Raw genomic sequence first — 144,179 nt, forward strand, 5'->3', positions numbered from 1 at the left:
GCTCACACTCACGCTCTGACGCTCACGCTCGGACGCTCACGCTCTGACGCTCACGCTCGGACGCTCACGCTCGGACGCTCACGTTCACGCTCTGACGCTCTGACGCTCATGCTCTGACGCTCACGTTCGGACGCTCACGCTCTGATGCTCACGCTCACGCTCTGACGCTCACGCTCACGCTCTGACGCTCACGCTCGGACGCTCATGCTCTGACGCTCACGCTCACGCTCTGACGCTCACGCTCGGACGCTCACGTTCACACTCTGACACTCACGCTCTGAAGCTCACGCTCTGACGCTCACGCTCTGACGCTCACACTCACGCTCTGACGCTCACGCTTACGCTCGGACGCTCACGTTCACGCTCTGACGCTCACGCTCTGACGCTCACGCTCGGACGCTCACGCTCGGACGTTCACGCTCACGCTCTGACGCTCACGCTCGGACGCTCACGCTCTGATGCTCACGCTCACGCTCTGACGCTCACGCTCGGACGCTCACGCTCGGACGCTCACGCTCTGACGCTCACGTTCACGCTCTGACGCTCACACTCGGACGCTCACGCTCGGACGCTCACGCTCTGATGCTCACGCTCACGCTCTGACGCTCACGCTCGGACGCTCACGCTCTGACGCTCACGCTCTGATGCTCACGCTCACGCTCTGACGCTCACGCTCGGACGCTCACGCTCTGACGCTCACGTTCACGCTCTGACGCTCACACTCGGACGCTCACGCTCGGACGCTCACGCTCTGATGCTCACGCTCACGCTCTGACGCTCACGCTCGGACGCTCACGCTCTGACGCTCACGCTCACGCTCTGACGCTCGGACACTCACGCTCGGACGCTCACGCTCTGATGCTCACGCTCACGCTCTGACGCTCACGCTCGGACGCTCACGCTCTGACGCTCACGTTCACGCTCTGACGCTCACACTCGGACGCTCACGCTCGGACGCTCACGCTCTGATGCTCACGCTCACGCTCTGACGCTCACGCTCGGACGCTCACGCTCTGACGCTCACGCTCACGCTCTGACGCTCGGACACTCACGCTCGGACGCTCACGCTCTGACGCTCACGTTCACACTGACGCTCACGCTCTGACGCTCACACTCACGCTCGGACGCTCACGCTCGGACGCTCACGTTCACGCTCTGACGCTCTGACGCTCATGCTCTGACGCTCACGTTCGAACGCTCACGCTCTGATGCTCAGGCTCACGCTCTGACGCTCACGCTCTGAGGCTCACGCTCGGACGCTCATGCTCTGACGCTCACGCTCACGCTCTGACGCTCACGCTCGGACGCTCACGTTCACACTCTGACGCTCACGCTCTGAAGCTCACGCTATGACGCTCACGCTCTGACGCTCACACTCACGCTCTGACGCTCACGCTTACGCTCGGACGCTCACGTTCACGCTCTGACGCTCACGCTCGGACGCTCACGCTCGGACGCTCACACTCTGACGCTCACGCTCGGACGCTCACGTTCACGCTTTGACGCTCACACTCGGACGCTCACGCTCTGATGCTCACGCTCACGCTCTGACGCTCACGCTCGGACGCTCACGCTCTGACGCTCGCGCTCGGACGCTCACGTTCACGCTCTGACGCTCACACTCGGACGCTCACGCTCGGACGCTCACGCTCTGATGCTCACGCTCACGCTCTGACGCTCACGCTCGGACGCTCACGCTCGGACGCTCACGCTCACGCTCTGACGCTCACGCTCGGACGCTCACGCTCTGACGCTCACGTTCACGCTCGGACGCTCACGCTCTGACGCTCACGTTCACACTCTGACGCTCACGCTCTGACGCTCACACTCACGCTCTGACCCTCACGCTCGGACGCTCACGTTCACACTCTGACGCTCACGCTCTGAAGCTCACGCTCTGACGCTCACGCTCTGACGCTCACACTCACGCTCTGACGCTCACGCTTACGCTCGGACGCTCACGTTCACGCTCTGACGCTCACGCTCTGACGCTCACGCTCTGACGCTCACGCTCACGCTCTGACGCTCACGCTCGGACGCTCACGCTCTGATGCTCACGCTCACGCTCTGACGCTCACGCTCGGACGCTCACGCTCGGACGCTCACGCTCTGACGCTCACGTTCACGCTCTGACGCTCACACTCGGACGCTCACGCTCGGACGCTCACGCTCTGATGCTCACGCTCACGCTCTGACGCTCACGGTCGGACGCTCACGCTCTGACGCTCACGCTCTGACGCTCGGACGCTCACGCTCGGACGCTCACGCTCTGACGCTCACGTTCACACTGACGCTCACGCTCTGACGCTCACACTCACGCTCCGACGCTCACGCTCGGACGCTCACGCTCGGACGCTCACGTTCACGCTCTGACGCTCATGCTCTGACGCTCACGTTCGAACGCTCACGCTCTGATGCTCAGGCTCACGCTCTGACGCTCACGCTCACGCTCTGACGCTCACGCTCGGACGCTCATGCTCTGACGCTCACGCTCACGCTCTGACGCTCACGCTCGGACGCTCACGTTCACACTCTGACGCTCACGCTCTGAAGCTCACGCTCTGACGCTCACGCTCTGACGCTCACACTCACGCTCTGACGCTCACGCTTACGCTCGGACGCTCACGTTCACGCTCTGACGCTCACGCTCGGACGCTCACGCTCGGACGCTCACGCTCGGACGCTCACACTCTGACGCTCACGCTCGGACGCTCACGTTCACGCTCTGACGCTCACACTCGGACGCTCACGCTCTGATGCTCACGCTCACGCTCTGACGCTCACGCTCGGACGCTCACGCTCTGACGCTCGCGCTCGGACGCTCACGTTCACGCTCTGACGCTCACACTCGGACGCTCACGCTCGGACGCTCACGCTCTGATGCTCACGCTCACGCTCTGACGCTCACGCTCGGACGCTCACGCTCGGACGCTCACGTTCACGCTCTGACGCTCGGACGCTCACGCTCGGACGCTCACGCTCTGACGCTCACGTTCACGCTCGGACGCTCACGCTCTGACGCTCACGTTCACACTCTGACGCTCACGCTCTGACGCTCACACTCACGCTCTGACCCTCACGCTCGGACGCTCACGCTCGGACGCTCATGCTCACACTCGGACGCTCACGCTCTGACGCTCACGCTCGGACGCTCACGCTCGGACGCTCACGCTCTGATGCTCACGCTCTGACGCTCACGCTCACGCTCTGACGCTCACGCTCTGACGCTCACACTCACGCTCTGACGCTCACGCTCGGACGCTCACGCTCTGACGCTCACGCTCGGACGCTCACGTTCACGCTCTGACGCTGACGCTCTGACGCTCACGCTCACGCTCGGACGCTCACGTTCACGCTCGGACGCTCACGTTCACGCTCTGACGCTCACGCTCTGACGCACACGCTCACGCTCTGACGCTCATGCTCTGACGCTCACGTTCACGCTCTGACGCTCACAGTCGGACGCTCACGCTCTGACGCTCACGCTCTGACGCTCACGCTCGGACGCTCATGTTCACGCTCTGACGCTCATGTTCACGCTCTGACGCTCACGCTCGGATGCTCACGCTCAGACGCTCACGTTCACGCTCTGACGCTCACGCTCTGACGCTCACGCTCGGACGCTCACGCTCACGCTCGGACGCTCACGTTCACGCTCTGACGCTCACACTCGGACGCTCACGCTCGGACGCTCACACTCTGATGCTCACGCTCGGACGTTCACATGCTCACGCTCTGACGCTCACGCTCTGACGCTCACGCTATGAAGCTCACGCTCTGACGCTCACGCTCACGCTCTGACGCTCACGTTCACGCTCTGACGCTCACGCTCTGACGCTCACGCTCAGACTCTGACACTCTGACGCTCACGCTCTGACGCTCACGCTCGGATGCTCACGCTCTGACACTCACGCTCACGCTCGGACGCTCACGCTCTGACGCTCACGCTCTGACGCTCACGCTCACGCTCGGACGCTCACGTTCACGCTCTGACGCTCACACTCGGACGCTCACGCTCGGACGCTCACGCTCTGATGCTCACGCTCGGACGTTCACATGCTCACGCTCTGACGCTCACGCTCTGACGCTCACGCTATGAAGCTCACGCTATGAAGCTCACGCTCTGACGCTCGGACGCTCACGCTCTGACGCTCACGTTCACGCTCTGATGCTCACGCTCGGACGTTCACATGCTCACGCTCTGACGCTCACGCTCTGACGCTCACGCTATGAAGCTCACGCTCTGACGCTCGGACGCTCACGCTCTGACGCTCACGTTCACGCTCTGACGCTCACACTCTGACGCTCACGCTCTGACGCTCACACTCTGACGCTCACGCTCTGACGCTCACGCTCGGATGCTCACGCTCTGATGCTCACACGCTCTGACACTCACGCTCACGCTCTGACGCTCACGCTCGGACGCTCACGCTCTGACGCTCACGCTCTGACGCTCAAGCTCTGACGCTCACGTTCACGCTCTGACGCTCACGCTTTGACGCTCACGCTCTGACGCTCACGCTCACACTCTGAAGCTCACACTCTGACGCTCACGCTCTGACGCTCACGCTCTGACGCTCACGATCGGACGCTCACGCTCGGACGCTCACGTTCACGCTCTGACGCTCTGACGCTCACGCTCGGACGCTCACGCTCGGACGCTCACGCTTGGACGCTCTGACGCTCACGCTCTGACGCTCACATGCTCACGCTCTGACGCTCACGCTCGGACGCTCACGCTCTGACGCTCACGCTCTGACGCTCACGCTCGGACGCTCACGCTCTGACGCTCAAACTCGGACGCTCATGTTCACGCTCTGACGCTCTGACGCTCACGCTCTGACGCTCTCGCTCTGACTCTCACGCTCTGACGCTCACGCTCTGATGCTCACGCTCTGACGCTCACGCTCTGATGCTCACGCTCTGACGCTCACTCTCTGGCGCTCACGCTCACGCTCTCACGCTAACGCTCTGACGCTCACATACTCACGCTCAGACGCTCACGCTCTGACGCTCACGCTATGAAGTTCACGCTCTGACGCTCACACTCACGCTCTGACGCTCACGCTCTGACACTCACATGCTCAAGCTCGGACGCTCACGCTCTGAGGCTCACGCTCACGCTCTGAGGTTCACGTTCACGCTCAGACTCTGACGCTCACACTCTGACGCTCACGCTCAGACTCTGACGCTCTGACGCTCACGCTCGGATGCTCACGCTCTGACGTTCACACGCTCTGACGCTCACGCTCACGCTCTGACGCTCACGCGCGGATGCTCACGCTCTGACGCTCACACTCTGACGCTCACACTCTGACGCTCTGACGCTCACGTTCTGACGCTCACGCTCTGACGCTCATGCTCACGCTCTGACGCTCACGCTCTGACGCTCATGCTCTGACTCTCACGCTCTCGCTCTGACGCTCACACTCTGACGCTCACGCTCTGATGCTCACGCTCAGACTCTGACGCTCACGCTCTGACGCTCACGCTCGGACGCTCACGTTCACGCTCTGACGCTCACGCTCTGACGCTCACGCTCGGAAGCTCACGTTCACGCTCTGACGCTCACACGCTCACGCTCGGATGCTCACGCTCGGACGCTCACGTTCACGATCTGACGCTCACGCTCTGATGCTCACGCTCACGCTCTGACGCTCACGCTCGGAAGCTCACGTTCACGCTCTCACGCTCACACGCTCACGCTCTGACGCTCAAGCTCTGATGCTCTGACGCTCATGCTCACGCTCTGATGCTCACGCTCTGACGCTCGCGCTCTGACGCTCACGCTATGATGCCCACGCTCACGCTCTGAAGCTCACGCTCTGACGCTCACACTCACGCTCTGACGCTCACACGCTCACGCTCGGATGCTCACGTTCACGCTCTGACGCTCACGCTCTGGCGCTCATGCTCAGACTCTGAAGCTCACGCTCTGACGCTCACGCTCGGACGCTCACGCTCGGATGCTCACATTCACACGCTCACGCTCTGACGCTCACGCTCTAATGCTCACGCTCACGTTCACGCTCTGACGCTCACGCTCAGACTCCGACGCTCACGCTCGGACGCTCACGCTCTGACGCTCACGCTCACGCTCTGACGCTCACGTTCACGCTCTGACGCTCACGCTCAGACTCTGACGCTCACGCTCTGACGCTCACGCTCTGACGCTCACGCTCGGATGCTCACGCTCGGACGCTCACACGCTCTGACGCTCACACTCTGATGCTCATGCTCGGATGCTCACGCTCTGACGCTCACGCTCTGACGCTCACACTCACGCTCTGACGCTCACGCTCTGATGCTCACATGCTCACGCTAGGACGCTCACGCTCTGATGCTCACGCTCACGCTCTGACGCTCACGTTCACGCTCTGACGCTCACGCTCAGACTCTGACGCTCACTCTCTGACGCTCACGCTCGGACGTTCACGCTCGGACGTTCACGCTCTGACGCTCACGCTCGGATGCTCACGCTCTGACGCTCACACGCTCACGCTCTGACGCTCACGCTCGGACGCTCACACGCTCTGACACTCACGCTCACGCTCTGAAGCTCACGCTCTGACGCTCACGCTCTGACGCTCATGCTCACGCTCTGACGTTCACGCTCTGACGCTCACGCTCTGATGCTCACGCTCTGACGATCACGCTCACGCTCTGACGCTCACGCTCTGACGCTCACGCTCTGATGCTCACGCTCTGACGCTCATGCTCACGCTCTGACGCTCACGCTCGGACGCTCACGTTCACGCTCACGCTCTGACGCTCACGCTCTGATGCTCACGCTCACGCTCTGACGTTCATGCTCGGACGCTCACGCTCGGAAGATCACGTTCATGCTCTGACGCTCACACGCTCACGCTCTGATGCTCAAGCTCTGATGCTCTGACGCTCATGCTCACGCTCTGATACTCTGACGCTCACGCTCTGACGCTCGCGCTCTGACGCTCATGCTCTGATGCCCACGCTCACGCTCTGACGCTCACGCTCTGAAGCTCACGCTCTGACGCTCGGACGTTCACACTGACGTTCTGACGCTCACACGCTCACGCTCTGACACTCACGCTCACGCTCTGACACTCACGCTCTGATGCTCACGCTCTGACGCTCACACTCAGACTCTGACGCTCACGCTCTGACGCTCACGCTCGGACGCTCACGCTCGGACGCTCACGTTCACACACTCACGCTCTGACGCTCACGCTCTAATGCTCTGACGCTCATGCTCTGACGCTCAAGCTCTGACGCTCACGCTCTGATGCTCTGACGCTCAAGCTCTGATGCTCTGACGCTCACGCTCTGATGCTCGCGGTCTGACGCTCGCACTCGGACGCTCACGCTCTGACGCTCACGCTCAGACTCTGATGCTCACGCTCTGACGCTCACGCTCTGACGCTCACGCTCACACGCTCACGCTCTGACGCTCAAGCTCTGATGCTCTGACGCTCAAGCTCTGACGCTCACGCTCTGATGCTCACGCTCTGATGCTCTGACGCTCACGCTCTGAAGCTCACGCTCTGACGCTCTGATGCTCTGACGCTCACGCTCAGACGCTCTGACGCTCACGCTCTGATGCTCACGCTCGGACGCTCACGCTCTGACGCTCATGCTCGGACGCTCACGCTCTGACGCTCACGCTCAGACTCTGACGCTCACGCTCGGACGCTCACATTCACGCTCTGACGCTTACACTCATGCTCTGACGCTCTGACGCCCACGCTCTGACGCTCACGCTCTTACAGGTCGAACTTGCTTACAGGTCGAACTTAATGGACGCAAGTCTTTATTCGGCTTTACTAACTATGTAACTATGAAGCTCACGCTCTGACGCTCTGATGCTCTGACGCTCACGCTCTGATGCTCACGCTCGGACGCTCACGCTCTCGCTCGGACACTCACGCTCGGACGCTCACGCTCTGACTCTGACCCTCACGCTCTGACGCTCACGCTCTGAAGCTCACGCTCTGACGCTCTGACGCTCACGCTCGGACGCTCACACTCACGCTCTGACGCTCACACACTCACGCTCGGACGCTCACGTTCACGCTCTGACACTCACGCTCACGCTCTGACACTCACGCTCTGACGCTCACGCTCTGACGCTCACACTCAGACTCTGAAGCTCACGCTCTGACGCTCACGCTCTGACGCTCACGCTCGGACGCTCACGCTCGGATGCTCACGTTCACACACTCACGCTCTGACGCTCACGCTCTAATGCTCTGACGCTCATGCTCTGACGCTCAAGCTCTGACGCTCACGCTCTGATGCTCTGACGCTCAAGCTCTGATGCTCTGATGCTCACGCTCTGATGCTCGCGCTCTGACGCTCGCACTCGGACGCTCACGCTCTGACGCTCACGCTCTGACGCTCACGCTCAGACTCTGATGCTCACGCTCTGACGCTCATGCTCTGACGCTCACGCTCTGACGCTCACGCTCAGACTCTGATGCTCACGCTCTGACGCTCATGCTCTGACGCTCGCGCTCTGACGCTCATGCTCTGATGCCCACGCTCACGCTCTGACGCTCACGCTCTGAAGCTCACGCTCTGATGCTCGGACGTTCACACTGACGTTCTGACGCTCACACGCTCACGCTCTGACACTCACGCTCACACGCTCACGCTCTGACACTCACGCTCACGCTCTGACACTCACGCTCTGATGCTCACGCTCTGACGCTCACACTCAGACTCTGACGCTCACGCTCTGACGCTCACGCTCTGACGCTCACGCTCGGACGCTCACGTTCACACACTCACGCTCTGACGCTCACGCTCTAATGCTCTGACGCTCATGCTCTGACGCTCAAGCTCTGACGCTCACGCTCTGATGCTCTGACGCTCAAGCTCTGATGCTCTGACGCTCACGCTCTGATGCTCGCGCTCTGACGCTCGCACTCGGACGCTCACGCTCTGACGCTCACGCTCAGACTCTGATGCTCACGCTCTGACGCTCACGCTCACACGCTCACGCTCTGACGCTCAAGCTCTGATGCTCTGACGCTTATGCTCTGACGCTCAAGCTCTGACGCTCACGCTCTGATGCTCACGCTCTGATGCTCTGACGCTCACGCTCTGAAGCTCACGCTCTGACGCTCACGCTCTGATGCTCTGACGCTCACGCTCAGACGCTCTGACGCTCACGCTCTGATGCTCACGCTCGGACACTCACGCTCTGACGCTCATGCTCGGACGCTCACGCTCTGACGCTCACGCTCAGACTCTGACGCTCACGCTCGGACGCTCACATTCACGCTCTGACGCTTACACTCATGCTCTGACGCTCTGACGCCCACGCTCTGACGCTCACGCTCTTACAGGTCGAACTTGCTTACAGGTCGAACTTAATGGACGCAAGTCTTTATTCGGCTTTACTAACTATGTAACTATGAAGCTCACGCTCTGACGCTCTGATGCTCTGACGCTCACGCTCTGATGCTCACGCTCGGACGCTCACGCTCTCGCTCGGACACTCACGCTCGGACGCTCACGCTCTGACTCTGACCCTCACGCTCTGACGCTCACGCTCTGAAGCTCACGCTCTGACGCTCTGACGCTCACGCTCGGACGCTCACACTCACGCTCTGACGCTCACACACTCACGCTCGGACGCTCACGCTCACGCTCTGATGCTCTGACGCTTATGCTCTGACGCTCAAGCTCTGACGTTCACGCTCTGATGCTCTGACGCTCACGCTCTGAAGCTCACGCTCGGACGCTCACGCTCGGACGCTCACATTCACGCTCTGACGCTTACACTCATGCTCTGACGCCCACGCTCACGCTCTGACGCTCACGCTCTTACTGGTCGAACTTGCTTACAGGTCGAACTTAATGGACGCAAGTCTTTATTCGGCTTTACTAACTATGTAACTATGAAGCTCACGCTCTGACGCTCTGATGCTCTGACGCTCACGCTCTGATGCTCACGCTCGGACGCTCACACTCTCGCTCGGACGCTCACGCTCGGACGCTCACGCTCTGACGCTCAGGCTCTGATGCTCACGTTCACTCTCTGACGCTCACGCTCTGAGGCTTACGCTCACGCTCTGATGCTCACTCTCACGCTCTGATGCTCACGCTCAGACTCTGACGCTCACGCTCTGACGCTCACGCTCGGACGCTCACGCTCTGATGCTCACGCTCTGATGCTCACGTTCACGCTCTGATGCTCACGCTCTGAGGCTTACGCTCACGCTCTGATGCTCACTCTCACGCTCTGATGCTCACGCTCGGACGCTCACGCTCTGACGCTCACGCTCATGCTCTGACGCTCATGCTCGGACGCTCACGCTCGGACGCTCACACTCACGCTCTGACGCTCACGCTCTGACGCTCACACTCTGACGCTCACGCTCAGACACTCACGCTCAGACGCTCACGCTCAGATGCTCACGCTCGGACGCTCACGCTCGGACGTTCACGCTCTGACGCTCACGCTCTGACGCTCAGGCTCATGCTCTGACGCTCACGCTCTGACGCTCACGCTCTGACGCTCATGTTCTGATGCTCACGCTCGGACGCTCACACTCGGACGCTCACACTCGGACGCTCACACTCACGCTCTGACGCTCACGCTCTGACGCTCACGCTCTGACGCTCACGCTCTGACGCTCACGCTCTCACGCTCAGATGCTCACGCTCTGATGCTCTGACGCTCACGCTCGGACGCTCACGCTCGGACGTTCACACTCTGACGCTCCCACGCTCACCCTCACACGCTTCCACGCTCACCCTCACACGCTCACCCTCACACGCTCACACCCTCACATTCTCACCCTCCCATGCTCACCCGCTCCCACGCTCACCCTCCCACGCTCACCCGCTCCCACGCTCACCCGCTCCCACGCTCACCCTCCCACGCTCACCCTGTGCTAGCCGGTCATCTCCCGGCTGCTCGCAGCAGAAGTACCCAGACCGGCGGCCTCGCTCCCCGGTCCTCCAAAATTCATTAGGGGGATACATTGGGGGGGTTAATTTAAAGTAGTGCGCAACCCATTTAAACACTGCTTTGCTGATTAGTTGCGCCCGGTCGGCCGCATACATATTCTAGAATACCCGATGCGTTAGAATCGGGCCACCATCTAGTAAAAATAATAAGGAAATAATTACAAGGATGGCAAATGTTGTATTTTTCTGCCCGAACTCATCTACGTTTTTATATTTTACTTCAAAATGAAATAATCGAAAAAATAATAGAGCAGTTGCAATTGGATTTTTTTTTCTTAGAAGCACAGTTTTTTTAGCGAGGAGAGGAAAAGAAGACGCTGCTAGACATTTCCTGCAGCTGCTTATCCATCAGTATAACAAAGGATCAGCCCTCTAAGATGCTTTATTCTTCTTTCCCACAGATATTGGGGCATAACTGGGTAGGCCTCATACGCAAGATTATTGTAAATAAGTTACAGTAATAGAGAACCTACCATATAACATTTCCTACCATAGTGTACTAAGATGATACATAGGTACATCATATGGATCACGGTAGTTCACCGATGTATCCATTAAAGTGACAAATGAAGTTCTTCTATCATTTAAGTACAAAGGTTATTACAAAGCATCTCACAAATTTCTTACATCACAGAGGGAGTGGTAAGTATATGCGTACAATTAAACAATTATTTCTATTTTTTATTTTCATAAGGCTGAGTTCACACGATGCGTTTTTCATGCGTTTCCGCGGCGTTTTTGCAGTTGCGTAAACGCCACGGAAACGCATGAAAAACGCATGGTAGAAGGGCAGCAATGTTCCCCAATGGAAATCCGCATGTGCTGTGCCCATGATGCGGATTTTTCCGCAGCGTAAACGCTGCGGTCAAAAATCCGCAGCATGTCAATTAATTTTGCGGAAACGCTGCTCTTTTGCCGCCATTGACTTGCATTAGACCGCATGGAATCCGCATCACTGTATATGTTGATGCGCTTTTCATGCGGTCTAATGTGCGGATGGTACCCGGGTGTGGATGAGAGGACTCTCATCCAGACCCAGGTACCAAAAGAATAAAATAAAAAATATATATATTCTCACCTTCTGACGGCCCGCGCTGCGTCCTGCCGGCTTCCCGGGCACTTCGCTGACGTCGGAAGGTCCTAAAGTCTTCACTGCCGGCAGCCGGGACCGATGAAGCAGGACACCGGGGGCCATCAGAGGGTAAAGTATAGATTTATTTTTTATTTTTTGACATCACACACTATATAAATCCATGCCGGTTGCATGGATTTATATAGTGTGAAGTTGACAAGCACTTTCCAAGTGATGCTAAAATCGCTTGGGAAGCGCTTGTCAACCCGCATGCGGAAATGAAAGTGAAGACCGCTTCATTTCCGCATGTCCCTGGCAGGAAACCACATGTACAATCCGCATGCGTTTTTTCCTGCCAGAGAGATGCAGAAACGCTCAGGAAAAAATCCTGAGCATTTCTGCATCGTGTGCACATACCCTAAATAGATTTCATAATTATATTTATTTATATATTTCATCTTTTTACTGCTTTATAATAAAAAAAAACACACGGAGTAAACAAACTTTTTTTCATCAGCTATAATTTACGATAATGGCATTGAGTATGTTTGCTCATCGTCAGATGGAAAATTCTCTCCAGATGGCCGCTGTGTGACCAGGTGACATAAAAAACAGCATTATAAGGTTTAATACAACAGACAAGAGGACAGTCATTTGATATATTAACCAAAGACAGCAAAAGATTGATGCACAAGTGTCTGCACTAAAAGTAACTTTTTGGAAACTTCTTCTGTAGGAATTTGGGAGAACAATCAGATTTTAATTTTTGTCTATGGAATATGTTTTAATTCTTTCTTCTTGGCTGGTCAGAATATTTTAAAGGGATGGTCCGAAACTAATACTGATTTTCATCTTAAATGTTTCTCTATTTTAATAATATAATAGTTTAGGTTATAGGATGAACTCAATGGACTTAAGTCTACCTCCAACCTTAAAAACTATGAAACTATTAACCCTTCCCGCTCTAATCTGTTTAATTTTTTTTCATTACCAATCTCCTGTTTGATGATGCTTCATTTAAGAATCCCAGTGCATGGGATACTCAAAAGTGATGTCATCAAGGGGGCAGATGCTACGGTCACTGCCGCAGCCTCTGTCTCCACCCTGAAACGAAGCATCATCAGTAAGGTCCGTTTCAGGGGCTGGTCCCTGCTGTACTGAGAATGCGTTGGTTGTCAATTCTGATGGATGCTCAGTAGGATCTTGTCACTCTACAATATTCTTTTTAATGCACAGTGACAGTGTGCTCTCTTGATGGCTCTAATTAGGAGTGACGAACAAGAGAGCACACTGTTTGTGTGCATTGTAAGGAGTGAACAGGGAGAGCAGAGTCCATCTCCACCCCCAAAAGTGACATGTTTCTGGGGCGGGGCTGGTCTCTGCTCAGCATGTTCTTTTCTTATAGTGTGCACTGACAGTGTTCTCTGTTGCTGGCTAGTCACTTCTAATTAGAGCTGGCGAGGGAGTGCACTGTCACTGTGCATTAAATAGAATATTGCACAGTGAGTGTTAGAACTCTCCTGTTAGGTTTTTTCTAGTTTGCTGGTCACATGACCTTTTTTGCCTATTTAACCCTGCTCCGCCCTCCTGGCCTTGCTGGACTTCATTGTAATTTCTACTCTTAAGTTAGCCTGGTGCTTAGTTACCTTTCTCAGTCTATTTAGCTTGGTCTTCGGACCTTTATGTTCTATGTTGTGTGTTTGTCTTTTACTGCTACAATTTCTGCTAGGAGGTGCCCAACTTTATCCCAGTCCCTAGTTCTTGTAGGGATCCCTCCCTTGCATCTATAGGTCTTCGTACAGACTAGCCGAGGACTTTAGCGGGTCTGATCGCAGGATCAGGTTCCCCGTTACATCGTAGGGATCTAGCTTAGTTCTATTGTAGGGACAGATCTCCTTTCTTTCCTTAGTGCTTGTAGAAGATCATAACAGTAAGTCCAGCCCAAAAATATCTCTAAGGAAAGACTTCCAGTTTCCATCATGGTGTCGGTTCAGGATTTGGCTCAACGCCTGCAGGGACTCTCTCTGGAGGTGGCCGAGCTCCAACAACACATGAGTAGCTGTTCTGGAGCACATTTTGTGGAGCCAAAGGTACGTTTGCCTGATTTATTCTTTGGTGATCAACAGGAATTTTTTTCCTTTAAAAATGCTTGTTTATTGTATTTTCGTTTGAGACCCAGATCCTCTGGTGATGAATCACAGCGCATAGGGTTCATAATGTCACTTTTGCGCAAAGAACCTCAGGGATGGGCCTTTTCTCTACAACCTAGTGATCCATGCTTTAGATCAGTGGATAGTTTTTTTTCTGCTTTGGGTTTGTTGTATGATGATGCTGATCGTGTCTCATCAGCTGAGACTGAATTAAGACATTTGAGGCAGGGATCAGGTAATGTGGAAAAATATTGTTCTCACTTCCGTCGGTGGTCTGCCCAGGTGGGGTGGAACGATTCAGCTTTGAAAAGTTTGTTTCTTGCGGAGCTAGGTGAAAGGGTTAAGGATTTGCTGATTGCTTATCCACACCTGGAAACTTGCAGGAGGCTATGCAATTAGCTATACGGGTGGACAGGAGACTGCGTGCAAGGGTTAATGAAAGTAAATCCTCTGCCATGTCAGCTCCGAGTCTTGAGAGGGTCTGTACTGACATTGGAGAGCCAATGGAGATCAGGGCGATGGCACCCCGCTCTCAGGAAAAAGACCGCAGATCTTCTGAAGGTTTGTGCTTTTATTGCAGAAAATCTGATCATTTTATTAAGAATTGTGTACTTCGTATGAACAAAGTAAAAAAAAAAGGTCAGTTACGCCTGTATTGCCTGTTTAAATTCTAAGGGGGTATTTCTTTCTGCTACTACCACTGCTCAGGAAGAATTAATTGAATTTCGGATATTTGTGGATTGTGGTTCTACTCTGAATGTGATTGATGGGGGATTCTTGGAAAAACTTAAATTAAAACCCAAACCTTTGTCATCCCCTATTGCTGTGGTTTCTGTCGATGGCTCCCCCTTGAAGAGTGTTACTCACAAGGTCTGTGAATTTCCCCTCACTATTAATGGTGTTCATCAAGAAAATTTGGATTTGGTGGTATTAAATAATTTGCCTTCTCCAGTAATTTTGGGGTTACCCTGGTTAAAATTGCACAATCCTGTACTGGATTGGTCTACCAATGAAATTAAGTCCTGGAGTCCTAAGTGTTATGACAAGTGTTGTAACGGACGTATTGCTGCGGTGGAAAAAGGGGAATTACCTGTACCTATTCAGGATTTTTGGAGAGTTTTTTCTGAAGAGGAGTCACCAATATTGCCTCCCCATAGAGACTATGATTGTACCATTGATTTTGTCCCTGGAGCGACTCTTCCTAAAAGTCCTGCTAAGGGGATGTTTTTTGGCAGCAGGAATAGGAAAATGGTCCAAGTCGAGGGGAAGATGGATGGTGTGAAATACAGGGTTATTCTTGAGCAAAATCTGTTTCAATCTGTCAGTGATTTGAAACTGGGATGGAGGTTCACCTTCCAACAAGACAATGACCCAAAGTATACTGCTAAAGCAACACTCGAGTGGTTCAAGGGAAACATGTAAATGTTTTGGAGTGGCCTAGTCAAAGCCTAAACCTTAATCCAATTGAGAATCTTTGGTCAGACTTGAATATTGCTGTTCACCAAATAAAACCAACTAACTTGAAGGAACTGGAGCAGTTTTGCCTGGAGGAATGGGCAAAAATCCCAGTGGCAAGATGTGGAAATCTCATAGAGACTTATCCAAAGCGACTTGCTGCTGTAATTGCTGCAAAACGAGGCTCTACATAGTACTGATTTTAGGGGATTGAATAGTTATGCACACTGAAGTTTTCAGCTATTTTGTCCTATTTGTTGTTTACTTGACAAAAAAAAAAGAAAACCAAGTGTTCTCAGTTGTAGGCATGTTCTTTACATGAATTGATGCAAACACTCCCAAAAAACAGTGAAATTCCAGGTTGAGAGGTAGCAAAACACAAAAAATGCCAAGGGGGTAAATACTTTTGCAAGCCACTTTATGTGTCTGCTCGATAGAGTATCGCAGAAAAGTAAGGATCGACAGATCTGTATTTATGTCCTGAAAACTACTGTCCTGTGTAGTGGTGACATTTTTAACAGTGTAGGACCATATTCCCACACCAACCTATATTAAATATACAGACTCGTTTCACCTTCAATATATAGCATGTAAATAGAAGTCATTCAAGAGATGAAATCATAAGAAACGTCACTTTAATGACCCGAAATTTCAAATGGTGAAGAAGGCCAGGTTTTACAGCAGAAAAAGAGAGGGAATACAGGTCACCATGGCACAGCTGCGCCAATCGGAACAATTGCGGTAAATTTTGATTTGACCCATTAAATGGCCGCCTCCATTGTTCTTAGGCACTTGGGCCACACAACCTACTTTAGATTAGACAATGCCAGAATTAATAAACAATATACCACGTATAAAGAACCATAATCTGAATAAAAATAAAATCCAAATGTGCTTTGGCAGCGGAACGGATAAAAAGGGATCATATAAAACAACGTACAGACAAAAAATGCATAAGTAAAATATACAGAAATATACAATGCAATTCAAAGCTAATGCAACAAGTTAAAGGAAGTCTATCAGCACAAAATAACTGTTCAAACCAAGCACTGGTGCTGGATTTGAACCACATTTACTTGTTTTCTATCTATCTCTGGCTCCTGTAGAGCCACAGCTGTCAGTCAACAAATAGGACAGAAACAGATGTAAAACAAGAAGGTGGGAAAGTGAACTCTTTGGCCACACCAAGGGTGCACCAAGAACTGGTGCTTGCTTTGAAAAGTCATTTTGTGCTGACAGACACTGAGTCACTGTAGAGTAAGTTTATATTGATATGGGAAGTTTTATAAAGATCATAGCAAAGGAAGTATAATTTAAAGATAATGTTTGTGAACCCCTCAGGTCTTACCTAATTGAAAAACAAAGTCAGCAAATGCACTAAGGCAAAAAGAAAAACGCTACTCACCGCTTCCATCCCGCGCTAATCCATCTCAGATGCTCAGTTGGTCCAGCCTAAATGTAACCCTGCCGGCCAATCAGTCAGGGCTGTGGAGTCGGTAAGCCAAACCTCCGACTCCTCAATTTCCATGACACCGACTCCAACTCCGACTCCAACTCCGACTCCCTCATTCATGGCTCATGTTTAAGTGATAAATTTATTGTAGCACAGATTCATCTCAGCTAAAAGTCTAGATCCTTAGATCAGGAATAGGACAGACATTTATAGGACATTTCATAACTTTCCCAAATTCTTATGAAAAAATATTCCCCACAAACTGCATTGAACTACTGTACCCAATTTATTATATATATTAGGAGTCGGAGTCGGTCCATTTTATTCCAACTCCAACTCAACCAAAATGGACACCGACTCCGACTCCACAGCCCTGCAATCAGTGGCCACAACTCTCACATGAAGAACTGTTGGTCCTGCACAGGACCGCTGCAGCCACTGATTGGCTGCAGGGGTCACATACTGGTTGGCTGGAGGAGAACCACCAGAGCATTAACGCGGGCGATTGAAGAGGTATTTTTCTCAGCATTTTTTGCATGTGTTATAGCAAGAACTTGGCAGTTATGTGTAGCTCTGTCTTAGCACACCACATAAATCTAATCTGATTTCCAGGATTCTGGTTAAACACACTGTAGAAATACTCATGCTTCCAAATAGTGTCTTATCTTAAGCACCAAATGCCCAGAAAAAAAAAAATCCCACTTAAGTACAGAAACAATGCTATTCACTGCCATATGAGATTTACTGTGGCCCATCACAGGAAAAAGGGTTGATGCACCCAAGACCGGCCCTGTGTGTCTGCATCATTAAAGCGTTATTCCCATCGCTGGGATCTCATCAGATCTTGAAAATATAGCACCTGTGGATAGGTTAAAACTTGCTAGGATGGGGAAAAAAAAACATTTTTATTAGGAATTTTTAATTATTTAATCAGAAAATGGATTATTGTTTAAATCAGTTTTTTATTAAATGTATTTTTTTAAGATTAGGTAATGATTTTTTTGTATATTCGATGATCTGTATAAAAACAAAAATCTGAAGTCTTACAAATTTTCACACTGTCCATCAGGGTTATTTTTAGAGTCATATTTCGTATTATTTTAGGTAATCCACATGGATTTTAACATCAATAGGCAGACTTAGACCCTGTGTAGGGATGTTATCTGTCATTGTAATTCGGTCTGCGATGATAATGAGACTGCTGAAAAGTCATCTATACAGAACAGGAAGTTTGAGTTTAAAATTAGATGAAAATACATGATTTCTGTTTTTTTTATATATAGATAGTAATATGGAAATAAAACAAACAAAAAAAATATTGTAAAAAAAAAAAAAACATTTAACGTAAAACCTGATCTGACAAATGGGTCATTTTCTTATAACACATTTGCTTTAAGCAAATTGTACAGAAGTTCAGAAAGTTCACAATTGTTTATCTGCAATCTTTTATCTCATATTTGGTAGCATTAATGGGGGCAGGAAGAAGACCGGATTCATACATCTGTGCGTTCTGGTCCAAGTACTGATCACGATGTATGGACTGGTCACGGGTCTCCTGACCCGAAGTGGACAGCCTCATATATGCCTATGAGACTGCTGAGACTCATAGAGACTCAGACTACAATCACAGTTTTCTCTGCTGCAGATCTAGCAGAGATCAGAATTGTGAGCCCGGTATAACCCCGCCAAACACCACTGATTGGCTGCTCTCTATGTGGAATGTATATTGATAGAAAGCTGCTAATCATTGGTGGGGGCGTGGCTACACCGAGCAGTTGACTAGGAGGCACAAGACACCTAGTCCTGTAGTGATGATCTCCTGATGATAAAACACTGATTTTATTGAAACAGCAAAACACAGCTTAGCAAGTGATACATTGCTGGAATCAGGCTCTCAGAATCTCACCGTGCTGCTCTCAGATTACATAGCAAAAAAACTTCCGACAGATTCCCTTTAAAGTTGTGACACGATGACAAGCACCTAGATGCCAACTGATGCCACACCTTCTCTGTGGCATGTCATAAAATACAGAAGTACCTTCTAAAGAAAAACTCACCACATACTCTCCTTCCCACGACTCCTCCATAGCAAACATAGAAATCTAAAAAACTAAGATAAACTTACCGGGTAATCCATCATCTGTAATTGGTAGACAACATGTTCCCCTTCTGGTTGTCAGGACATGAGGTCCACTAGCATATATTAGTATAAACCTCCAGCACTGTATGTACGTGGAAAGATTCAATCTATACAAAGCCAGTGCAGCTCTAAAACTATTCACAAATTACAGGAGCGAGGTATTCATGGTACCATGAAATTGGCAGCAGCCTGCAAACTTTTTGAGTTTTTAATCTGGCTGGTCCTGAAAAGTCACATTAGGTCACCTGCAATAATTTAACAGACTAAGGTACACTGTTCATTATTGGGGTCCTCCCATCATAGAAATGAATGGCATGATACTAGGAAAAGCCATCACTTTCTGATGGGTGACTGCTTATAATGAATGGCTCTCTTCTGAGCAATCAATAAGGCGAGGAGACCATATTCCCTTCATTCTCTGGATCAGTGATGGTCCAAGAGGTTGAACTATCAATGTTCAAAATAGGAGCAACAGGATTTGCACTACCCTGGTTTGCCAACTAGTTTGGTCTTTCATGGCTGCCAGGCCGGGGCAGTGTTCACTTCTGTGCCAGAAATCATTAAGTACATCTTCATTTCTGGAGCGATTTCCCTTTCCTCTTCTTCAGCTCATGAAGGATCATGTGCAGCTTTAGAGATTCCCTCATAACTTGTTCCCTCCTTTCTTATTTCTGACCTTCTGTATACAACCTGGTCCCCCCTGCTATGTATAGGAGATGAGTGAATTGGCTGAAATTCGATTTGGCAGATCTGCTTGAATTTGGTCATAAAATTCGAATTATATCAAATTTATTCACTGAGAATTAAATGTTCCTTATTATCCTCTGAGGCCTCTCTAAACCAAATTAACACTAGTTAAAAAAATCTTAAAAAAATTCTAGTCACCTCTCCCTGACCCCCACCTATCCAGCCAAGCAGCCCTTCACCAGTCCAAATTCTGCTTCAGTGTTCACTTACGTTCTTCCTTCAAACGGACGAGGCCTCAAAACGTCATGAGGATCACACCCCTCATGACGTTACAGTGTGACGTCCTGATATTTCGAGGCAAAAGTGTATGATGGGTTATTCGGCATGGAGGGGCCAAAAACGCAGTATAAGAATAGCAAGGGGCTGCAAGGCTAAACATGGCCGAGAAGAGGTGAGTAGAATTTTTTTAAACTCTTCTCCGGCTCTTTAGAATCTAGCAAAATAGTGGCTGGATTTGCATAAAGCAAATTGCACAAAATTTTGATTCACCTGAATGCACAAATTTTGGGAAATTCTAAATTAAGTTGATTTAGGCTATGTTCCCATGATGCGGAAATGCTGATTTTTTCCTGAGCGTTTCTGCATCTCCCTGGCAGAAAAAACGCATGCGGATTGTACATGCGGATTGTACATGCGGATTGTACATGCATTTTTCCTGCCAGGGACATGCGGATATGAAGCGTTCTTCACATGCATTTCCGCATCCAGGTTAACAAGCGCTTGCCAAGCGATTTTAGCATCACTTGGAAAGTGATTGACAACTTGGTCACACTATATAAATCCATGTAACCGGCATGGATTTATATAGTGTGACCGAAAGAATGGTAAAAAATAAATATATACTTACCTTCTGATGGCTCCCGGTGTCCTTGTCTCTGCTTGCCAGCAGCTCGCGGTAGATTTAAGGACCTGCCGACGTCAGCGGTCGCGTGACTCGTCACATGACTAAGTGACGTCAGCGCAGGTCCTTCAGTCCACCGCGAGCTGCCGGCAAGCAGAGACAAGGACACCGGGAGCCATCAGAAGGTAAGTATATATTTATTTTTTAACATTCTTTCGGTCACACTATATAAATCCATGCCGGTTACATGGATTTATATAGTGTGACCAAGTTGTCAATCACTTTCCAAGTGATGCTAAAATCGCCGGCAAGCAGAGACAAGCACACCGGGGGCCATCAGAAGGTAAGTATAATATTTATTTTTTATTTTATTCTTTTTTTTACAGGTTCTATGGTACCCGGGTCCGGAGGAGACTATCCTCTTCTCCAAACTGGGGTACCATCCGCACATTGAAACGCATGGAATCCGCATGTACAGATGCAGTGATGCGGATGTCATGCGGTCCAATGCAAGTCAATGGTGGCGAAAACGCAGCGCTTCCGCAAAATAATTGGTAGTGCTGTGTTTTTTTCCGCAATGATAATCCGCAGCGGAAATTTCCGCAGCATGTGCACAGCACATGCGGATTATCATTGGGGAACATGGCAGGCCTTCTACCAAGCGTTTTTTAAACATTTCTGCAGCGGAATTTCCACTGCGGAAACACTTAAAGAACACATCGTGGGCACACAGCCTTAGTTAGAATCAATTTGCTCATCTCTTGCCATCTAAACAGTGAAGGTATGTGCACACAGAGTTTAACAGATGCTTCAGGAAAACGCTGGCAGAGTTTTTCGTCGTCTTTGGTGTATTTTAGGTTGTTTTCTCTGAGACCTGGCCAGCAGCGACTATTTCTTTTTTAATTGTGTATATAAAACTACTGAGCGGCTTCCAAGCAGAAGAATGAACCGGCCACTTTTTTTGAAGCCTGAAGCTCAAAAAGACGAAATACAGGTGCTGTAAGCTATAATCATCAACATTAACAGAAATAAACACTTGAAATAGATCACTCTGTTTGTAATGACTCTATATAATATATGAGCTTCACTTTTTGTATTGAAGAACTGAAATAAATTAACTTTATGATATTCTAATTTTAGTGGTTTTGACATTGCAGTGCATAAGGTAATTTTTTGTCATTTTTTAGCACTTTGTCAGGCAAGTTCCAGGTCAAATCTTATTGATAAAAACGTTGAATGGACATAAACTTAGAAGGTAGGTAGAAAACCGAGAGAGCAGTCAGAGCCAGGAGCAGTGAACTGACAGATCTGAGTCAGATTTTGTAGACTAGCTAAATGAAGGACATGCAGCATTTTTAATGAAGACTATGCAGAAAGTTGCTTAGTTTTGCAAGAAAATAATCACAAAAAAATCCAGTGCAAATATATCCATAACCTTTAATCTCATAACCAGCAAACCTACTGGAAGTCCATAGTATAGCTGCTGGAATGTTCTACCTTATAATTCGTATTTGCCCTTGAAGGCGTTGTCCCATTTACAAGTACATTTAAATTAGTTCCACAACTTTATATGTTTAAAAAGATATTCCTGTGCCGAGATAATCTTATAAATGTGCCTTTACTATGTACTGTCTTATTTGCTGTGGCCGACCATGAAGAGTTGCTCCAGTTCATAGTTGGCACATACTATTAACACGGCTCCTGAACAGGGGAAAAAACCTAAGTCACTTATGATAAGTGAGGTTACAGACACACAACAAGGGCTTGCTGATGCTGCTCCTGTGATAAAACAGGCAGGGAAATGTGTTGCATAAGAAAGTGAGTGTTTCAGCCACGTCTCCAGCCCTCTGAGCTGATCACAAATTAAGTAAGACAAATATGAGCTCAGCAGCCACAGGAGATCATGTGTCACTGACTTGATTTATGATAAGCTCAGAGGACTCGCTCCTGTGATAAAACAGGAATAGAAATGTGACTTATGCTTCCACCTCAGGCCAGGAGCTATGGTATATGCCGAACATAAGCTGGAGCAGCTGTCCATGGTTAGACACGGCCATTACACAGTACAGTGCAAGGACACATTTATAAGATTATCTCAGCACAGGAACATATTCTTTTAACATATCCAATTGTGTAATTTATTATTATTCCAAGAAATATTCATTAAAATGCAACTTGTTTGTAGGATAATCCCTTTAAGCCCTTCATAGACATTAGAAATATATCTCTCCCGAGCCCCTCATAAACATGAGTGCTTGGCTCGGCCGAGTGCTCCTATGTTCTCTATGAAAGAGCCTCTGCCAGCCTACTTTGGCAGGGTCTTAATCTCATGGAAAATGAAAGGATTCACTGTTGGATATACAACATGCCAGATCCTTCTCTTCCTTGATATCATCTAGCAAGGGAGAGGCTTGAGGCCCCTTACATTTTAGACTGTTGGCCGATCCTGCTGAATTTAGAGGGTTCAGCATACTTTACTGTTAATTTGTATAGGGTTCTTTAGATGTAGGAAAGGTTACCATGACTCACAATGCTCCATCTTGATAACTCGTCACAGATGTTATCTCACTTGAAAGGATTAAGAAAACTTAACATTGCACAAGTCATTGACCAATGTCAGATTAGGTATCAAAACGACCCTATTCTGTGCTAAAAAAATATCAGTGTTGTGTTATTTGAGTCAAGGTAACCTGTGTTAAATTTGTAGATCACATTGCAGGTAGGCATGAAGCTAATAATCTGTATGGAGGGAAAACAAGAGTGATGAGAACCACGGCTATAAAAGTATGCTCTCACGTTAGGCAAGCCACAATGGCATGTATTAAAAAACAGCAAACTCTACGTAAATTGGATTTAAATTTTTTAATTTTTTCTCCATTTTTTTTTAGCAATTCTCACTTTGGTAAATCCAGACTGCAACAAACGTGAAGCTTGGTGCATTGTGTACTCTGCGATATAAAACAAGGAATTAATCTACAGCAATGCACAGCTTCAGAACAATGCACAGTTTCAGAACAATGCACTTTAAGAAATATACAGCATTTTACAAGGAAATGAAAAGATACAAATGAAGGTAAAAATCAGGAATGGCATAGAAGACACTAAGCTTAAAAACAGTTTAAAACTGGACCGACAGAACCAGAACTGACGTCAGACCCGATTGTTATGTGGATGAATGATATTTATCTGTACATTGTGCGACTTATCCTCCTCAGGCATCACGATCCTGGAGTGAAGTCAGGAGCGGCGAGAACACGAGATCTCACTATAATGATACAGGTTACTGTATGTCCTGGGAAGCTGTTTCAGCCGAGGCTACAACGTGTCCTAAGTGTGATGTAGCTTTCAGCAGTTCTGCCTGGGACGCTGGGAAAATCCACAACACTCTCCTCAGCATTAAGTTGGCAGTGGGTCATCATCTCCTTTACTGCATTTACATTTGCAACACAAAACAAATGGTGTGGCCAGCAAGAGGAAGGGGGAAGCTACTAAAAGTAGGAGGCCGAATCCCGCAAATATTCCAACCACCTGTGGAGGAAAGATGAAGATTAAAAGAATGTTTAATGGATATTCTGTGAAACATAGATATTTGTTAAAATATCTATCTAATATCTATCTATTATCTATCTTTCTAATATCTATCTATCCAGTTGTAAAATAGATAAAAATAAAACTAGACAGTACTCCAAAATTAGCAAAGTAAAAAGGACCTTTAATAGCCCATGTGGTGTGGCAGTTAAAGGTCCTTTTTGCTTTGCTAATTTTGGAGTACAGCCTATTTTTATTTTTATCTATTTTACAACTGGATAATTGTGTAGGAGGCTTTGCACCCCATTTTTTCTCTTTTTTTTTCAGTTATTGGTGCTGTGCCATTTTCTTTGCTTATATATCTATCTATGTATTTATAACCTGTGACTTATCTATTATCTATCTAGATCAAGTCTATCCATGTTATCTACGAATGTTACTGTATCACCTCTACTTCAAATCTAATATATATCCACGTATCTATTATTTATGTGTTTAATCTGTTAAATATCTAATATCTATTTATCTAAATGGAAAAAATCAGGCAGCACTCCAGTTCAAGGAAAAATTGTGGACTTTAATCCAGCACCAACTGGTGCAATGTTTCGACCTCACAACACGGTCTGTGCCTGATTTTTCCATTTATATATTTCGCGTTGGACAACCGCATTACTCAGGAAGTATTGCACCCAAAATCTGCTTAAGGTTGTGCTACTATCTGTCTTTTTTATTTATCTATATAAATATTTATTTTATGTCTGTCTTTCAAAAGATGTATATTTAGGGCCTGTGCACACGTTGTACATTTGTCACTTTTGTTCCTGCGCAGATTTGTCACAAAACCTGAAGGGTTTCTTGATGCCAGCAAAGTGAATGAGATTCTTGAAGTCTCATGCACACGTTGCTTGTTTGTGACTAGCAGATTTGGAGCAGATTTAAATCAGCAGCATGTCAACTCTTTTTGCTGCAGTTTTCACTCATACTAATGAAACGGGGAAAAATCTGCACCAAAAACACGTAAAAAATGCATCAAAAACGTGCTTATTTTATGCAGCGTTTTTACTGGAAAGAGATACAGAAATGGTGCAGATATTTCTGCATCAAATTCTTAAAGGATTATTCCCATCTCCAAGATCCTATCCCAACATGCAGTAGGTGTAATAATAATAATATTAGCAAATACCTCCAATTACAAATGTAGTATAGTTCTTCTGATTCGCTATGTCGCTTACACCATGTGCAGGGCATTAGAGTAGCTTAGGTATCCCTGGCCACGGCCACTAACAGCTAACTAACTGCCACTATATGAGTGGTCGTAACCATGGATACCTAAGCTACTGCAATACCCTGCACATGAGGTAAGCGACATAGTTAATCAGAAGATCTATACTACATTTAGAATTGGAGATATTTGATAATATTATTATTATTACACTTATTACATATTGGGATAAGATCTTGGAGATGGGAATACTCCTTTAAAGTGTACACATACCTTAAGCTTTACACTACATCATTAAAGTAACTCATTCTAATAGTCGTTAAGTGAATTAGGAATAAACAATGTTAGCCTAACATGAAATATTAATCATTTAATAATTATTTTAATTGTGCGTTCATTTATATTTCATGCATCGGTCATCTGTATCATCTTCAATCAGCAGTATTATTGAACAGAATTACTGCCTTTCAACCCCAGGGGGCAGAAGTTACATAGTAAATGACAGACATCCAACTAGAACATCTAGAAATAGAAGTTTAAGGTTTTCATTGCCGTCTTTAGGTTTAATTTTTCTTTTACCTTTTTATATATTTCTACAACACAAAGCTTTAACTCCTTAATGCCCATCAATACGCCTTTTTACTGACCTGAGAAATAAAATAATAATGCCGTGCGATAGGCGAAAATTAAGTGGGTTTCAGCTATATACAATAGCTGACGCCCTGTTGCTATAATCTGTGTTAGCGCCTTTATTGTGGCACCATATGGGTATTGTCACGGGTGTGTCAGGTTTGACAGACAGTCATACGGGGTCCGGCTGTAGAAGGTCCCTGCGTTTGGCTTTGCAAACATCTTCCTGATCTTTTCATGATCCCTCTCCCTGTAGGACCCAGCGGTGATCCTCACCTTCTGCTGATAATTAGTACGCCCTTGCTTTATCCTTAAATACACTCAGTTTCTCCAGAGAGTTGCTCGTGACAGAGTGTTCTAATTCTATTCAGGCCTGGAATTCTAGTAGTTGGCTTAAATTTTCTTGGAGTTCCTTTGTGGTTTGTTGCCGTGTTTCAAGTGTTGCAAGTGTATTCCCTTGTTTGTTTCCCTTGTGTGTACTTTAGTTGCAGTGGGGCTGACTAGTGCTCACCCTACCTAGGGCCTAGCTTTAGGGTCAGCTAGGGCCAGGTTTCTTGCTTGGTGATAGATGCAGAATCTATATAGGGTCCATAGGGGAGTCAGGATTTGTCGTTTGAGCTGTTTATTGGTCTCCACTCCCTCTTTCCCTACTTGTAGGGCACCCTTCCCTTTTTCTGTCGTTATACGCTGGGTTCCCCCGACACCCAGCGTGACAGGTATGTGGACATGAGGTCTTTTTCAGGTGCATTCCACCTAAAAAAGCGCAGCAAAAAAATGTATATAGTGCCCATGCTCAGTCCTTTATTACTTCTTTTAATCGCTCCATAGTTTGGAAACAATAAAGCGAGTAAAAGAAGAGACCTGCTCATTCATTTGGGGGCTTTATAGTTGAATAAACAGGAAAAAGACACCGGAAACAGAGTCGTAGTCACAAAAAGGACGATGGCGATACCGCCAGCGAAGCCACTTCAGGAAAAAGACTGTTGGCTTTTTCTTCAAGGGCATTTGCTAGGAAAAACATGGCGGCTCGTCAGTCGGAAGACGTTGTGTGTACATATCCTATAGCATAGACCTGGGCAAAGTGCGCCCCAGCAAGACAGCCAAAGGGCTGAAACAGTGGCCCATGGCCCGCACCGTGCACTCCCCCACCCGCAGTCCATCCGCTGCTCGCTGTCACTACTCTCCACATCCTCTGGATGCAGACGGTGGTGAATACATTGGTGGAAGCCGACACTGCCGGCTCCATCTTCCACCAATCAACGTGTGAGACAGCAGTCGCAATGACCTCATTTCATCACGTCAGTTGTGCACTGCGAAGAGTCAGTGCATCGGAGAGAGCAGATGCAGAGAGGGAACGGGAGCGAGGTATGTGGAGGTGTTTTTTTTTTTTTTCATGTGTATGAGATAATTGCATGTGTATAGGGGGCTGTGTGGGGCTCCTACTGTATATGGGGGGCTCATGCTATATATAAGAGGCTATGTGGGGCACATGGTGAATAAAAGAGGCTATGTGGAGCTCATACTGTACATAGGGGGCAATGTGGAGCTCATACTGTACATAGGGGGCAATGTGGGGTCTCATGCTGCATATCAGAGGCTACGTGGGGCACATGCTGCATATCAGAGGCTACGTGGGGCACATGCTGTATATCAGAGGCTACGTGGGGCACATGCTGTATATCAGAGGCTAGGTGGGGCACATGCTGTATATCAGAGGCTACGTGGGGCACATGCTGTATATCAGAGGCTACATGGGGCACATGCTGTATATCTGAGGCTACATGGGGCACATGCGGTATGTTGGAGGATACTTGGGGTATATGCTGTACATGGGAGGCTATGTGGGGCTCCTACTGTATAAAGGAGGTTATGTGGGGGCTCATACCGTATATAAGGGGCTGTGTGTGGGCTCATTCGGTATGTAAGGGGCTATGTGTGGGCTCATACGGTATATAGGGGACTGTGTACGGACTCATAAGGTATATGGGGGGCTGTGCATGGGCTCATACGGTATACGGGGGGCTGTGTGAAGGCTCATAAGGTATATATGGGGCTGTGTGTGCGCTCATACGGTATATAGTGTGCTGTGTGAAGGCTCATACGGTATATAGGTGAATGTCAGCATACATAATGCTACTCAATATTAAGTGATACAATTAATATTAATATAAAATAATTATATTTAATATGTTAGTATTAATATTGAGTAGAATTAATTTTAGCCTATTGGTTCGGCTCTTCACAACAGTCACGGTCTCTCATGTGGCCCCTCGGGAAAATGAATTGCCCACCCCTGCTCTAGCAGCACATAAAGTCCCAGAAACAACATTGTTGTTTCTCCAGTTTTCTGGACTAATTTGCTCCTCTTTAGTGTCTTTAGTATTTTTGAGTTTTAGCATTTTTTCAGGTTGTCTTTAAGAAAAGAAAAGTGACTTAAAAAAAAAAACCACAAATGATGAATCTGGGCCAAAGTGCTCCCAGCTCTGTCACATATGGAACGACAGGAGACAACATGTGTACTGTATCCGGGCACAAGGCCTTGCCATGTGCATGAGGCTCTATGCTTTGTCTGCCATGCACAATGCAGTATATCAATAGTTCCCTGCTGACAAGAGCACTTGTAATATCTTACCAGATGTCAAAACAGCTATTTAATGGATCAGCTATAACGTTTCCACCTACCTGTGTCCTGTGCCATATGACCGATGCCCTGGAATGACCTAACTTGTTTCGACACGGTCCCTTATCATAATGTATAAGTAGGAAATCGTCCTGTGAAACAGAAATGTACATCAGATATCAGGTACTATTTATAAGACCTATGTTAATAACGGCAATGAAGCCATAAAAATCAGATGCAAAATGGATGATATGGGATTTGATTCTTTTTTGTGCACATCCTCAGACTCCATGTTCACACAGTCAGTATTTGGTCAGTATTTCACATCAGTATTTGTAACCCAAAACCATGTGAGGAACAATCAGAGGAAAAGTATACGTCACCACTTCTGTATTTATCACCCACTCCTGGTTTTGGCTTACAAATATTGATGTAATATACTGACCAAATACTGAACGTGTGAACGTGGCCTGAAAGGGATTAATCCCCTAGAGGACCAGTAGCAGTTTAATGCTCCAGTGTTTTATTTTTATTTTAGTACTGGAGCCACTAATCTAAGTTCCCTGCCCAAGTATGATACTTACCAGCCACGGTCTTCAACTGTTCTCTGTGCCACTCCGGTCCAGTGCCGCCATCTTGTGACCGCAACTTCTGACTGACCGGAAGTCAGAGGTAACGGTCACAAGCGCTCAGTGTAAGTCTATGATGACCTCATTCTGGCCTCATAGACTTACAATGAGTAGTGACTTCCGGTCCGACCAGCAAACACTGGCGAGATCTGGCAGGTCACAAGCTGCAGAACATGACAGGAGAGGGGCCGATAACAGCAGAAGACGGCGGCTGGTAAGTATGGGACTAGGGGCAGGGAATTTACATTAGTAGCACCACTCCAGTGCTGCAATAAAAAAAAATGCTGGAGTGGTGCTTTAGGGCTCACTCACACAGGCGTATAACATGGCTGGGTGCTATCCGGCAGTGGAGCAAAGTCACAAGAGGCAGGAGAAGGGTCGCCGCTGAAGGAAGTCAGCAGCGGTCTCCAGCAAAATGGCACCGTTGAGCCAAGATTCCAATCTGCGCATGTGCAGCCCCCAGCGCCATTTTGCTTAGGAACGTCAGGACTTGAATGTGCGCAAGCGTGAAATTTAAAAAAAGAAGGCTCCTTTTTTAATTCCAATGCAGAGTCACCTGTCAATGTGTCCCTACAGCTCTTGCAAAACTACAGCTCCCAATCATGCCCGGACAGGTTTGGATGATGGGAGCTGTAGGTTGGAAACAGCTGCAGAGCCACACAGGATTAAATATGTTACCACATTTTTTGCTTCAATTTTTTCCCCCCTATTTTCCTCCTCTAAACCCTGTGCGCCTTATGGTCCGGCACGAATGGTCCATGGCATCTTATAGTCCGAAAAATACAGTGTGTATTTAAAAAAAAAATAATAATGAGGCAGCACAAGCAAAGAAAGAAGTTGGTAGGTGCTAGACTGCAGGTAACAGCCCAGTAGCCTAATAATATAAATGCAAAAAAACTTGACAAACTCTTTGGAGCTGAAATGTTGCTTTTTTTGCACGCATGCCAAATTAAAAGTTTATTCACTTTTTTTATATATTTTTATTTTTGCTTAGGGAACTGTAATTTGTATTGGTGCCTTTTAGGCATGTATACAAATTTTTGATTGCTTTTTATTCCAGTGAGCCTGCTCCATAAACCCGCTTCCGACTTTCGCCGGACCTGTAAGACTGATGTCGTGAAGGGGTTACAGCCAAGATTCCAGGCTGAGAGAGAACAGGCAGATGTAAGAGCTGCACAGGCTTGGCGTATGATGCTTGTAATTAGGCAGTGTATGATATAATCACATTAACTAGGGCGGGACGCCCTATCCAATCCACCATCCGATGAAAAGCATGCCCTGCTCCAATGATCTTACATCTGTCGCTGACTTTCACTGTAAAAACATGACATCTGAGTGCAGTCCGATGTATCCCATGCACAAATTGACCTGCCTGACTGAGTGCGAAACGCACGGCACCATAGAACAACATTGGTCGGGGTGCGACCTGATGTTTTGTTGGATCATACTTGGCCAAATAATAGGAACGCTGCAAGAGCCCTAAACTTAGGCCATGCATTTAGGCACTATGGGAGAACCTGCTTAGAAAACACATAAATGTTAAACTCACATCGAGTGACTCTAGGCAGTACCAGCAGAACGCGTGCTTGCAGTTTTTACACATCATTTGCGCGCAGCCTTCATCTCTTTCTATGTAGACCTTACACTTGGGGCACCGTTTGATCGGAATGTCGTCTTCTATAATTTTTAATGCTGAGCTGAAAAGACAAAAAAAAAGTCTGAATTGTAATCCCCATTATGTATACAGTTCCATATTTCTTTGTATATAAGAACATCTTGCGATCCCACAAATATGGGTCCTGTTCTGGTCTTATGGGATCAGCCACCTCTAGGAAATATAAGAATATGTCCTGTATGGTTTACCCAATAAACTGGCAATGTAAGGGCACGTCCACATGGGACCTAATATCAATCACGGATTTCCATCAAAATCTCCATGAAAATGTTATTGTGGACTCTCCACATATTTCACCCTGCTCATTGAAAGGGGCGACATCCGCACTGAAACATCTGTGACGTAAACTTACATGAAAACTGCGTCACGGATCAATTTCCACAGATTTACATTCTGAATCATCACTTCCCTCCCTTTCAGCAACACAACATTTGGGATGTAGCAAGAAGATCCCCTACGAGATACTATGTGTTGTCCTCAAAAATGACCGCCTAGAGGCCGTCTCGACTGCGGATCTGTTTTGAAGTCTATAATGTCTAATAAAAGTATTTGGAGAAGTCCAGCATGCCGAATTACAGATCTGTAAACGGACACAGAGGAGCGTTCACTTACAGAGGGAGACACAGATCTCGTTGAGCCAACCCTAACCCTGAGGGCTAAGGAAGATCCGAGTAGGTATAGGCAAGACAAATAGCTTCATTTATACTTCAGCTTTCATGCCCTGGTTAGGGCCAGAAAAATACACCAAAAGTAGGGATGAGAAGATCAAGCAAAATTTGAGTTTTCTCGAAAAATTCAATTTGCAAAGAAGTTCTTCTCTGCAAATGTAATGTCTCTCCCCAAAACATAATTATCATAATATGTAAAATATAAAAAATACTTATACTCACCTTACCGACTCTTCACCATCACCTGTCCGGTCCTCATTGAATCTTCACCAAAGGTCATAGCATCAGGACAAGCTCCATGACCACACACACACACATGCGTAGAAACCTCCCGGGGCTAATCGTAGGAAGAACACTAGGTCCAGCGTGGGGCCCACGTGATCAGCAGTGATTTGAAGAAGCAACAAGGACCGTGTGAGTAATGCCGAGGAGCGGAAGGGTCGGAGAAGTGAGCGGCAAGTTGAGTATAAGGATTTTTTTTTTACATTTTGATGGCCTTTCACGATTTAGAAAAATGACAGCCGATGGCTACCACTTTGCTAAATCCATGTGGAAGCAAATTACAAAAGAATCAGAATTTTGGCGAATATGGACTTTTGTAAAATTTGAGTAGAATTAATTTGCGCTGCCATACATTCACTCATCTCTAACCAAAAGGTTTAATTTTTTTATGGAAAAGTTCTAGTAATAGTTAAGTCCAGGAGATGACAGGATGATGATGATTCACCCGAGGAAAACTCATGCTGAAAGATAAGAAGACTCACTAATGTTCTGGAACGAAGGAGATTGAAGGAGCTTTAGGCCTGAAACATGGTAAATGTCTCACGGTGACTTTATCAGGCACCAAAGCTATATAAGGCTTCTTGGAGCCAAAAGCTTTGGCAATGTAGACAGCAAGGAGAAAAGCAGTTTTCGAAGACAAGTATTCCAGAGAGCACTCCTTAAAGGGAATCTGTCACCAAGTTTTTGCTACCCATTCTAAGTGCAGCATAATGTAGGGGCAGAGACTTTGATTCCAGCGATGTGTCACTTACTGGTCTTCTTGCTTTAGTTTTGATAAAATCCCTGTTTTATCTGCAGCAGATCTGAATGCTGAGTTCTGTATGGGCAGATATCGGCCAAACAGTGGTGGGTGTGGGGTTATACAAAGCTCATGAATATGAAGGACTACATAGCAGCAGGTTTACTAGTCCCCTAGTGATAATCTCCGGTTGATAAAACAGCGATTTTATCAAAACTACACTAAGCAGCCCAGTAAGTGACACATTGCAGGAATCAGTGTCTTTGGATTTACATTATGACGTTCTCAAATTAGGTAGCAAAAACCTGGTGACATATTCCCCTTAATAGACTCAAGTGGCTTAAGCATGGGGTGGGGTTTGCTTAGAGGTCTTATACAAGATTGTGCTTGATTAAAAATTTTACTGATAGTTCCAGTAAACACTTTTCATCCTTGTGGTGCTCTCTGACATTAGTCAGTCTGTACCTTGACTCTCCTGGGAGAAAGGTAATCGGCATATTCTCCTGACAGCCTTGTCCCGGGTGCCAGTTGGCCTTGCATGACGAGCAGAACTCTATGTCACACGATGTGCACTGGACCAGCTGTGGATTCTGGGGACCTTGCTCCTGTAATTTACATACTGCTTGGCAGGAAGAGGATGGACACCAAGTCCTACATGGATCCAGAAGAACTTCTGAATAAAATGAAAATAAAGAAATGGAATCAGGAAGTTATCCAAGGTGATTTAAAAGTCGACATATTGCTAAAACTGTTGAGATGTTCCATCAAGTTTGTCTTTAAAGGGAACCGGTCATGTTAAAAATTGTGTATGAGCAGCAGGACGGAGAAGCAGAGTGCATTAATATATAGGATTCTGAATAACCTGCGTTCCATTAAAAGAAATCTCTGCTCATTTTGCTCTTTTGAGTCCAATGAAAAATCATGTTAGTGATAAACAGCCGTCAAAGTATCAGCATAAATATAGAGAAGGCTGTCAATCACCGATTAAGACCGCCCCCTTGACTGCTAAGCCCAGAATGAATTTTATAACCCCAATGTAAAACTTAAAGAAAACAAGAATGGCATGATTTGGAAATCTCTTATAACCATGTTTTATTCACAGCAGGACATAAAAGGCAGATCAGAAGGTGATTATACATTTTTTCATTTTATTTGAAAAAATTAACTAATTTGGAAATTGATTGCAACAACACATCTCAAAATAGCATTGCCTGGACCATGTCTACCATTGTGTAGTATACCGGCTTCTTTTCACAACAGTCTGGAAACGTCTGGGAAGTGAGGAGACAATTGCCGGAGATTTGGGAGAGGAATGTTGTCCTATTCTTGTCTGATGTAGGATTCTCGCTGTTTCTAGTCCAGGGTCTTATTTGCCGGATTTTTGTTTTATAATGCGCCAAATGTTTTCTCTTGGTGAAAGGTCTGGACTGCAGGCGGCCGCTTCATCACCCAAACTCTTCTTCGGGGAAGCCATGCTGTTGTGATGGATGCAGTACGTGGTTTACCATTGTCTTGCTGAAATATGCAAAACCTTCCCTGAAATAGACGTCACCTGGATGGAGCAAATGTTGTTCTAACACCTCTATATAATGCTCAGCATTGATAGCGTCTCTAAGCTGCCCATGTCATAGGCAATAATGCAGCCCCATATCATCAGAGATGGAAGAACTGTGGGCTGAGAACAAGCTGGATGGTCCCTCACCTTCTGAGTCTGCAGGAGATGGCGTCCATGGTTTCCATAAAGAACAGTTTTTCCTCAGACCCTTTCAAATGATCTTTGGCCCAGAGAAGATGGCAGAGTTTCTGGATTGTGTTGCTATTTGGCTTCTTCTTTGCATGATGGAACCTTCACTTGCATTTGTGGACTGTGTTCAGATAATGATTTCTAGAAGTATTCCTGAGACAAAGGCATTGATTTCCAAGATTGAATCATGCCTGTTTATAACGCAGTGCCACCTGAGGGCTGGTAGATCACGAGCATCCAATACTGAACATTGATCTTCTCCCTTGTGCACATGGATTTCTCCAGAATCTCTGAATCTTTTGATGATATTATGTACAGTAAATGGTGGGATAATCAATGTCTTTACACTTTTACAATGAGGAACATTTTTATGAAATTGCTCCACAATATTAAGATGTAGTTATTCACAGATTGGTGAACCTCTGACTAGCTTTGCTTCTGAGAGCCTCTGCCTCTCTAACTACTCTTTTTATACAGTCATGTGACAGTTGAAAATTGACCCTTCGGTTGTTTTTCATTAGTACCATTTACTTTTCCAGCCTTTTCTTAACCCTGTCCCAACTTTTTTTTTTTTTTGAGATGTGTAGCTGCCATAAATTTCTAAATGAGTTACTGTATTTTTCAGATTATAAAACGCACTTTTCCTCCCTAAAATTTGGGGGGAAATTGGGGGTGAGTCTTATAATCCCAATTGAGCGGTGGAGCTTACTGGCTGTAGTGGAGCGGTGTCCCAGGGTCGCTGTTGCCAGAAGCTTCTGGTGGAGGCAGGTGTCGGGAGATAGCTGCGGGCCCCATGCTGGTAGGATGAGGTGTTCGGTGGTGCGGGGGCTAAGCCGACATTTTGTGAAAGCCGGAGCCCGCACCTTCCATACTCTTCTATGAGGTGGACTCCGGGAAAATGGCCACCGAGGTGGCGCATGCTCAGATTGAGATCGGGAGCCGAGATCTCGGGAGACGAGATCTCAGTGCCGAGATCTCAATTTGAGCATAAGCCGCCTCCGGCGGCCATTTTCTCAGTGTCCACCGTATTAGTAAGTATGGAAGGTGCAGGGCTCCGGCTGTCACAAAATGTCGGCGAAGCCCCCGCACCACCGAACACTTCATCCTACCAGCATGGGACCCGCAGCCATCTCCCGACTTCTGCCTCCAAACACCCCATCCGGCCTCCGCCAGCAGCGACCCTGCCACTTGGGACCCCACTCAACCAACGCCGCCGCCCCCCAGGTAAGCTGATTATAACACGCGCCGGTTTATTAACCCCTTCGCAACCCTGGAATTTTCCGTTTTTGCATTTTCGTTTTTTGCTCCCCTTGTTCCCAGAGCCATATCGTTTTTATTTTTTGGTCAATATGGCTGTGTGGGGGCTTATTTTTTGCGGGACGAGTTGTACTTTTCAACGCCATTACTAGTTTTACCATTTAGTGTACGGGAAAATGGGAAAAAAATTCCAAGTGCGGTGAAATTGCAAAAAAAGTGCAATACCACAGATTTTTTTTTTTTTTTTTTTACCACGTTCACTGAATGCTTAAACTGACCTGCCATTACTAATCTCCAGGTCATTACGAGTTCGTAGATACCAAACTTGTATAGGTTCTTTTTTATTTAAGTGGTGAAAAAAAATTCCAAAGTTTGGTAAAAAAAAAAAAAATGACGCCATTTTCCAAGACCCGTAGCGTCTCCACTTTTCAGGATCTGGGGCTGGATGAGGGCTTATTTTTTGCGCGCCGAGCTGAAGTGTTTATTGATACTATTTTGGGGTAGATCCGATGTTTTGATCGCCCGTTATTGCATTTTATTGCAATGTTGCGGCGACCAAAAAAACATAATTCTGGCGTTTAGAATTTTTTCTAGTTACACCATTTACCGATCGGATTAATTATTTTTTTATATTGATAGATCAGGCGATTCTGAACGCGGCGATACCAAATATGTGTATGTGGGGATTTTATTTTTTTTTTATTTTGAATGGGGCGAAAGGGGGGTGATTTAAATTTTTATATTTTTTTAATTTTTTTAAGATTTTTAAAAACATTTTTTTTTTCACTTTTTGCATGCTTCTATAGTCTCAATACGAGACTAGAAGCAGCACTTGTCTGATCGCCTCTGCTACATACAGGCGATCAGCAGATCACCTGTATGTAGCAGAAATGGTCCTGTGCTAAGAGCGTCGACCACTAGGTGGCGCTCATAGCGACCAGCTCATGACAACCACTGGAGTCTGCTGTAGACCCAGCGTTGTCATGCCCATGACCTGCGATCACGTGACGGGGTCGCCGATGGGCGGGGTAAGTGACGCGCTTCCGGCGCGGCGATGTTAAATGCCGCTGTCAGAGATTGACAGCGGCATTTAACATGTTAACAGCCGCGGGTGGATTGCAATTCCACCCCGCGGCTGTTGCGGGCACATGTCAGCTGTAATAATCAGCTGACATGTGCCCGGTTCAGTGCGGGCTCAGCGCCGGAGCCCTCACTGAACCGTGGGGTTACAGCCTGTGCGTACACATATGGAACAGGCTGTAAAGTGGTTAAAAAACATTTTGTTTCCTATTTTCGCCCCCAAAATTTGGGGTGTGTCTAACAAACCAATGCGTCTTATAATCAGCAAAACACAGTCATTTTTTCAAACTTTTACCATGGGTATAAGAGAAAATCATTGCATTCTTGTTTTCTTAACTTTTTGGGAATTGAGGTTCTATTATGATAACAACATATCTATGTACATTGCACAGAGGTATTTAATACATTTCTTTGATTTTGAAGGCTCTCCTTTACGTATGTTGGGATCACTTCTTGCTTGCATAGGACCACTTTTATGCACCATCATCCTGGTGTAAATTTGTGTATCTTAAGCTATCCATTAATAACACAACCTGTCTGCTTAGTCAAGCTCCATGACAAATGTGGTGCAAAAAAGTGTCTTGAAACGCTTAAAAGGGTTGCCTGTCCTTCTGATATTGATAACCTATCCCGAAGTTCTGTCATTAATATCAGATGCGGCTTTTGGATGTTGACTAGGTCATCAATATCATTTCTGGCACATTTGAAATAGTAAATCAGACCCTGGGGAACGCAACTTTCATTACTCTTTTTTTGCAAATTTTCATGGACTCGGAATAAAAAGACCTCAGCATGAGCAGACCCAAGTAGGAACACTATGAGTGCATAACATGAGACCATCACCAGTGGTAACACCCTCCATCTACTGGTCATGGACGTCACTTATGGTATGTAGAAGATTTTGTAGAAGATTTCTCACATAAACGAATTAACCTTTGAAATAATGCTATTTAGAACAAGATTATATTATTCCCTGAAAAGGTTTGGTACTAAATCAATTACTTCTTTTCAACACGAAGATGAAAGGACAAGCTAAGACCCGGCTGGTAATTAAGGAGATAGGTTTAGATGCTTTTGATTTCCTAATCTTTGATCTGATTCTGGCTGGAAAGACAATAATAGAAAACCTTCTGTGAGGGAACAGAGCTTCAATTCATGGCTTCCTTGCTTTAGTAATTATGTAACTTCTTCTGGTACTGAGGCACAGATTTTCAGATAACGAGGTACCTATTAAAGTCCGAAAATGACAAAAAGTTAACCAAAACTCCCCCCCCAACTTTCCTCTTTCTTGTGGCCATTAGCAATGAAGCAAATAGCTTAAAGGCTATGTAAACCTTTGTAGATATATAATTTTTTTTAAATGCTCATTTGATTCTTAAACGCAAAGTTCAGCAGCTTCACTAGTCTTCATTAACCCCTTCACGCCGTGGCCATTTTCCTTTTTTTATTTTTCGTATTTTCCTCCCTTTGTTCCAAGAGCCATAACTTTTTTTTTTTATTTTTCCATCAATATAGCTGTATGAGCGCTTGTTTTTTTTTTAGGACAAGTTGAATTTTTGAATAACACCATTCAATCTTTCTATCACGTAGCGTACCGGAAAACGGGAAACAAATTCCAAGTGCGTTGAAATTGCAAAAAAAAAATTGCAATTTCGCAATTGTTTTTAGGGCTTTTTATTTACTACGTTCACTATATGGTAAAATTGACCTGGCTATATGATTCCCCATGATTCAGTACAAGTATGCAAATACCAAACATGTATAGTTTTGTTTTTTTATTTAAGTGGTAAAAACAAATTCGGAAATTTATTAGAAAAAATAATTTTGCTTTTGTCGCCATTTTCCAAGACCCGTAATGCTTTCAGTTTTTGGGATCTGGGGTTGTGTGATGGCTTATTTTTTGTGCTCCGAGCTGCCGTTTTTACTGATACCATTTTGGGGTAGATACAATGTTTTAAGCGCCTCTTAGTGCACTTTAATGCAATGTTGAGACAGCCAAAAAAAACTTAAATTCTGGAGTTTTGATTTTTTTCATGATGCAGTTTACCGATCGGATTAATTTATTTTATATTTTGATAGATCAGACTTTTAGGAATGAAGCGACACCAAATATGTGTATTTTTTATTGATTATTTTTATTTTTTTTTAATTGTTTTGTTTTTATGGAGCAAAAGGGTGGTGATTTGACCTTTTGTGATTTTTTTTTTCCATATTTTTAAAATATGCTAGCGATAGCAGCAGGGATGGGAAGGGGTTGTACAAGAAAAGTATTTCAAGGAGGGAAAATAAAACTGGCTGTAGTAAAGGAGTGGAGCGCATGAAGAGGAAATTGCAGGACAGAAGCTGTGATGATACATTAGCTTGTGAAAATCTCAGCAACCTGGAGAGACAGACCTGACATCCAGCCTGTACTACTGGGAGGGGCACTCCCACAAGAAAAAATTCTGAAACTTAGATCAAGATGTAAACTTCAAATTAAAGAAGTATAGAGGATTGCAGACTGAAAATTAGCACAATATTATTAACTAAAGGCACACACTAACAGTGTTAGAGGTAGCAGCAGGGACAGGGAAGGGTTGTACACAGATCTCCACAGCATCTCAAGGAGGGCAAATAAAACTGGCTGTAGTAAAGTTATCAAGCAAATGGAAAGAAACTGCAGAACAGAAACTGTAATGATATATTAGCTAGTGAAAACTGCAGCACCCTGGAGACACAGACCTCATATCCAGCCTGTACTACTGGGAAGGGAAATCCCATAAGATAAAAATCTAACTCTTGAAACTGCAAATCTAAAAAGAAGAAAAGATTTTAGACGGAAACTTAGCACCATTTTATTAATAAAACACTAATGTACCTAAAAATAATTTTTCCATGTCAATGGTGTCTATATGTTTTAAAGACAAATGGAAATAAAGCATTGACTGTAGTAGGTGTCTCTTCTTGGGTCCAGTGACTCCGAATCCTCGGCCCTCGCTGTACCTGAGGTATGGCCACTTACTCGCTCAACCAAAACCCTGATTTATATATATATTTTTTCTGACTGGCTAAAAAAGCCTTAGAATTAAAAATCAGTTACCTCTTTCAAACTGTAATTTCTTGTATCGTTGCATTATTTCCGCTGCAACCATGCATTCAATCTGTGGGGAAAAAAAAATAAAAGAAATTATTTTAAGTAAAAAGGAGGCCATACACTTTTGATGGCCGCTGGCCAAAGAGCTATCCTTCCTTACTGTACCCCCTATTAACATGCATGCTCGACTCAACGGGGAGAAGGGATTGAGCGTTCGACAGACCTCTCTGGTCTAACAGCAGCTTAATTCGTTTGAGAATAATGGATAGGGCATATTGAAATCCAACATGCCTGATCCTTCTTTCCACCAGCATCTGCCATCGGGGACAGTCAGGATACGCCTGTACACCACTCATGTTCACACAGTTTCAACAAATTTGGAAGGTTCCTCTGACATACTTCTAAGTTGTATGATGTCCCAGGTAACCGGTAATATTTATTTTAATTGCTTATATAGCGCCATTAATTCCACAGCGCTTTACAGATATCATCATCATCACTGTCCCCATTGGGGCTCACAATCTACATTCCCTATCAGTATGTCTTTGGATTGTGGGAAGAAACCGGAGAACCCGGAGGAAACCCATGCAAACATGGGGAGAACATACTGTACAAACTCCTTGCAGATGTTGTCCTTGGGGGGAGATCACCACTAGAGGACTAGTAAACCTGCTACCGTGTAGGCCTTCATATCCTGAGTAACCACGCCCCCCACAACTGATTGGCAGCTTTCTGCCTATGCACAGTGTACACAGAAAGCAGCCAATCAGTAGTGTGGGCGGGGTTATACACAGCCCAACTGTGATATCTGCAGCAGATAAAACAGGGATTTTATCAAAACTTTAACAAGTAAGAGACACGATGCTGGAATCAGGGTCTCTGTCTCTACATCATGCTGCAAAAGCCTGGTGGCAGATTCCCTTAACATTTGTGTATAGGTGGAGACGGACTCCCTTTAATGCATGAGACTCCCAGCTGCTCTTTGCCTGCGGTCCCATTATGCTCTCTAATCACAAGCAGGTCAGATGCACTGTATACAGTCATTACAAAGTGCAATGCCGGAGCCTAGACCGCGTATATTATTGCATCAGTATTATGGCAGGTTTAATGACCGGAACTAATGGCGTCATAGGAATCATAAGATCTGCGGTGGGGCTGGGACTTGCAGCCGTGGTACTAAGCTCGTATTAAGTGGCTACTTAGTGACTTTTATTGCCCATTTAAGTCTACTATTATTGATTCACTCTATTTCCACCAGCAAACACTAGGTGCAGAAAGTTGTGGAGACCACTTGCCTCATTCTCCTGTAAATGGCCCCTCTTCGGACAACCGGCATCAGGGCAGCTGATAGCAGTCTCTAAACCTTCCTTGATCAGAAGTTCAACGTATTGTTTTAAACACTGTTAGAATAGAGAAGAGAAAAGGAAAAATCTTCATCTCGTTACATGAAATAAAAATTCTAGGAAACGTCTTAAAGAGACATGACGCGTTAATCAGGTGTGACTTGGAAGTTGCCGCTTCCACCATCAACACCAGAACTTGAGCAAGTCGCCTGTGTACAAGCAATATCAGGTCAGAAGAGGTGACGTGAATGAGAAATATATCAGATCATGCCCATCGTTGACAAACAGCATTTCTGCGAAAAATCATTTTTAACCCCTACTTTTTTAATCGCCTGATATACTGTAAAATAAATAAAAAAATTATGTTTATGATGCTAAGGCTGCATTCACACTACTGTATTTTTGGTACATGGAAAAAACAGATCTCACTAGGACCAATGACATAAAATCAGGCTGTTTGATGTCCACGTGAATAAAATAGCAGCATGTACTAGTCTTCCGAATTTTGAATGAGTCTCGCCTATACAAGTCTATGGGTCAGGAAAAAAAAATCATATCTCATACGGCATCCGATTTTTGCGGGTACATTGCCATTATTAACATAGGAAACTGTATTTAGTCTTGTAAATTTTATTCACTGCTGATGTATAAAAATGGATGCAAGATGAGTGACCATGCAGATGAAAAGTTCTCCATTTTTTCCAAGCTGAATATCAGAAGATTTTTATTTTGCTTGTGTGAACCTTCCTGAAAGTGATCACGCTGTTTCCTATATTACTCCAAATAGTTAAAGGGGTTGTGCGGTCTTAGGGTACAAGTCTGCAGTCATTGTAGGTGACTGCAGACTTGTGAATTTCGGATTTTAAAAACATTTTTCAAGCTATTGTTATAAAGTATTCTAATTTACTGAGATAATAACTTTTGTGTTTTCATTGGTTGTAACCATAATCATCAACATTAACAGAAATAAACACCTGAAATAGATCACTCTGTTTGTAATGACTCTATATAATATATGTGTTTCACTTTTTGTATTGAAGAACTGAAATAAATTAACTTTTTGATGATATTCTAATTTAGTGAGAAGCACCTGTATATATGCACATATATAATCAGATGTAAGATGGTACCGGTACATCCTGAGACTGAAGTAAAAGGGTTCTTGCTGGGCTGAAACGTGAATAATCAGAAACGCCGTCTTTAAGCTCTTAGGGAATGCCAATCTCTCTAACGCAGGGCTTTCCTAAGTCCTTAGAGATAGGGCCTCACATGGCCTAGCCCAAGATGTTGTGTCCTTGGTTGTCCTCACCGAGTCGGCTCATGTCAAGCCGAACAACGCGTCCCAGACTCCCCAACAAAAGGTCCAGAGTCACATCGCTCTATTCAGACTTTCTCCAAGGATCCACAGCTTCACTTCTCCTTGAACCCTCCTTCCACTGCTCCCAACTGGCCACCGACCGCCAAACCCTTGTGCTCCAACTCCAGCTTCTCGCCGCTGCCCTCTACTGGCCGGATGATATATTATATCACAAATCTCCAACAATACAGTAAACTGTGATTAACCCTTACAACAGCACAAAGACAAGTACAATGGATGTGTGAATATAGTCTTAAGTTGTCCCTGCAACTTCAATAGTTATTCAACAGCTATCCTTTCAACGTCCCCCATACATAAAAGCTCAGTATTTTCAGTTGAGGGAAGGGAGTAAGCTACTAGCAGACATCTCAAGCAGAAAAATATATTCCCTGAGAAAAAAAGAAGTGAACATAAAAATTTGGGATGACTGGAAGAGGTTAAGGCAGTTTATCCACTCTCCACACTTTCCTATGGAAAGGTTATCATTTTCAGCTCATCGGGAGTCTGTTAGATGCATCCCCAACAGTCATCTGTAGCACATGTGCCAATGTTTAGAGTTGACAATCTTGAAGAATCTTGATGCCAGCCAAATCCCTTTTTGGAGTACACACCTCTGTTCCAACTCCCCCCCATGAAAGTATAATCAATGAATAGGGGAATAAGTTGGCTCCTGGGAGATTTGCCAACTCCTCCAGGTAGTCTCCTCTTTTTCCAGGTGTCTCCCGGATGCTCCCAAAGAGGTGCCAAGTTTGCATTTTGTTGGGGACAACCTCTATTCCTCCTTCAGAGATTGTCGTGGTGGGGAAAAATTAAGTCTTTTTTTTAACGAGTCTCGAAAGATAAAGTTGCTTTATGCAGCAATTTTGTAGCTTCTGCACTTATTGAGCCTATTAACAATGGCTAAAATGACTCTATACATCTCCACTTTGTAACATACTTGACCCTCCACATGGGTGTGAGTTAAAGTTAACTAATTCAACGCCAGCTTTTGTCCATGAAAGTCTAGGCATTGTCACAGACATTGTAAGAAACTGCTTTGTGATTGCTTTGTAAGCCAAGAAAAACTTGGCCGAATAACATGACGTTTATCCTGGCACCGAGAAGTGGCAGATTCCTGGAGATTAGTACCACAGCTCATTTACATACTGCTTGTGGGTCTTGCAAGTCGGAGTCCTGCCTCAAATGTTATGTAGGAGTTTTTATGGCAAATAAATATTGATTTAAGTAATTTCCATATGATTAACAGGGGCCAACACATTTAGACTCTACCCTGTCCGATAAATTACTATCTAGACCTCGGTTTGAGCTCTGTAGTTACATAAGTTCAATGACTAGATGGAATGGATATAGAAAAATAGTTTACAAGCTTGAAGTACTGGGGTGGTGGATTTGGGTCTGATCACACACAATGTCTGCGGAGCGCTTTTATCTCATCTTTGCTTTCATCTGAATTTCCTTGGGTTCTCCAGTTTTCAGTTTCCAAAAAAACAATTATATTAATTTGCTTTCTAATAAAAAAAATGGACATATTTATTTCCTGCTCTTGGCAAAATGTTGGCAGCGCCACACAGTGTTCACAAAAACTAGTCTGGACAGGTAGAAGATACGCAAAAACTAACACGGTGCAGGCTAAGTGACAGATTTGGAGGAACTTTCTAGGCATGTGAGATATTTTTCCTTACATCACTTCTCGTTTGCTTACTTTAGACCATTGGTTTCCAATCTTTCTTACCTTGAGTGCCACATTCAGCTCCGAGAGATGATTAAGAGACACAGACAACATCGCCCCACAATAGTGTCACCCAGAATCCCCCATTACTGGCATAATGACAGTCAAAGCTTCTCCACTGAAACCACACTAAGACATTGTGCCCCCCTCCCTTATAGGCAGTATACTTACATTCAGGGGTCCCTCATTACCCTATTCAGTATTCTTGGATCAAGCACTTCCAACCAAACTATTGCACCAAGCTTCAAACACCCCTTTAATTGTCAGCATCATCCTAGCTCCAACTTACGATATATAAGCTCCATCCCCACCATCAGTAGACCTGTTCTTCATATCTGTTTGCTAGAACTGGTGGTAATGCACCAAGCTGGCAGACATCCGCGAGTAACAAATCATGGGATCATGAGCCACAAAGGACTCCTGAGCCCCAAGTTGGGGACTCCTGCTTTAGAAGAGTATTTTATGGCAAAACTTGGCGCATTTTAAGATTCCTTTAAGGTATGACACCTATTCTGGACACTTTTCGTGACGCACATAAAGAATCAAGTGTTTGTTCATATTCAAGTTTTATTCACATGTTAAGTATGTGTGTGGGAAAAAAATGAAAGCATGAACTTTTCAATAGTGTCAAGAAAAAGTATAAAATAAACTGATACCATTATCTCCTGTGCATGATGTATGGCACTCTTAGGAATCTGTCACAGCCTTCATTTAATTTACCTGTCTGGAGCTTTTCCCAGAGCATATGGTTAAAATTCCTTCAAACTGAGTTCAAATTCTGCTACATTTAAAAGGGGTTGTCCAACAAACAAAGTATATTTTAATTAACAAATCTTGAAATAATACTAAGTTCCACAATTGGATGTGTTATAAAAATGTTCCTGTTCTGAGATAATCTTATAAATGTGCCCCTGCTGTGTACTGTGTAATGGCTGTGTCTTACCATGCAGAGCTGCTCCATACCACAGCTCCTGGCCAGAGGAAGAAGCATAAGTCACTTTTGATAAGTGAGTATACAGCCAAAAAAACAGTAGGGGCCCGCTGCTACTGCTTTCTGAGGTAACACATTTCCCTATTTGTTTTATCAGAGGAGCGAGTGTTTATGTTGCGCTTCCAGCCCTCTGAGCTCATCATAAATCAGGTAAGTGACATATAAGCTCTGCGGCTGCTAGAGCTCCTACGTCACCGACTTCATTTATGATGAGCTTTGAGGGACGGAGACTCAACAGAAACACTCGCTCCTGTGCTACCTCAGGCAGGGTAATATGCTATCTCAGAAAGTAGCATTTGTAGCTACTGGAAATACAATAGTAAACCCAAAAACTACTGCTACTGTTATAACTTCCTTCTTTTCAGTCTATATTATATGGGGAAAAGTGTATGCACACGTCTTAACCATTTAGTTCAGGTTTTTCCTTCAGTCCTATTGCCCCCGGTATGTACTAACATGCAGTATGTAACAGAACAGCTGGTGGTAAAGAGCTCACTGATACCAGCATGGATTTGGAATAGGAGCCATCGATGCAACAAGTCCGTTCATATCATTTGAGAAGTGGATGAATAGCATCAACTCAGCCGCGAAGTGGAGACCCCATAACGTTACAGAGCGGGGGGCCGAGTGCTGAGGAGCAGAGGGCAGAAAAGTCACCAAAGCTTTGCTGACTCCATAACTGCAGAGTACAGACCTCCTGTGGTATTAACATCAGCACAAACACTGCGCCGCCGTCAGGAGCTTCATGGCCGAGCAGCTACCTATAGCCTTACATCACCAAGCACAATGCTGAGCGTCAGGAAGAGTGGTGTAAAGCTGCCGCTACAAAGCAAGGGCCATAAAGACATAGTTGGGTGAGTTTGGTGTGGAAGAACATGAACGGCTGCACAGAGCCCCAACCTCAACCACATCTAACAACGTTTGGATGAAATAGAACGAAGGTTGTTAGTCTCGTCCAACATCATTGTCTGCCTCTCAAATGCTTTTCTGCATTAATGGACAAAAATTCCCACATCCATTCATCCCAAAATCTTGTATGAATAAAGTCTTCCCAGAAGAGTGGAAGCTGTTATAACTGTAAAGGGACCAACTTTGTTTTGAAGGGGTTGTCCACTACTCAGATGCCTTCCCAACTGCTATTTCCCCCCCTACTGGAGCCGTTCCATGATGACGGCACTGGCTCTCCCATGGCTTGTGTTTTGAAATTGACACTTGGAAGAAGTGAGACTTGTTGCTACTTTCTTACTTCCCTGGAATTGAAGGAAATTAAAGTGAATCGACCTCTGATAGCCAGTGCCAACATTACTGGAGCAGCGCCGGCACCGGAGATAGTAAGTAAAGGCTGTTATTTTATAAGGAGGGTTTTGAGAAGGGGATGTCTGAGTAGTGGACAATCCCTTTAATGTTTATGGATGTAGAATGGGAGGTCATAAAAGCTCCTTGAAGTGCAATATGGAGGGATCTCAATACTTTTTTCCACATAGTTTATAATTTTCAACAGTAGCTGCAAGAGTCCACCCAACAATTCCTGAAAGAGATCCAAGCAAGCAACATCTCCGACTCCCCCACCCCCCGGTAATAAGAGCCGCTTTGTGCATGGGACAATTAGCCCTGGGAATCAGCCTGTTTACCCTGGTTATCAGCCTGGCTGGCATGCCAAACAGCATAAGAGATTGGTGCCAGGGAAAAGTGTTGACATGGTGTCCAGGGTTGCCAGGGAAGTGCAGATAACTTCTTAATATGCAGTCAGCGCGCGCTGCGGAGTCGGCTCTTTTGCTGATCCAGCTGGAAATTTCGTCTCTGTCCATACAAGCAGCAAGTCCTCTGTTAATTACTGTAATTAACAGCAATTAAGAAGTGAAATCTATTCAGTCCTGTTATCATACAGGGCAGATATATGTCGCTCGGGGTCCCGCTGATTTCAGAGTCATCTGCACCATGGAATATGGGCTCCCATTTTCTATTATAAATGCGGGCAGCTGTCCTGCTCCGAAAAGAAAACAACATCAGGGATTTTTTGTGAGGGGAAAAAAAAAAAGCAAAACAACTGGCGCCTATACAAAAAGAGATTATTTCAGGATATAATTGCCACAATACGTGAGCTGACATCTGCCAGATGATGCCCATTGATTTAGAGGCGCTGCCAGACTCTCTTCACTAAGGACTCCTTTTTTTGCAGTAAGAATTTCTGAAGTGACAGTATGAACCTTGCGCTCGTATAGTCACCACCACGTCCGTCACATAATAATACAAATATAGCAGCTGCTCCCGGACCCTGGGTTACCAACGTGACTTTTTATTTTTTCTGGACAGGTTATCAAAAAATCACAGACAGACAATATTTTTTACGGACACATTGGAAAAGCATAATAAATGATTATGATTGATCCATGTCTACAGCCCATAAATCAAATAAAAATATATCAGCAGCATCCATTATAAACTGTAAAATGATAATAAAACTTTCTTCAGCTTAAAAAGAAAATCATGGACGCCTTAATTTTTTTTTTTTTTTTAACGGACAGGGCAGAAAAGTGCTTTATTTTTATGGACTGTCCTGAAATTTCTGGACAGTTGGCAACGCATGGTGGAGGTCATGTGCCCAACAAACCAAAACTATATGTTTACATTTTTTTCCCTGCAAACTTTAAATGTACCCATGTAAGGGTTAATCACAGTTTACTGTACTGTTGGAGATTTGTGATGTAACATATGATCTGGCCAGTAGAGGGCAGTGGAGAGGCCAGAGTTGCAGCTCAGGAGATTGGCAGTTGGTGACAGTTGCTGGGGAGTTGACGGTGAAAAGTGAAGCTGTGCATTGTTGGAAAAAGGTCTGGATAGAGTGGTGCGACCCTGGATCTGTTTTTGGTGACTTCGTGACATGTTCGGCTTGACATGAGCCGACTCGGCGAGGACAACCAGGTACACAGCATCTTGGGCTAGGCCACGTGAGGCCTAATTTCTAAGGACTTAGAGAAGCAATGCATTGGAGAGATCGGCATTCCCTAAGAGCTTCAAGTCAGCGTACCTTCAAAACTACTTTGAGTGGGGCTAGATCTTGGTTGGTGCTGTTTTTGCCAAGACGTCAAAATGTTAGTGGGGTGGAATGTAAGAGTTAATCACTGTTTATTGTATTGTTGGGAGATTTCTGATGTAATATATGATCTGGTCAGTAGAGGCCAGAGTTGCAGCGCAGGGGTTTGGCAGTTGGTGACTGTTGCTAGTGGAGTTCAAAGAGAGTGATGCTACGCATCGTTAGAAAAAGGTCTGGATAGAGTAGTGCGACTCTGGATCTGGTTTGGGTGACTCTGGGACGCGTTGTTCGGCTTGACATGAGCCGACTCGGTGAGGACAACCAAGTACACAGCATCTTGGGCTAGGCCACATGAGGCCTTATTTCTAAGGACTTAGAGAAGCTCTGTGTTGGAGAGATTGGCATTCTCTAAAAGACTCAAGTCAGCGGTTCTGATTATTCTGATTATTCAGGACCCATGCGCATAAATAACTTTATATAAATCTAGTTAGTTTGGAGAAAATGCCTCTTCTGTAAGAGACACATCAAAAACTGCTCTGAATACGCCATTACTAAAGTGCTGGTACAACACTGTTGTTTTCTGGATTTATGCATAGAAAGGGTTAATCTTGTGCATTTTGTTTGCATTTAACTGTTAATTCTGATCAAGTGTACCTGTGTATACTCTTAGTCAGTGTTATTTAGAGTAACTGCTGTCATTGTATTTGTTATATACAGTACAGACCAAAAGTTTGGACACACCTTCTCATTTAAAGATTTTTCTGTATTTTCATGACTATGAAAATTGTACATTCACACTGAAGGTATCAAAACTATGAATTAACACATATGGAATAATATAATTAACAAAAAAAAGTGTGAAACAACTGAAAATATGTCTTATATTCTAGGTTCTTCAAAGTAGCCACCTTTTGCTTTGATGACTGCTTTGCACACTCTTGGCATTCTCTTGATGAGCTTCAAGTGGTAGTCACTGGAAATGGTTTTAACTTCACAGGTGTGCCCTGTCAGGTTTAATAAGTGGGATTTCTTGCCTTATAAATGGGGTTGGGACCATCAGTTGTGTTGTGCAGAAGTCTGGTGGAAACACAGCTGATAGTACTACTGAATAGACTGTTAGAATTTGTATTATGGCAAGAAAAAAGCAGCTAAGTAAAGAAAAACGAGTGGCCATCATTACTTTAAGAAATGAAGGTCAGTCAGTGCGAAAAATTGGGAAAACTTTGAAAGTGTCCCCAAGTGCAGTTGCAAAAACCATCAAGCGCTACAAAGAAACTGGCTCACATGAGGACCGCCCCAGGAAAGGAAGACCAAGAGTCACCTCTGCTTCTGAGGTGAAGTTTATCCAAGTCACCAGCCTCAGAAATCGCAGGTTAACAGCAGCTCAGATTAGAGACCAGGTCAATGCCACACAGAGTTCTAGCAGCAGACACATCTCTACAACAACTGTTAAGAGGGGACTTTGTGCAGCAGGCCTTCATGGTAAAATAGCTGCTAGGAAACCACTGCTAAGGACAGACAACAAGCATAAGAGACTTTTTTGGGCTAAAGAACACAAGGAATGGACATTAGACCAGTGGAAATCTGTGCTTTGGTCTGATGAGTCCAAATTTGAGATCTTTGGTTCCAACCTCCGTGTCTTTGTGCGATGCAGAAAAGGTGAACGGATGGACTCTACATGCCTGGTTCCCACTGTGAAGCATGGGGGAGGAGGTGTGATGGTGTGGGGGTGCTTTGCTGGTGACATTGTTGGGGATTTATTCAATATTGAAGGCATACTGAGCCAGCATGGCTACCAAAGCATCTTGCAGTGGCATGCTATTCCATCCGGTTTGCGTTTAGTTGGACCATCATTTATATTTCAACAGGACAATGACCCCAAACATACCTGTGTAAGGGCTATTTGACCAAGTAGGAAAGTGATGGGGTGCTACGTCAGATGACCTGGCCTCCACAGTCACAAGACCTGAACCCAATCGAGATGGTTTGGAGTGAGCTGGACCGCAGAGTGAAGGCAAAAGGGCCAACAAGTGCTAAGCATCTCTGGGAACTCCTTCAAGATTGTTGGAAGACCATTTCCGGGGACTACCTCTTGAAGCTCATCAAGAGAATGCCAAGAGTGTGCAAAGCAGTCATCAAAACAAAAGGTGGCTACTTTGAAGAACCTAGAATATAAGACATATTTTCAGTTGTTTCACACTTTTTTGTTAACTATATAATTCCACATGTGTTAATTCATAGTTTTGATGCCTTCAGTGTGAATGTACAATTTTCAAAGTCAGGAAAATACAGAAAAATCTTTAAATGAGAAGGTGTGTCCAAACTTTTGGTCTGTACTGTATATATACACCGTTTTCCTACCATCCTTTCCTTTGTTTGATAAACTGGTTAGTTATTATATTATCTAATCTTTGTGCTTGTCTGCTGATTGCTGCTGTACCTCTGGTCCTGTGGCCGCCCCTCGTCCACATTTCACCCACTAAGAAAAATGGATTCTTACAAGGTATTGTTTATTACTTTACTTCATTTAAAAATGGTCTAATGGTGGTTTTATCATAAAAAAAAACAAAAAAAAACTAATTCACCCATAGGACACTCCTCAGTACTGCTGCCGGTATCCCTCACTGGTCTCCTGCCTCCCTTTTTTGCAGAGACATTAGGTTACTGCTGCAGCCAATCAGTGGCCACTGAACTGCAGCTACCGGTTACATTCCTTCTGAGTCAGAAGAAACATTCTCCTACATCTTTCTTCTTGCTCAAATGGAATGTGAGTGCTGCAGTCAATCAGTGGTTCTTGAATGGCTGCAGTGGTGACCTGGAAGCCCCTACCAGAAGAGAAAGCCAGGAAACCATTAGGAGATATCAATAGCAGCACAGAGCTACAGCGGTGTGTGTGTGTGGGGGGGATGTGTTACTTTATGTTACTATCGACATGCGTCCTTTTTTCAAATTATCTAATATTAGTGGAGAAGTTCACAAAGTCTGCACCAGGAAAGCTCCAGGCACATTAATTAAATTAATCCATAGGCCCCAATTGACCAGACTGAACTCAAAAGTAGGTCTCCATCTGACAGGCTTATGTTGGAGTGTAACATTATATGTCCTAAAAAGCCCATACCTACAACTCCTCATCTCATATATGACGGACAGGTCTTTAGCAATAAAGCCCCCACCATACACCTTGGATTGCTGTCGGCTGAACGACTGTTTGCCCATCATTCGACCAGAAGCTATCTCGCTCCTCACTCCCATACATCACTCTCAGCTGATGAGAGAGCCACCACTAGACATCTCTGGCAGCGACTCATCTCTCGGAGAACAAAAGAATTGGCAGTCCAAAATCATTCATGCCATATCCTTATCTTCCCCAACAATCATGTGTTTGGAAAGCCTATGAACATTAGATAGTTGGCCGAACCCATCGATATTGGTCGGTTTGTCTGACGTTAGTCTAATGTGTGTGTGGGTTTAAGGCACAGGTATAACTAAACCGACACCCCCAAAAGCTGGGTGATTGCTATTTGCTTAGAGCTGTACAAGCCCTAATCATTCAGTCTTCTATCTTTGCAGGACGTGACTTCATATAGCTCTGAAGTATTTACAGAATAAGGAAAACTGATGATTCACGGCAAAGGCTTCTCTGCACTTAACTCTAAGGACCACATCTGTCAATGCAATCTGAGCTATATAACACAATGCTATTCTCTGCACTCTCATCCTTCTCATGTTTCCTATACATATCGTGAGAAATTGTGTTTTTTACAAGACCTCAGTGCTAGTTTTCATGAAGACAATATACAGTAGCTATGAAGTTTTATTCCACGGCTCAGAACGTTGCCTCCTCGTTAACAGACCAGCCATGATTAGTCACATTATGGCCATTATACAATGGGCAGATCTGTTTCCTCTCATTATATTTTTGGGAAATCCCAGCTTTGTATGCTTTATTTATTTCCTCCATGTGCACACAAATAAAGTCTGGAATTAGTTTAAGGGGTTTGTAGATTATTTGTTAGAAATGACATAGCCAAGGTACATAGGTCCAGGAGACGGAAAATCACAAACATACTAGACAATTGTGTCCCATTTCTCTAGACATAGGGAACCTTGCATACAACCATGTATTAGTAGAAGTCTGCGAAAACCAGACATTAGCTGGTCTTTGAGCAAGAAGACCGGTGGTGGACCTGGGTAGGGCTTGAACAGGAGCAATGGAGGATTGTTAAGGTGGGTATACATTTTTTTAAAGCCTTTTTTTTAATTCAGGGGTGGACAACTCCATTCAAAATAAAAGGTGCCATTACACTTTTAACAACTGTACTCATAACCCACCATGAGAAAGGAGTCTACTGCTGCCACACACCTCTATTGGTGGTTTGTCTCCTAGAGGCAAGAAACGTTTCTTGCCTCTAGGAGACAAACCACCAATAGAGGTGTGTGGCAGCAGTAGACTCTACTCGAACAATTCTTCTTTCTGACATTATTATCTGAAATGAAAATCGGTACATCTCATGATTTGCATAGTGAGCTGCAGATACAACAATAAAATACGTTTTAAGCTGTCGATACCGGACAAGAGTTTGTCTATGTTCCTCACTGATCACACTGCCACCGCTTCTCGGCCTTTAGGCTAAGATCTAGTGTAGTATCTTTCAAAAAGGCAGCTCCGGTCTGGCCATCCTAGTAGATTGATACATTATGCACATTGGATTTGGTGCGATGGGTAGGACGCCGGGTGGCTTATATAGTCATCAGGTGGAAAGCATGGCCCCCATGAACTAAGCCACTAGGTTCGAGTAAGTTTGAAAGCCCGAGGTGCAAAGTGTCCCAGGAGTGGTGACCTTGGGGTGCCTTAATTCACTGGGGTTGAGAACCCCACTTGAATTTTGGAATATTGCACTTCATATTTTCTCACTTTTTAAGCATACACCATTTCTTAAGCCTTTTGGCTAGGATGGGGAATTTTTAAAATTCCCAGTCAAAGCTCCGGCCAGCATTACACTGGAAAACTCTACTTTATTTAGTTTCATCGTTTCCCTGTCTCACCCTTTTCACTCTGTATTTGTGCACTTGGATTTGTTGGATGCGGTTCCCTTATGTGTTCCTCTGTGATAGGTTCAGTGGGAAAGTGTGTAGCCATCAAGGTCCGCTCCCCCATGACCCATAGCTCTCATCTCTCAGGAGGAGAGCTGACAATTGTAGGCTTCTATTTCTCGCTTGGGTGGGAGCCAAGATAGATGCCAGGAGTGAGATTGGGTCTCCCTTGGCTTTGGCTAGGGGAGGCTACTTGTCCCTGCCCCTCAATGTGGCCTTTTGGCTCGGAAGGACGAGGAACGGTCCTTGGGGGCCTTTCTCCTTTTGGAGAGGGTTACAACTGACCACATTCCAGTGCACTTTTTTTGGCACTTTTTAGTCACTCTTTTGGTGCACTCGAGAGAACGAGCACGATCTCTGGCTTTCAAAAAAAAAAAAAAAAAAATTCCAATTTTCTGGAATTTTTTGAGTTGCAAGGTCAGGAATTGACTCCCAAACACTAAAATACATACATGATATTGTGACTGTCATCCTGCTAAAAAATACTGGTTAAAATATCTTTATCTGTTTCCATCTTTCATGGATGCCATCTATGTGCTGTCTATATTTCTCACAGACCCATTCACCTGAGTGGGAGAATTCTGTCCGAAAAATTGACCACAGTAAGAAAATACTCTTTTTGAATGTGGATTATTGGTCAGGAAAAAATGGGCATGTGAAAAGCCCCATAGAATACTGTATTATACGCAATGTAATATTTGCTATCCAAGGAAAAACAGATAACACAGATGTGTGAATATGGCCTTAACATTCTCCGTGCCACCAATCCTTTTGCAGAATGAAGCTTGATGACATTTCATCCAAAGCGACATCACATTATCTAACAGGAAAACATGACCTTACTGTGGGAAAAACATTACCGTGACCAGCAGCAACAGGCCCTGGTGGTGACAAGACATTATACTTACAGAATTTAAAAAAAAAAGTTCAAAGGAGAGCCGAAGAGCAGAAATGGGGAAAATAAGCAAATTTGGAACATAAGTGTACAGCCATGGACAAAAGTTATAAGACTGATACAAATTTTGGTTTTCACAAAGTTTGCTGCATCAGTTGTTGTAGTGACCGTTTGCATTATCTCTAGATAATTATGAATAATGATTAGATGAACTGCAAAAAATTGCAAAGTCAGTTTTTGCCATGAAAATTAACTTAATCACAAAAAAAACAATTTCCACAGAATTCCAGCTCTACAACAAAATGACCTGCTATCAGCATTTCAGTGATGTTTTCATTCGCTCAGGAGAAAGTGTTAACGTGGACAAGACAGCTGATTTCATTATGTCAAGCTGATTGCATTACAAGAGCAGACTTATTACTTTAAAAGGGGGCTGGTGCTTGAAATCATTGTCTTCTTCTGTTAACCATGGTTACCTCCAAGGAAACACATGCAGTCATCATTACTTTGCATCAAGAAAGCTTTATAGGCAAAGACATTGCTGCTTGCAAAATTGTGCCTAAATTAACCATTTATCTGATCAACAAGAACTTCAAAGAGAGAAGTTCAATTTCTGTGGAGAAGGCTTCAGGGTCCCCAAGAAAGAAAAGTCTCCTAAAGAGGATTTAGCTTCAGGATCAGTTCAACACCAGTGCAGAGCTTGCTCAAGAATAACAGCAAGCAAATGTCAGCATATCGGAACACAGTGAAGTGAAGGCTTCTGGAGGCTGGCCTGATGTCTAGAAGTGTAGCAAAGCAGCCACTTCTCTGAAAGAAAACCATCAAGGACAGACTAACATACTGCACGAAGTAAAGGGATTGGCCTGCAGAGAACTGGAGTAAAATAATTTTCTCTGATGAAGCCACCTTAAGACCATTAGAGATATCTGGTAGAGTGAATGTCTGGAGAAGAAATGGCGAGTCCTGTGTCATGCCAATTAACCATTTATCTGATTAACGAGACCTTCAAAGAGAGAGGTTCAATTGCTGTGAAGAAGGCTTCAGGGTCCCCAAGAAAGGACCATCTCCTAAAGAGGATTCAGCTTCAGGATCAGTTCAACACCAGTGCAGAGCTTGCTCAAGAATGACAGCAGGCAAATGTCAGTACATCAGCACGCACCATGGGACGAAGGCATTTGGAGGATGGCCTGGTGTCGAGAAGAGCAGCAAAGAAGTCACTTCCCTCAAAGAAAACCATCAAGGACGGACTAACAAACTGCATGAAGTTAAGAGATTGACCAGCAGATAACTGGGCTAAAGTTATTTTCTCTGATGAAGCCTCCTTCAAACTGTTTGGGACATCTGGAAGAATTACTGTCTGGAAACGTACAGTTGTGAGGAACCATGAGTCATGTGTCATGCCAACAGTAAAGCATCCTGAGATCATTCATGAGCAGGGCTGCTTTCATTAATGCAGTGGGGCTCATTCACAATTTTGCCTATGTACATAACCATGAATAAAAAATGGTATCAAATCATCCTCCAAAAGCAACGTCTCCCAATGATCCAGGAGCAATTTGGCAATGAACAATGCTTTTTCCAGCATGATGGAGTCTATGTCACAAAGCAAAAGTTATAACTAAGACTCTATGAACAAAACATTGAAGTTTTGGATACATGGCCAGGAAAAGTCTATGGATCTCAATCCCATTGAGAACTTTTGGTCAATCCTCAAGAAGTGGGTGGACAAACAGAAACACAGAAATTGTGATAAACTCCAAGTACTGGTTAGACAAGAATGGGCGGTCATCAGTCAGGATTTGGCCCAGAAGCTTATATCCAGCTGCCAGGGCGAAGGGCAGAAGTTTTTAAAAATAAGGGTCAACACAGTAAATATTGGGTCTTTCCATAAACTTGATGTATTTGAGAATAAAAGTTTAAAAACTCTTATAAAATTATTGTACTTCAGGGACCATACAAACATCTGAGTAAAAGCACTAAAAACACTGAAACAAACTCTGGGAAAAACAAAATGTATATCGGTCTCAAAACTTTTGGCCACGACTGTATTAGAAAATATCTTATTTATTATTTTAGGTGCAGAGTTTAAAGTGCAAAGATTATTTTTAAATCCTGGAAAACCACTTTAAGGCCTGGATGTTATTCTATGTGTTGGGCTGTACAGAAATGAAGTATTTATATAAGCCATTGTTATTATAAGGGCCGTTACATTCCCCTTCATATAGAGAAATAATGCAAGGAAATCTATGCATACCAGTGTACAGAAGATGCATTGGCATTGTGATATTGTGGTCATTTGTTCCACTGGATACTCTCCAAGGCAAAGTTTGCAGGAAACCAGTGGGTCTAAAGCCAAATCCCACGTAGGCCGGTATCTTGCTGTAGTCATGGCAGATTAATCTAAGAGCAAAAATAAAAAATGTAAACAGTTAATCAACATTCATAGAAATAACACACACATATGTACACATCTATATGTATGGGCCGCAGTGTGGATACTGTACTGCTGCATGCCCGGCATCCCTTGCATTAAGGTATATGTTCCAGAGTATTATACCGGTATTATACTGACTATTGAGTCAAAATTCTGCAATATTGAAAACTTGCAAAATCAATCAGGATGGGAGCCACCTGTATAAAACAGCCATCCTCCTCCTCGGTTAATAGAAGAATATTTTGAATGAGGAACCCCTTCTATGATACTGCAATAGTTGCCTTCAGAAATCAAGCCCTTGAAGGGAATGTGTCCTCAGAAAATGACCTGCTCCTTAAATCAGGTTTTTATGCTAAATGTAATTTTTTTATTCATTTTTGGTTATGTTCTTTGCAATTTTCACACTATACCCTGCACCGGATTTTGATAGGTGAACATACAGTGCTCGAAACTCCCTGGGTCTTCAGTGTTCGGCCATATCTGGTGATATCAAAACTGCCACTGCACTCTATCACTAAGTAATTATCTTTCGACCCATTCTCCCTCACATATTTGTCTAGCGTTTCTTTTAGTCATTTGTTTAAAGTTTCACCTAGCAGTACTTCCCTCTTTTGCAAACACACCTGATGAAGCTGGGCGAAACACGTGAATGGGTGTTGAGCGCTGTGCCCTTTACCAGTTGGTGAGTTACCTACATGTCATGATAGAGGTGCCTTTCTTATTCTTAACGATTTAGCATGTGGCTTGTCAGCTATAGAATACAGTTTTAATATCCACTGCAGTATATTTATACCTTTTTCTTTTATATCTTTGTATAGGGCCAGCATTTTTGCGTTTTTTAATGGTGTTCTATTTTATCCTGTCGGTCCATCGCCATTTTTTTATTTGCCTTTTATAATAAGTAGGAATAAAAGGTGTTACCTGTCATTGTATTCCTGCCTGTCATGATAATGAGACATCTGAAACCGTTTACTCGAAAATAGCCCTAGTGGACAGTGTAAAAACTGCAAGATTTCTATCTTTTTTTCTTCAATGCAGATTAAGATATGAAAAAAATTGGCAAAATATTTTTTAAAAGTATTTAAACACATCTAAAAAGGGACTGTGTCATCATTTTCGGACGATAGGTTCTCTTTACTGTAAAAGGGAATTTGTCACCAAATCAAAAGTATCCAGATTTTTTCTCTTATTTTATTACTGCTTCTTCCTTGAGTATTCTAGTTTTTTGTGAGCTTTTTTATTTTTTCTTGGTGGGTATGCTTTTTTTTAATGTTTCTAGAGATATGGGCTTTTTTTAATTAGTACTAACTTTTATGGCCTTTACTAAGGGAATGGTGCTCACAGGGTAATAATGCAGAGCAGCCTAATGACTCGCCCCAGAGGAGCCTTTAAGAGACACCTTATTAGTAAAAATCATCAAAATTTGTATACTTAGTGCTCTAAATAAAAACACCCATATATCAGGAAGTGTATGGCGGATTTACAAAAAAACAAAAAAAAAAATGAAAACACTCAAGGGAGCAGTGGGAATGAAACGAGAGCAAAAAGTGGCCACTTTTGACCTGTTAACAAGACTTCTCTTAATAGCTCCCATTGAAATGTTGCTGCTGATGCATTAGCCATATATGATGACTTCTTTTCTTTGAACTCTGTTGTTCCTCAGTTACTCCTACTAGAAATGTATGAATATGACTCGCCCCCTGGGCCGTGGGGCACTCGGAACCGGGCAATAGGGAGACAATGGGGGTAGTAGTGGCGACCCGGTCCCGTGGCTCAGGGTGGTCAGACCAGTGGCAGTCTTTTAGATGTTTTAGATAATGTCCGACTACGCCACCCGTGGATTGCGGTTATTAGGAACCGCCGCTGCATGCAGACCGCTGGGGCTGATGAGGTGTGCAGCTAGGGTAGTGTGACTCCCCACGGGAAGAGTGCGGCCCCAGGGCAGTGTAGTGGATGGTGGGAGTGATGGTGGTGAAGGTCCCAGTACCAGTAGTGCCGGAGGAGCGAAGGAGCACACGGACAACAAGTTACAGTCCAGGGTCTTTACTCACAGTTCGTATACTCCAAGTCACTTCCGTCGGCAGTGACCGCCCGAGCCGTGCTGCGTCCACAAGGTGAGGGGCTCGGTCAACTCCCAGGCAGTTCAGGAGCATGGCACAGGACCCCCTTTAATCCTTTCTCTGGCCTGCCTCACCAGTGACCCACTTTTGTCCAGCTGCCGCGGACTCGTGCGGTTAAACGTGGGCCCCGTCCTCCGCTGTCCTATATGGCGCCTTCCTAGCAGGTTTGATGAGGTGTCGCACCAATAGATGATCACGACGACCGGTCTTTGGCTGAGGGTAGTTTCTCCTCCACCAACTTGGGATCCGGTACCCTTAATCTGCCTGACCCTTCACCCTGGATTCTCGTGGGTTCTTAGGGTCCCTTCCACCTTCTTGTTCCTGAGCCCTTCTGTTTCTCTCTCTCTTTCTTTGCAGTTCCTTTCTGTTTCTGTTCCTTTCTGTTCCTTTCTCTTGGAGCTGAGATGAGCCAAAATCTCAGCTCCCCTTCACCTCCACCTCGGCCTCTCACTAGGCCCTTCTGGAGTAGAGCTCCTACAGAGCCTCTACTCCCTGTCTTCTCCTCTCTGGACAGAACCTAGATCTAAGATGGTGCCCACCTTTTATACCTCCCTCTGACCATGAGCCCAGGTGACCAGCAACCAATGAGCTCCTTCCTATGCTCAGGAACCAACCCCTAACTGCCCCTACAGCACTGGGTGTTCCACCCCCCTCCCCACTCCAGGCAGGGGCATAGTCGGTCGTGCCTGCACTTCTGTCTAGTGGGAGCACCGTTGAGCTGTCCCTCGGAAATGGGGTGTGTGTGCTGTATGCAGCTAACTGAGCCCTGGTCCATACTCCATCCTTACCTGGGAGTGGAATATCACACCTCTGGTCTGAGGTGCAATACCCCTGTAGCGGCCGAACCCTCGGGGCGCTACATTCCCCCCTGGTAAAGCACAGCACGTCCCCAGGCTGGAAAAGAGCAAAAACAGATAATTACAGGACTTTTTCAATAACTTTTCACATCAGAAAACAGGCAATACGGTTCAATTCCCTTTATGAGAAACACTTTTCTTTTCTTGTCACTATTATAAAACACTTTGCTAATGCCTCTGGAACTCTTTTGTCATATAAAACATCTTGTAAAACATTTGCATTATCACCTAGCAGCATATAAAACTTTCTCATGTAACACATTTTTAAGTAAAGCACATTCTTGGATTCTTGGATCTCGACCAGGTAAAGGTGCAACAGTCCAGTACATCTTGAGGTAGACGTTGCGTTTTTTTTTAATAAAACCAGTAGGGGGCGCTTTAGGAAGCGCAACTATGTACAAGGGATTGGCCGTTCCCAGTCCTCGGCCGGTTTTAGGGAGAGGAATGGCTGCTCACAGTCCTCAGCCTGTTAGGGGAAGAGGGATGGCTGCTCTCAGTCCTCAGCCAGGTTACTTAGGGGATAGGGCAACAATCAAACAGTCCTATATCATTCCCAACGGGGACCACACTTTTCTGGAAACAGTCCCACACAGTTCCTTTGTACCCAGACGGGTAACTATTTACACTGGTATGCTACTGTTTAGTGGTAGCGATACCCTCCAGCCACTCCTTGCTCCTCATAATCTTCAGGCCCATCCGGGTCCTCTTGATACTCAGCGTCCGAGTAGTGTTGTTCCTCCTCCTCTACTACTCTGTGGACGTGGAGGGAGTACCATCCCTTCACGCCTTGGTGTCGGGTGTAAGACACCACATCACCTGGAAATAGATCCCGCCCACGATGGCCTTCCGGCAGGTGACTCTCCACATCTCTCCTTGTCACGAATATATCGCTGATGGTCTCAGGGTCTCGGATGAAACCGCAGCCATGTTCCATGTGAAATTTCACGACAGTCCCGGTGACTCGGGGACCGCGGGCAGCTCGGGGATCTCGTCGGGCCTTCATCTTCTGCTCCGCACTTTGGGCCTGCAGCTTCTCCTGTTTCATGCGCCGCTCCCGCTGCTCCCTCTCGAACACCTCCAGCTGTTGGCGGCAGTACTCTCGTCGACGGGCGGCGTACGGGGGCGCTAGGCCTTGCGACCGGGCCTGCGATTGTGGTCTGCTGATCACGCCTGGGGTCAGAGGGCACGGCGTGGGGCGGGGCTCGCTGGTGGTGTCGATGGCCTGGGAACCGGTTGGTAGCGGTGGAGGCAAGGTGTCGATGGCGGATTCAGGTACGTTGGGCTCCACAACAGGGTGCAGGGGCAGGTCGGCGGCCCCAGGGTTCGGGGTAGGGGCGTCTCCGTTACCTGCCTCTGCTGTCGCGGCCTCCTCCGCGGCGTCGTCCTCGGCCTCCGCTCTGCTTTCACTGCCCTCGGTGGCTGGTGTGCCGCTGGATGTCGACAGCGCCTCCTGCTGCAGGATCACGGCCCGCCGGGCCATTTCTTCTTTCCACCCGGCAATCACGTCCCGCTGCGCCCGGACCATCCTCCGGTCCAGCTCCTCCAGCGCAGCCCTCACATACTCGGGGCCTTCCTTGGGGAGGTGTGCTAGCAGCTCCGTGAAGCTGCATGGGGATTCGGCCTGCAGCAGGCCACGCTCCAGGGCGCTGGAGCTGGTTCCTGTCACTATCTTTGGGTGTGGCATGGCCAGACTGATCCAGACCGCGCCCTGCCCCACAGTTTTCTTCTCTTCCCACCCCCAATGGGGGTGGTCCCGGGGCAACTTGGTGACAATCACTTTCAGGGGCAGCGCCTGGGCCGTGGGGCACTCGGAACCGGGCAATAGGGAGACGATGGGGGTAGTAGTGGCGACCCGGTCCCGTGGCTCAGGGTGGTCAGACCAGTGGCAGTCTTTTAGATGTTTTAGATAATGTCCGACTACACCACCCGTGGATTGCGGTTATTAGGAACCGCCGCTGCATGCAGACCGCTGGGGCTGATGAGGTGTGCAGCTAGGGTAGTGTGACTCCCCACGGGAAGAGTGCGGCCCCAGGGCAGTGTAGTGGATGGTGGGAGTGATGGTGGTGAAGGTCCCAGTACCGGTAGTGCCGGAGGAGCGAAGGAGCACACGGACAACAAGTTACAGTCCAGGGTCTTTACTCACAGTTCGTATACTCCAAGTCACTTCCGTCGGCAGTGACCGCCCGAGCCGTGCTGCGTCCACCAGGTGAGGGGCTCGGTTAACTCCCAGGCAGTTCAGGAGCATGGCACAGGACCCCCTTTAATCCTTTCTCTGGCCTGCCTCACCAGTGACCCACTTTTGTCCAGCTGCCGCGGACTCGTGCGGTTAAACGTGGGCCCCGTCCTCCGCTGTCCTATATGGTGCCTTCCTAGCAGGTTTGATGAGGTGTCGCACCAATAGATGATCACGACGACCGGTCTTTGGCTGAGGGTAGTTTCTCCTCCACCAACTTGGGATCCGGTACCCTTAATCTGCCTGACCCTTCACCCTGGATTCTCGTGGGTTCTTAGGGTCCCTTCCACCTTCTTGTTCCTGAGCCCTTCTGTTTCTCTCTCTCTTTCTTTGCAGTTCCTTTCTGTTTCTGTTCCTTTCTGTTCCTTTCTCTTGGAGCTGAGATGAGCCAAAATCTCAGCTCCCCTTCACCTCCTCCTCGGCCTCTCACTAGGCCCTTCTGGAGTAGAGCTCCTACAGAGCCTCTACTCCCTGTCTTCTCCTCTCTGGACAGAACCTAGATCTAAGATGGTGCCCACCTTTTATACCTCCCTCTGACCATGAGCCCAGGTGACCAGCAACCAATGAGCTCCTTCCTATGCTCAGGAACCAACCCCTAACTGCCCCTACAGCACTGGGTGTTCCACCCCCCTCCCCACTCCAGGCAGGGACATAGTCGGTCGTGCCTGCACTTCTGTCTAGTGGGAGCACCATTGAGCTGTCCCTCGGAAATGGGGTGTGTGTGCTGTATGCAGCTAACTGAGCCCTGGTCCATACTCCATCCTTACCTGGGAGTGGAATATCACACCTCTGGTCTGAGGTGCAATACCCCTGTAGCGGCCGAACCCTCGGGGCGCTACAAATACACTGACAACTGGGTGTTACTACTAGGAGAGCGTGTTCCTACACACACTGACATTGTCTAATCAGCAGTGCCCATAGCAGATAGGTAGGAACACACCTCCTCGACATAGGGAACCTCCTCCAAATTGGAGGACTTAGACTAATGAGTAATTCAGTAAAGTTATATATCAGCTTGAGAACATGAGGGACCAGGGGGCTCAAGTGAACCGAGCTTCACTTTTGTGATTGAAAATTATATAACTTATAGCAATGCTGGGCCGTGCGGTACCATAATTATTATTTTCCTAGGTAACAGAGGGATGGTTACTGACACTCATTGGTGCTTTTTAATTCCCCATATTAAACCTGGAGCGGTCACATAGCAAAGATTACAGGGTAACAGGAAAAAGGATACAGAGGCTGCCTGTAAGGGAAACAGTCACTGCAGCCGGACAGCGACGTTATTATTCCAGTGTTACATTAATGTATCTGTAAACTTCAATGTAGAAATATGAGCATATCACATTGTAACTTAAAAGGTTGTCCGGTCTTTTGATAAAAGTTTGCAATTATTCTATGTGACTGCAGACTTTTGAATCCTTACAGTGTGCACACTGCATGCTGTCAGGATTCTCCGATATTGGTGGTCAAGCGACGGCAAGTATTCGATTTGCAGACTTCCAGCCACATTCCGGCTAGATGCGCCCGGCCTCGCTCAAAGCACGTCATGTGGCCGGAAGTCTGCAAATCAAATACTTGCTCTCACTAGACCATCCGATCTCTCCAGTAATAAGGAAGCATCCTGACAGTGTGTGGTGCACACTCTGTAAGGAATCAGAAGTCTACAGTCACAGAGTGACTGCAAACTGTTATCAGGAGACGGGACAATCCGGAAAGCAAACGTTATAGAAATTATCATTAGCTGGTAATTTCTTTCATGCTAAATTATAATTAGAGTATATTTTAAAATTTGAAGCCCATTTTACAGTTTATATATGCAGTTGCCAACTTTTTTAAGCTTAAGCCCTCCCCCCATACACAATAGATGGCTCTCAGCCGAATATGAACGTTCAGCCAACAGCTATCTCTCCCGAGGCTCCTATGTTCTCTATGAGAGCTGTTGCCAGACTTTTCCGGCTTATCACTTATCTCCGGGATCGACCCTTGGAAACTGTAGAGTCGAGAGGCCCCCCATGCCCATTTAACTGTGCCTGTGGTCCGATCCCACCGATATCAGTGGTTATCAGGACCTTCACACATGAAAGATATCAAGATAAAGAAAGTTAACACAATACATCAAAATCCACTGAATTTGTATGGTTAGGTGTCGAGCTTTACACTTCTGCATCGGTTTGTCATTTTAAGAAAGGCTACATCTCTACATATAATCTATATAAAATATAGCTATATAAAAATTGAGTTACGGTACTTTATAAATAGATTGCATGAGCAGATCTGCATTCAGAACTCTGCAAGAAACAAAGGAATAACCTTTCCTAGCATTCCCTCCTGGCTCAGTGCTGGCATAAAGCTTCCTCTGTGCTTGGAGAAGTGTAGTTGTTACATCGTATCATGTAGTATTAGGTTAGAAAAAATGGTTGTTGGCCAAAATATGTTTTGTCCGACTCCCACATAAACACGATCATTCAGTAGAGTTGAGCCTATGGATTTGCAGGACCCTCGTCCAGCGCCCAGGCCAGTATTCCGTGGCCATTGGACGGGAGGCATGAGAACCACCTCCAACCTCTCAACATCTGCGGTTGCTCTTTTGATTAGTCAACCTTGTGTGAAGTCATGGTTGTGGCGTGATGCACATGTGAAGCAGCATCGGCTGGCTGAAGAGAAAAGAAGGGACCATTGGCAATAGGTAAAGGGAAGTTCACAGGGCTCTCGTCAAGCGGTCGTAGAAACCAAAAGGGATCGGAAGGGTTGAAATCCAACTTGCCCAGGTCATGAGGTGTTGGGGGACAGAGTCAGCTTTCTTTATACACATTCTATCCCCTATTCAGTGTGATTATCTAACAATTAAAGGGGCTATCCTGGTCTATTAATTTTTTTCACTATGGGCCCAAGAAGTAATAGGCAGGTAGTTGCTTACTCTACTTGCTTGTTCTTCTTGCGCCAATCTCTTCCGGCACAGGATGGTCACAGACCGCTCCTACTGGTGATTCAGCGGCTTCCACTGACATGACATCGACATAGCTGCGGCTTCTCTTCCGCTCTGCTCTGTTGAACGGACGTGACTGTCGACATCATACTGATTGACAGCTGGCTCCCTGCTGACTAACTGTGGGGAGCCAACTGTCAATCAGAATGACGTCGGTAGCCGCCCCATCGACACAGCAGCCTGGAAGAAGATCTGCTCTACTGACAGTGAGAAGCTGAAATGCCGGCTGGAGTGGTCAGTGATCGTTCTGAACCAACAGGCAGGGATTTGCCTGCTAGAAACTGACTGTTAGTTTTTAGGCCCATTGTAAAAAAAAAAAAATGGTCCTGGACATCCCCTTTAACCTATGTGTATAGGTAGCTTAACAGGATATGCGACTTACCCCTTTTCTTTAGATCTAGTGTGGTCAGCCAAGGCGGCGTGATCCCCATGAAGACTCCCACAAAGAAGAGATAAGGACCCACACCCACTTAGCTAAAATTAGAGATTTACATTAAAAGAAGGGCGGCCATATCTCAAGAATGGAGAGGGCGCCAGAACAAGAAAAAACAATGGCAAGTTCAGTTCAGGAGAACATCAGTATTTACATTAAGTAAAAAAAAAATACAGATTTCTGCACCCTTGATAATAACTATGTTTAGGTATGTTTGAAATATAAATCTATAGAACTTTACTAATATGCTTATATCCACAAAGGTGTCCCAATCTCTAATATTAACTCCGCTCCCAGGCCTGGCAGCTCCACTTCTGATTTGGCTTCAAATCCAGAGTGCGGTTCTTGTGGCAGCTTACAGCCAGTTCTGCGCGTGAAGGGGGCTGGATGACCGCTCATATCTACAGCTCTGAATGCGCCCTTTTCAGTCATGGCTGATGCACAGACAAAAGAGGCTTGAGTTTAACAAAGGAGAAAGTTTCATGTACTGGAAAGTCATCGATAATATGTCTGAAGGGGGCTGGCTGACTGCTTTGTTCAATAGCCAAGCCAGCCCCCTTCACAAACAGCAGTAATAATGACATGCCAACCCAGAAAAATCTCTCCCTGTCAATCCCAAGGCCAAAGTGGAGCGGTCAGGACCCAGAGGCCATGCTACAAACTGGAGATTGAAGCTTCTTTATTAATAGAAGTTTATTAGTATGTCTATAGTTGTAGCTGTCATACACATCTCATCATATATTTTGTCTAATCAACAACCCCTTGGATGTCACCCATTACTTATCTATTAACAAAGAGATAACCATGATTGAGAACTGAGCTTTGTTCACATCTGCTTTGGGGGAGGGGGGTGACCAAAAAATAGCAAAGAAAAACAACAACAAAAAACCCCATTATAGAAAATAGTATCTGTCGGGAGTCTCTGGAGTATATCACATGAGGGATCTGGCACCTAAACTAAAGGGGTTTTCCAGTTTTGAGAAACACCTGCCACTTGGCTGGTGTTTGATTAAAATAAAACTTTACTCACCCTCCCCTGGTCCAACACTGTGTCTTAGACACTGGGAGCAGAGATAGTTATTGTCTGCAGTGCTAGCCTCATGTCGACAAACAAGAACTGTTCTCAGCAGCTCTGCCTGAGTTGAAATGCTGAACTCACTGAATGGCTGCTGATATGACTTCGGTACTGCAGACAATAACCGATACCAGCAGCAGCAGTGAAGACTCAGTTCTGGACCTGGGAATGGTGAGTAAAGCACTTCAAAGGAATTGAAACTGAGAACAAGATCTTTCTGAAACTGGAAGACTCCTTCAATTTTGACATTCAGCCCCTATGAGAATCTACAGGATTGACAGATGGAGGGCAGATTGCACTGCGGTACATATGATGCCGGTTTTGATAAAAATGTCGACCTTCGGGATGTTCCAGTTCTACAAGTACTACAAGTACGTCTTCCATGCCATTCAGTGGAAACAGATTCGTCATTGTCTATAGAGGTAGAGTACAGGTATTACTGATACACAGCACAATACAGCTATTTTCGGAGTCAATGACTATCACCGTTCTTTATTGATCGCACTGCTTTCTCTGTTTTGATGCACTTGTCCTTGGTATTTCAGAAAGATTCAAGGCTTTTCTTTTATAAGGATCGGATGTTATATATAAGACAGATGAGTACAGTGAACACGGCTTGTGTGGATGAACTGACTCACATTATCTATCTGCAATGAGGAGTAGAAGAACGTATGACGAATACTAACCAGCCGTTCTGGGCAGTAATATGGTGGACCGTTAGCAGCTGTTTTCCCCCAACTGCTTAGGAGATAGAATTCTAACCTACTCTTGAGATAGACTATCGATTGGTGGAAGTCAAAACCTCAGAACTTCTGAAAATCATCAGAACAAACTGATTATAGGCTCTTAGTGACTGATTCATAAGTGCAGATGTGCCCAGTACTGAAGTACCGCCATGTTCAATTAAAGGAAATCTGTCAGTCAGCAGATTATTGCTATGTAATCTGAGAGCAGCGTGATGTAGGGGCTGAGGCCCTGATTCCAGTGATGTGTCGCTTACTAGGCTGCGTGTTGTAGTTCCAATACAATCAGTGTTTTATCAGCAGGAGATCATCACTAGAGGACTAGGTTTCTCATGCCTCCTAGTCAACTGCTCTGTGTAACTCCAATCCTCCAAAACTGATTGGCAGCTTTCTGTAGAGTGTACACATAAAGCTGCCAATCAGAGGTGTGGGCGGGGTTATACAGGGCCCAGCATGCTGAGCTCTGCTAGATCTGCAGCAGATAAAACTGTGATTGTATCAAAATGACAGCTAGCAGACCAGCAAGTGGCACATCACTGGAATCAGGGTCTCAGCCCCTACATCATGCTGCTCTCAGATTACATAGTAAGAACCTGTTGACAGATTACCTTCCATATCAGATATCCCCTTTAAGAGCTCACAGTGTGCCCATCAAGCCCATTCAGATTCACTTATTTGTCTGCATTCGCTGATAAATTCATGCACCGGCACACTTTACTAACCAATAATGTATGGCTTTTGTTATATAGTTGCTGTCATCACTGACTCCCTATGAAATAAATGGAGATCAGCGTATCTTAAAGTCCTGGGAAGGTTGCTAAAAATCTAAATATAAAGATGCTTGGAGGAATCCCCGACAGTGAAGAGGGGAGCCTAGCTGACACCTAGCTGTCACCACAGGCACATCTGATTTGTCTGTACTGCCAGGGAGAGCACTAGAGAAGAAGCTGGACAGGACAAACACTGATTCTGTAGAATCTGGACAGTATTAATGTTTTTAAAATGAAGGTACTAAAATACTGCAGTAGATATTATTTATCGTTAAAAGGCCATTGTAATTCATTAAAGAGGCTCTCTGACACTGCCCTTTCATTACAAATGAAAGCCCCCAAGATGACATTAGATGAACATGCCAATTTCAGAGGAACAGCTGACTATTAGTGATGAGCGAGCGTGTTGTTAACCCTTTCGGCGAGCATGCTCGGGTGCTCGCCGAGTATTTGCGGCGTGCTCGAATGTTATGTTTAAGTCTCGCGGTGTGCATGATTTGCGACTGTTTGATTGCTTTAATACATGTGAGGAATGCCTAACAAATAAGCATTCCTCACATGTATTAAGGCTGTCAAACAGTCGCAAATCATGCGCACGGAGTGACTTAAACATAATATTCGAGCACGCTAAAGATACTCGGAAACCACCTGAGCATGCTCGTAAATCTCGAGTAACGAGAATGTTCGCTCATCACTACTGACCATCTGATGTATATGAGGACCTCCTGACTATTTCCTCCCCGACAGATGATGTCGGAATTTCAGCACTCTGTCCTTTTGTTTTCTGGGGAAATAAGCCACTGCAGGGGTATCCTACAGCAGCTTTCTCCTCTCTCCCCATTGAATGCTAGGGCGAGTCAAGGGCTCATGTGTATGGAGAAGTCGGAAAGGTTAGGCTCACCAGGTGTGGTGGATCCTCTAAGGCAGGGGTCCTCAAACTACGGCCCGCGGGCCACATGCGGCCCGCGGAGGACTTTTGTCCGGCCCGCCGGGCTGTGGGCAGAGAAGAGCGGTGTCAGTGCCCGCCCTTCCCCCCGCTTTCTCAGAGCCCCGGCAGCCCGGTACTTACCTCTCCCCGTGCCTTCGCAGATCCACTGTCTTCCTGGTGCGCGCTCCCTGTGACGTCTCAGGTCAGAGGGTGCGGTGACGTCTTTACACCGCGCCCTCCCGAGTGCCGTCACAGGGAGCGCAGAGAGGGACAACGCCGGAGACGCTGCAGCAAGCAAGGAGGGAGGTGAGTATTGGATTTTTTTTTTTTAAATGTATGGAGGCATGGGACATAATATTAGGGGTGACATCCTGCATGTGGCATTATATGGGGGGGTGACATCCTGAATGGAGCATTATATGGGGGGGTGACATGCTGCATGGGGCATTATATGGGGGGGTGACATCCTGAATGGGGCATTATAAAGACAGGGGAGTGATATCTTGCACGGGGCATTATATGGTGGGAGAAAGGGAAATCCTGCATGGGGCATAATAAGGGGGGAACAACCTGCATAGGGCATTATAAGGGGGAAACAGCCTGCCTATTGAGGACCTATGCTGCCTATTGGGGACATTTACTTGCCTATTGGGGATATTTACCTGCCTATTGAGGACCTATGCTGCCTATTGGGGACATTTACCTGCCTATTGAGGACCTATGCTGCCTATTGGGTACAGTTACCTACCTATTGAAATACCGGTTGATTTAACTTTACTTGTTCTTCATTTTAAATATTGTATTTGTTCCTGTATTGTTTTTTTACTACAAAATAAGATATGTGCAGTGTGCATAGGAATTTGTTCATAGTTTTTTTTAAAAACTATATTCCGGCCCTCCAATGGTCTGAGGGACCGTGAACTGGCCCCCTGTTTAAAAAGTTTGAAGACCCCTGCTCTAAGGCTTAGGTCCAGGTGGGCCCACAGACCCAGGGCGTGGATGCAGCTAGCAGGAAGCCAAGTGGGCAGCGAGGACTTGGTACACTCAGGAATCTCAGAAGCAGCAGAACATATGAAGTGGAACCCAGCAGAGATGAATGCAAGTTGCAAACACAGCAAGAACAGTTAATGGAGCAACCCAAACATGGAACACTAGAGTCTCAATCCCACGACACAGGTGTGTGTCTAAATGGGCCTTACACAGGTCTAGAGAGATAATTTCATTAATCCACTCCAAGAAACCTGCAAAACCCAATGTGGAGCATAGCAGAGGGCAGTGGACTCAGTGGAAGGGAAAGGAGCTGGGTATAAGTGTGTAGTACAACACAAACTAACAATTGTGCAGCTAACAGTTACAGTTGTGCTCAAAAGTTTACATACTCCGGCAGAATTTTTGCTTTCTTGGCCTTGTTTCAGATAATATGAATGATAACAAAAAAACTTTGTCTCCACTCATGATTATTGGTTGGGTGAAGCTATTTATTGTCAAACTACTGTGTTTTCTCTTTTTAAATCTTAATGACAACCAAAAACATCCAAATGACCCTAATCAAAAGTTCACATACCCTGGTGATTTTGGCCTGATAACATGCACAGAATTTGACACAAATGGGTTTGAATGGCTACTAAAGGTAACATCCTCACCTGTGACCTGTTTGCTTGTAATCATTCTGTGTGCATAAAAGCTGAGTGAGTTTCTGGGATCAAGACAAACTCTTGCATCTTTCATCCAGCCACTGACGTTTCTGGATTGTGAGTCATGGGGAAAGCAAAAGAATTGTCAACGGAGCTACGGGAAGGTAGTTGAACTGTATAACACAGGAAAGGGATACAAAAAAATATCCAATGAATTGATAATGCCAGTCAGCAGCGTTCAAACTGTGAGTAACAAATGGAAAATCAGGAGCTCTGTAAAAACCAAACCACAGTCAGGTAGACCAACAAAAACTTCGGCCACAACTGCCAGGAAAATTGTTTGGGATGCAAAGAAAAACCCACAAATAACATCAGCAGAAATTCAGGACTCTCTGAAAACTAGTGTTGTGGCTGTTTCAAGATGCACAATAAGGAGGCACTTGAAGAAAAATTTGTTGCAGTGTCGAGTCGCCAGAAGAAAGCCATAACTGCACAAATGCAACAAAGTATCTCGCCTACAATAAGCCAAACAGCACAGAGACAAGCCTCAAAACTTCTGGAAAGAGGTAATTTGGAGTGATGAGACCAAAAGTGAACTTTTTGGCCACAACCATAAACGTTACATTTGGAGAGAGGTCAACAAGGCTATGATGAAAGGAACACCATTCCTACAGTAAAGCACGGAGGTGGATCACTGATGTTTTGGGGATGTGTGAGCTACAAAGGCACAGGAAACGTGGTAAAAGTTGAAGGAAAGATGAATGCAGCACGTTATCAGCAAATACCGGAGGCAAATTTGCACTCAACGTGGAAGATGCGCATGGGACGTACTTGGATGTTCCAACATGACAACGATCCAAAACACAAGGCCAAGTCGACCTGTCATTGGCTATAGCAAAACAAAGTGAAGGTTCTGTAGTGGCCATCTCAGTCTTCTGACCTCAATATCGTTGAGCCACTCTGGGGAGATCTCAAGCGTGCAGTTCATGCTAGACAGCCCAGGAATTTACAAGAACTGGAGGCTTTTTGCCAAAAAGAATGGGCAGCTTTACCATCTGAGAAAATAAAGACCCTCATCCACAACTATCACAAAAGACTTAAAGCTGTCATTGACGTTAGAGAGGGCAATACACGGTATTAAGAAATGGGGTATGTGACCTTTTGATCAGGGTCATTTGGATGTTTTTGGTTGTCATTAAGATTTAAATAGAGAAAACACAGTAGTTTGACAATAAATGGCTTCACCCAACCAATAACCATGAGTGGAGAAAAAGTTTTTTTGTTATCATTCATATTCTCTGAAACAAGGCCAAGAAAGGAAAAATTCTGCCGGGGTATGAAAACTTTTGAGCACAACTGGATGTTACGAGTATGGCCAGCTTTAGATTGCAGACAACCCCCATACACAAGAACGTTTCTCCAAGAGCTCATGTCTTTTCAGTGGAGAGAGGAGAGTAAACTGCTGCCAGTTATCTCTGATGGGCAGCCTTTCTACCAAGAAACAAAAGGATTGAGTGCTGGAATTCTACAATTGCCCAATCCATCACTCTCCTGACATCATCTGTTGGGGGGAGTAGTTAGGTGGCACCCATACACATTAAATAGTAGGCCTATCCTGCAAAAATAGTGGGTTCGGCCAATATTCTAGTGCATACAGAGACTTTTAGTGTCGGAACTGACTTGGCAGATCCATGTATAACGTAGATGGCTAGTAACTTGAGTACTGTCTTCCCCTGCCGACAACAGCTGGGGTGTAGAGAATCCCGACCATTGGCGACCAGTTGATCACCACATTGGCTTCTTTTTGAAAAGTGGTTATTTTCATGAAGAAACACCTTAAAATGAAAAAAAAAAAGAAAAAAAAAATAATATGACAGACTCATCTTTAACTGGTGAACATGAGTTTGGGTCAGCAATGTAGAATTCTGATGTTCCAAAACAATATATTTTTAATTGACCGGTATTGATATAACCTCCTTCATAACTCTACCACCTCGCAAGGTTCGCCTTAAAGTTAAAGAGTCCTGTGGCTACAATTAATTCCCATCAGCAGGGCAAGAGAAAATGTATATTTGCCCAGAAAGAGAAGGAACAGTTGATATATAAGGAAAATCCAGAAAAATTGCACAAGAAGGGACTGGAGCTCTATACTCTATAAATATATGTATGTATATATATATATATATATTGTGACAAAGTCACTGGCAGTGCTGGAGGGGAGGTATGTTTCACTGAGGCTATTCGCTTCAGTGATTTGAAACCCAGAAGTTTTGCTCCAGCACACTAAGTGTTGAGAGGGGTTAAGCAGCCATTTTAAGGGCTGGGTTTTTTGGGAACAACCATAGAGTGGGTGGGAGGTTGTTCTTCATATCTCCACTCCAGGGTGTGGTCTGGGGTTTAAATAGACAGCCTGCTGAGGCATTCAGTGTTTAGTGTATCTGGAGAGGTTAACTCCAGAGAGGTGCTCCTGTTTTGTGCTAACCTGATCCATTTGTTTGCTAAACCCTGAGAGAACGGATCCCCGCTACCACAAGAACTGCGCTTTGTGTCACCACTTTGCTTTTTTGTTTTTCCTGTTTGGCCCAAAGGGCCGTATTTACTTTTACTTCACCATGGTTTATGCCACCTGTATAATAAACCAGGGAAGGACTTAAAGAGACAGTGTTCCCGTGTCTACCTCCGTGAACAGCTGAGTGAGCCGATCAACCACAATATAAGTAGGAGTACACTTATAATCTCCTTGTATGACATCTTCGATATAATATTCAACCATCTGACAATCATCTCAGATCCTACACATGTAGGATACAGTATACTAGAAGATAACTGCGAAATTTCCTATAGTTCACTTAGTGGTTACAACATAACATAAAAGTTATGTTACCTGCTGGTATCTCTCGCTCTCTTTTCTGCCAGTATGTCAGTATTTACTGCAATTCTGGTATGTTATTCATGAGCCAGAAAATTATGTGACCCCATGCTGGAAAACATTGTACGTAGGTGAACAGATATAAATGGAAATAGCCAGAGGAGCATTGCATGGCCTTTAAGTCTCCTTACACCACAAGGAGAAAACTTACCTCTTAAATATTGTAGAAATCTATTATTAAATATTATAGGAATAAAAATGAAAAATTCTAGAAATGAAAAATAAAACCTGCTGCTCATCAGTAAGTAATGCTGCGTTTATGGCTACAATCCAGAGAACCGCCATGGAACAGTTCATCAAAAATGCATTTCTCTTATCTCATTTCAGCGGAGTAGAAATTGTCATCTACTTAAACTGCAGTATATGAAATATTACTGAGTCTTCCAAGCGAATTAATTACACAGTTTACGACAGACTTCTCCAGACAGCATTGATATATATAGAAAATACCTAAATACCCGTCTCTGCTGTAAAGTTCCAGGACAAGAAATGATCAAATGCTGCTGAAGGTAACAAACTGTATAATCTTATCATTTATTCAATGTGTTATATCCATAAATTGTGTATGTTCAGCAAGTTTTTATTGGTTCTTTCAGGGAACAGTGTAGACACGATCGGACGAGAAGTTGGAGCCCTTAAAGCCAACTCAACCTGCTGATCCACGCAAGAATGGACAACTTAATGACACTCGAGATGGTAGTCAATAAACCTCAACCTGGTCATCTACAATACTGGCTCTCATGGTAAAATTGTGGCAAAAGGGTAAAAGACCCCATACACTTTATATAGCTGTTGGTCAATCGTTCAGCCGACATCTCCTTACTCCTGGCATTTCTCCCATACACAAGAACACTCGCCTCAGCCAAGCGGTTGTTTTCTATGAAAGAGCCGCTGCCAGACTTCTCTGGCAATGGCTCATCTCCTGGGAGCACAAAATGTCCTTATCTCCTCTCCGATAACTTTCTGATCCTTATTTTACTGATATCTTCTGTCGGAGGATAGTAGAGAGGCCACCATACACATTAGACTGTCAGTTGATCCCGCGTGTGGCTGCAGCAGAAGCCTCCCCCCTCTGCTCTGTTTCCAGCAGGACAAAACATTGTTGTGTCTCACCACCTTGGCTAATAGGTGAGACTTCTGTCAGCCATTAGCTGATCAGCAGAAGATTAAAGGGAGTCTGTCAGTACAGAACGACTGTTCAAACCAAGCACAGATGCTCGGTGCACCCTTAGTGTGGCCAAACAGTTTAGTGCACCTTCACACTTACTTGTTTTCCATCTGTCTCTGGCCCAACATCAACCTCCTCTTTGATTGACAGCGCTGGCTTTATAGATCTAGAGAAGTGCCGAGATAGCGAGAAAACAAGTAAGTGGGAAGGTGCACTGAACTGTTTGGCCACACCAAGGGTGCACAAAGAATCTGTGCTTGGTTTGAAAAGCCATTCTATGCTGACTGACTTCCTTAAACCTTAAGGTTCATTGCAGGATGTCTACAAGACTGACTCTAAGAGCGCAAGCAGACGGCCGAATAACTTAGCCGAGGATCGCATCGCAGTGCACGGACTGGCCCGAGCTTGACAGCTGCATAGAAGTACATGCTGTCACTCGGGTCAGGAAAGCTGATGGCCAGTCCGTGCACTGCGATGCGATCCTCGGCCAAGATATCCAGTGATCTGACTGCGCCCTTTTTATGAGGGGTGGAGGGACACAGGACCTTCCTTGCGTTTGTGATCTGGCAGTTTTTCTTATGGTAATAAAGTACTGTACACATATGATACGGTATATCTGCTCTATCTTGTTTAGGCACATGTCGAAGCACTATGCACTTTATATTGGAAATAGCATCTTTACCTTGTGTGTATTATACACGGCTTGCAAGCTATCTGATTGGCTCTATAGTATAATATATTTGGATATATACATGCATATATCTTCACTTAATCAATAAGGTATGCCCATAACACATCAAACTCTGGATACAAATTACCGTATATCACAAAGTAAGTAGTGAATACTATGATACAAGATTCAATTACTAATTCAATATAATCTCAAATCTTACAATCTATATAAATAAAGTGAACAGAGCATATAATATAGTAAGAGAGATGATATATAATAAATAAAACGGTCAGATTTAATATATTTTTTATATAAAGTCACCAGTGCACAGGTAAATAAATGACAGAAAATAGGCTTGCAGAATATCATACTTCCATGCTCAAAGGTAGAGAATGAATGCCAGAGTTAGAAAAGAAAAGATACAGACCCACCGCTATTGCCACATGCCCGAGGCGTGTTTCGCCTAGCTTTCACGAAAGAACCTTATTATGCAGCATTTTCTAAATGATCCTAAAACAACTAAATTTCTCACATACGTATTTTAATAATATTTTTAGGGCCTGATCTATCATTTCATTTCCACCAGTTTTTGTGACTTTTTGATTTGCGACAAATTCATCAGACAATTGTGGTTCCAGATGTTTTAGACAGATTCATGAAGCGTGACTTTTTTAACTGATTTTATGTACGCAAGTTATTTTGGTGTCTTATTTTTTACATTTTGCAAATGTGTGCCTTTTCCCATTTAGCCTGTGTGCACATTCATGAGCTTTTGGTGAATTTTTGATGCCACGTATTTCCCCCGTGTCAAAAATGCAGCGTCTTACAGTTCCAGCAAAGTGGATGGCACTTATAGAAATCTCATGCCCACCGTGTTTCTTTTCTACTCAGCCTAAGCTGACCTGCGGTGCGGGTTTCCAATCCGCAGCATGTCAATTTCTCTTTCGGGAATGCTGAGTTTGATGTGCAGATTTTTCCCATAGACTTGCATTAGATGCGGAAAATCCACAGGTAAAAAAAAAACGCACATTCATTTTTACTGCGTTTCCGCTGTGAAAACCCATCAAAAATACATGTAACCCGCACATTAATGTGTCAAAGTTTTACCAAAGCAAAATAACATCAAAGACAAAGCAGCTTTATATAAAGCATGACATGGTAAAAAGAGACAAAAAATGCAGTGTCAAAAACTAGATAAAAAAAACGTAAGTAACCTACAGTAATGTACTTAATAGGGGCAGAAACTGTGCAGAAAGTGTACAATATAAAAAAAACTCACCACCAAATACTCATTGTGGGAACGTAGCCTAAAAAGTTGCAAGCCAGTGAAAGACTGGAAAAAAAAGATAATTTTAGTCTTTGTGCAAAAATTATGAATCACGTAAGCCCTTTTGATGAATTTGATGCAAAAAAAAAAATGTTGGCGTAATCCACAAGTCAAAAAAGAAAAGAATTAAAAAAAAACCTCAAATGATGAATCGGACCTTCACGCCTCCATCTGCATCCGGAAAGTCCGAATAAGATAGTATGGTGGAGATAAGTCTAGTTGGAAAATGAATTTACTATTCCTTTGAATGCTGCTAAATGAAATATGAAATCCAGTGAACCATAAATTGTCCTGTGTCATCAAGAGAATGACTAGTTGTCTGTGCAGCCTGTATCTCCCCGGCTTCTGTCATTATCTCCTGTACGCTGGAGGTGATTATCTCTGAGCAAAAATGCTCCCATTATTCTGCACTACCCTATAGTCTACATGGAGCTTATCTTTAAGGATCTCCAGGTCTCAGCTCATCCTTCACCTTCCACATTCAGACTTCAGAAGAAGGTTTGCAATCTACTCATAAATCCAGTATAACACCAGTGAATATCTCGATTCTCCTCCGCCATTATTATCCTCATGTGGTCAATAACTACCTACATTCATATTCAACAAGCATTCAATCTACCTCCACAAGTCCGATCGATACGGTACATACAATTCCTGACAGGCGAGTGTCACCGCTAGCTCATTATCAGTATTACATATTATGACGGTGTACCAGGTAGACCATCACAGGCAGCGATACAAGGCCACTCTATCCAACTGGGGGCTGCCAGCGAGCTCTGCTACTAATCGGATAAATGAAAATTGTTAAGTTTCAAGAGATCTACTGAGAAAGTGGGTCCATTGACACTCGTGCTGATTGGGCACAGGGTTCGCATGACATAACAACGTCACGTGAGCCCTGGGAGCTCGAGTGCCGATACCTCTGGAACGGCGCCGACACAGGGGTGAATATAATTTTTTTTATTTTAACGGGGCCAAGCATGAGGAATGAGAAGGGATTGTCCGAGTAGTGGACAACCCCTTCGAGATATAGGAGAGCCTCACAATACAGCTTTATTTGTTTCCTTGTTGTTTCTTTGGAATGGAGGGGCACAGGAAAAAAAAAACAAATGCTCTAGAATCAGTGAAACAGCGACAATTGGGGGAGGTACGGTTTAACTTTTTAAAAAAATCCAGTGAAAAGTCCTCTTTAGGCTGACTATAAACATTTAATTATGGAGCATGTGAGCTTCCGGAATCTCAGCGACAGACGACGTCCAGGAGAGAGGATTAGACAACAGTTCAACGCCTGATCCTTTTGTTACCAGAGAAGATTAGACATGTCTGCAGTTGTTCACTACCTTCTCTCCATTCTGAACAAATACATTTTTTATTGATCTAAAAATGAAAATGAAACTATCATCAGACAATTGCCTATTGTATAAATCAGGTGTTTGTGTTACATGTATTTTTTGGGCAATGATTTTGTTTCCTTGTCGCAATCTGTATTAAAAATAATAAATAGAAATCTTGCAATTTTCACATTGGTCGCCAGATCTTTCTTAGACTCTAACTTCTTGTTGTTTCAGAATATAACACGTGCGCATTAACCTCAATGAGCAGACCCTCTATTTTGTATTGACCACTTCTCCATCTGCCTTGTACACTTCCTCTGCTGACATTCTCATCATCATCATCATTGATGACTTCAACATCCCCATTTACACCTGCCAGTTTGCAGCCTCCAAACTCCTGTCGCTTGCTTCATCCTTTGGTCTTACTCAGTGGTCCTCTGCAACCACCCACAATTATGGACATACACTAGACTTATCTTCTCCCACCTCTGCTCCTTATTTAACCTCACCTCTCCTCCTATCTCCCCTTTCTGGTACCTTCCCCTCTACTTATAAACATGCCACAATCACAACTATTCTGAAGAAACCATCTCTTGACCCGAGCTCTGTGTCCAGCTATCGCCCCATATCGTTGCTCCTGTTCACGTCCAAACTCCTCGAACAGCATGTCCACGCAGAACTTTCCTCCAATCTCTCATCTAACTCACTCTTTGACAATCTACAATCCGGCTTCTGTCCCCATCATTCCACCGAAATTGCCCTGACCAAAATTACTAACGACTTACTTACTGCCAAAGCTAACAGACAATTTTCTATACTCCTACTTCTAGGCATGTCCTCTGCCTCCAATACAGTCGACCACTCCTTCCTAGTACAAATCCTCTCTTCCCTTGGCATCAAAGACCTTGCCCTCGCCTGGATCTCCTCATACCTCTCCAACTGCACATCCAACTGCAACACTAGCTCCTCATCCCGCCATCTCTCTTGCTTTCCCCCAAAGGCTCTGTCCTGGGATCCCTACTCTTCTCAATCTATATCTTTGACCTGGGACAACTCAAAGGCCTATGGCTTCCATTACCACCTATACGCTGATGATACTCATATCTACCTCTCTGACCCAGATGTCATCTCTCTGCTGTCCAGAATCCTAGAATGTCTATCAGCCATATCCTCCTTCTTTTCATCTGCTCATTATGCTTCCTAAAGCTCAATGTGGACAAAATTGAACTAATCATCTTACCTCCGTCTCACCTAACCGCCCTACCTGATCTATAACAATAAATGATATCCTGCTCTTATTGTACCGGAAGTCTGCTGCCTCGGAGTAACCATCAACTGCACTGTCCTTCAAACCACACATCCAACTCTTACCACCTCCTTCCGCCTCCAACTCAAAAATATTTCCAGAATCCGCCCTTTCCTCAACTTAACCCTGAATCTACAAAAATGTTAGTGCATGTCCTCATCATCTCCCGCCTCGACTACTGCAATACCCTCCTCTGTGGTCTCCAAGCTAACACTCTCACATCTCTCCAGTCCATCCTTAACTCTGCTGCCGGATTAATCCGCCTTTCTCCTTGCTACTCCCCCTTTCTCGTCTTTACTCTGTTGCTTATGCCCTCTGCAAATCCCTTCATTGGCTCCTAATTCCCCAAAGTATCTAGTTCAAACTACTACCATTGACCTACAAAGCCGTCCATAATCAGTCTCCTCCATAAATTTCTGAACTAATCTCCCGGTATCTTCCACCATGTAACCTCTGATACTCTAAAGACCTCCTTCTATCCTCCACACTTATACGTTCTTCACCCAATCGCTTCCAAGACGCCTCCCGAATGTCCCCCATTCTCTTTGCCCCAACACGTCTGATTATCCGCCACATACTGAACTTTCAGAAGGAACTTGAAAACCAATCTCTTCAAGAACGCTTACAGCCTGCATTGACCCTACTGCCACCTCACCACCACTGGAACTGCTGCAAACCCCCCAAACCTACTGTCTCCTTCCTCATTACCCTGTAGACTGTAACAGCAGGGCCCTCTCCCCTCTGTACCAGTCTATCATTGTTGGTTTGTTCTCTGTAATTTATATTTGTATTTTGTATGTAACCCCTTCTCATGTACAGCATTATGGAGTCAATGGTGCTCTAAAAATAAATAATAATTATAATAATTTAAGCACTGTGAAGGGAGGGGAGAGCAGGGTCAGCTGTGACATCGCCTATTGTGATTGGCGGATCCCGTGTTATCAGCTGTGTATAGAAGGGTTACCTGTCTCTGATGATAAGTAAACTGCTGAAAACTCTTCCATGAAGGACAGGATGTATGAGTTTATAAAAGTCCCAGTGGCCAGTGTGAAATTGCAAAATGACTTGTTTGCTTATAATAAAGATTGTGTGAAATGAAAAAAAAAATAGCCAAAACTATGTTAACAATACACGCAACGCAAACACCTAATTTACACAATAGGTCTTTTTCTGATGCTAGCTTCTCTTTAATGTGCAAGCGGAAATTGGGGGGAATATAGAGAACTGCCAAATGCTTGTTCTGCCGGCAGCTATCTGACGTGTAAGACCTGCTAAGGTCTCACAGGAAAACATTACAATCAAGTGAAAAAAGTCATTGTAAAGTCCTATCCTAATGGTCCTCACCAAAATGTGCAGGCTAATACATACAGTGTACACTACTCAACTTTAAAATGGCAACAAGAAAAATGGTTTTGGAAATCACAGGATGGATGGACATGTTAATGATATGCAAAAGATGAAAACATAGAAACAACATTTTTAAAACATCTCGATTTATTCAAGTATAAACACAACGAGCAGAAATCCCCAAGCAGAAATCCCCGCACTTAAAGCCTTGGCTGCTATCAATGAGGTTATTAATGGCTGTCTGAGGAATGTTCTGCCACGCTCAATGCACTTGGGCAAATCATCAAGATCCACTACTAGCAGTTCCCTATGCAAATGCCGACGAATGACGTCCCAGATATGCTCGATGGGAGACAAGTCCGTAGACGCTGTAGGCCGTGGTAGTACGTTTAAGCCACACAGGCTGCTCACAATAACAGAGCAACATGTGGCCTGGCAGAACATTTCTCAACCATTAATAACCTCATAGACAAGGTGTGTAAGTGCGGGTATTTCTGCATGTGGCGCTCATACTCCAAGTTGAATAAATCGATATATTTTGGATATGTTTTGAAAATTTTGTTTCCATTTTTCCATCCTGCGATTTCCATAATTCCACAATTTTTCATTGTTAGGCTGTGTTCACACGATGCGTATTTCATGCGTTTCCGCGGCGTTTTTGCAGTTGCGTAAACGCCGCGGAAACGCATGAAAAACGCATGGTAGAAGGGAAGCAATGTTCCCCAATGGAAATCCGCATGTGCTGTGCCCATGATGCGGATTTTTCCGCAGCGTTAACGCTGCGGTCAAAAATCCGCAGCATGTCAATTAATTTTGCGGAAACGCGGCGATTTCGCCGCCATTGACTTGCATTAGAACGCGCCAATTCCGCAAGACAGCATTTGTACTTGCGTAATTGGTGCGTTCTAATGTGCGGATGGTACCCGGGTGTGGAGGAGAGGAGAGTCTCATCCACACCCAGGTACCATTAAAAAAGCTGTAAAAAGAAGAATAAAATAAAAAATAAATGTATTCTTACCATCTGTCGGCCCGCGCAGCGCTCCCGCTTGGTTCCCGGCACTTGCAGTGAGTTGTAGGACCTGCGGTGACGTCAGAGTCATGTGACGGGTCACGTGACGCTGACGTCGGCAGGTCTTTCAATTCAAAGTTGCCGGCGAGGGAGAACAGATTGAGCAGGACAGCGCGGGCCATCGGAGGTAAGTATATACACTCTCTCGGTTCACACTGTATAAATCCATGCTGTTTGCATGGATTTATATAGTGTGACCTAGTTGTCAAGCACTTTCCAGGTGATGCTAACATCGCCTGGAAAGCGCTTGTCAATCTGCATGCGGAAACGCATGTGAATCTGCATGTGGATCCGCATGTATTCTGCAGGAAAAACGCATGCACAATCTGCATGCGTTTTTTCTGCCAGGGAGATGCAGAAATGATGCAGAAATTTTCTGCTTCATTTCTGCATCGTGTGCACATACCCTTATGTGCAAAAACGCCGCGGAAACGCATGAAATACGCATCGTGTGAACACAGCCTTAGTGTTGCAATTTCAATGTAATTTTGCCATGATTTTATTGCAATCAGTGATCAGTTATCACACTTTGTCACTCAGTTATAGTGTGCTTCCCTATTGTCGTATTGGGGGAACATGTCTGTTCTATTAGCTGAAAAGTATAAATATTGTGGAAATTGGTTAATCACATTAATCTGCGATTAACCAATTGACACGATATTTATACTGCCTCTCTCCGTGCTTATTCACTGGCTGTTGTGACATGTTGGCATGACATAGGACTCATGGTGGCACTCACCTTTTCATTCATTCTTCCAGATATCTCAAACAGCCAGAAGGAGGCTTCATCATAAAAAATAAACTTTGCAGTAAGCACCGGGTTTGGACTGCAGAGGATTGGAGTAAAGTTATTTTATCTGATGAAGCCCCCTTCAGATTTTTGAGGACATCTGGAAGAATGATTGTCCGGAGAAGTAAAGGTCAGAGCTACCATAAGTCCTTTGTCATGTGAACAGTAAAGCACCCTGAGACCAGTCATGTGTGGGGGCTTTTCAACCATGGAGTGGGCTCACTCACAATTTTGCATAAAACACTGCCATGAATAAAGAATGGGATCTAATCCTCCTACAAGAGAATCTTCTCCCAATGATCCAGGAGCAATTTGGTGACGAACAATGCTTTTTCCAGCAGGATGGAGACCACATCACTAGGCAAACGTGATAACTAACTGGCTCGGATAATAAAAGATTGAAAGTTAGATCCACGAAAAATCCCACAAATCACCTAAAAATTGTGGTCAACCATCAAAAAAAAGGGTGGAGAAACAAAAATACAAAAATTGTGATAAACTCCAAGAACTTAATAGACAAGAATTGGAATCATAGAAACATCTGACTAAAAGATCTAAAAACAATGAAGCAGCAAACTCCGTGAAAACCAAAATTTATGTCCGTCTCAAAACCAGGAGACTTTTCTTCTTTACAACGGGACCCTCAGGGTGATGTAGTCCTCTTATGCCTATACAGTGGGATCCATCACAGGCTTCTATCGGAGGGATATGTCAAATCTTGAAGTAAACACCGCTTTAATCTGACTCTAACCATAAATTAATGGTTAAATACCAGTAACAAAAGTCTAAAAGGAACATAAATTATGATTATCCAGGAATGGAAATAAAGGAAAGGCTTTTGTTTTCACATTACTGGTCAGTTTTGTACTATAGATGTAATTATTGAAGGGGCGTTATGCATATAGACATTTCTGACATAGTAGCTAAACATTCAATTTGATCTTCCATAACTAGCAGACACTTGAATTGCCTCCAGTTTGGTAAGGGTTCGGGTCCTGAGACATCCACCAATCGGGCAATAGACTCCTGAGAAATGTGCGTTTCAGCAGACAGGATCACACAACTCCTCTCTAAGCCGAGTATGGATTCCATAGATAGCATAGGCTTTGCAGGTTTATGCACGCTCAGACAGGAGCTGTGCTCTCCTGTCTGCTGAGCTGCAAACTTCTCAGGCATCTATCGCGCCATCGAGCGACTTGGTGACCCACATGTTTTTTAGCTCCTTTCACTGGGGTTGGTGCTGTGTGGGTGGTAGGTCCCGGAGCCATTGAGGTTTTGTCTTGCAGGATGGGTGATGTGGGGCACCAGGTCGCTCCCCCTGCTTGTGCACTGTCGCTGCGGCAGTGATCAGCATATAGCGCCAAGGCTTTAAGGTCAGGGACCCACTGTGAAGTTCACCGAGACGTGGCAGTGGCTTCATACAGTCTGATCAGTATGTTAAACTAAGAACCTCATGTTCAATTTTGTACATTTTTGCTTAACCGCAACAGATCAATGTATATGTTTTGGAGGTGCGGTCGATGGCTTTCTCTACAGCTATGACATATGACCCAGAGGTATTGTTAAATATTCAAATATTAATCTGAATTCTGTACCATACATTACATAGATTGCATGTGGTAGGCATTTAGCTCAGTGTAAGTTAGTACCATATGCAGAAGAACAGGGGCTATGAGGGGCCTATATAACCCATGGAAGTCACAGTGGGGGGTTCTCTTGGACTTCACACGACACCAGACGGAGGATCTACGCGCTGAGGTCAGACGACATGTAGACCCTGACATGTGCTCAGCAAAGACAAACTACCATTCAGGATCAAAGAAAAGATGGACACTCATTAATCATTCACTTTGTAACTATTTCACCTATTTTACGTAACTACTGTAATTATTCTTTTTAATGGACAATCCAAGAATAAACCGCTATATTTTTCTATAAGATTTTGTGATGTCCTTTTGAAGAATCACATCTGGTAAACAGTCCTACATATATAAAAAAAATACAGAAATAAGTATATTTAACAGGTTTATCCATATATTATTTTAGTATGATACTCCTATAACATTAATAATCAGTATTATTTTCTATGTCTTTATCTCCAATCAAAATGGTGCATCACATATATTTATTAGTGTTATGGCCTCATTCAGGCGATGTTTTTTCACCGTTCCATGTGTAGGGCATATGTACAGTTTTCCAGATGAACCTCAAGTCCATATGGAAAAAAATGACAGCATCCACTTGCTTAGTCCGCATTTAGGTGACTTTGGACACCACACAGGTCACACTAAATGCCGCTGCGGCATCAAACTATACTGCAGGTAAAATGGGGTTGCATGGCGACCCACAAGGTATCGCAACCGTGACCAGCATGTTGCAAAAAGTCGCAATTACTTGGATTTTTGTGAATTGCTTGTTGCACAGTCAACGTCATTTTGTAGCCCCAGCACCCATCCACAATGCAGACGAGAGAACAGAGCTACATGAGAAGGGTTGGACTGGCCCACCAGAGAAGCGGAAAATCCTCCAGTGGGCCTTGGCTTCTTCAGGAGAGATTATAGTGCAGACCTTGCAGCTGTTATGGGGCTCTTGAGTGGGGGAGAACCTGGCTCCACCATCTGGATTTCATCAGTATCTGAACAATCACGTGATAACCGATCGAATCAGCAAGCAGAGCCGAATCCTAACATTGTGTATCTTATAGCTATACCACTTGATTCAGTGCCTGATAAAAATTAGTCTAGGTCCGAAAAACCACTTTAATGATAATGCATTGGTTTTTTATACATGAAAGGTGGGCCCTCAGAATCAAGGCCTCTGGTGGGCCCAATGTTCTTCAGTCTGACACTGTGCACAAGGTTCAGGTCAGGTCCACAATTTGTGACCGTGACTGGTCTGAATGTTACAATGACCAGCTTAACCCGTCCTAAAGCAAATATGCACCAGCTAATAATTCACATTCAAAAATGAAGGTTTGCACTTATGATCCGTAACGTGACCTTCACTGATAGTCAGGGAAGGGTGGGAGTTGTAGTTTTACAATATATGAAGAATTGCAGGTTGCACAATCCTGATTTACAACAAATTCCATTTAATCATAGATCACAATACCGTCAATGTAATCATGAAAGCCAGTCACGCTATGTAAATTATATCAGGTTACCGTATTGTTTTACAGGAAAAAGAAAACTACAAATTACATGGCCCTATATTTGTGAAATGACTCCACAGCCTTCAGTGTAGGGCCCAGGAGTGTGTTAATGCACAGACAGCCACTGCTGAAACAATGTACACTGGCGGCTCTGTGTAAGGTCTGGCATGTTAACCCCTCGCCCTCCGTAAGACAAAACCACTAATTGTGTGCAGACAATAAAGCTGGAGCCATGACAAGATAGTAAATGCATCCAGGCTGCAATATCACATCTGCATGCTAATGGCAGCAATGGCCCACGGGCTGACAAGGGCAGCGTCTGCTGGAGTTTGTAGGCTCTGCTTGCGTCTGCATGAGCTTCATCCAGGTCTTCAGTCTACAAGTCCTACAAAGTCCGGCAGATCAGCGCTTCTCCTGCTGCTCGGAGCCCACAAGTTGCTATTTATGGAGCAGCTATACTGAAAATCATCCATGCAGGGGCCGTTAAAGGATTTTTCCTGTTAAATATTTTTGTGCAGAGAAGGGTCTGAGAATGGTTGGTCCAAGCTTCTGGCAGAGAAGTTAGAATCCCATAAAGTTAATGGGGGCTACAAAAACAACTGGTGGCCCCTTGTTTTCTAGGTCCTCTAGATCTGAAATCTACGCTGGATGCCGTTTTCAGAATGAGGGTCCAGAGCAGAAGACCCCCACTACTTGCAACAATAAAAAGTTGTACAAAGGAGAAACAGGCCCTTCAGTGGCTTCTTATGACTGTAATGTTCATCATGCATGGGATACAGGAAAACCGGGGAGGACATATCATTGGTGCAACTGAAGCCCAAAAGTTAGGGGGCCCATTTCCACCATCAAATCAAGTGGAATTGTGCAATATGATGAGCGATTGGACTGCAAAGGTCCCATATATTGTTCTTGCCCGGGAGCCCTCTCCAACTACAGTGGGAAAAACTATATATTAGTACCGAGATAGTCATGAAATAAAAAAAAATAATCAAAATTGAGAGTTCTCAGTGGTTGATACCGTATAATGGCTAACTGAAAAGATGGTAACACCTAGCGGCTTCCGAGACTACTCCAGACTCTTCATCAGCCACAGTATAACACAAAATCTGAAGAGTCACAGCAGAATAATGCAGCAAATAAGATGTAATGAGAGGCAGAACTATCAATATGGGAAGAGGAGGCAAAGTTGTGGCAGTAAATATTGGAGCAGTTCATAGATAAGGAGCGTGAAGGTTTTAGTGTCCACTGATGGAGGTCTGGCCATGGCTGTGATGACCCTACTAGGCCTGAGGAGCACATTCCGTAATTGATGTAGAACATAAAACCTTGTGACACATTCAGTCTTGTTCTGATTGTATCACAGGTTGTCATGAATTTGTATCGCAGACTCTTTTGTATGGAAAGCTTACTATTTCTTGTCATATTTTCAGTTCTCTATGAGAAGGTATCAACCTCCAAAGACTCTCAATTTTGATTAAGAAATCAGATTGTGAGCTCTGTGGGTGCAGGGACTGATGTAAGTGATAAAGTGTGAATTCTGTATAATTTGGGGTTAAATGAATGAATAAATTAATTGATAATAACCATACAGAACTGCAGTGGTGCAATCACAGTGTAATACATATTGTCTCTATAGATCCAGTGAAAAAACTGAGAGTCACATTGATATCTTCAGGGACTGGACAATGTAAACTTGGATAGATATATCTAAATAGAAAAAAAAAGGAGCTCAAAATCCAAAAAAAAAAAAACCTCACTGTGGAAGCCTGCTTTACTAACAATCCCATAATCTGTCAGATATATAAAGATAAGAGGCAGCACTCCATTATTAGGCAAAAAGCGTGGACATGGGCTAATAAACTCCACACTTTTTCCCTAATAATGGACTGGTGCCTCTTCTTATCTTTATATATCTATCTAAAAAGGCAACACAAAAGTGGGCCGCACTCAATAGCAAATTCCATGCAGACAATTGCGTATTTATTGGCCCATGTGATCAATTTATTCATTCATTTATCTATCTGATATCAGAAAAAAAGAGAAGAGGCAGCACCGCAGGAGCAATAACATGGGAGGAAATCCCAAAATCTTCAACTAGATCTTCCAGAGAATATAAACTATTGCCAGCAGTCCCAAAAGATCAAGCAAGATGATTTAATCTCCCATAGAAATCATGCAATGATTCAGTTCTGTATGGATCCTTTTTCAAAAAAATTCCACGTGAAACTGAGATAATCTCTCATAGAAATCCAGCAATATCTCACTTTCACGTGGAATTTTTTTGAAAAAGGATCCATACAAAACTGAGTCGTTGCATCATTTCTATGGGAGATTAAATCACCTTCCTTGATCTCTTGGGACTGCTGGAAATAGTTTACATTATCTATATCTATATACTATTGTAGCTATCTACCTATCCGCACATTACTGCTACAATTAGAACTTTTAGAGCTCAGTCCATGATTATTTATTTACAGATATATCATAAGATAGGAAACGAATAGTAACAATGTAAACCATCTCCTGCTGCCTGATTGTCCTCAGCAGCCCCCCATCAGTATGGCCAGTCTGCCCCTCAGGGAGTTCTCTCTCCCATCAGATGAATGACACAATCACAGCATGAACAATGTCACAAGTGCGCTTGTTTTCTTTAGAAACATAGAGATAAAACAGGAAACAGGATGTAATATAGATGTGATGATTATTGGCACAGCCTTATGTGCACAGAAGAAGAGCTGCAGCCACAAAGCATGCATCTATTTATCCATCCATCTATCTCATATCTATCTATCTATCTATTCCTTGCATTACACATTTGTCCAGCTAACCCTTACCTATACCAGCCCTGTACACCCTTCTTCCCCTGCCCTGTACACCCTTCTCCCCCTGCCCTGGTCCCCCTCTTCCCCTGCCCTGGTCCCTGTGCACCCTTCTCCCCTGCCCTGTGCACCCTTCTCCCCCTGCCCTGGTCCCTCTCTCCCCCTGCCCTGGTCCCTGCCAGCCCTGTGCACCCTTCTCCCCCTGCCCTGGTCCCTCTCTCCCCCTGCCCTGGTCCCTGTGCACCCTTCTCCCCCTGCCCTGGTCCCTCTGTGCCCCTTCTGTCCCCCATGCCCACACAGTAGCACAGGTCTTACCCCACAGCCTGGCTCCTATGGTGAGGTCTCCTGTACAGCAGCAGCTCCGAGCTCTCTCCTCCCTCTTCCTCCTTATCTGTGACCAGCCTCAGGAGGAGGGGAGAGAGTACAGTGCCTGGCAGTCTCCAAACCAGGGGAGGGGGTGCACGATCTGTCTGTAATCACCGCACACAGCATCCTCCCCACCACTGTCCATGTATACAGCACACAGGCAGATGATGCAATGCTTTGTAGCGACAGCAGTATAAGGCCAGGGGATTACTGCACGGAGAATGCAAGACAAAGAACAAGGCCTTCATGTGTGCAACCTACAGCAAAGCAGAAGACGCCCTTTCCTCTGATCATTGATCACAGGGGTGTACTTACTTGCAAGCACAGAACTACAGCCTCTGGACAGCAAGCCTTGGAGCCTGATGCGGTCTGCCAGCTGCGCATGCGTAGTGTAGGATGCTGGGATAATGTGTCTGATGGTGAGCTGAGCAGCAAGAAGCCTGGAGGAGGCTGACACCAGAGACTGACAGGGGGAGTTCACCGAGTGTGTGTGTGTGTGTGTGTGTGCTGGAGCCCTGAGTGTGTATGCTGGAGCCATGTGTGTGCTGGAGCCCTGAGTGTGTGTGTGTGCTGGAGCCATGTGTGTTCAGGAGCCTCTGTGTGTGTGTGCTGGAGCCCTGAGTGTGTGTGTGTGCTGGAGCCATGTGTGTTCAGGAGCCTCTGTGTGTGTGTGCTGGAGCCGTGAGTGTGTGTGTGTGTGCTGGAGCCGTGAGTGTGTGTGTGTGCAGGAGCCATCAGTGTGTGTGTGTGTGTGTGTGTGTGTGCTGGAGCCGTGAGTGTGTGTGTGTGTGTGCAGGAGCCATCAGTGTGTGTGTGTGTGTGTGTGTGTGCTGGAGCCGTGAGTGTGTGTGTGTGTGTGTGCAGGAGCCGTGTGTGTGTGTGCTGGAGCCGTGTGTGTGTGTGTGCAGGAGCCATGTGTGTGTGCTGGAGCCATGTGTGTGCAGGAGCCTCTGTGTGTGTGTGCTGGAGCCGTGAGTGTGTGTGTGTGCAGGAGCCATGAGTGTGTGTGTGTGTGTGTGCTGGAGCCGTGAGTGTGTGTGTGTGTGTGTGTGTGTGTGCAGGAGCCATGTGTGTGTGCTGGAGCCATGTGTGTGCAGGAGCCTCTGTGTGTGTGTGCTGGAGCCGTGAGTGTGTGTGTGTGCAGGAGCCATGAGTGTGTGTGTGTGCTGGTGCCGTGAGTGTGTGTGTGCTGGAGCCATGTGTGTTCAGGAGCCTCTGTGTGTGTGTGCTGGAGCCGTGAGTGTGTGTGTGTGCAGGAGCCGTGAGTGTGTGTGTGCTGGAGTCGTGTGTGTCCTGGAGCCGTGAGTGTGCAGGAGCCTCTGTGTGTGTGTGTGCTGGAGCCGTGAGTGTGTATGCTGGAGCCATGTGTGTGCAGGAGCCTCTGTGTGTGTGTGCTGGAGCCGTGAGTGTGTGTGTGTGCAGGAGCCATGAGTGTGTGTGTGTGTGTGTGCTGGAGCCGTGAGTGTGTGTGTGTGTGTGCAGGAGCCATGTGTGTGTGCTGGAGCCATGTGTGTGCAGGAGCCTCTGTGTGTGTGTGCTGGAGCCGTGAGTGTGTGTGTGTGCAGGAGCCATGAGTGTGTGTGTGTGCTGGTGCCGTGAGTGTGTGTGTGCTGGAGCCATGTGTGTTCAGGAGCCTCTGTGTGTGTGTGCTGGAGCCGTGAGTGTGTGTGTGTGCAGGAGCCGTGAGTGTGTGTGTGCTGGAGTCGTGTGTGTCCTGGAGCCGTGAGTGTGCAGGAGCCTCTGTGTGTGTGTGTGCTGGAGCCGTGAGTGTGTATGCTGGAGCCATGTGTGTGCAGGAGCCTCTGTGTGTGTGTGCTGGAGCCGTGAGTGTGTGTGTGCTGGAGCCGTGAGTGTGTGTGTGTGCAGGAGCCATGAGTGTGTGTGTGTGTGTGCTGGAGCCATGTGTGTGCAGGAGCCTCTGTGTGTGTGTGTGCTGGAGCCGTGAGTGTGTGTGTGCTGGAGCCGTGAGTGTGTGTGTGTGCAGGAGCCATGAGTGTGTGTGTGTGCAGGAGCCTCTGTGTGTGTGTGCTGGAGCCGTGAGTGTGTGTGTGCTGGAGCCGTGAGTGTGTGTGTGTGCAGGAGCCGTGAGTGTGTGTGTGCTGGAGCCGTGTGTGTCCTGGAGCCGTGAGTGTGCAGGAGCTTCTGTGTGTGTGTGTGCTGGAGCCATGTGTGTGCAGGAGCCTCTGTGTGTGTGTGCTGGAGCCGTGTGTGTGTGCTGGAGCCGTGAGTGTGTGTGTGCTGGAGCCGTGAGTGTGTGTGCTGGAGCCGTGAGTGTGTGTGCTAGAGCCATGTGTGTGCAGGAGCCTCTGTGTGTGTGTGCTGGAGCCGTGAATGTGTGTGCTGGAGCCGTGTGTGTGCAAGAGCCTCTGTGTGTGCTGGAGCCATGAGTGTGTGTGTGTGTGTGCTGGAGCCGTGTGTGTGTGCAGGAGCCTGTGTGTGTGTGCTGGAGCCGTGTGTGTGTGCCGGAGCCATGAGTGTGTGCTGGAGCCGTGAGTGTGTGTGTGCTGGAGCCGTGTGTGTGTGCTGGAGCCGTGAGTGTGTGTGTGCTGGAGCCTTGTGTGTGTTCAGAAGCAGTGTGCGTGTGTGCAGGAGCCACTTGTGTGTGTTCAGGAGCCATATGTGTGTGTAGGAGCCGTGTGTGTGTGTGCAGGAGCCTCTGTGTGTGTGTGCTGGAGCCTCTGTGTGTGTATGCAGGAGCCTCTGTGTGTGTGTGCTGGAGCCGTGTGTGTGTATGCAGGAGCCTCTGTGTGAGTGTGCTGGAGCTGTGAGCTTGTGTGTGTCTGCAGGAGCCTCTGTGTGTGTGTGCTGGAGCCGTGTGTGTGCTGGAGCTGTGAGTGTGTGTGCAGGAACCTCTGTGTGTGTGTGCTGGAGCCGTGTGTGTGTGCTGGAGCCGTGTGTGTGTTTGTGCTGGAGCCGTGAGTGTGTGTGTGTGCTGGAGCCGTGTGTATGTTTATGCTGGAGCCGTGTGTGTGTTTGTGCTGGAGCCGTGTGTGTGTGCTGGAGCTGTGTGTGTGCCGGAGCCGTGTGTGTGTGTGCTGGAGCCATGAGTGTGTGTGTGCAGGAGCCTCTGTGTGTGTTCAGAAGTAGTGTAGTGTGTGTGTGTCTGCAGGAGCCTCTGTGTGTGTGTCTGCAGAAGCCTCTGTGTCTGCTGGAGCCTCTGTGTGTGCTGGAGCCGTGTGTGTGCTGGAGCCATGAGTGTGTGTGTTTGTGCTTGAGCCGTGAGTGTGTGTGTGTGCTGGAGCCACGTGTGTGCTGGAGCCGTGTATATGTTTATGCTGGAGCCGTGTGTGTGTTTGTGCTGGAGCCGTGAGTGTGTGTGTGTGTGTGTTGAAGGTGTGTGTGCTGGAGCCGTGAGTGTGTGTGTGCTGGAGCCGTGTGTGTGTGCAGGAGCCTCTGTGTGTGTTTAGAAGCAGTGTGCGTGTGTGCAGGAGCCTTGAGCGTGCGTGTGTGTGTGTGCAGGATCCTCTGTGTGTGTGCAGGATCCTCTGTGTGTGTGCAGGAGCCTCTGTGTATGTGTGTGTGTGCTGGAGCCGCGTGTTTGCAGGAGCCTTGAGTGTGCATGTGTGTGTTCAGGAGCCACTGTGTGTGTGTGCAGGAGCCATGTGTGTGTGCTGGAGCCATGTGTGTGTGTGTGCTGGAGCCTCTGTGTGTGTGCTGGAGCCGTGTGTGTGTTCAGTAGCAGTGTGCGTGTGTGCAGGAGCCTTGAGTGTGCGTGTGTGTGTTCAGGAGCCACTGTTTGTGTGTGTGGTGGAGCCATGGTTGTGTGTGCAGGAGCCATGTGTGTGTGTGTGCAGGAGCCTGTGTGTGTGCTGGAGCCTTATGTGTGTGTGTGCAGGAGCCTCTGTGTGTGTGTGTGTTGGAGCCGTGTGTGTGCTCAGAAGCAGTGTGCGTGCGTGCAGGAGCCGTGAGTGTGTGTTCAGGAGCCATGTGTGTGTGTAGGAGCTGTGCGTGCAGGAGCCATGTATGTGCATGCTGGAGCCATGTGTATGTGCATGCTGGAACCATGTATGTGCGTTCAGGAGCTGCGAGTGTGTGTGCAGGAGCTGCGAGTGTGTGTGCAGGAGCCTTGTGTGTGTATGTATGTCTGTGCAGGAGCCGTGTGTGTGCGCTGAAGCCGTGTGTGCGCGCAGGAGCCGTGTGTCTGTGTGCAGGAGCCTCTGTATGTGTATGTCTGTGCAGGAGCCGTGAGTGTGTGCAGAAGCCGTGTGTGTTCAGGAGCCTCTGTGTGTGCGCAGGAGCCGTATGTGTTCAGGAGCTGTGTGTGTTTGCGTGCTGGAGCCATGTGTGTGTGTGTTCAGGAGCCGTGAGTGTGTGTGCAGGAGCCATGTGTGTGTGTTTGTGCGCGCGCGCAGGAGCCATAAGTGTGTGTGTGCAGGAGCCGTGTGTTTGTGCAGAAGCCGTGTGTGTTCAGGAGCCTCTGTGTGTGTGTGTGTGCAAGAGCCGTATGTGTTCAGGTGTCGCGAGTGTTTGTGTGCGCACAGGAGCAGTGTGTGTGTGTGTGTGTGTGTGTTCAGGAGCCATGGTTGTGTGTGTAGGAGCTGTGTGTGCAGGAGCCATGTGTGTGTGTGTGTGTGCGTGCAGGAGCCATGTGTGTGTGTTTGCGTGCAGGAGCCATGTATGTGCGTGCATGAGCCGCGAGTGTGTGTGTGCGCAGGAGCCGTGTGTGTTCAGGAGCCGCGAGTGTGTGTGTATATGCGCGCAGGAGCAGTGTGTGTTCATGAGCCTGTGTGTGTCTGTGTCTGTGCAGGAGCCGTAAGTGAGTGTGTGTGTATGCAGAAGCCGTAATTGTTCAGGAGCCTCTGTGTGTGTGCGCAGGAGCCGTGTGTGTTCATGAGCCTGTGTGTGTCTGTGTCTGTGCAGGAGCCGTAAGTGAGTGTGTGTGTGTGCAGAAGCAGTGTGTGTATGCAGAAGCCGTAATTGTTCAGGAGCCTCTGTGTGTGTGCGCAGGAGCCGTGTGTGTTCAGGAGCCGCGAGTGTGTGTGTATATGCGCGCAAGAGCAGTGTTTGTGCAGGAGCCGTGTGTGTTCATGAGCCTGTGTGTGTGTGTGTGCAGAAGCAGTGTGTGTATGCAGAAGCCGTAATTGTTCAGGAGCCTCTGTGTGTGTGCGCAGGAGCCGTGTGTGTTCAGGAGCCGCGAGTGTGTGTGTATATGCGCGCAGGAGCAGTGTTTGTGCAGGAGCCGTGTGTGTTCATGAGCCTGTGTGTGTGTGTGCAGAAGCAGTGTGTGTATGCAGAAGCCGTAATTGTTCAGGAGCCTCTGTGTGTGTGTGCAGGAGCTGTATGTTTTCAGGAGCCGCGAGTGTGTGTGTGCGCGCGCAGGAGCCGTGTGTGTGTTTGTATATATGTGCAGAAGCTGTGTGTGTGTTCAGGAGTCTCTGTGTGTGCGCAGGAGCCGTATGTGTTCAGGAGCTGCAAGTGTGTGTGTGCGCAGGAGCCCTGTGTGTGCAGGAGCCTTGAGTGTCTGTGTGCGCGCAGGAGCCTTGTGTCTGTGTGCAGGAGCCATGTGTGTGTTCGGGAGGCTCTGTAGAGTGTGTGTGTGTTCAGAAGCAGTGTGTGCAGGAGCCGTTTGCATGCGTGTGTGTGTGTGTGCAGGAGCCGTGTGTGTTCAGGAGCCATGGTTGTGTGTGTGCAGGAGCCGTGTGTGTGTATGTATGTAGGAGCTGTGTGTGCAGTAGCTATGTATGTGTGTGTGCGCGCAGAAGCCGTGTGTATGTATGTGTGTGCAGGAGCCATGAGTGTGTGTCTGTGTGCAGGAGCCGTGTGTGTGTTTGTATGTATGTGCAGGAGCCGTGTGTGTGTGCTGGAGCTGTGTGTGTGTATTTGTGTGTAGAAGCCATGTGTGTTCAGGAGCCTGTGTATGTGTGTGTGTGTATGTATGTCTGTTCAGGAGCAATGTGTGTGTGCAAGAGCCGTGAGTGTTCAGGAGCCATGGTTGTGTGTGTGCAGGAGCCGTGTGTGTGTATGTATGTAGGAGCTGTGTGTGCAGTAGCTATGTATGTGTGTGTGCGCGCAGAAGCCGTGTGTATGTATGTGTGTGCAGGAGCCATGAGTGTGTGTCTGTGTGCAGGAGCCGTGTGTGTGTTTGTATGTATGTGCAGGAGCCGTGTGTGTGTGCAGGAGCTGTGTGTGTGTATGTGTGTGTAGAAGCCATGTGTGTTCAGGAACCTGTGTATGTGTGTGTGTGTATGTATGTCTGTTCAGGAGCAATGTGTGTGTGCAAGAGCCGTGAGTGTTCAGGAGCCATGGTTGTGTGTGTGTGTTCAGGAGCTATGTGTGTGCAGGAGCCGCTAGTGTGTGTGTGTGTGTGTGTGTTCAGGAGCCATGTTTGTGTGTGCAGGAGCCGTGTGTGTGTGCAGAAGCCGTGTGTGTTCTTGAGCCGTGTGTGTGTTGAGGAGCTGTGTGTATGCAGGAGCCGCTAGTGTGTGTGTGTTGGAACTGTGTGCAGAAGCCATGTGTGTTCAGGAGCCATGTGTGTGTGTGTGTTCAGGAGCTGTGTGTATGCAGGAGCCGCTAGTGTGTGTGTGTGTGTTGGAGCTGTGTGTGCAGGAGACTTGTGTGTGTGCAGGAGCCATGTATGTGCATGCAGGGGCCATGTGTGCGTTCTGGGGCCGTGTTTGCAGGGGCCCCCAGTGGCTACAGTTCTGTTGTGCTTACAGCCCTTATCGACAAGTTTGATAAGCAGTAGTTATGAGCGAGTGTGCTCGTTTAACCCTTTCGCCGAGCATGCTCAGGTGCTTTCCGAGTATCTTTGGCGTGCTCGTATATTAAGTTCGAGTCCCTGCGTCTGCATGATTTACGGTTGTTAGTAAAGAGATTGCCTGTTTGTTAGGGAATCCTCACATGTGTTGAGGCTGACTAACAGTCATAAATCATGCAGACGCAGGAACTTAATATACGAGCACGCCGAAGATACTCGGAAAGCACCATAGTGTTCTCGGCGAAAGGGTTAAGCGAGCACTTTCGCTCATCATTAATCAGCAGTTTAATGGTTATGGGGGCCCCGGACAGATAATTGTCGGGGGAATAAAAGGGCTTGTCCGTCTTAGACTACAAGCCTGCAGTCACTCCATGTGACTGCAGACTTGTGATTCCTCATAGAGCAGTGTACGCACTGTGAGGATTCTCCAAGGCCGGCAGCGGGCACATGACCGCAAATATGTGATTTGCATTCATGTGGTCACGTGCCAATACAAGTGTATTGAGCGAGACCATACATGTCTGGTTGGAAAGTGGTTGGAAGCATGCATAATTTCAGTCACATGACCAGCTGCTCCCAGCACAGGAGAATTCCCATAGTCCACAAGTGCAGGAGCCGTGTGTGTGTGTGTGCAGGATCTGAGCACACAAGCACTCCGATGGCCAAGATGGCTGCCGGCCAAAGCATCGTTTGACCGACAGCCTTCTAATGTGTATGGCCAGATTAAGCATCACTAGGACTAAGAATCACTATAAAATCACTAAGAGAATCACTCAGCAATTTGCCCCCAAGATTGGTGTAAAAACCTATCCACTGTCAGGTAGACCAACAAAAATTTCGGCCACAACTGCCAAGAAAATTGTTCAGGATGCAAAGAAAAACCCACAAATATAAAATCAGCTGAAATTCAGGACTCTCTGAAAACTAGTGGTGTAGCTGTTTCAAAATGCACAATAAGGAGGCACTTGAAGAAAAATGGGCTGCATTGTCGAGTCGCCAGAATAAAGCCATTACTGTTCAAATGCCACAAAGTATCTCGCCTACAATACGCCAAACAGCACAGAGACAAGCCTCAAAACTTCTGTAACAAGGTAATTTGGAGTGATGAGACCAAAATTTTACTTTTTGGCCACAACTATAAACGTTACATTTGGAGAGAGGTCAACAAGGCCTATGATGAGAGGAACACCATTCCTACAGTAAAGCACGGAGGTGGATCGCTGATGTTTTAGGGATGTGTGAGCTACAAAGGAAACTTGGTAAAAGTTGAAGGAAAGATGAATGCAGCACTCATCAGCCCGGAAGCTGCGCATGAGACGTACTTGGACTTTCCAACATAACAACGATCCAAAGCACAAGGCCAAGTCGACCTGTCATTGTCTACAGCAGAACAAAGTGAAGGTTCTAGAGTGGCCATCTCAGTCTCCTGACCTCAATATCATTGAGCCACTCTGGGGAGATCTCAAACGGGCTGTTCATGCTAGACAGCCCAGGAATTTACAGGAACTGGAGGTCTTTTGCCAAGAAGAATGGGCAGCTTTACCATCTGAGAAATTAAAGAACCTCATCCACAACTACCACAAAAGACTTCAAGCTGTCATTGATGTTAGAGGGGGCAATACATGGTATTAAGAACTGGGGTATGTGAACTTTTGATCAGGGTCATTTGGATGTTTTTGGTTGTCATTAAGATTTAAATAGCGAAAACACAGTAGTTGGACAATAAATGGCTTCACCCAACCAATAACCATGAGTGGAGAAAAAGTTGTTTTGCTATCATTCATATTCTCTGAAACAAGGCCAAGAAAGGAACATTTCTGCCGAGGTATGTAAACTTTTGAGCACAACTGTATATATAATAGGTTGTGATATTAATGGGTACCTGTCTTTTCACATAAAACCTGTAGAAAAGCATTATCTTGCTGCCCTCTTCTTCCGCAAGCAGTTAGAATTTTTTTTTTTAGTGCACATACCTGTCTAATATGCTCATTAACTGCCCTGGTTCTCATATTCTATAATTCTTTTTGATTGAGTGGGTGGTTCGTTTTCAACAGCATTCTGTCAGCACTATGACAGCTGGAACTACCTTTCCCTCACTTCCCAGAATGCATTGCTCTTGCCATTATCCAATAAGCAGAGAGACCCCACTTCCTATAATGCAACCTTTTCTGCTCCTTGAGATGGATTACACTTGACAACAGTCAGTTGTCAGCAAGTCAGACAGAAGGCAGACAATTAGGAGATTATTAGGGAGATAACATTTTTAGACAGTGGTTTGCAAATTGTGCAAATATTAAATGATATCAAGGTGTCTTAAAGTACAGTGACCATTTAATAATATAATTGACTTTTAACAAAATACTCGTGTTCAAGGCCCAGTCTATTCCTGCAAATTGTCAGTCATCACTTTCTTTGCCTTGCAAAGTCATAGAGGTCTCCCCGAGCAAAGCTGGTTATAGGCTTTCCTTGTCCCAGGTCTAAGGGGTACAATTTCTCCTTGTGGAGAGTGACAAGCCAAGCCTGGCATGTCAGAGTGAGGAGATTTATAAGCCATGCATGCCCTTCTGGAAAACTAAATATGCAAATTGTCTCTTCAGAGAGGAAGAAGACTAGAACTCTAGCGCCACCTTTTCGAAGCACCGATCTTAGAAATCAATATCGACTCTTTATCGAGCCTTGCAGTATGACTTAGGATGAAAGCCAAACCAGAATCTCAATTTGCAGACATTGTGTTTCGGTGTGTTGCCCCTCATCAGTGCAAAGTATGAGATCTGATTTGGCTGGGTGAGAGGCTCTGGACTGAGGTCTAAGGGGTAACTTTTCTCCTTGTGGAGAGTGACAAGCCAAGCCTGGCGTGTCAGAGTGAGGAGACTTATAAGCCATGCAATGCTCCTCTGGGAAATTTAATATGCAAATTGTCTCTTCAGAGAGGAAGAGGACTAGACCCTAACTCAAGGACTCATCATTGCAGTGATTAAAGACCTAGTCTAAAACGCATTTGCTTGTTTTACTAGTGATGTATTTTTTTTATATTTTTTAATAAAGAGTGATTTTAGAAGAGGATCCGATTTCTGGAAATATTTCTTTCTACTGTAAATGTTGGGTTGTGTCTGAGGAACATGCATCCAACACTGTGCATGGGTTGCATATGGAGGCTTTTGTTTGGCGCTTTGATATTATAGAAGCATTTTGTTATTATTGTATTAGGTGCTGTGACTTTCTTTTTATTTCCAGTAGCAAACACTGACAGGGGAGCAAAAACATTTAAAATGCAAAGTAGAATGGGTGGAATGTATCTTTGCATGTCTTCAGATTGGGACAGATGCTCCAATGAGTACAGATCTGACTATTTGTTTTAATAATGTGTGCAATCATTGTACAAAATGGCACATGACTATTGAGGTGGGGGCGGAGGGTCCTTGTAAAGATTTTGCATCAAGCCCTATGAGTATCAATGTAAAGGTATGTGCACTAGAGAGGAGCGAGCGTGCTTGGTTAACCCTTTAACCGAGCATGCTCAGGTGCTTGCCGAATATCTTCGGCGTGCTCGTATATTATGTTCAAGTCCCTGTGTAAAATACACACATTTTTGAGTGTGTTTTAAATGCGTTTTTCCTAATTCATTAAAATGGGTGAAAAACCCTGAAAGAATTGACATGCTTTAAGGCTATGTGCCCACGTTGCATTTATGAAGCAGAAAATTTCTGCTGCATAAATGCAAGTCCTCTCCCGGAAAAACGCATGCGGAATTCCGCACGCGTTTATCGCGCATTTTTCGCGCGTTTATCACGCGTTTTCCACATGCGGAATTGCCTTGCATTTTTTATGCATTGGACAAAGGCAATTCCGCTTGCGGAAACGCAAAATTAAATGACATGCTGCGGATTTTTGAACGCGGCATAAACGCTGTGGAAAAATCCGCAGCATGTGCATAAAACTTGCGGAATCCCATTGGGGACCATGGGGTGCGGATATACATGCGTTTTTCAAGCGTTTACGCTGCGGAAATTCCGCAGCATATACGCTTGAAAAATGCTACGTGGGCACACAGCCTAAGTCTTCAATCAAAAATACGCTGCGTGTGCGTGAGATTTCAGAATTTGGGATTTCCTTTTTCGCCGCTTCCGAAGAATCAGGATGGTTAAAGGTGAATTATTTTTCTCAATATCAGATTTATTTGAACATTTATCTAAAAACAAATTTTGTTCTTAGAAAAATGTTCGAATAAATCTGATATTGAGAAAAATAATTAATCTTTAATAGTGTTGAGCGAGCACTAAAATGCTCGGGTGCTTCGACGAGCTCGACCCGTGCAACGAGCCCAATGTTAGTCTATGGGAGACCCGAGCATTTTTGCGGCGGCACCCCCGGCAGTCTGTAGAAAGCCTAAAAAGTGCCCAAAACGATAGTGACAGTGCTCAAATGACATGGGGACAGCATGGGGATCGCCACAGGAAGCATTTCTGACCCCCAGGTCACTGCTGTCAACAACGTGGTCAGAGGTATTAAGCCACTTTTACGGGCTCACAATAAAACGTTCAAAAACGAAACTGAGACGGTTTTCCTGTGAAATATGTTGAGGAACATCCTTTCCAGGGTAAAGACTTGTGTATAAGGTAAAATAAATAACCAAAAACAAAAATACTCCTCCACACCTTGGGCTATGTTCACAAGTAGCATTTTTTATGCGTTTTTGCACTTTTCTATTGCTTTCAACCGTGACAAATGCATTCACCGGGAAATGTCATTTTAACATTTTACAACCTTATCTGGCCATGTGCTGTGTGACACATGCATACAGTGCTGAAAAGACATGGGAACAGCATGGGGAAGACCCCTGGAAGCATCTCTGACACCCAGGTCACTGCCTAAAAGTGTGCCCATCAGAAGTGATTCTTGCCGCATCAGAAGATGCACACTTGCAACTATCCCTGTGCAAGTCCTTGTCCCAGGGCAGTGTTCAATTGTACCTCCCCCATTCCTTGCAATGCAAACGCAAGTATGCAGCCTGCCACCCACTCACCCCCAGGCTGCAATACCATACTGCTTGCTTGCACTTGAAATTGGGCCTTTTAGGCATGTGGAGACAGACGCCAGCCACCACGTCATGGCTGCGTCGGCGGCCTGGTATCCATACTCAGTCCCCAGCCGCCCGGCGGCCGGGTGTCCACGCTCGGTCCCCAGCCGCCCCGCGGCCAGGTGTCCACACACGGTCCCCCGCCGCCTGGGGGCGGCCTGGTGTCTATAAACGGTCCCCAGCAGCCCCTATTTCTCCTGTTATCTTTACACACACTTTTCTTAGCCTGGCCTGCTTTAGGGCAGCATTGGACGAGCCCACCAGAGAACCAGACTCCTCCGGTGGGCCCTGGCTTCTCCATCAGGGGAGTTGAGAGTGCCAAGTTGAGGAGCATGATGATGATAGAAGTTAGCATCTGCTTTGTTTTCTTGGAATGCAAGCGCATGTATGTAGTAGCGGCTAGGCCTGAGGTGGTCAGCGTTTTGGCGCATATCTTACTTCCGAGGATTGCTGGATGTTTTCCTGCTACTATCCCAGTTCTATGACTCCCGTTAAAACAAAGCTTCAGGTGATAAATGATGGATGAGGTGGTGGCAAAGGAGAAAGAGCAGGAGGAACAGGGACCATTCACATCAATATCAGGCCAGTCAACCACACATGTCTTGTAGGATATGTTTCTGTACCAAAAGGAGCGGTTCGGCTACACAGTTATAGGGCATACAGTGAGTGCAATGCCCATTGCCTACCAAAAATTTCGAGGCACTCCAATGCCCCTTGGAAGTGACATGGAGGTCAGAGGGCGTTAGCTAAACCGTTTTTTCCATTTATAGCAACTGGGTCTCCTGTACACTGTTGGCCTAAGGAGTGAATGGAAGGCTTTCCAAAAATTATGAGGAACTGCAATGCCCCTTGAAACAGACGTGGATTACAGCGTACTATAAACCTTCTACCCATTATTGGGGAGTGGGTCTCCCTTAGTTTTCGCCTTTGCATTGAAAAGCAAAAGCTGACTAAAATTAGGAGGAAATGCAATGCCCGTTGGAAGAGTCATGGAGGTTAGAGGTAATTAAAAACAACATTTCAATGCCCCTTGGAAGAGCTGTGGAGTTCAGAATGGTTTAACAAGACGGTTTTAATGCCCTTCGGAAGAGACGTGGAGGTCGCAGTAGCTTAACAAGACGGTTTTAATGCCCCTTGGAAAAGTGGTGGAGGTCGCAGTAGCTTAACAAGACGGTTTTAATGCCCCTTACAAGAGCCATACAGTACAGCATCTTAAAAATATTATTCCCATTATTGGGGAGTGGGTCTCCCATAGTCTTTGCTTATGCCTTCCAAGCAAAAGCTGACAAAAATAAGGACGGAGGAACTTTCAATAATGGCAACACGGACCACGGTCACCCTGGTGGTATAGTGGTGGTGGAGGCTGAGGATAAGGAGAAGAACATAAAACAACCGAAATGAGGAAGCGTATACCCATGTGTGGGTGTGAAGCGGTGCATGTGAATACACCTCCTGAAATAACACAGTGGATTTGACTTTATGTTACTCTGCTGTCATTTGGTGGTGATGAGAAGTCTGGCCCAATCCAGCTCTTGTTCATTTTGATAAGGGTCAGCTTGTCAGCATTGTCAGTTGACAGGCGAGTGCGCTTATCAGTTATAATTCCCCCAGCGCCACTAAAAACACGCTCCGATAACACGCTAGCGGCAGGGCAGGCCAGGACTTCCAAGACATACAGAGCGAGTTCATTCCAAGTGTCCAGCTTGGATACCCAATAATTAAAAGGCACAGAGGAATCACGGAGGACGCTGGTACGGTCGACAAGGTACTCCCTCACCATCTTTTGAAACTTTCCACTCCTTGTGAGAGTACCCCGCGCCTCAGGGTCTGTCCAAAGGGAGGGTCTGAGAAAACTGTCCCAGAACGTTGACAGTGTTCCCCTGCCTCTGCTGGATTGGAGTTGCGTCTCTCTCGCATGTACGCCTTGGTTGTGCAACGAACTGTGACCTCTGCCGCTAGCGTGTTCAGATGGGAATTTTTTTAACAGTTCTGCAGCAAGGGCCTTCTGGTACTGCCCCATTTTTGTAGACCTCTCCACCTCAGGAATAAGAGACTGAAAGTTCTCCTTGTAACATAAAGTCAGCCATGCGTGCCAGACTGGTAACGGACAAGACTTCCGTGTCCTCACCAAGATGACAACTGACCATGATCTCCTCCTCCTCCTCCTCCCCCCCGCCCCTGTCCTCAGGCCTCCCACGGCGAACCGACAGTTGTACAGGTACTACCGTCTATAGCGCATGATACCAGCTCCTGTTCTTCCTCCTCCTCCTCCTCCTCTCCCTCATTGTCCCCCAATGCACGTTGGGATGAGATGAGGCTGGGCTGTGTGTAATCGCCCGCTACCGCTTCTTGATCAATCTCATCATACTCTGGCTGCAATGCCTCCTCTTTAATTCTCTGCAGAGAGCGTTGCAAAAGACATACAAGTGGGATGCTGACGCTAATGATGGCGTCATCGCCACTCACCATCTTGGTGGACTCCTCAAAGTTTGTCAGGATGGTACATATGTCAGACATCCAGGTCCACTCCTGAGGTCTTATGTGTGGAGTCTGACCTGAATATCGATGGCCTTGTTGCAGCTGGTACTCCACAACTGCTCTCTTCTGCTCACAAATCCTTTGCAACATGTGGAGGGTAGAGTTCCAACGTGTGGGGACATCACACACCAGTCGGTGTGCCGGAAGCTGCAAATGCTGCTGCAACACAGCAAGGGCGGCGGAAACTGTAGCCGACTTGCGAAAATGAGCTGACAGGCGGCGTACTTTGACGAGCAGATCTGGCAACTCGGGGTACGATTTAAGAAACCGCTGAACCACGAGGTTAAGCACATGAGCCAGGCATGGTACGTGTGTGATCTCACCTCGCCTCAGAGCCGCCACCAGGTTACGGCCATTGTGACACACGACCATGCCTGGATGTAGGTTCAGCGGTGTCAGCCACAGATCTGACTGCTCTTTCACAGCTGTCCACAACTCACAAGCAGTGTGAGATTTCTCACCTAAGCTTATGAGTTTCAGCACAGCCTGTTGCCGCTTGGCGGAGGCAGTACTGCAGTGCTTCCAGCTTGTAACTGATGTGGTGATATCTGAGATGGAGGTGGAACATGAAGAGGAGGATGATGCGCAAGAGCTGTACACTGTGGGGGCAACTCTGACTGACATAGGGCCTGCAATCCTCGGTGTGGGGAGGATGTGTTCCGTCCCAAGGTCCGACTGGGTCCCGGCTTCGACTATGTTTACCCAGTGTGCCGTCAGGGAGATGTACCGTCCCTGGCCACAAGCACTTGTCCACGTGTCCGTTGTCAGGTGGACTCTCCCAGTAACTGCGTAGTTGACGGCACGGCAGATATTTTGGGACACGTGCTTGTGTAGTGCGGGGATGGCACACCGAGCAAAATAGTGTCGGCTGGGGACCGAGTACCGAGGGACGGCCACCGCCATAAGGTTGAGGAAGGATTCCGTCTCCACCAGCCTAAAAGGCAGCATTTCCAACGCAAGCAGTCGTGAATTTAGGACTGTGGCCTGTGGGGCGTTGGCTGCAAATTTCCGCTTTCGTTCAAAGGTCTGGGATATGGACAAATGAACGCTGCGGTGGGACGTGGACATGGACGTTGATGCTGTTTCTTGAGAAACTGCCATAACAAGTGAAGACTGAGAGGAGGGGGCATCTTTGCATGCAGTATGGACAGGGGATTGCCTTGCACACACAACAGGGGGTTCTATTGCATGCACAACAGCGGAAGAAGCAGTGGTGACACCCGCTGACACTGGTCGTGGACCCTGGGGTTCACCCCACAAAGTCGGGTGCTTTGCTTCCTTGTGCCTGATCATGCTGGTGGTGGTCAAGCTGGTAGTTTTGTCACCCCTGCTGATGCTGGCATGGCAGGTGGTACAAATGGCTTTTTTGGGGTGATCAGCAGAGTCTTTAAAAAAATTCCAGACTTTGGAAGACCTACAGGTTGTACTGGCAACGTCCCTTGTGTTGGGGTTACGGGGAACTGTTGCTTGCCTTCTGTGTGCGGCCACCACACTGCTTCTTCCTGCCTGTTAGGGTACTCTGCCTTCCTCTCCCTGTGTGCTGCTGGCCTCGCTCTGCATGTCCTCCTGCCACGTTGGGTCAGTTACTAGATCATCCACCATCTCCTCCTCTTCCACTTGCGCACCACGATCCTCCTCCTCACTTCCTGGCAATTGTGTCTCGTCATCGTCCACCTCTTGTGACAAATTGCCAGCGTCGACTTCCTGTGGCCGTGGCTGTTCAAATATTTGGGCATCGCTACATGGGATCTCCTCTTCCACCACTTCAAGCAGAGCAGGCGAGGGGCACAAATCTGGAAATGGAACAGTGAACAGCTCTTCAGAGTGTCCAAGTGTGGGATCAGTTGCTGTCTGACGACACTCGGCATGGTGGGAGGAAGGAGCATCAGGGTGAGGAGGAGTATGCGGTCGAGACTCACGGCTACTAAGATTTGACCGTGTGGAAGACAGACCGGAGGTGGTGGTGCCCAGGTAGCTGGAAGTATTATCTGATATCCAATTAATAACCTGTTCACACTGATCAGTTCACAATACTGGTGTTGTTCTGTGCTTCCCTAGTAATTCGGTCAAGAAGTGGGAGCGAGAAGATGTGGCTGTTGGTTGTGGCACATTTTCACTTTGGCCACGGCCCCGTCCTCTGCACGCACCATCACCAGAATGTCCAGTTCCACGTCCCTTGCCACGCGCCTTGCCCATTGTAAAATAAGTAAAATAGCTTACACTCGCACTATCAATGGAAAAAGGGTAATAGAAAGTAGATTAGAACCGTGGAAGAGGAAAACCACAGTTCTATTTCTCTGGCCTACACCCGACTCTTTTAAACAATCTGAAAAATCAGGGAGAAACTATTACTGTTTCTTTACGGAAAAAATACCAAAAGCTGAATAATAGAGATTTTTTACCGTGGAATGGCAAAACCACAGTTATTGTTTACTGGGGTATACCAGACAATTTAAATAGATATATTTGCGGCTGAACAGTGAGCGACACAATCAAACTTATTTTTTTTAGGTAAAAATAGCCCAAAAGTGGATAATACAGAGGTTTGAACCGTGGAACTGCAAAACCACACTTCTATTTCTCGGGCCTACACCAGACTATTTTCAACAAATATATTTGTGTCTGAACAATCAGGAGACACTATCACTGTTTTTCTTTACGGCAAAAAATGCCAAAAGCAGGATAATAGAGATTTTTTACCGTGGAACGGCAAAACCACAGTTATAATTTACTGGTGTATACCAGACACTTTTAAACAGATATATTGGTGTCTGAACAATCAGGAGACACTATTACTGTTTTTCTTTACGGAAAAAATACCAAAAGCTGGATAATAGAGATTTTTTACTGTGGGACGGCAAAACCACAGTTATAATTTACTGGTGTATACCAGACTCTTTTAAACAGATATATTGGTGTCTGAACAATCAGGAGACACTATTACTGTTTTTCTTTACGGAAAAAATACCAAAAGCTGGATAATAGAGATTTTTTACTGTGGGACGGCAAAACCACAGTTATAATTTACTGGTGTATACCAGACTCTTTTAAACAGATATATTGGTGTCTGAACAATCAGGAGACACTATTACTGTTTTTCTTTACGGAAAAAATACCAAAAGCTGGATAATAGAGATTTTTTGCCGTGGGACGGCAAAACCATAGTTATAATTTACTGGTGTATACCAGACTCTTTTACACAGATATATTGGTGTCTGAACAATCAGGAGACACTATTACTGTTTTTCTTTACGGAAAAAATACCAAAAGCTGGATAATAGAGATTTTTTACTGTGGGACGGCAAAACCACAGTTATAATTTACTGGTGTATACCAGACTCTTTTAAACAGATATATTGGTGTCTGATCAATCAGGAGACACTATTACTGTTTTTCTTTACGGAAAAAAATACCAAAAGCTGGATAATAGAGATTTTTTTACCGAGGGACGGCAAAACCACAGTTATAATTTACTGGTGTATACCAGACTCTTTAAAACAGATATATTGGTGTCTGAACAATCAGGAGACACTATTACTGTTTTTCTTTATGGAAAAAATACCAAAAGCTGGATAATAGAGATTTTTTACTGTGGGATGGCAAAACCACAGTTATAATTTACTGGTGTATACCAGACTCTTTTAAACAGATATATTTGTGTCTGAACAATCAGGAGACACTATTACTGTTTTTCTTTACGGAAAAAAATACCAAAAGCAGGATAATACAGAGATTTTTTACCGTGGAACAGCAAAACCACAGTTATAATTTACTGGTGTATACCAGACTTTTTTAAATATATATATTTGCGGCTGAACAGTGAGCGACACACTTAATCTGTTTTTTTTTAGGTACAAATGGCCCAAAAGTGGATAATACAGAGGTTTGAACCGTGGAACTGCAAAACCACACTTCTGTTTCTCAGGCCTACACCAGACTATTTTAAACAGATATATTTGTGTCTGAACTGACACAGACACACTTTTTTTTTTTTGGGGGGGGGGGGGGGCGGACACCAAAAGCTTAATAAGACGGGTATTTGTATAGTGTGAAGGAGAAAAAAAAAAGAGGATTTAGATGAAAAAAAAGGATTTTTCCTGGTCCCGCAGGACCTGGAGCTAAGTCCAGAAATTTCAGCAACAGGAGCACACAGGACTGTAATACAGCCTTTGCTGGTATAACCACTGCGTCTCCTATACAGCCTGCCTGCCTGCCTGATATTTGGGATGGATATTAGTCCTGAGAAGTACTGTTTGTTTGATTTGGCAGCCCTTACAGACCCTACACTAACTATTTTGCAGTATAAATCTCTCCCTAGCTCAGCAGCGCTTTCCCTACACTAGCTGATCCGGAGCGACTGTGTCCAAGATGGCGGCGCCTGGTTTTAGCCCCTTAAATACCGGGGACGTATTAGTACGCATATTTGCGTACTGCCCGTTCAGTGAGGGCTGCTGAGCTGAGCCCTCACTGAACGGAGCATATGTCAGCTGATTCTTACAGCTGACATGTGACCGCAACAGCCGCGGGTGGAATCGCGATCCACCCGCGGCTGTTAACATGTTAAATGCCGCTGTCAATCTCTGACAGCAGCATTTAACGCGCGCTTCTGGGTAGCGCATCATAAGCCCCGCCCACCGGCGACCCCGTCACGTGATCGCGGGTCGCCGATGGGTGGGCATGACAACCCAGGGTCTGCAGCAGACGCCTGTGGTTGTCATGATCTTGTCGCTATGAGCGCCACCTAGTGGTCGGCGCTCATAGCACAGGACCATTTCTGCTGCATGCAGGGGACCTGCTCGTCCCCTGTATGTAGCAGAGGCGATCGGATAGTTGCTGCTTCTAGTCTCCTATGGAGACTATAGAAGCATGAAAAAAGTAAAAAAAAAAGTTTTTAAAAATATAAAAAAATATAAAAGTTTAAATCACTCCCCTTTTGCCCCATTCAAAATAAAATAATAAAAAATAAACCACACATACACATATTTGGTATCGCCGCGTTCAGAATCGCCCGATCTATCAATATAAAAAAAGAATTAATCCGATCGGTAAACGGCGTAACGAGAAAAAAATTCTAAACGCCAGAATTACGTTTTTTGGTCGCCGCAAAATTGCAATAAAATGCAATAACAGGCGATCAAAACATCGGATCTACCCCAAATGTTATCAATAAAAATGTCAGCCCGGTGCGCAAAAAATAAGCCATCAACCAGCCCCAGATCACGAAAAATGGAGACGCTACGGGTCTTAGAAAATGGCGCTATTTTTTATTTATTTTTTTTACCAAATTTTGGAATTTTTTTTCACCACTTAAATATAAAAGAACCTATACATGTTTGGTGTCTATGAACTCGTAATGACCTGTAGAATAAGAAGGGCAGGTCAGTTTTAGCATTCAGTGAACGTGGTAAAAAAAATAAATAAAAAACAACTGTGGTATTGCACTTTTTTTGCAATTTTACCGCACTTGGAATTTTTTTCCCGTTTTCCCGTACAGGATATGGTAAAACTAGTAATGGCGTTGAAAAGTACAACTTGTCCCGCAAAAAATAAGCCCTCACATGGCCATATTGACCAAAAAATAAAAACGCTATGGCTCTGGGAACAAGGGGAGCAAAAACGAAAATGCAAAAACGGAAAATGCTCCGGGGCTTAAGGGGTTAAATACTCGAGGTGACGCTATGCTGCCAGCCAATCAATGTAATGCCCACAACCAACATGGCTGCGGCATTACAGTGACTGGCTGGCAATCCCTGAATGCAAATTGGCTCTGTAAAGAGCGCCAAACATGCAGGGCGGAGACCCGAGCTCCCGCCCGAGTAACCCGAAAATGCTCGGTGCTCGCCGAACATCCCGAGTAGTGAGATGCTCGGGCGAGTACCGAGCAGTGTCGAGCATGTTCGCTCAACACTAATCTTTAACCATCCTTATCCTCCGGAAGCGCCGAAAAAGGGAAACCTTCTCTCCACTACACTATCCAACTTGCAAGCCTTATACCAGGACTGACATAGTTCCCGCATTTGTGCTGCAGACCGGAGGATTGCAAAGAGCTGATCCACTATACGGATCATTTGAGTGAAAATACAAGACATCTAAAGGGTGAGTGCAAAAAAACAAATATTGTTGTGGCAAATGCACATATTCATCTACACTTAGACTCTACGCGCCTTGTCTCCCCTTTTATCCCTCTTTTTACTACCGAGAATTTTTGATTTGGTAATGTAAAATGCTGCAAAAAAGTTCAGGAAAAATGCTGCAAAAACGCAACGTGTGCACATACCTAACTCTCTGCTGGACTCTGTAACAAACATAATGGCTGTAGGTAGCCCTGTAATCTCATTACTGCAGCACTAAAAATACTACTCACAGATATGAATCACTCTCTAGAGGTGGCCGACTCGTAATCACTAATGGGATATTGAAATGCAACATGAGACAGTGACAATAAATTCACTGCGCGTTTTCCTACTATAGATTATTACGGCATGTGATTATAGTAGCCATAAAATTACAATCTCTAGGACCTGACCACTGTGACACCGCACCAATTTCAGTAACATTAGTGTCCTAAATTTTTTTTAATAGTCAGTTTACAAAAAAGTGGATGTAAGAATGTTGAAAAAGTCAAGTGAGAGTCGTAGTCTATTAAAGTGGCATCATCATGCATGTATGATAAAGTCTCAGTTAAAGAAGAAGAAGCTAGAGTGGAATACAAAGCGCACAGATAGGGTGATGCCCTAATGGGAGATAACAGGTGCAGAATTTTGTTGTGCTCACCGGGGATTGTTGTTTAAAGGCACAACTTCTGTAAAGGTATACAAGCCAGATGCTCCTGCTCCGTGACTGGAGAAAAATTTCAAGGAGAATTTGTAAAAATGGATGAACCATAATTGGAGGTGCTGCGCTGCTGGATTGAAGTATTTTCAAGCAAATGATTAAAGGACTTTTATTTGTTTACACATTTTTTTTGTCTTCAGAAAGGTGCCTGTCCAGCAGGGCCGGGACAAGACAAATGATGCCGATAACGCTACTCCCGGATGAATCCTCAAACACCCAAGTAAAGTAATTGGTCAGAGACTAAGGTAACAGGACCCCTAACGCACGTCGTCTCCCCCCTCCAATGGGGCAAGCTCTGACTATCACTTCCACTAGAATTGTTACCTTTTTCACAAAAAAATACCAACAACAGTAAAAAAGTGATGTACTTTAGGGGTGGGGATCAGTGCGTTTTCAAAATTGTACATAAAATCATTCATTGTTTGAAGACTATTTATACAATACCAGTGACAAATAGCAATTTTCATCTCTGACATCCTATATTTTAAATTTCAGACCCAAGGACGGTCACATAATGGCAACTAAACATACTCCGTTAAAGGGATTCGTATGATGGTTTTTACGTTCGTCATGCTGCAAAAACAGTTTGCAACAAAACTGATGGTGATTCTGGTGATGTATTCCTGTAATGATGGTGATTCTGGTGCCATATTCCTGTACTTATGGTGGTTCTGGTGACGTATTCATGTACTGATGGTGGTTCCTGTGTCGTATTCCTGTGCTGATGGTGGTTCTGGTGATGTATTCATGTAGTGATGATTGTTCTGGTGATGTATTCATATATTACTGATAGGTTTGGTAATGTATATCTCTATTTTTTATGGCATGATAAAAGCCCTGTCCGGCCAAAACATTGTGATTTTTCTGTACCAATAAAATGACCAAAGGAGGACGTCTGATGCCCAAGTTCCTGGATTTCTCGGCTCTGGTGATGTATTCGTGTAGTGATGATGTTCTGGTGTTGTATTCATCACCAGAACCATCAGCAGTACATGAATACAAAACTAAAATCACCATCTGTACATAAATAGAACACCAGTGTCATCTATAATACATAAATACAGCACCAGAACCAAAATCGGTAATTAAATACAGTCGGGAAAATAAGTATTTGATACACTGCCAATTTTGCAAACCAACTACAAAGAATGGAGAGGTCTATAATTTTATCGTAGGCATATACTTGAACTGTGAGAGACAGAATCTAAGAATAAAAAAACTTAAAATCACATTGTATGATATTTAAATAATTAAATTGCATTTTATTGCATGAAATAAGTATTTGAGCAAGAATTCTGTCTCTCACAGACCTTTTAGTTTTTCTTTAAGGAGCCATCCTACTCTGCGCTCATTACCTGTATTAATTGTATCAGTTTGAACTTGTTACCTGTATAAAAGACACCTGTCCACACACTCAATCAATCACACTCCAACCTCTCCACCATGGCCAAGACCAAAGAGCTATCTAAGGACACCAGGGACAAAATTGTTGACCTGCACAAGACCGGAATGGGCTACAGGACAATAGGCAAACAGCTTGGTTAGAAGGCAACAACTGTTGGCACAATTATTAGAAAATGGAAGAAACCCAAGATGACTGTTAATCTTCCTCAGTCTGGGGCTCCATGCAAGATCTCGCCTCGTAGGGTAAGGAGGATTCTGAGAAAAGTTATGAATCAGCCCAGAACTACACGGGAGGGCCTGGTGAGTGACTCGAAGAGATGGTCTAATAAAGTCACAAACATTACCGTTAGTGACACACTACTTCAGAATTAAAATTCTGCAGGCACGCTAGGTCATCCTGGTCACGACAGAACATGTCCTGGCCAATTTAAAGTTTGCCAATGACCATATTGATGATTCAGAAGAGGCATGGGAGAAGGTCATGTGCTCAGATGAGACCAAAATAGAACTTTTTGGTGTCAACTCTACTTGCCGTGTTTAGAGGAAGAAGAAGGATGAGTACAACCCCAAGAACACCGTCCCAACTGTGAGGCATGATGGGGGAAACATCATACTTTGGGGGTGCTTTTTTTCAAAGGGGACAGGACAACTGCACTGTATTGAAGGGAGAATGGATGGGGTCATGTGTCATGAGATTTTGGCGAACAACTCCATGCCTCAGTAAGTGCATTGAAGATGGGTGATGGTTGGGTCTTCCAGCATGACAATGACCCGAAACACACAGCCAGGGCAACTAAGGAGTGAACTACTATCAGTACATGAATATGGCACAAGCACTACCATCAGTACATGAATACATCACCAGAACCACATCAGTACATTAATTGGTCACCAGTACATTAATGCGTCACCAGAACCTCAATCAGTACTTGAATACATAATGAGAGCCACTGTCAGTAAATGAATAGAACAACAGTAACTTCACCAGTACATGTATACATCACCAAAACCACAATGAGTACATGAATGCATCTCCAGAACCTCAATCAGTACATGAATACATCACAAAAACCTTCATCAGTAAATAAATGCAACACCACTACAATCATCAGTACATGTATAAGTCACCAGAACCACCATCAGTACATGAATCAAGTCAGGCCCATATACATTTGTATCTCATGAACCTACAACTCCCAGTATGTCCTTATCAATAGTAAGGAGATGCTTGGAGTTGATGTTATCAATCTTTATCAGACTACGGACCATACAGGAACCACAGTACTGATGAGACGTAGTCAAGATCACAAGTAAACATTTACATCCAGGTACCTTATAGGTGATATCTTCTCTGAGTCATTTCTTTTCATCTCCATCTTGTCCAGATACTATGATGACTTTTCACATCCATGGCTCTTCTCTCCAGATTCCATCTCTATATCCATTCTGCGCCTCCTTTGCACACTATACCCTCATACTGCCCACCATATTGTCCTCTCCAAACTGTAACCCCTCCTCATACTGTCTCCCTACACGATATGATGGTCACAACAGCCGCCCATACTGTTGATATCCACAAACGGTCCCCCAATATTCATTAAGATGTCCAACGCAGCCCTCATGCAGTATAATGTCCAAACCTGCCCCCCAGTATACAGTATGATATCAACCACAGCAGTAAAAGAGCTTATACTCACCCAATCCAGGCACCCTGTACACTGCGACAACCGTCTCTTCTTCTATCCTGTACAGCAGTGGGTGCTGGATGGCGTGATGACGTCATTGCATTGCCCCATCCGACACCCCCTGCGTGGGCTGTCTCCAACAAGTTGCAGGCTGGAAGTGGCTTGCATTCTGATGGAGTTCTTGGTGGAGCAGGGAGCTGATTACTTCTCCTGTGCTGACAGTCCTCACTATAATTGCATTTGCGTCTTATAGATGAGATCAGAGAGGCAGCGATGGCCGGGGCGCAGGCAGAGAGGGATGAGCAGTGTCAGTGACTGACACTGCTCACCTGTGTGCCTGCGCCCCAGCCATCAGTGTGCTGAATGCCTGCGGCCGCAAGCATTCAGCAATGTCACTTTTTTTCCCCCAAAGTGCACCCCCCTTGGGGAGGCAGGAGGTAACACCCTAGGCTGGTGCCTATCCCTTGTCCAGGCCCTGCTATCCAGCACCGAAATGCATTGACAAACAGAAAACTTTTAATCATTCGCTTGAAGATACTTCAAACCAGCAACGCATTTCTACAACTTCTCAGTTAAGACAGAGCCAATCACTTGTCAGAATTGATAGGGGGCTCCACTGGTCATATTATCTCCAGGCTGTGTGCCCACGATGCATTTTTTAAGCGTTTCCGCTGCGGCAAAAACGCTGCAGAAACGCTTAAAAAACTCATGGTAGAAGGCCTGCCATGTTCCCCAATGATAATCCGCATGTGCTGTGCACATGCTGCGGAAATTTCTGCTGCGGATTATCATTGCGGAAAAAAACGCAGCACTACCAATTATTTTGCGGAAGTGCTGCGTTTTCGCCGCCATTGACTTGCATTAGAACGCATGGATTACGCATCACTGTATATGTAGATGTGCTTTCCACGCGTTGTAATGTGCGGATGGTACCCAGGTCTAGAGGAGAGGAGACTCTCCCCCGGACCCGAGTACCACAGAAACTGTAAAAAAAAAGAATAAAATAAAAAATAAATATATATTTACCTTCTGGTGGCCCGCGGTGCGCTCCTCCTCGCATGCTGGCAGTTCGCGATGGACTGAAGGACCTGTGCTGACGTCAAAGTCATGTGACGGGTCATGCGACGCTGACGTCGACAGGTCCTTCAGTGTACCGTTGCCGGCAAGGGAGAACGGAGGGAAGCAAGACTCCGGGGGCCGTCAGAGGGTAAGTGAGGCGCCCTCCCTGAGCAGTGGGGTACTCGGAGCCGGGTCAGTGTAGGTGTCGCGGGGATGCAGTCGTGGCCTAGACCCGTTCCGTGCCCAGGGCTGTCTCATTAAAAATTGGGCTTCTTTTAGGATGAGTGGTTTGTTCAACTACGCCACCTGTGGCTTCTGGTGAAGGCCACCTGCTCTGCTACAGTCCTCTGAGGCTGGTGTTTCGGGCAGCTCGGTTGGTACTACTCCCCACAGGCGGAGTAGGCCTCAGGGCAGTGGTTGATGGACTGTGTGGAGGTATGGTGGGTGCAGGGCCGCGCAGGAATAATCAAGCGGAGGCGGTGTATGAAGTCATCCGGGTCTTTACTAACTTTAGATGAACTTTCAGCCGCAAAGCTTCTCTCTGCTACACACGGCGTACTGTGGCCACATGGTTGGGGGTTCAGCACTTCCCAGGTAGATCAGGAGCACCTGTCAAGACCCCGTCAGTGTGTTCCTCTCCTTCTCCTCCCGCCTGTGTTCCTCCCTGGGATCCACTAAGCCGCCGGGCTTTTCCAACAGTGACGTTAAGTACACAGTCAGATATCGGGGGCCGGTCACCCCTTTTGCAGCAGGAATCCCTCTGGCTAAGCCAGAGTGAAGAATACAGGTGGCGACTCAGCTCCGTCCGTATCCCCCCGGGATCCTTTTGCCTGTGGAGTCTATCTCCTCTGCTCCCCTCCAAGGCTTTCTTAGGACAGGACCCTGACCGGGTAGAGATAATGGTTAACTCTGACCCTCTCCTCGTCTCAAGGCCCGAGTACGAGGACCGTGTATCTTCAGCCAGCTACAGACTCTTGCTGGACCCCGACAGAAGACCACAATCAAAGACCTTGAACTTAAGATGGCCGTAGATTATATATGAAATTATTAAGTGCTTCCAGTAAGTGTGTCCTCCACCGTCACCTACTACATGGTTCCCCCTATCTTTGGTTCCCCCCATCTCCTCTATCCCGGCCCGGGGCAGCACCCTGGTGCATTTAGGCCCCCCTACAGGACAGGAGTGGTGTAGTGTTGAGTGTGAAGTGGGGTCCTGAGTGATGCTCCATCCTTACCTGGAAGAGGAGATACCAAACCTCTATCTGAGGTGCAGTACCCCTGTGCCGACTGAACCCTCAGGGGCGCCACATAAGTATATATATATATATTTTTTTTTTTACCATTCTTTTGGTCACAGTATATAAATCCATGCCGGTTGCATGGATTTATATAGTGTGACCAAGTTGACTAGCACTTTCCATAGCCTTAGGCTGTGTGCCCACGATGTGTTTTTTAAGCGTTTCCGCAGCGGCAGAAACGCTTAAAAAATGCATGGTAGAAGGCCTGCCATGTCCCCCAATGATAATTCGCATGTGCTGTGCACATGCTGCGGAAATTTCCGCTGCGGATTATCATTGTGGAAAAAAACGCAGCACTACCAATTATTTTGCGGAAGTGCTGCTTTTTCGCCGCCATTGACTTGCATTGGAATGCGCCAATTCTGCAAGACTGCATCTGTACTTGCGTAATTGGCGCGTTCTAATGTGCGGATGGTACCCGGGTGTAGAGGAGAGGAGAGTCTCATCCACACCCAGGTACCATTAAAAAATCTGTAAAAAAAAGAATAAGATCAAAAATAAATATATATTTACCTTCTGGCGGCCCGCGCTGCGCTCCTCCTTGCTTCCCGGCACTTCGCGATAGAATGAAGGACCTGCGCTAACGTCAGAGTCATGTGACGGGTCACGCGACGCTGACGTCGGCAGGTCCTTCAGTCCACCGCTGCCGGCAAGGGAGAACGGAGTGTAAAGCAGGACACCGGAGGCCATCGGAGGGTAAGTATACATTTTTTTTTTTTTTTTTAACCATTCTTTGGGGTCACACTATATAAATCCATGCCGGTTGCATGGATTTATATCAGGGGTCCTCAAACTACGGCCCGCGGGCCACATGCGGCCCGCGAAGGACTATTATCCGGCCCGCCGGGCTATGGGCACAGGAGAGGGGAGCGGTGTCAGCGCCCGCCCTTCTCCCCCGCTTGCTCAGGGCCCCGGCAGGCGGATACTTACCTCTCCCCGTGCCTCTGCAGATCCGCTGTCTTCCTGCTCTGCGCTTCCTGTGACGTCTCAGGTCAGAGGGTGCGGTGACGTCTTTACACCGCGCCCTCCCGAGTGCCGTCACAGGCAGCGCAGAGCGGGACAACGCCGCCGCGACGGTGGAGTTGAGACCAGAGTAGAGCAGCGGCAGCAGGTGAGAAGTGAGGTGAGTATTGGATTTTTTTTTTTTAATGTATGGAGGCATAGGTCATTATATGGGGGGGTGACATCCTGCAAGGGGTATAATATGGGGGAGGGTGACATCCTGCATGGGGCATGATATGGGGGGTGACATCCTGCATGGGGCATTATATGGGGGGGGTGACATGCTGCATGTGGCATTATATGGGGGGGTGACATGCTGCATGGGGCATTATATGGGGGTGACATGCTGCATGGGGCATTATATAGGGGGGGACATGCTGCATGGGGCATTATATGGGGGGGTGACATGCTGCATGGGGCATTATATGGGGGGGTGACATGCTGCATGGGGCATTATAAAGACAGGGGAGTGATATCCTGCATGGGGCATTAAATGGGGGGTGACATCATGCATGGGGCATTATATGGGGGGTGACATCCTGCATGGGGCATTATATGGGGTGGGGGAAGGGACATCCTGCATGGGGCATTATATGGGGGGGAAAGGGACATCCTGCATGGGGCATAATATGGGGGGGTGACATGCTGCATGGGGCATTATATGGGGGGGTGACATGCTGCATGGGGCATTATATGGGGGTGGCATCCAGCATGGGGCATTATAAGCGGGGAACAGCCTGCATGGGGCATTACAAGGGGTGGAACAGCCTGCATATGGCATTATAAGGGGGAAACAGCCTGCCTATTGGGAACATTTACCTGCCCATTGAGGACCTATGCTGCCTAATGGGGATATTTACCTGCCTATTGGGGACATTTGCCTGCCTATTGGGGACATTTACCTGCCTATTGGGGACCTATGCTGCCTATTGGGTACATTTACCTGCCTATTGGGGACCTATGCTGCCTATTGGGGACATTTACCTGCCTATTGGGGACATTTACCTGCCTATTGGGGACCTATGCTGCCTATTGGGGACATTTACCTGCCTATTGGGGACATTTACCTGCCTATTGAGGACCTATGCTGCCTATTGGGTACAGTTACCTACCTATTGAAATACCGGTTGATTTAACTTTACTTGTTCTTCATTTTAAATATTGTATTTGTTCCTGTATTGTTTTTTTTACTACAAAATAAGATATGTGCAGTGTGCATAGGAATTTGTTCATAGTTTTTTTTAAAAACTATATTCCGGCCCTCCAATGGTCTGAGGGACCGTGAACTGGCCCCCTGTTTAAAAAGTTCGAGGACCCCTGATTTATATAGTGTGACCAAGTTGACAAGCACTTTCCAAGTGATGCTAAAATAGCTTGGAAAGCGCTTGTCAACCCGCATGCGGAAATGCATGTGAAGAACGCTTCACATCCGCATGTCCCTGGCAGAAAAAACGCATGTACAATCCGCATGTACAATCCGCATGTATAATCCGCATGCGTTTTTTTCTGCCAGGGAGATGCAGAAACGCTCAGGAAAAAATCCTGAGCTTTTCTGCATCGTGGGCACATAGCCTTAATGTCACTTTTATGGTGTAACAATTTGTTTCACAAAAAAAAAAACAGAAAACTTTTTTTTTTTACTTAACTGCATTTATTTCAGGCTACAAAAACTCATTTTTTGCAATTGGGGTTCATGAAACATTTTGCAGTGTTTGGCTTCTATGGACTCTTTGTTTCTCTGCACATGCAACTGTGACGTGGTTTGTGGTTATAAATCAGCTGAGAGGGGCTCAGAAAAAAACAAAACAGAAAAGATTGACAAACTCTCCTTCAGAGCCTGGACCGGCTCAATGATGGATTCTCAGTTAACCCATTCTGCAGCCAGCAATAGGCAATTCAGCGGCTATAGAAGTCAAATGGTAAAACATTTTTAAAGAAACCCAACTGCAAAAATTATTTTTATTCCAAAAATGTGTGCATTTTAGTAAAAAAAAAAAAAAAAAAAGAAGCAAACTATCTCCAAAGATGGACACCCCCTTTAATAATAATAATAATAATAATAACTGCATAGGGGACATACAGAGCAATAAGGAAGGTGGATCTGGCAGGGAAGGGGATAGGTCTGAGAGCTGGGAGGAGATGATGATGATGTCATTCTGTAGTCAGACTGACTTCCTGTCTACACAAGAAACCATGTGCTGTACTGGTGGCAGGAAGGAGATAACAGGACACAACTGCTCATAATGAAAGGAGTAAAATGTATAGATGCAATTAAGCTGGGATGAAACAAATTACACAGTCAGAATATTACTATTGATCTACCCTTAGATGTGCAAAAATACGTTTTGTTGGAACACTACTTTAATTTAGAAAGTTCCTCATTATTTCAACGATTGTGGTTGCCATTGACAGCTTGAAAGAGAATGCTCAGAGCTGATTATTAAGTTACCACTTTGATGGGAACATATAATTTGGCATGGACCTATAGTAGAGTGTATGGGCAGGGTTAAGGTTCCCAATACAATGACAGCAAATAAGGCAAAGTGGACAACAATCCCGTCCGATGATATGATCTCATTTACCGGATCTGAGGTCAGTTTTGTGTTTGCATGTCTTATCGTCTAATTTAGAGACAATTATTTTGATTGGTGACCGGAGAATGTTCCCTGTCCTGTCACAATTACCCGAGCGCAGCTGGCAGTGATAAATACATGTTTAGCACTTATGAGCCGTGACTCAGAGAAGCTCCTGTACTGGATATTACCTTAGAAACAGGTCTCTTCCTATTGACGTCAGTAATGGCTATGGAACGAGTACATTTGTGGTTACTACTCTGATGAGGAATATAATACCGACTTCATGGTTCCAGTCCTCGACAACTGCCTTCAGGATTATTATATGAATTATTGAAATAAATTGTCATGTTCCAGACTGGAAATTGAATTGTATCTAATTAAATATGTTTCTATGTAAGAATAGTACAAGTTAGATCAACCTGCCCCATGGATGTATAGAAGAAGTACAGTAATGTGCAAATGTTTTGGGCAGGTCTGTAAAAAAAGGCTTCAAAGTCAGAATGCTTTCAAAAATAGAAGTCTTAATAGTTTATTTTTATCAATTAATAAAATGCAGTTTTGCTCTTTAAAAATTTTCATCCACATCTGGTCCTTTGTAGCATTTGTTCCCATAGCCTCCATGCACTTAATAGCACTTTGTATCTGTACTTATTCATATACTGACTGGTGACTGGTCCATGCAACATTATGTACATACCCTTTCTATATATATAATTGTCTTATCCCGTCTGTCTGTCTGTCTGTCTGTCTATCTGTCTGTCTGTCTCTGTCTGTCTGTCCAGGAAATCCCGCGTCGCTCATTGGTCCGGCAGCGACCAATCAGCGCCGCGGGATTTCTGAAAAAAGATGGCGGCCGTTAGCGGCTCATCTGTGGGACGGAGCTGAGCGGCGATGCAAACGGGAGATGAGCGCTCATCTCCCGGCCGGCAACAGCAGAAGGAACCCGACCGCCGGACCCATCTGCGGGACGGAGATGCAGCCGGGAGATGAGCGGCGCGAGGCGCTCATCTCCCGGCCTGTATCAGCGGAAGGACCGGGTCAGGATACTTCTGCTGCGAGCGCCCGCTCATGTCCCGGGTTCTCGCAGCGTAAGTAGCCGCACAGGCAGCGCCGCTCCCCGGTCCTCACCAAGACAATTCGATGATTGGTCGCGGTCTTCGGACCCGACCAATCACTGATCTTAGCGCAAAACTTAAACACCGCTGCCCGCGACCAATCACTGATTTGGGCGCCAAATTTAAATATCAGCACAGCGGTGTTTAAATGTGGAGCCAAGATCGGTGATTGGTCGCGGCCGATATTTAAATTTGGCGCCCAAATCGGTGATTGGTCACGGGTAGCGCCAGCGACCAATCAGCGATTTTTAGCACAAATGTCCGGACCTTTGTAACACCATGCGGATACTGTGGGGACATCAGCGACTAGGGTGTGAAGGGAGGACCGGGGAGCGGCGCTGCGGGTCGGGATACTTCTGCTCCGAGCGCCCGCTCATGTCCCGGGTTCTTGCAGCGGAAGTATCCGCACAGGCAGCGGCGCTGACATCCAATTGGTCGCGGACGCTATTTAAAATTGCTGCACAAATCGGTGATTGGTCGCTGTCTTGGCCCGCGACCAATGACTGATCTTGGCGCTAAAGTTAAACACTATTGTGCTGATTGGTCGCGGACGCTGACCGCGACCAATCACCGATTTGGGCGCCACATTTAAATAGCGGCCGCGACCAATCACCGATCTTGCCGCCACATTTAAACACTGCTGTGCTGATTGGACGCGGATGCAGGATGCGTCCAATCAGCGAGATTGGCGCCAAATTTAAATAACGCTCTGCTGATTGGTTGCGGACTCCAGCCGCGACCAATCAACGAGATTGGCGCCAAATTTAAGCAACGCTCTGCTGATTGATCGCGGTCGCTGGCCGAGATCAATCAGTAGCATTGGGGCCAAATGTAAACCCCGCTCTGCTGATTGGTCGCGGTCGCCGGCCTCGACCCATCAGCATTATTGGTGCCAAATTTAAACCCTGCTCTGCTGATTGGTCGCGTCCGCCAGCCGCGAACAATCAGCGAGATTGGCGCCAAATTTAAACACCTCTCTGCTGATTGGTCGCGGTTGTCGGCCGTGACCAATCAGCAGTATTGGCGCCAAATGTAAACCTCACTCTGCTGATTGGTCGCAACCACCGGCCGCGACCAATCTGCGCTTTTTGTGCCAAATTTAAACACCGCTCTGCTGATTGGTCGCGGCCTGCGATTTTGGCACCAAATTTAAACCCCGCTCTGCATCGCTCTGCTGATTGGTCGCGGTCACTGGCCGCGACCAATCAGCACTATTGTCGCCAAATTTAAACACCTCTTTGCTGATTGGTCGCGGTCGCGACTAATCAGTGATTTTGGTGCCAAATTTAAACACCGCACTGCTGATTGGTCTCGGCCGCCATCCGCGACCAATCAGCGAGATTGGCGCCAAATTTAAACAACGCTCTGCTGATTGGTCGCGGTCGCCGGCCTCGACCAATCAGCGATTTTGGCGCCAAATTTAAACAACACTCTGCTGTTTGGTCGCGGCCGGCGACCAATCAGCGATTTTGGCGCCAAATTTAAACCCCGCTCTGCATCGGTCTGCTGATTGGTCGCGGTCGGCGGCCGCGACCAGTCAGCAGTATTGGCGCCAAATTTAAACACCGCTCTGTTGATTGGTCGCGACTAATCAGCGATTTTGGTGCCAAATTTAAACACGCTCTCCAGTCCTCACTAACACCGCTTTGCTGATTGGTCGCGGTTGCCGAACGCGACCTATCAGCGATTTTGGCCCCAAATTTAAACACAGCTCTGCTGATTGCGCCCGGTCGGCCGCATACCTATTCTAGAATACCCGATGCATTAGAATCGGGCCAGCATCTAGTTTATTATATTGATGGCTGGACCGTACAATACAAGCAATTTTTACCATTTACCTTTTGTGTCTCCCCGAATTCCTCAAGCTTGTGAGCAGCAGGGCCCTCACTCTTCTTGCTATATATTGAATTATGTGTTACTCTGTTTTGTGTTTATTGTCTGTACAAGTCCCCTCTGAAATGTAAAGTGTTGCGGAATATGTTGGTGCTACAGAAATGAAATGAACTAGTTGACTAGTTAAAAAGGTGGGTCCCAGCAACTTCTTCCCACCTGTTGGAAATAACTGGCAGGTCTCTTCCTACACCTGCACACAGGGAGAGAGACCTGTCACTAAAGGGGAGCGCGCAGGGAGAAGCCAGCAGTCATATAGAGAGCGATGGAGAGAAGGCCAAGCATGCACTCCTCTTCTCAATTGGAGACCTGGCTACAGAGCCCCATTCTCAGAATTGCTGGGGATTCCAGTGTTCAGACCCCCAGCAATCAGCATATTATCCCCTATCCCACGGATAGGGAATAACATGTTTTTGGGAATAACCTCTTACCTATTACACACACCGTAGGTAAAATAAGTAATTAGAAAGCAATCCTACCACTTAGTGAAAAATAATATCAGGTGGTTCAAATGATGGCCTATAAAAAGGTGTCTCATTACCAAGGGGCCACACAAGAAACATCTCATGATGGGTAAAACCAGTGAGCTGTCTCAAGACCTCTACAACCTTATGGTTACAAACATACTGATTGCATTGGTTACAGAAGAATTTCTAAACTACTGAAGGTTCCAGTGAGCACTGTTGGTACCATTATCCACGAGTGGAAAGAACATAAACCGGCCAGGACCAGGTGCTCCCCGCAAGATTTCAGACAGAGGAGTGAAAAGATTTATCAGAATTATCATTGTCCAAGAACCAAGGATCACCTGTGGAGAGCTACAGAAAGACCTGGAATCAACAGATACAATTGTTTCAAAGAAAACTATAAGTAATGCACTCAACCTCAATGGCCTGTATGCACAATTACCACACAAGACTCCATTGCTGAACAAAAAGCATGTTTAAGTGCATTTAAAGTTTGCGCAACAACATTTAAACAAGCCTGTGAAATACTGGGATAATATAGTCTGGTCAGATAAGACCAAAATTGAACTCTTTAGATACCATAATACACATCATGTTTGAAGGTCAAAAGGCACTGCATATCACCCCAAAAACACCATACCAACAGTGAAGTTTGCAGGTGGGAACATCTTGGTGTGGGGCTGTTTTTCAGCATACGGCATTGGCAAGCTTCATACAATTGAAGGATGGATGAATGGACAAATGTAGTGAGACATTCTTGATAAAAATCTGCTGCCATATACCAGGAAGAGGAAGATGAAATGAGGGTGGACATATTTCAGCAAGACAATGATCCCAAACACACAGCCAAGGAAACTCTCATTTGGTTTCAGAGAAAGAAAATACAGTTCATAGAAGGAGCCTATGGAACCTTCAGGATTTGTAGAGTGTGGAAGAATGGGCCAAAATCACACCTGAGTAATGGCTGTGACTAGTTTCTCCATACAGGAGGCGTCTTGAAGCTGTCATCACCAACTAAGGTTTTATACAAAGTATTAAATAAATGTCAGTAAGCGTGTTCAATACTTTTTCCCTGTGTCATTTATGGACATCTATGGTTTGATTTCTTTGCCTGTGTGGATTGGATAGGCTGTTACAGACATTTGGTGAGAATTTCATGTCAATAGCACCTATAGAAATATATTTACTTAGAAAACTGGTGATCGGTTCAATACTTACCATATTTTTTGGACCATAAGACGCACTTTTTTCCCCAAAAATTTGGGAGGAAAATGGGGGGTACGGCTTATGGTCCGAATGTTACCTGCGGTGGTGGTGAAGCGGGATTGCAGGGCCTTCCCTCCTTCAGCGGCAGCAGAGGTGAGGCAGAGCGTCTGGGGCCGGGACCTGTGCCTGGCCAGTACTGGGGCTGGGGCCGGTGTCAGGCTGTGAGCGGCGTCGGGCAGCGAAGCAGAGCAGCCTGCACAGCTTTCCGTTGTGCGCGGCCATCTTCCTAGGGCTGTGATCTACAGGAAAATGGCCACCCAAACCGGCGCATGTGCAGACCGGGCGCTCCGGCGGCCATTTTTCTGTAGATTACAGCTCTAGGAAGATGGCCGCGCGGACTGGAAACCTGCGCAGGCCACTCTGCTTCGCCGCCCGACGCCGCTCACAGACCGGTACAGGCCCCGACCTCAGCCCCAGCCAGAGGACTCGGGCACAGCCAGAGGCCTTGGCCCCAGCCACAGGTCCCGGCGTCAGCCACAGCCCCCGTCATCAGCCATAGGTCCCGGCCTTAGCCACAGGCCCCGGCCTCAGCCACAGGCTCTGGCCTCAGCCACAGGCCCCGGCATCTGCCACAGGCCCCAGCCTCTGCCACAGGCCTCAGCCACAGGCCTCGGCATCAGCCACAGGCCCCAGCACAGGAACCGGCCAGGTTAAGGGCCCCAGTCAGGCACAGGCCCTGGCCCGGCACAGGATCCACAGCATCCCACCTCTTCTGCTGCAGCCGCCGGCTTCCTGAGGGACCCTGCCTCCTGTGACCCTCGCTCCACGGCCCCCCAGGTAAGATACCTATATACCGTACCAATTCAGACTATACAGTAAGATGGACCCCCATCTTATATAAAATATTTTTTTTCTATTTTCCACCCCAAAATTTGGGGTGTGTCTTATGGTCCGGTGCGTCTTATAGTCCGAAAAATACGGTATTCTACCCACTGTATGCTGCTGCAGTTTATGGTGTCAGACTGGGCAAAAATGATTGGGATTTATTCAAATATTCCTTTTTTCTAATGATTCTATTGAATTAAATAACATTTAGTGTAATGTTGTAATTTCCACCCTGATTACTGAGCCCTCACGAAAAGCTGCCACTGCATAAGACTTTACAGTTTTGCTGTAAAACAAATTCTTGGTCATTGGTCATTTTCATAGAGAAGGATTAAAAAGGTAGCACCTACAGTGGATCCTAAAGTTGGAAACAGATAACTCAGTATCACACCATTGACAACAGGTAATTTACACTGCTCCTTCGTTCCCTCTCTGCACAGCAACCTCTGCACAGGACAAGCTGACAACACTATTACTGTATATAACTCAATGAGACACAGTCGGAGTAGTATTCCTAAGTCCAGGTGCTTGCTGCAAAGCAAAAATATACAGGAGATAAAAACAGATAAAGAGAATATAAAAGTAATACTAAGTATTAAAAGAAAACAAATACTCTTGAGACATAGTAAAAGTTTGCCTTTAAGCACAATAGAAAGTTGTGTTCAGTCTCTTTTTTTTTTTCACCTCTATTTCGGTGCAATGGTTTTTAGGAAAATGACAGTTTCCAGCTGCATGAAAGAGACCGCAGTGCTGGACATTTTACAAAAATAACTACTTTTCTATAAACTATAGTTGGTAGCTTTCCTCTCCTGCTTTCATTACTGGTAAAAAAAAAAAATCCAAAAATGTCCAGTTTCCCTCTGATTTTGGATAGACTGAAAGTTGAAAATAGGATCTAGTAGAAGGGACAGTGTGCGGTGGTGGTGGTGGTGAGCCTCCAGCAGTCAGCCGTAGATCATGGGGTAGAAGAATTCAGAGGACGGTATTACTCTGACTCATCCAGAACGCTATATAAGGCAAACTAAAATATTTCCTTCTCATCGTCTGTCCAAGAATTCCACATCTGCTTAAACTAATTTTTGTCAGAGGCTGATCACATCGGCCTCTGTTCCAGAACTTCAGCAAAGAACCGCTGTTCATAATCAGCTTTGGGTTTTTTTAGTTTAACATCTAGAAATCTTTTTTTTTTTTACATTTCATTATTTGCATCCAAACTATCCTATCCTTAGAAATGACCTATAAACAGTGCAGTGCCAACACTTTTTTGTGTGCAATTTTGCCACTAAAGAAGCAGCGTTTTACTCTACCAAGAAGGTGAACAAGATTTCTGAAGTCTTATGCACACACTGCTTATTTTTTCACTTGCAGATTTTAAATAGTTTCAAAACTGCAGTAGGTCAATTCTTTTAGCGTTTTAAAAGGGTTTTTCACCCATTCAAATGACTGTGAAAAAAATGCATAAAAACTGCATTAAAAACACGGCATAAACAGGAATATTTTACGACGCTTTTTTCCTGCTAATACTTAAAGTGTGCACATACCCTAAAAAAGTAATGATGTGCCTTAAAACAAATAATGTTTGAGAGCCCCCATGAGGCCTCTTTCACATGTCCATGTTTCAGGTACGTGTGGCATCCGTTTTTTTTTCACTGACGCCATACGTACCAATTATAATCTATGGTGCTGCACAAAAACTCACCAAACACTCAACATGTGTATGTGGCCTTAATCCATTAAATAAGTATTTCTCGCAGAAAATTATTGCAAAAACGTGTCGTTTTGTTATACACATGTTTATTTCCTTTGTGTGTATTGGAACAGCACAAAAAAAACAGAAAAAAAGGCAAATTGGACATAATTTCACTCAAAGCCCCAAGAATGTTTTGGAAAAAAATTGTTGGCACCTCTCCAAAATTGTGGGTAAACAACTTAGTTTCAAGCATGTGATGCTCATTCAAACTCGCCTGCAGCAAGTAACAGGTATGAGCAATATGAAAATCATACCTGAAACCAGATAAAAAGGGTAGAAGTTGACTCAATCTTTGCATTGTGTGTCTGTGCGTGCCACACTAAACATGGAGAACTGAAAGAGGAGAAGAGAACTGTCTGAGGACTTGAGAACCAAATTGGTGGGCGTTCAATTACTGGGACATCAACAAGAACTGAAAAAAAGATGTATGATCCCATATTTCCTGTACGGCGTCTGCAAGGTGACTCTTCATGAAAGAAGATCGGTTACTTCTCATAATTGTGTCATTTATTTTTTACGTGGTGTAAATGTTGCTGTTCTACAGAAATTGACATTGTTTTTCTTTTGAAATACGGAACCTCTTCCCCATATGTAAATCTACTATTTTTATCCAACTGGGTTTGGTCCTAAAAAGATTGCTACAGAAAAGAGTCAAGGACCACGCCTACTTGCTAATAAGAGTAGATTCACATGCAGGGAAGAGCGGCCATATCTCAAGAAGGGAGAGGAGGAGGAGCAAAAGAAAAACCTATGTCTGCACACCATTTACCACGCATACCTTTTACCCCATTCACAGCTTCCACCCTGCAGTTTATCCCATCATCTTTCATATCAATCACTGAACGCGGTGTGCGCTCATCCATGTGACTTGGCATCAGGTCTCTAAGGTGACGCGTATTTCTGGCCTCCCTCTCCTCATGACATGTCTGATGGGGGCATGGACTGGTGACGCCTAACCACGGACATCCGCTTTCCTTACCTGACATGAACGAGCGCAGCAACCACTCTGTGTCAGGGGCATTACCAGCTGCACTCAGATTGTATACCCAGCACTGCCTTTTCCCCTCTTATGTACCAACTATGATTTTTCTCTGCACTATATTCATTTTGCACTTACCGCATATGGCACCTTAGTAAATAGGAATTCTTACTGCCACGTTGTGTGCCACATGACCATTAGCTCTTATGCATAGTGCACTTTATTAGCACACATATATATATATATATATATATATATATATATATATATATATATATATATACAGTACAGACCAAAAGTTTGGACACACCTCATTTAAAGATTTTTCTGTATTTTCATGACTATGAAAATTGTACATTCACACTGAAGGCATCAAAACTATGAATTAACACATGTGGAATTATATACTTAACAAAAAAGTGTGAAACAACTGAAAATATGTGTTATATTCTAGGTTCTTCAAAGTAGCCACCTTTTGCTTTGATGACTGCTTTGCACACTCTTGGCATTCTCTTGATGAGCTTCAAGAGGTAGTCACCGGAAAGGGTTTTCACTTCACAGGTGTGCCCTGTCGGGTTTAATAAGTGGAATTTCTTGCCTTATAAATGGGGTTGGGACCATCAGTTGTGTTGTGCAGAAGTCTGGTGGATACACAGCTGATAGTCCTACTGAATAGACTGTTAGAATTTGTATTATGGCAATAAAAAAGCAGCTAAGTAAAGAAAAACTAGTGGCCATCATTACTTTAAGAAATGAAGGTCAGTCAGTGCGAAAAATTGGGAAAACTTTGAAAGTGTCCCCAAGTGCAGTTGCAAAAACCATCAGGCACTACAAAGAAACTGGCTCACATGAGGACCGCCCCAGGAAAGGAAGACCAAGATTCACCTCTGCTTCTGAGGATAAGATTATCCGAGTCACCAGCCTCAGAAATCGCAGGTTAACAGCAGCTCAGATTAGAGACCAGATCAATGCCACACAGAGTTCTAGCAGCAGACACATCTCTTCAACAACTGTTAAGAGGAGACTTTGTGCATCAGGCCTTCATGGTAAAATAGCTGCTAGGAAACCACTGCTAAGGACAGGCAACAAGCAGAAGAGACTTGTTTGGGCTAAAGAACACAAGGAATGGACATTAGACCAGTGGAAATCTGTGCTTTGGTCTGATGGGTCCAAATTTGAGATCTTTGGTTCCAACCACTGTGTCTTTGTGCGATGCAGAAAAGGTGAACGGATGGACTCTACATGCCTGGTTCCCACCGTGAAGCATGGAGGAAGAGGTGTGATGGTATGGGGGTGCTTTGCTGGTGACACTGTTGGGGATTTATTCAAAATTGAAGGCATACTGAACCAGCATGGCTACCACAGCATCTTACAGCGGCATGCTATTCCATCCGGTTTGCGTTTAGTTGGACCATCATTTATTTTTCAACAGGACAATGACCCCAAACACACCTCCAGGCTGCGTAAGGGCTATTTGACCAAGAGGGAGAGTGATGGGGTGCTACGCCAGATCACCTGGCCTCCACAGTCACCAGACCTGAACCCAATCTAGATGGTTTGGGGTGAGCTGGACCGCAGAGTGAAGGCAAAAGGGCCAACAAGTGCTAAGCATCTCTGGGAACTCCTTCAAGATTGTTGGAAGACCATTTCCGGTGACTACCTCTTGAAGCTCATCAAGAGAATGCCAAGAGTGTGCAAAGCAGTCATCAAAGCAAAAGGTGGCTACTTTGAAGAACCTAGAATATAACATATATTTTCAGTTGTTTCACACTTTTTTGTTAAGTATATAATTCCACATGTGTTAATTCATAGTTTTGATGCCTTCAGTGTGAATGTACAATTTTCATAGTCATGAAAATACAGAAAAATCTTTAAATGAGAAGGTGTGTCCAAACTTTTGGTCTGTACTGTATATATATATATATATATATATATATATCTATATAATTGTCTTATCCCGTCTGTCTGTCGGTCTGTCTTTCTGTCTGTCTGTCTGTCCTGGAAATCCCGGGTCGCTGATTGGTCCGGCCGCGGCCAATCAGCGACGCGGCATTTCAGAAAAACATGGCGGCCATTAGCGGCTCATGTGAGGCACGGAGGTCAGCGGCGATGGAGCCAGGAGATGCAGCCGGCTGCTCGAACATAAGTCCCCCGACCGCAGGCGCCGCTGACCTACATGCGGCTATCGTCGGGAGATCAGCGGCTACGGCCACTGATCTCCCAAGGACAAGTGTGACACCCCTCCCCTCCCCTCCTCTCCTCTCCCCTCCCCTCTCCTCCCATCCCTCCCCTTGCTCGATCAGGACCCCGGCACCCGGCGTCATACTTACCACTCCCCTCCCTTCCTCTCCCCTCCTCTCCCCTCCCCTCTCCTCCCGTCCCTCCCCCCGCTCGATCAGGACCCCGGCACCTGGCGTCATACTTACCCCTCCCCTCCCCTCCCCTCCTCTCCTCTCCCCTCTCCTCCTTTCCCCTCTCCTCCTCTCCCCTCCTCTCCCCTCCCCTCTCCTCCCGTCCCTCCCCCCGCTCGATCAGGACCCCGGCACCCGGCATCATACTTACCCCTCCTCTCCCCTCTCCTCCCGTCCCTCGCCTCGCTCGATCCCGGCGCCCGGCGTCATACTTACCCCTCCCCTCCCCTCCTCTCCCCTCTCCTCCCGTCCCTCCCCCCACTCGATCAGGACCCCGGCACCCAGCGTCATACTTACCCCTCCCCGTGCCTCCGCAGCAGCTCCCGTGTCTTCCGCTGATGCTCTGTGACGTCTCAGGTTAGAGGGCGCGGTGACGTCTTTACACCGCGCTCTCTCCTGACCGGTCACAACGCGCAGCGTGAAGATGCCAGCTACGCTGGAGTCCGGAGCAGCAGTGAGGTGAGTATTGGATTTTTTTTTTTTGTATGGGGCAATAGTGGACCTGCATGGGGCACTATGGGGGGATGGGACATCCTGCATGGGGTATTATATACGGGGGATGTGACAGCCTGCATGGGGCATTATATGGGGGGAGAGGTGACAGCCTGCATGGGGCATTATATGGGGGGAGAGGTGACATCCTGCATGGGGCATTATATGGGGGGAGAGGTGACATCCTACATGGGGCATTTTATGGGGGAGAGGTGACATCCTGCATGGGGTATTATATAGGGGGGATGTGACATCCTGCATGGGGCATTATATAGGGGGGATGTGACAGCCTGCATGGGGTATTATATATGGGGGATGTGACAGCCTGCATGGGGCATTATATAGGGGGGATGTGACAGCCTGCATGGGGTATTATATAAGGGGGATGTGACAGCCTGCATGGGGCATTATATGGGGGAGAGGTGACATCCTGCATGGGGCATTATATAGGGGGGATGTGACAGCCTGCATGGGGTATTATATATGGGGGATGTGACAGCCTGCATGGGGCATTATATAGGGGGGATGTGACAGCCTGCATGGGGTATTATATAAGGGGGATGTGACAGCCTGCATGGGGCATTATATGGGGGAGAGGTGACATCCTGCATGGGGTATTATATAGGGGGGATATGAAATCCTGCATGGGGTATTATATAGGGGGGATGTGACAGCCTGCATGGGGCATTATATAGGGGGGATGTGACATCCTCCTGCATGGGGTATTATATACGGGGGATGTGACATCCCGCATGGGGTATTATATGCATGGGGTATTATATACGGGGGATGTAACTTCCTGCATGGGGCATTATAAAGGAGGGTCGGAAGACATATGCTAGAATACCCGATGCGTTAGAATCGGGCCACCATCTAGTATATATATATTAGATTTGGTGCTATGTACTGTAATCTCTGTTTATAATGTTTATAAGAAAATCTTCTATTGTTGGAATCATGAAATTATCAATTATTTTTACCATCTGCAGTAGCACTTTATTACAACTACTTGTAAGGCTTTCTTGGGCTGCTATACAACACTTGTTATAATTATTTATTTTGGTCACCTGATGACAGCAGGTTCTCTGTATCAATCTCCATTTTTTTTTATATGTTTGTCTTTTTTAATACTTATAATAAATAGATATTATTGAATTTTATTCTTTGGGCTCAGTACTTCATTTTTTGTAGTTTCTTGTTATTTCTTGAATGTATTTTGGTAAGCAGCTAAAATGCCCAAACTTGTGTCACTGTCCACATATTTCTGGATCTAATTGTATATGCGATAAGAGGTGGTTTTGCCTATAATAAATCATAATATTATAATGGTATTTATGGAGAAGAAATTTGATAATATTTAATTGTACATTCTTTTTGAATGTAATTAAAAAGTGAATATAAACTTTCCTTCAGTTTAGTAACATTTGTTAAATAGTCTTAAATAAATAATAATACATATTTTTACATATTATGTTTATTACTTAGTAAAAATATACACATACAGTGGTGGCCAAAAGTATTGGCACCCCTGCAATTCGGTCAGATAATACTCAGTTTCTTCCTGAAAATGATTGCAATCACAAATTCTTTGGTATTATTATCTTCATTTAATTTGTCTTCAATGAAAAAACACAAAAATAATTGTCCTAAAGTCAAATTGGATATAATTCCACACCAAACCTAAAAAAGGGGGTGGACAAAAGTATTGGCACTGTTTGAAAAATCATGTGATGCTTCTCTAATTCGTGTAATTAACAGCACCTGTAACTTACCTGTGGCACCTAACTGGTGTTGGCAATAACTAAATCACACTTGCAGCCAGTTAACATGGATTAAAGTTGACTCAACCTCTGTCCTGTGTCCTTGTGTGTACCACATTGAGCATGGAGAAAAGAAAGAAGACCAAAGAACTGTCTGAGGACTTGAGAAACCAAATTGTGAGGAAGCATGAGCAATCTCAACGCTACAAGTCCATCTCCAAAGACCTGAATGTTCCTGTGTCTTCCGTGCGCAGTGTCATCAAGAAGTTTAAAGCCCATGGCACTGTGGCTAACCTCCCTAGATGTGGACGGAAAAGAAAAATTGACGAGAGATTTCAACGCAAGATTGTGCGGATGGTGGATAAAGAACCTCGACTAACATCCAAACAAGTTCAAGCTGCCCTGCAGTCCGAGGGTACAACAGTGTCAACCCGTACTATCCATCGGCGTCTGAATGAAAAGGAACTGTATGGTAGGATACCCAGGAAGACCCCACTTCTTACCCCGAGACATAAAAAAGCCAGGCTGGAGTTTGCCAAAACTTACCTGAGAAAGCCTAAAACGTTTTGGAAGAATGTTCTCTGGTCAGATGAGACAAAAGTAGAGCTTTTTGGGAAAAAGCATCAACATAGAGTGTACAGGAAAAAAAGAGGCATTCAAAGAAAAGAACACGGTCCCTACAGTCAAACATGGCGGAGGTTCCCTGATGTTTTGTGGTTGCTTTGCAGCCTCTGGCACTGGACTGCTTGACCGTGTGCATGGCATTATGAAGTCTGAAGACTACCAACAAATTTTGCAGCATAATGTAGGGCCCAGTGTGAGAAAGCTGGGTCTCCCTCAGAGGTCATGGGTCTTCCAGCAGGACAATGACCCAAAACACACTTCCAAAAGCACTATAAAATGGTTTGAGAGAAAGCACTGGAAACTTCTAAGGTGGCCAGCAATGAGTCCAGACCTGAATCCCATAGAACACCTGTGGAGAGATCTCAAAATGGCAGTTTGGAGAAGGCACCCTTCAAATATCAGGGACCTGGAGCAGTTTGCCAAAGAAGAATGGTCTACAATTCCAGCAGAGCATTGTAAGAAACTCATTGATGGTTACCGGAAGCGGTTCGCAGTTATTTTGGCTAAAGGTTGTGCAACCAAGTATTAGGCTGAGGGTGCCAATACTTTTGTCTGGCCCATTTTTGGAGTTTTGTGTGAAATGATCAATGATTTGATTTTTGCTTCATTCTCTTTTGTGTTTTTTCCTTGCAAGCAAATTAAATGATGATAATAATACCAAAGAATTTGTGATTGCAATCATGTTCAGGAAGAAACTGAGAATTATCTGACAGAATTGCAGGGGTGCCAATACTTTTGGCCACCACTGTACATTAGCTAAAAAAAAAGTTCTGCACGTAGGATATTTCCTTTATAAAAGTATCACTGCACCACCTGGTGGCCAAAGTAATAATTATTAATATTCCAAAAAGAAATTCTGGCAAAAAAATAATAATTTTGGGATATGTTGTATTTCAGAAGATCACATTCATGTGATCTATAAATTTGAACCAAAAACTCTAACTAGAAAGAAGAAGGTACATGCAACTAAAACCTTTTAGTGCTGCTCAAATGTTTCACTTATAATAAACATGGAAAGCAAAGCGCCATTTCCTTGCTTAGGCTATGTGCACAGTAAGTGTTTTTGATGCGTTTTCGCGGCGGTTTTCCTGCCTCGGAAACACTGCGAAAACGCTTGTTAATAGGTCTGCCAGCTGTAGCAATGGTAATCCTGATGTGCTGTGGACATGATGCGGAAATTTCCGCTCAGGATTACCATGGCAGAAAAAAAACGCAGCATGGCCATTGTTCTGGCCTTTCCGCCGCAAATTCGCGACCATTAACTTGCATTGAACCTCAGCAAACCCGCAGGTATAATATTTATACCTGCAGATTTGCTGCGTTTCAATTAAAGCCAATGGGCTCAAATTCACGCCGGAAAGGCGGTGCGGGTGGTACCCGGGTCAGGTGAGGAGGACTACTGCTCCTCTCATCAGACCGCCACTCCCGCTCATAACAGCGAGAGCGGCGCTGCTGAGATAGCAGTAGTTCTCCTCAGCCGAGAGGGCGTGCCCGCTGTTAAAAAAAAGAAAAAAAAAGTAAAAATTAAAAAACAAAACCCTCATACTCGGCGATCCGATGCTCTCGGCGGCCAGCGGTACACTGCGGGAGCGCACTCGCTCCCAGCAGTGTACTGAGCTGCCAGGACCTGCGGTGACGCTAGCGATCAGCTGATGCTCAGGTGACCTCACCATGGGAACATTCTGAACAATGCTCCCATGGCGGTAAGTTCACTGGGGCTGATCAGATGATCTTCAGCTGATCAACCCCAGTGACCTCACTCCAGCAGCATGTACACTGACAGGAGAGATTTTACACTCCTGTCAGTGTACATTGCTGGCTTTTACAGCAGTGACATCAGTGATTTCTGATGTCACTGCTGTAGAAGTGACCCAGATCGCTGGAGGACACTCATTGGTGGTGATCGTGGACTACGTCATTGACGGCGGACATGTGAGGGATATGGTTGTTCGTTATTTTACTTTTTTTTTCAGGAGATCGAGGGATTCGGGGACTGAGAGGGTAATAAAAAAAATTGTAGAACCATGTGTTTTTTATTTCATTAAAATACTTTATTCTGGCCGTGTCTTTTATTGAAAAAGCGGCGACGATTTTACTACGCAGTTAGTAATGGGGGCGTCTTATAGACGCCGATAATTACTAACCTGGGCTTTATGTCAGCCGCCAATACAAGGTTGATGTGAACCCCAACCCCATTACCCCACTCACCACTATTACATGGCAGTGGTATGAATGGAGGCTAAGTGCCAGATTTGACGCATCTTATGGATGCGTCATTTCTGGGACTGCTGGGGGGTGATATTAATAGCCGCAGAGGGGGACAGGATCCATGGCCCCTTCCCTGGCTGTTAATATCAGCCCGCAGCTGTCTGTTTAGCCTTTGCTGGTTAGATTTTAAAAGGGGGACCCCATGTCAATTTATTTCTGAGGTCCCCCTGTAATCTATAAAATAAAGGCTAAACAAACAGCTGTGGGCTGATATTAATAGCCAGGGAACATAGCTGGCTAATGGCCCCTTCCGCGGCTACTAACATCAGCCCCCAGAGGTCAACTTTCGCTCTGCTGGTTATAAAAATGATGCGGGAGCCCACGCCATTTTTTTTTTCAATTTTAGGCTCTGTGCCCTTGATCCGGACGTAGCAGCATTTTGGACTCATATTTTTTGCTGCGTCCAAAATGTTGCATTCTATTCAACGCAGGTAAATCCACATGTGTTCACTAGACCATGCGGATTTACCACATTCAATACATTCTAGTGGTCAAATTTCTGTTGCAGAGACTAGCGATTCCACAAGAGAATTTGACATGCTGCGGTCCTGAATGACGTGCTGCATGTCAGTGTCCATGGGTGATCCGCAGCCTCTGATGCACGCATAGTGGACATGGGATTTCTAGAGATCCCATCCACTATACTGTAACATATGGACACTGCGGGTTTGACGCTGTATAAACACGCAGCGTCAAACCTGCAGCGGCTCCTGACCATGGCAACGTATCCAAACTCACCCACAGCATGTCAGTTTCTGTAGCGGACACGCTATTCTCTGCTGCAGAATTTGACTGATTGAAGTGTCATTATATGCAGTGGATTCACATGTACCGACAGCAAAAGTGCTGCTTTAGAACACCGCATTTTGGACGCAACAAAAATATGCTGTGTCCAAAGCGCTGCTGAGTGCTGATGGGAGGTGGGACGTAGCGACTAATGAAACAGGTGTGAGCTATTAATTATGGCCAAGGACCATGTTTGCAAATGGCACCTTCCCAGTCTAAAAATACCAGCTCACAGCTGCTGCATAAATTACGTGAATAGAAATGCTAATGAAGATTGGGTGAATGGGATCAGCTGACACCCAGCTCTTTTGTTTGGTTAGGTTTTCATGGCCAAACCTAATTAAAGTAAAGAGTTAAATAAACACACAGACACAGAGTGAACACTTTATTTGAAATACAACAGACACATTCTTTAATCATTTAAATTATATACTCACCACAGTTCTGACGGTAATCCAAGGGTTTAAGCAATGTCCCACCAAGTAACTTTATTTAGCTCCAAAATGCAATCATTGATGTACAAAAATGCCTCAAAAAACGCTTGAAAAAAAACGCATCAAAATCGCGACAAAACCGCACTTTTTTTCCCGCAGCATTTTTCCTGCCAAGGAGATGCAGAAACGCTCAGGAAATTTCTGCTTCAAATCTTGATCGTGCGCACATAGCCTTAATTCAATTCTACAGTAAATTTATAATAAGTTATAATGGGGTTTGGGTGCTTTATAGAGATTTGAGGTCACAGACTCTACTGTTGAAGCCTCCAAATCTAAGGTTGTATTCAGGGGTGGACAAATCATTGTTGCAACCAGGGCCACAAGAGGTAAGGGGTCCTGTGATGAACCTGTAGCCGCCATCTTGGTAATGATAAATCATATCCAGGGATGGCCACACTTCAGCAGCCCCCACCCTTGGGACCTTCTGTTAAAACGTCAACTAGATAGTTTCCCCCCATCCAGGCTCCTGTAAGATAAGAAGCCTACTTAACACTTGAATGCTAGGAGCCTCAAAGACTTCGAGAGGAAACACAGCCAGCAGGGGGGGGTGCTTCGTCTATCTGTACCTGACCATTTGTCCCATAGGACTAGTTTCTTTGTCTGTCACAAGCATGGAGGCATAAGATATAGAAACATGAATAGTACACGCATGTTGCGTGGGATGGGCCAATAAAAAAATATCACGGCGTCCCGGAGCCATTGCGCACACAAGCCTCCGCGGTAGACGTTTGTACGTGCTCTGGAAGCCAAGATATAGCGCGGAGCCATTCCTGAGGACCGTATGGTATCATAATTGATATCAAAAGGTCGGTTACGGCGGCCCGAATCCATGGGAACCCCTGGGGGTATCATGAGACCATCCCAGAAGAAGTTATTGGGTTCCATAGAATTTGGGCTTCTGATCGAAGTTAGACCTGAGGGTGGAGACTGAGCCAGCTGACCTCACCAGCAGTGGGCGGGACGGGGCAGGTAAGATAGCAGGACAGACAAGAGATAAGTCAGTCTTGACCCAAGAGTGGTGTGCTGAACATCTGAGCACCAGCTGAGGCCACCAAGGGGAGGACCAGTTTGACCATGCGGTGGTAGGCCTCAGCCTGTAACAAAGAACCGTGCCTGCGATCGCAGAATCCTCTCCCTGCGTCACAAGAAAATCAAGAAACCGGTAACTGATATGCTGTGGTGATTCTGTGTGTTGTATTCCATTGTTGTATAGTTTAGCCTGACCTTATACCTGTGTATATTTAGTTGTATATCGTGTATCTAGTGTATTATTATAATCAATTACCTCAAGTAATTGTGGGCCTGCCTTTTATTCTGCATAACGAACGCACGTCCGTGTGAGCTCGGCTCAAGCCAAAAACGCTACCCAGGGTTGGTTCCTGACCCGATATAGGCCCATTCACGGACTGGGCGTATATCTAAAATAGGGACTGGTGGCAGCATACCAACTGGGGATTGGGGAAGGCTGGTAGTGACGGTCGGAGGTTCAGATATATATATTCCTGGCGCGGCCAAGGAAGATATATATACCGCCCTCACTACAGAGGGCCCCGATACCCAGTAGGTTACAGGACAGTCTCTCTGGCGACCGCTTATCCTAGGTGCAGTTCCTTGACTGACCTGAGGCTAAGAGGGCGCTAGCGAGTTGTGCTGTGTAGTGACGTTGAAGGGATAACACACTACCGTGTTCCCTGCGCTGGTTGCAGCTACCTGGCACTACTTTCTCTAGGTGCAGTACCTTGACTGACCTGAGAGGTAAGGGGGCGCCAGAGAGCTGCACCCACCGGCCGGCTTTCATCACATTGGTGGCAGAGCGGTGGGATTGCAGAATAATAGTGTTGTGGGACCCCTACTCCCAGGCACTAAAGACTGCCAGTGGTAACTTCCACTGCTGGAGTCTTAAGGTCAGCCCAACGTTAGACGGTCAGGCTAAAAGTATAACAAGGTGTGTGCAAACTCAGGGTTGCAGCGGTGTCGGTTACCAAGATGGCAGACGGCACCAGGAGCAAGACCCTGCAAGAGGCTAATGCTACGGTCCGTGTGGCAGGAGGGGAGGACATTGTTACTCATGGCGAGGAGGAGTCCAGCCCGGGCACCTCAGGGAGCCAGTCCCCAGTATACGGTCCCGCAGTGGGCTGCCCACCACCTACCCAGCCCAGCCTGTCCAGATCACAAGCCCTTTTACAAGCGGCTATGGCAAGTCTCCAGTCTCATGGCGATGCCGTCTACAAAACCCTCCTGGCAGCATCAGAGAAGGCAGCGGAGGAGGAGCGTGCAGAGCGGGCTGCGGAGCGGGCTGCGGAGCGGGCTGCGGAGCGTGAAGCTGCAGAGCGCCGGGAGGTTGCGGAGCGTGCAGAGCGAGCTGCGGAGCGCCAGCACCAACTGGACCTGGCCCAGCGGGGGCTTCCGCTAGAGCAACCAACCCATCAGGAGACCAAGTCGTCCAAAGTCCGAGCTGAGGACTTCCCTCTACTGGAGAAGGATGGGGACCTGGACTCCTTTCTGGTGGCATTTGAACGGACCTGTCTTCAGCACCATCTGGCCCGGGATCAGTGGGCCAGATACCTGACCCCCCGTTTGAGGGGTAAGTCCCTGGATGCCTTGGGGGACTTACCTGCCGGGGAGGTACAGAACTACGACTGCATCAAGCGGGCCCTGATCCGGCAGTACAACCTCACTCCCGAGTCGTACCGCCAGAAGTTCCGGAGCCTGCTGCGTGGCCCCAAGGACACCTGGACCGATCATATGCGGGCGCTGTTGAGAGCCGCAGAGCACTGGACCTCGGGTCTAGCGCTTACTACCCGCCAGGAGGTCCAGGAACTGTTCGTCACGGAGCAGTTCTTGTGGAACTGCCCAGAGGACCTCCGACAGTTCCTCCGTGACCGAAAACCAACAGGGGCTTCTGCTACAGCCGCCCTGGCAGACGAGTATGCCAATAACAGGGCGCCTGAGCTGAAGAAGTCTGCCAGCAGCACCTGGAGAGGGGGTAAGCCCAGTCATGCCCCTGTTTCCCCGGCCCCTAGAACACAAGGGGTGTATCCCCCTGTTGCCCTCTCCAGGCAAGGACCAGACGTAAGACGTTGTCATCTATGCAACAAACCAGGACACTTTAGGGCTGAGTGTCCCCAGCGCCAAAAGACCCCATCCCAGTCCCAGAGAGCGCCCAATGTTTTGTGTGTGGGAGGGGGTGGTGGTAGGTCCCTGGACAACATCCAACCCGTCACCATAGGCCGTTCTGCGGTCATGGGACTGCGGGACACTGGCGCTGAACGAACACTGGTACGGCCTGAGGTGGTGTCCCCCCAGGACTTGGTACCAGGAAAGACTCTTTCCGTCTCCGGGGTTGGAGGCGTGGAGCCGGCACTTCCCGTTGCCATGGTGTATTTGGACTGGGGTGCCGGAAGGGGGATGCGGGAGGTGGGAGTAACGCCAAATATTCCCGCAAATGTTTTATTAGGGACCGACTTGGGGCGTCTAGTATCGCAGTATGTACCCTCTGAACCCCCAAGTTCGGCCCCCCAAGAGTGTATTGATTTGTCTGCTGCTAATGCCAACCATGTTGTATGTAGTGTGTGTCCTGCTGAGGAGGAGGGAGTGAAACCTGAGGGTAACACCTGCACAGACACAACACAAACAGGGTTAGTGAAAGCAGGTGGGGAGTGTGGGGATGCCCGCAGAGGTGCTCAGCCGGCGTGCCGTGACCTCTTGTCCTCCGGTGAGGGAGGGGGCGGGCAGGATTCTGTAGAGGGAAGCTCAGGGATGGAGAGGGGGGCAGCTACCGGCAGTGTAGGGCTCCCAGGGGTATCCAGGCTGCTGAGTATAGGCCCACTGCAGGGGGAGGAACAGGCCATGGGAGGTGGGGGTGTCCCAAGAGAGGAGCCGCCAGGTAAGACCCCAGGGCAGGAGTTCCCCACATCCGAGATGTCCAAAGGCCTAGGAAGCCTGCCTGATCGGGCGGCTTGGTCAGAAACAGAGGGGAAGCAGGCACTACCCACGGTCACAGCGGTCATAGCCGCTGTCACCAGGAGTGGGAGCGCCGGAGCCCAAGGAGCCTTGCAGAGGTCCGACGGCTTCCCCACTTCTGACCAAGTGTCTGCCGGGTCAGACAGCGGCCAGGTGACATGCCCGGAGGGGCTGACGGAGGATGTGGCAGTTTCGTCGATTCTGGCCACATCAAGTCAGGAATTTCAGGCTGCGTTGGAAGCAGACGACAGCCTGAAAGCTCTCAAGGAACAGGCGGCACAGCCTCCCATGGAGTCAGACTGCGAGCGTGTGGTCTGGGACCAGGGACGGCTGTACCGGGTAACGGTCCAGCAGGGTTCACCGGAGGCGTGGCCCAGGGACCGACAGTTAGTGGTACCCTATCCGTTCAGGGCGGAATTGTTGCGGATCGCACACGAGATTCCGATGGCCGGACACCTAGGGATCGCTAAAACCAAGGCCAGGATAGCTCAGCATTTCTACTGGCCTGGGATGGGAGCCGCGGTGGGTGCCTACTGCCGTTCGTGTGACACCTGTCAGAGGGTGGGGAAGGCGGGGCCGCGCCCCAAAGCCCCACTGGTAACTCTGCCAATCATCGAAGAGCCTTTCTCGAGGGTCGCTGTGGATCTTATTGGACCTCTGTCCACTCCCAGCCACTCCGGGAAATGCTTCATACTCACGGTAGTGGACTATGCCACCCGGTACCCGGAAGCGGTAGCTTTGTCGTCCATTCGGGCCGACAAGGTGGCTACCGCCTTACTGGAGATCTTCTCCAGAGTGGGTTTCCCCCAAGAAATGCTCACCGACCGAGGGACCCAGTTCATGTCGCGGCTGATGGAGTCCCTCTGTAAGCAAATGCAGGTGCAACATCTGGTGGCCAGCCCGTATCACCCACAGACTAATGGCCTGTGTGAGCGGTTCAATGGCACCTTAAAGCAGATGCTTAAGATGTTGGTCGACTCCCACGGGAGAGACTGGGAGCGTTACCTCCCACACCTCCTATTTGCTTACCGGGAGGTTCCGCAGGCCTCAACGGGGTTCTCCCCCTTTGAGCTCCTGTACGGGCGACGGGTACGGGGCCCCCTGGCTCTGGTGAAGGAAGCATGGGAAGGGGATTTGGCCACCCCCGAGGTGTCGGTCATCGAGTATGTCGTGCGCCACCGGGACAGGATGATGGCCTTGGCAAAGCTGGTGCAGGACAATATGGCCCAGGCCCAGGCCGACCAGAAGCGGTGGTACGACCAGAATGCTTGTGAGAGGACCTACCAGGTGGGTCAAAAGGTGTGGGTACTGGTCCCCGTACCACAGAACAAGCTTCAGGCAGCCTGGGAAGGTCCCTACTTCGTGCACCAGAAACTCAATGCCGTCACCTATCTGGTCACCCTGGATCACGCCCGTGGAAGGAGGAAGGCCTTCCACGTGAACATGATGAAGGCTCATCATGAGCGGGAAGCGACTGCCCACCCAGTGTGCAACCTTCCCGAGGAAGGAGAGGTAGAAACCCTCCTGGATCTGCTCACCCAAGCCAAGGCGGGTGGGTCCATCGAGGATGTGGGGGTTGGCCACCAGCTCACGGAGGACCAACGGTCCCAGCTGGGGACCACCCTGCACCCCTTCCGGGGGCTGTTCAGCAGCCTGCCCGGAAGGACTGAGATGGCTGTCCACGACGTGGACACTGGCGATCACCCGCCGATCCGGCGTTCAGCATATCGGGTCTCTTTCGAGGTGCAGGGAAACATGCGCCAAGAGATAGACGAGATGCTGAAGCTGGGGGTGATCCAGGCATCCAGCAGCGCGTGGGCCTCGCCTGTAGTCCTCGTACCAAAGAAGGACCGAACTACACGGTTCTGCGTGGACTACCGGGGGCTCAACGCTGTAACGGCCACCGATGCGTTCCCCATACCACGCATCGATGACCTGCTCGATCGGATGGCCGGGGCTAAGTACCTGACCATCATGGATCTGAGCCGGGGGTACTGGCAGATTCCTCTGACCCCCGCGGCAAGGGAACGCTCTGCCTTTATCACCCCTTTTGGACTGTACGAGTCCACAGTGATGCCATTCGGCATGAAGAATGCCCCTGCCACTTTTCAGCGGATGGTCAATACGCTGCTTGAGGGACTTGAAGGGTACGCGGCTGCGTACTTGGACGATATTGCAGTCTTCAGTCCCACTTGGGAGGATCACCTAGAGCACCTGCGGCAGGTGCTCGGTCGGATCCACCGGGCAGGCTTGACCATCAAGCCGGAAAAGTGCCAGCTGGGCATGAGTGAGGTCCTCTACCTGGGTCACCGGGTAGGCGGGGGGGTTCTGAAGCCAGAACCGGGGAAAGTGGATGCCATCGCATCCTGGCCCACTCCTAGGACCAAAAAGCAGGTGATGTCCTTCTTGGGGACCGCCGGGTACTATAGGAGGTTCGTCCCACACTATAGCACCCTGGCCAAGCCCCTGACGGACCTCACCAAGAAGAAGCTGCCCGTCGCAGTCGACTGGACAGTCGCCTGCGAGACAGCTTTCGGGGCACTCAAGGCCGCCCTAAGTAGCTCCCCTGTACTGCAAGCTGCCGACTTCGACCGGCCGTTTGTGGTACAGACCGACGCCAGTGACTTTGGCCTCGGTGCTGTGCTAAGTCAGGTCAACACGACAGGCCAGGAACATCCTGTCTTGTACCTGAGCAGGAAGCTACTGCCCCGGGAGGTGGCTTACTCCACGGTGGAAAAAGAATGCCTGGCAATTGTATGGGCCGTGCAGCGTCTGCAGCCCTACTTGTACGGGAGCCATTTCACCGTGGAGACGGACCACAACCCCCTCAGCTGGTTACACACGGTCTCTGGGTCGAATGGCAGGTTGCTACGCTGGAGCCTCGCTCTCCAGCAGTACCACTTCTCCATTCGCCACAGAAGAGGCCGTGACCACGGTAACGCTGACGGGTTATCCCGGCAAGGGGAGGGTGCAGAAGGACGCACGGGGGAACACAGGAATGTGCTACCCCCTCGCGCCCTCGTATAGGGGGAGGTGTGATGAACCTGTAGCCGCCATCTTGGTAATGATAAATCATATCCAGGGATGGCCACACTTCAGCAGCCCCCACCCTTGGGACCTTCTGTTAAAACGTCAACTAGATAGTTTCCCCCCATCCAGGCTCCTGTAAGATAAGAAGCCTACTTAACACTTGAATGCTAGGAGCCTCAAAGACTTCGAGAGGAAACACAGCCAGCAGGGGGGGGTGCTTCGTCTATCTGTACCTGACCATTTGTCCCATAGGACTAGTTTCTTTGTCTGTCACAAGCATGGAGGCATAAGATATAGAAACATGAATAGTACACGCATGTTGCGTGGGATGGGCCAATAAAAAAATATCACGGCGTCCCGGAGCCATTGCGCACACAAGCCTCCGCGGTAGACGTTTGTACGTGCTCTGGAAGCCAAGATATAGCGCGGAGCCATTCCTGAGGACCGTATGGTATCATAATTGATATCAAAAGGTCGGTTACGGCGGCCCGAATCCATGGGAACCCCTGGGGGTATCATGAGACCATCCCAGAAGAAGTTATTGGGTTCCATAGAATTTGGGCTTCTGATCGAAGTTAGACCTGAGGGTGGAGACTGAGCCAGCTGACCTCACCAGCAGTGGGCGGGACGGGGCAGGTAAGATAGCAGGACAGACAAGAGATAAGTCAGTCTTGACCCAAGAGTGGTGTGCTGAACATCTGAGCACCAGCTGAGGCCACCAAGGGGAGGAGCAGTTTGACCATGCGGTGGTAGGCCTCAGCCTGTAACAAAGAACCGTGCCTGCGATCGCAGAATCCTCTCCCTGCGTCACAAGAAAATCAAGAAACCGGTAACTGATATGCTGTGGTGATTCTGTGTGTTGTATTCCATTGTTGTATAGTTTAGCCTGACCTTATACCTGTGTATATTTAGTTGTATATCGTGTATCTAGTGTATTATTATAATCAATTACCTCAAGTAATTGTGGGCCTGCCTTTTATTCTGCATAAC

At 46.2% G+C, this 144,179-nt stretch overlaps 1 protein-coding gene across 4 annotated transcripts; it reads right to left on the reverse strand.

Annotated features, from left to right (window-relative positions):
* Window positions 1-23,996: 23,996 nt before the first annotated feature.
* RNF144A (ring finger protein 144A) lies at window positions 23,997-89,363 on the reverse strand. 4 transcript variants are annotated; one of them, XM_073674194.1, is made up of 9 exons: window positions 89,218-89,319; window positions 59,750-59,855; window positions 56,662-56,807; window positions 41,260-41,364; window positions 39,971-40,031; window positions 33,276-33,483; window positions 30,996-31,143; window positions 28,880-28,969; window positions 23,997-24,345 (listed from the first exon to the last, which is right to left on the reverse strand). In XM_073674194.1, exons 3-9 carry the CDS (start codon window positions 56,794-56,796, stop codon window positions 24,214-24,216), a joined length of 879 nt encoding a protein of 292 aa, XP_073530295.1. In that variant the 5' UTR covers window positions 56,797-56,807; window positions 59,750-59,855; window positions 89,218-89,319; the 3' UTR covers window positions 23,997-24,213. The 4 variants fall into 4 exon arrangements, with proteins under 4 accessions (XP_073530295.1, XP_073530294.1, XP_073530293.1 ...); XM_073674193.1 differs by lacking the exon at window positions 89,218-89,319 and adding an exon at window positions 88,852-89,161; XM_073674192.1 differs by lacking the exon at window positions 59,750-59,855 and having other exon boundaries at window positions 89,218-89,363.
* Between the last annotated feature and the right edge of the window lie 54,816 nt (window positions 89,364-144,179).

The sequence above is a fragment of the Phyllobates terribilis genome, unplaced genomic scaffold (genome assembly GCF_046119375.1).
Source record: "Phyllobates terribilis strain yellow unplaced genomic scaffold, ASM4611937v1 Scaffold_3__8_contigs__length_932513732, whole genome shotgun sequence".
NCBI lineage: Eukaryota > Metazoa > Chordata > Amphibia > Anura > Dendrobatidae > Phyllobates > Phyllobates terribilis.

Bases quoted from the DNA above. Each gene is read 5' to 3' on its own strand.
- RNF144A (XM_073674192.1), bottom strand. From the start codon at position 56,796: ATGACTACAGCAAGATACCGGCCTACGTGGGATTTGGCTTTAGACCCA. The intron at 28,970-30,995 runs GTGAGTTTAACA...TCTGTTTCACAG, and splicing joins ACTGCCTAGAGTCACTCGAT to GACGATTTCCTACTTATACA. The intron at 24,346-28,879 runs GTAGGTGGAAAC...TTTCCTCCACAG, and splicing joins TCATATGGCACAGGACACAG to GTGGTTGGAATATTTGCGGG.